We start from the raw sequence: 123,766 nt of genomic DNA on the forward strand, positions 1-123,766 counted from the left end.
AATTACAACATTAATCATAATGTCGGAGAACTGTTTGGAATGTGTACACTGACTCAAACCGAGGAATTTCAGCAGTTTTTTCCCGCTCTCCGCGACATGTTAAATTAAGAGGGCTGGGACTGAATGACAGTAGAACAACTTTCACTGGTGCCGTGGAGAAATATTTACAATGTGTAGAATTATTTAATAATGTTGAATATAACAGTACAAATCGAATCACCCCATACGCAAACGCAATCCCAAAATGAAACCATACGATAGTGGAGGACAGCTTGCTGGATTTACATATTAATGCCACGGTATTGGGGCACTTAAAATAACTTGTAATAAAGCTACTGTCTACATGCACTTCCTGATGATGATGATGATGACGACGACGACGACGACGACGATAGAGGGATGTTTTCAATATCCAATTGCTGGATGAACCAACCTCGCGCTGCAATGGACGTGACTACAGGTTGAGTCGTCAGTTTGTTGCTGTTGTCTACGAGAGCTCTGGGTATTGTCATACTAACTCGCTGTCGTCTACGATACCTCGATGGTCTTTACAGGTATTGTCACAAATAACTCGATATTGTCAAGTACCTGATTGTAGACAATATTCTTAGTGTATTTTCAGTTGTAACACCTTTCCCAAGTACCAAACCAGTGTCCCTGACTGGTAAAATTCATCAGGAGTTTGCAGTGGTCTGGGTGGTCAGTCTACAGTAAATCTTCGAATGTTATTTTGGACTAGTGAAATACAGTCAGGACCACTAATTATTGTCCACTCACAGTGCTTGTGGTCTAGTAAGAAATTTCGAAAGGCTTCCTTTGCTTACAAACGTGTTTAAAGATTTGAAGAACGTAAGACCAAGCGAATAGAGTGTATACGTCGAGCACCATGACTATCAGATTCCGACGTCTTGGAGCACGGGTATATAGGCCGAGGCACACTGATCAGCCGTACACATGGGGGACACACGATATGTTTGACCGAGGTACCACATACAGCGAGCCTCAAGTGAATTACATTCATTATTCGGTAATCATTGCTGCGGCCTGGAAATGTGGCTACATGATGAGTCGATGTATAATGAGTAGCCTGTGAATAATGAGGAGCCTGTGTATAATGAGAAGACTGAGACTTCTATAATGAGGAGATTACGTATACTGAGGAAACCTTGTATAATGATGAGTTCGTTAACACTGAGGAGACAATGTATGACTATGAATGAACAGGAACAGCTCACGCTTAAAAGATACCAGCCTGAAGTGGTCCATACTGTGACACCACACCGACATTAGTCAGCACGGAACTAGCATCGTCTTGACTAACACCGACGTGAATGACGTCAAACTATGAGATAACTGTAGACAGTAAATAATTTCAGTAAATAAACCCTATTTATCATTTCACGATATTTGGAAACTTATAAAATTCGTTTTATTGTATACGCTGGCCGCACGTTCCCCCATTAGACGTGTTAGACGTGTTGAAGTAAAAGGCGTGTAACGGGATGTGGTACTGGTGAAAGAACAAAGACAAAGAAATACAATGCACTGTATCGGTGAAAACATAAAGACAAAGAAATACAACACGTGGTATTTGTGAAAACATAAAGACATAAATACGACACTGTGTATTTCATCCAGTCACGCCCCAATGTAATATACACAGCTTTGCTTAATTTTCTTTTCCACTGTTAAATTATCTGTACACGATCACACATCTTTGTGTTCATGTCATAATTCACTGTACTCTCCGACATTATTGGAGGAAACAAAGACGTTTTCATTAAAGACAAATAAATACAACACTTTGTATTGATGAAAACAGAAAGCGAACCACTAGACTATCAAACCATCCCCAGGAAGAACCAAAAACCACGATGTTGATGAATGGACAACGACTATCACAACAGTTTGTAGTTAATACATCAGAAACTACGATCTCGACCTTTACCGAATAAGGGTGACGTGCACAAACATCATTCGGACAATATTTGTTATGTGACCAACCAAGATATTTTATGGATGTAAGTTTCTTTATTCTTTTATTTCATTTCTCAACGAAGAAAGAGAAAAGATAATAAAAAGAATAAAGATGCACAAATCCAGAAAATATTTTTGTCATCTATAACAGGTTCTAAATGCCGCTGAAAGACATAATATGTGTTATAGTATTTGTTATCGGTTGCTATAGCAACCTTGGTATACGCAGCATGTACTACAATCCAACAGTGATGAGCCACCACAGGGAGTCATCTTGTGGGTCACCCGCACCAAAGCAGAAAATGATCAAAACATAAAACATCTAATGAACATTCCGGTGACGAGTAATTAACGTAAAGTATACATGAAAAACAAACGCTCCGTGGCCCGCTCGTATTCCCAGATTGCTGACCTCTAAATGTTGATCCCCTGTAATTACACAAAGATCAAATTGTCCCTACCCGTACTCTTAATGACAAACATCTGAATCCAAGGTCAGATGATACATGTTTTCATGCTCAGATTTCACTTAATACGCTCTCAGAAGGTCTGAGACATTTTTACTCTGTAATTATCCGTTCACGCCCTTTACCGATTGGATTCGAATTCATGTCTTATTTTCCGCCTTTCACGAAAGAGTCGGTCTTTAATTACAGCTGAAAGTCTTCATGAGGGTCCAAATAACGATCGATTTTATTATGATTTTATGTACACTGTATTTTTCATGTGCCACAATACCTATTATGTGTTGTTGTGAAAGTATGAGTATTGGGCAAGTAATGCGATAGCATCTGGTAGAGATAGCCGATCACAGTGTCCATTTATGACACCGGACGCTCAATATACCCCCTTATGTACAGGCTCTGGTGTTTGGGACTTGGCACTAAACCTTACGTATTTACGTACAAACCTACTCTGTTGTCAGAGGGTTGTCGACAATCTTCGTGTGATCAAGTATAATGAACTCAGTGTGTTCAGAATGTCAATACCGGTATCATATTTCAGTCGCTAATTGTAAGCTGGGTTTAATTGGCCGGTAGATTTCATTGGTGACGTCACACTCCTGGATGTGTGTCTCACTTGGGTTAGGATCAGAGGTATATATGTCAGTTTTGCCTGGAAACTGAGGTACAAAATATCCAGCTGGCCGACACCTATGTTGCGTCATTTCCTGTAGGAATGCATCCCGACCAACACACAGATGTGTGAATGGGGAGCGTGCTAACGTGACAATATCGTTCTTTAACTGGTTCTGTTGAACGTATGCGTTGCTAGCCATGCGTACATGTGTATCGTTCTCAGATCAGAGCCCAGTTACGACGTGATCAGGCTATACGGAAGAACCTACACTTTCTGACATGAACAATAATTTTTGAAACGATAATTGTGTATATGCAACGTACCGGAAGTGGCCGATTAACCACAAATGATTAACGGCTGAAAATATATCATAAAATACGATGCAGTGCCCTTCCTGAAGTTTAAATAGTCGACCTCGACCCGGCTCCCACGTGTTGTCATGACTTCCGCTCCCAATCTTACTCTGTCACACAGTCCTGAACCACATTATTTTTGTCTTCCGACACACCCTTTCTGCAATGCAAAAGCTGTAAACGAATCAAGTCTAGTTGTCCTCGGGTTCATGTCCAGGTTCGGTATCATCGACCCTACTTGAGCACCATTTCGACAATGATCAGTATTTTGTTTCAACCGAACTTTGTACTTTCTGAGACGGGGAGTTAATCTACAACCCATCCCTTCTCTACGCATGCGAGACACTCCAGACGTCGTACTGTACGACCTCGATTCATTCATGGCGCCATCTGCCAACTCCTTTAAACCACACAACTGAATTCAAATATTGCGACAAAGGGGCCCTCGGTACTGATAAGAAATAAGTACTTTGAGCAACATATGTCAGTGCTCATCAGGGATTCAATCATGTCGTAGGTAGGGCTGGGCCAAAGGGCTTGTGGATTTGGACGGGTCTGTTCAAGCTCATTTACGTTGTTCGTCGTGGGGGCAAGGGCACACACGAAGCTGGGCTTATCATGCTCCACTGGGTAGAGCTATTCACTGGGCTGAGATGGGGTTAGACGATGCTCCCTTGGTGTCCCGATGTCTGTCAAGTCGGCACTCCTACCCCCTTCACAACAACAACTACGGGCTTCATTGCGGGACACAGATGACCCGACATCTCTATGTACCCAGATCCACTTAGGATATAGTTCCATATGAACAAATATGATATATGTCTTCCGAATATTGAAGTTGTAAGCTATTGGGATCGAGCAATAGTTAACAACTTACATAATAGGAATGTTCTGTTTATGTGATTAATTTTCATGTTACAGTCGCATGCAGGAACTAACGTCACGCTTCTTATTGTGACATCACATTTGACTACTGAAATATCACATAGGATCGCATAATATAATGGTATATACTATCACAAACTTTTGGGGGGAAAATCATAGAAGCGTAGGTGGAAAGTTCTGTCGATGAGATATGATTATTTTCCTGTCATGGTTTCATATGTTGAGATATGCAGACATGTAAATCATTCTCGGGGAAGGTTGGTAACTTCCTGTTGACAATATCGACTATCAAAGGGTTTCGATCACGCTTAATAGCACATTTAAATGATTATATTTATCACTTGGAAAGTACAGATAATGAATTTTAGTTTTACAGTGAATCATGATACTCACTCTAGAACTATAATGATTCAGCTGCTTGTATGTGGTTGTAGAAAGGTGCCGGGGTGTTGATTTACACTCTAGCTGTAGTTTTTTATACTGTTCGAATCAAATAGAGAAATGAGAAAGAGAGTACACAGAGGCAGACCTGATCAAAACTGCTATTGCATATATGCTGAGGACCAGAAGTAAGGAAACAGGAGGTCATGTTAGATTTCGTGTTTGAATCATGAACAATATAGAGAATGCGAGATCGAGGGTCGAACTTGATTAGGGTTGTGTATGTAACGCCATGTGCACGCCAACTGGATTATGTATGTTTACAATGGGCCAGGATTTTGGCTGTTACAATGTTACAAAGTCAATGCCTGTGGTCTGTAATCTTATGTGTTTGCCCAACAAGCATTACTAGGAACCGCTTCCAGCAGCAGCATCCACACCAGTACTCAACCATCAGTATATTAATTAGCCAGTCATGGGTATGTTATATAAATACACGAGTGGGAAATTGTAAACATTCCACAGACAATCGAGCTCATATTGTTTTATGTAAAATGGACATGGTATAAACATGGAAGTTTTCCTTGACAGCGTTCGCTCGTTATACGAGCACCTGTGCATGTGTTATTGTGAAATGCTTATTTAGTTTGATACAAACGGCCACTGGGTATTTCCATGTAATCTGTTTTCAAACTTTTTGCTACGTTCTGATTGTTGATACAATATTGATTTTTCATGTCCACGAGTTTTACTTCCTATCAAAAGCTGACAACAATTTTACACGCTGCCTTGTAGGAATGGGGATAGTGTCCTTCTTCATGACATGACTGACAAACTTGTTTTTGTTTCAAATTGTTGTTTTTGTACAGTTACCTACATGTAAGATCAGATTTCAGAGGACGTGTAGCTATATAGCGACATGGCAAAACAAGATGACTTGGTACATAGGTATATATATAGTTGTACTGCTGTATTTGGTCCAGCAGTTGAGCGTGCACAGGCATATACGTAGCTAATACTGTTGTGTTTGGTCCTACAGTTGAGTGAGTGAGTTTAGTTTTACGCCGCACTCAGCAATATTCCAGCTATGTGGTGGTGGTCGGGAAATAAGCCTGGGCCAGACAATCCAGTGATCAGCAACATGAGCATCGATCTGCGCAATTGGGAACCGATGACATGTGTCAACCAAGCCAGCGAGCATGACCACTCGATCCCGTTAATCGCCTCTTACGACAAGCACAGTCACCTTTTATGTCCTACAGTTGAGCGTATAGATGGTAGATATGTATGTATCCATACTGTTTTGTGTACGGCTGTATTACTCCTACTATCGTTGTAGTTGTTCGCACATGTGCACATCGTATCGCTCGTACGAAGTGAAGTGTACAGCTGTGTATACATGTAGTTGTACAGGTCAAGAACAGTAGACTTCGTTCCCAATCTCTGGATTGACGCTCTCTTTCAACTGTATGCTGGTATATCGTAAGTCTACGATATACGCTCAAATTCATACACGTTGTTATTATTTGTCTATATTTTGGGGGTGTTTCGGGTTTTTTTTATGAATGAACACTATGCAGATGTAAAATGTAATTCTTTTTGTATTGTTCGTTTGTTCGTGGGAGAGCAGACGCAGAATTTGTTGAATGCCGATCTTATTAAACTAAACATTTCAGCTATGCCGTAATTGTTTATGATATCTACCAAGTATACATAGCTCCACTATTCACCAGCGAACCCGTCCCACTGTTATGGTTACAATGACCTACTTACGCCACCACAACACAGGCTGTCGCCTACTGCGCAGGTCACCAAACGTCCTTGACCTAGCTGTGCATGTGACAGGCGAGTGATCCATGTAGCTGTGACGTCACAGTTCTCCAGGATTCATTGATTTCTCGCGATAGTTGTACTACACGACACAGGCTGGGGAAGAAGTCATGTTTCATGTTGTATATATCCAATACTGATTTCAAACATAGATATACTTCCTTGATATGTTGTGTTCCACTACACCGCACATGAATTTGAGGTTAAAATGTGAATTAATCTTGGCGAATTTGATTTAGCGTTTAAATCATGGTTACAAAGTAGGTCACGCACACGTCAACATATTGGTTTGTTGTTGTGCACACTCGTAGTGACGCAGACTAGTTGTTACTGATAAACACAAGGTGTGCACTTGTTTTTGTCTCAGTGACTATTTTAATCCATGTTCCTAGTAACAAGGAATGGTAGACGCTGGAGCATACATTTCAAGACTATACTAACCATTTCATCACCGTAGAATAGTTCAGTCTAGCAGATACGGGGCACCTGTTTAAGGCGGCAATGTTTATGGGGTTTTGCAAGTACTAGATTCAGTTATGAGTAAACATACATTACTTTAAATAAACCACAAAGGTTCACACAGAAGGAAACGATAGATCTGTAATAGCTGTCCATTTGTCCACTTTGAAATATGGGCAGAAGCGACTGTGTTTATTTGTCATTACAAGCTTCAAGACAAGATAAAGAAAATGTTGCAACAGACAAGAACCTTGTAGGGTTTGCTCCGTTGCGTAAAATGTTTGGTTATTTGTGGGTCGCGATAGCATCAAAGGCCGATGACATGGATCTTGCTCGCAGGTATGTAGGTCTGTCAAAGGTTGGTATGTCAAAGATATGTTTAGAGTTATATATAGACGAGTGCCTATCTCCAACTGGTACATAACAGGCCAGTGGGTTCAGCCTAGACTTGCATATGTCGCTAAACCAATAAGAAGCATTTCTACCTAATTTCTAAATTACATGAACACGGAGAACAAGCTGTTGCTAAACAGACTGGCATTCCATCATCTATCAGACCGTATTACTGTCACGAGGACAGAATTACTATATAGCCATGGGCGATTATTCAGGACAGCCTATGAACAAGTCTGGGTCCAGCCCAGTTTCCATATATGTGGCTAACACGCTTGGTGAAGGTGACTGTGGTTGTCCCATTTGGACTATGGAAATATATCATGTTCCGTACTGGGCTAAATATGCTGTCTCATTCACTCTGGTCTACATTCCACCGCTGACAAACCACACAGGTCCTAGTTACTTACCCATCCCAGGTTCAACACATGAACCACGGTGTGATCCGTGCGCTCTAGAATGGCTATTAAACAGTTCCCACCAACAGCTGACTAGGATATAGCTTTTCCTGCGTGCAGTTTGGACTTTTCCACTGATGGAAGTTTCATTAGTCTCTTGTAAAGGAAGCCTTGAGACGCATAAATCATTAAATGCGCTCGGTTCTTAATAAAAAGAAGAGATATTTTATTTCCCTGGGCCACTGCTTCGAATTCCAGAAGGCAATCTGTTTATCTACCGATTGTTCAGCGTGAAGAAGAGGATCAGCCGAAGCAAATATATCGCCTACTTGGCATGGTATAAAATGTACGATATCATGAAAAGCTCGTGTACATATATACATGCATCTTCAAATGTCTTAAATGTGAATGTGAAGTGATATTGGGAGGTTTACACGTTGCTTTCCCTGTGCTGAAGCAATAATGTATCTAAAGGTTACTTCATTCTCATCTCCATCATGACTGCAACTATTTTCGTTTGCACTTAACAAGTCCATAGTTCACTGGATCTATGTTGGGGGTAATGTATTTTAGGAAATTAAATTAAATCCATTTACATGTACACCAAGTATTCACTCTGTGAATGAGTATGACATAATGTGACCTTCAGTTGTCCGTTTGTCAGACTATGAAAAATTTATAGGGGCTATATATTTCTCCAAATCCAATTGTTACATAAGCTCCTGGTCCCATATGACCTGGGCATACCAAGGCCACTTCAACAGTGTGTGCCTGCTAAAAGTCGGTTCCATAAATAGTAATCATGCATAATATCATCTCAGTCAAAACCAACACAGAGGTAAATTTAATTTCATTTATTTCTTTTCTCATTCTGTTTTTCCTATAAAAATACATTTATGTACATTTGGAACACAACCAAACCGACCATAGGCCGCTGAATAAATACAGATGTACACAGCACACATTCATTCACACTTTAAATACATTCACACCCCACCTTACAACACAATAAATTATTTCCAATCGATGACAACTATGTACAATGAAAACTCATGAGAAAATGATGTGAGAAATAAGTTAAGAACATTTGCATCTGGAAGAAGTGGTATTTCCCAAGCAATTGTTGGTAGATACATCCTGGCTCTCCACCATATGAAGGTCTGGTTGCACCATGTCATAGACATGTACCCGTTTTAGATCCACCCCTCACTGGGATGTCATTAAGTCACTGGTTCAGGTGAGGATGGAATGTAATGATCCATCTTCCCTTTGTCGAATCTACATTGTTCTTGCTGCCTTGCACCCCTTGAAATCACATCAAGTAAAGTGGAATTTGAAGAGACAAAAAGCACCTTAGAATGTCTTTTTCTCCTCGGAAAGGAACGTTGCATTGAAATGGCAGTGTTGTGTGGTCACTGTTGACCACTGACTCAGAGTATGTTCATTGGCCAGCACAGGCAGTAATGGTGACCCACCACTCCTCCTGGAATATGTGAGGTGGGTGTGGCTGGTTGTCATATTGGTTATCACATTGCACTTGGACTAAGGCAGCAGCCTGCGTCATATACTCTCTTGGCTGCTCATAGATGATGCATCCATCTCTTTGTCATTCTTCTGAGCAATGCCCTGCCTCATCCAAGGGTGGTCCAAGATCTGCTCAACTGTTGGACGTTCAGATGGCCGGATGGACAAACACCTTCTGATAAGATCTTTCACTTCTGAAAAAAAAAAAAAAATACTTAGCCACATACATAAGTAAAACTCACAGATTACATTGCAGTAACTGTGTAACGACATACCTTTTAAAAGATATAAGATGTTTTTGCAACAGGCACCCGTTACATGTTTAAAGTCACAATTTTATTCACAGCAAGACTTCAAATGTCCGTGTACATACCTGAAGAAATTCTGCCTTTGAATGTGAGCTCAGCTTTGACTATGTGTTCGTCAAGTTCGAATGGAATATCTCCGCAGACCATATCGTAAAGAAGGATGCCGAGAGACCATACTGCTGCAGAACGTCCATGGTAACGATGGTAACGAATCCACTCTGGTGGGCTGTACACACGGGTACCTGGGGAGCAAAAAATGATGAGTTGAGTAAATCATATTTCACATCAACTGTCAAGAGAGACAATATGAATTAAGCCTGCGCTAAAGTTTGCTCGCACCTAACGACCGCCGAGTCACTCGACTTCTAAGGTGACACATTCGATCACTCAACCATAGCGAACATGTGTGCAGTGAACCGAGGCCTAAAGTACTTGCAGACAAGTCAACCTTTAGAAATTGATAATAATGGGAAGGTCAGTAGAGAAAAGGGGGAGGTCACCTTGCCAGTGTTAAGTATAAACGATGACCGGACATGAACGAGGCTCTTAGGACCAGGACCTGAAACGCGGGGTGTGGGGGGAGCCTTTCAAAACAAAACGCCGCACCTTCAGCCAATCACTGCGACGCGGAAGACCCGTTGACTGCGAAATCTAGTTTTCCGAGAAAGCCCACTCACAACTGGGTCTATGAACATTCTTTGCGTGCCCCCTTCGACAGTCTGTTTACTGAACTTCAACATATTCGCAGTTAGAAAATCGACCTATGTAACCCAACAACACTGTAACTTCACAGATGTTAGCCTTATCCCCCGTGTATTTACATAAGAACATTTAAATCGAGCGGGCGTTACTTCTCATATGGTAGGAGCGACGCGTTACAGATGGCGGCATGCCCCACCCCCTCCATGCACAGGAGTGCAACACGATATCTGTACACACGGGATGTCTGTCTCAGCGCTAGTTCACTACGATCCATATTTGGCGGTAGTTACAAAGGGTACATATTAGAAGTAATTCCAGTGACCAGTGAAAATACTAAACGAATATAATCCAACATCCAGTTTGCAAATGACACTCACCATCAAATTCACAATAAACAGTGTCTTTCAGGAATGCTCCGGAACCAAAGTCAATGAGTCGCAACTGCCCTGTTTTTAAGTCCACGAGAATATTTTCATCTTTGATATCACGATGTATAACTCCTGCACGATGAATACTGCTGAGAATTTCCACAATCTGTCTAAAGAAGTCTCTTGAACAATCCTCGCTGAGAGCACCTTTTTCAGTTATATAATCAAACAAGTCTTTAACGGGCTCTGGGCGTTCCATTACTATGATAAAACTGTCCGACCGCTCATAATAATCCAGTATACGAATGACACCGGTCACATGTTGAACTTTCCTCAGGAGGCAAATCTCCATGGGTACTGCGTGTCCATTTACCTAAAAAAATAAACAAATATTCAGAAAAATGTCCAATATATATACATGTTGATACAAATCGCAAAATGAGCACCATAACAGTTTTATGATGACCACTGGTCTTAAACATCTGGCAACGAGTCAAGCACATGGGCTTTACTGAAACCATGTTTTAGTAAAAATATGTTAATCTACATACCTGGCCCCATTCTGTGACTTTTTCCTTGTTGACGTGTTTCACAGCCACCTTAAAAAGAAAGTCAAATCAGTATGAAAATCAAGCAATCTCCGTAGAGGGTGACATATGTCAGAATGCGGGGAGAGAAATGGACGCGAACGTGGACGAATGTTGTTGCTACACTTACAGGCAAATTGTCTCTTCTTCTGACTCCTGCATACACTGTTCCAAATCCACCACTTCCAAGAACTTGGCCGATTGTGTATGCTTTATCAAAGCTCTCTTTTTCCTTCACTGTAAAGAAAGAAACACATTACAATGTGGTACACACCAATCAACAGTGAAGCCCTAACAGCGTAAGCTCCATCACTAGGAACAAACTGAAACCGACATCACTTCATGATTTACCTTGGCGATCTTTTTCTCCGGCGTATGAGTTAAATCCAAGTTTCCTCGATAACATTTTCACACCGTATGTAAACACGGCGGATAAGTGTCCGGTTAAGGTTATGTATCCAGAGAGAAACAGCACAGTGTTGCTCGATCGAGTCTCTGTTTTGATCTGTTTCATGTAGCACACTATGCTGTACTATGAACGTTGAACCCACTTGGGCGATAGCGCATTAATCTCGTACTACGATTGTCTGGGTACGGCCCACATTTGGCATATGGCCAAATGATTTGAGACCTTAAAATGACAAAATAACTACACACAGTGATGTGTATATATTAGTCTACATGCAAAAGCATATTAAATTAGAAATATTATAACTGCAAATATATGATTTGTCGATCCAGACAGGGAACTATTTTGGTGCGCTTTCAAAACAAAGGTAGTGAAGCGGTTTCTTGGCTGAGCGCCAGCATGTCCTTAGATTGACGTACCACGTAGCTTGTACATTGCATTCACCAAATTCCTTTCCTTGTCGACCAATCAAAATCGTTCCCGCCTTATAAAATAACCAATGACTAAGTGAGACCCGCCACGCGGTAAAAGCCCAGTAGTTGTAGTTCATCTGGCCAGTAGGTGCAAACAAACGTAACGTGGGTTTTCTTAGCGGGAAATCAGACAGGGAATTCAATACTATGTACTGACAACAAATGGCCTCAGTTAAAGTTATGCCCAATTTGATGTTTTCAAATATAGAGAACTTAAATGACTTCGTGATGAATTTACTTTACTTAGAGTTTTGTAAAACAAAATGTAAAATAAAAGTATACGATGTTTGAAGGATACATGTATATGTAAACATTTGAACAGCTATGAGTCATTTGGCTATGACGATAATGATTCTTTAAGGCAAATTGGATATTTTGTAAATGTGTTGTATTCAACATTTCTGTCTGTGTATGTGAAGTTTTTTTTCTCGTCAATTTCCAGTTACATAATTAGGCATCAGTACAGGAGGGGATTTACCAATGTCTCTCGTACCTGAAACTTGTGATGTGGAAAAAAAGGGGACGCAAACAAAGAGCCGTTTGAACTTGTTTTACCAACAATCAATGTAATTAGAATATTTATCCCTGCCCAAGCGATCTCATTCATTAGGTGCAGAATGAATTAACAGAATTATGCTATCAAGTGCAGTTTTCACAACAAAAGACGGCTAAGACTCCCATCTGCACTAAATGCTCCGAGTCGGGTGCAGGGTGCGCTTCTATTGTTTAAGAGGATCGATGTACCACATCGATTGAACTTGGTGTTATGATTAAGCTTATACTGATGCGTTGCTAAGTGGGTAGCCTAGGAGCGGCCTACTCGGGTGTTTGTTGTTTATCCTCTAAGAAAGAAGGCAGCGTTACCCGCTTGCTTCCCACGGTCTGCTCAATCTCAAATGAAAGCCATAAGTACACCCTGGGTGTATATGTAGTAGCTAAATATAGACGCATAGATATATCTAAGGTACAGAACTCGACGAGCGGGTTACGTTAATTCATGGGCGCTGCATATGAATTCTTTCTCTGGGTCATAAACTTAACCGTCACCAGTGTACGTTCACATACTTGAAGAATGAGTGTTTGGGGTCTTCATACGCCTCAATTCAAACGACATCACGATCTGTGAGACGGTTAGAGGGCGTGGAGTTATGCATCAAATACGGGTGATCTGAAAGTGTTGTCATGAAGCTTACCCTGTGCCGTTGTTTTGGGTTTTGTGCCAGGAACGTTCTTTGTCTTGAAAGGCATTCTTCAGATCTGAAAATACACATGGCATGTCTCTCGTCATATGCATATAAATAAAGTGATTCCGTGCTACATATTTAATGTGGATCCATCGAAAGTTTGTGTACGCCTGTTTGGACAAATTGATTTACAAACGTTTGTTTTTTCAAAACTTCCTTGAAACGAAGCACGTGACTTATTCCTAAGCCAAACAAATCAGGAAAAGAAGTACATGTAATGAAGTATATAATGCATGTTTATAAATAGCGTTACTGTTTTAATACATACATGTACAGAAAATAGAATTAGCAACAGATACCATGTCAGTCTGAAGCTGGAGAAGTCTTTTGTTTACATATATCAAACTTATCAAATAACAACACAGAGAGGATACAAACTACTTAATGTTTATAGTGGACAATAAATAGTTCAATGTAGACCTTATTTAGAAAATATCATTGTCGTAAAATGTCTCATGGAGCATTTATTCTGAAACATTAATTAATGTTTGCTATAAATAGTCATACGTGACTGTAGCAATGGAGGCAAATAGTATGTTGATAGTTTCCATTATCAAAACGTTGTCAACAGAACATGCAGTAATGTAAACAAGCGTTGATACATAGTGTGGAGTTTATCTCTGTTGGTCGTTACAAGGAAGCCGATCTGTTCACAAACACGAATTACGGAAGATTTCCTGGAGCGTGTGTTATGTCAGTAGTGATAGTGTAATATCTTTACATGTGTAGGGAGTCGGGCTACATTCTTCCTCGTGAAATTGGACAAGGAAGTAGCAGTCATCAGAAATCCCCACCAAAGACCATCACCGCAACTAAAGGGACATAACGTGTATATTTTTCACAAGTTTATATGAACGCAGATCGGATGGATTCCATCGGTTTCTTGTGGAATTACAAAGTTTCAGTAAATAGAATGAACAGCAGAAATGTGGTAAAGCAAATAATAAACAGAAAGCGTTGTTGTGTATCAATTCGTTAGACAAACAGTTATACAACTGCACGAGCGACCGTCTCACAATCAGCGTCACATTTAATTGACAGGCGTTATGTCAACACAATGTATATCCTCGTGCAAGACATGATTCACTTGCTTGATGTGTTTTTTCTGCCTTGTTTATTAGCTAGTTGTAACAAAGCTGACAGTTAGTCACTGTCATAGGCAGTGTCATGGGGTTTTTTTTAATGCGAATGACGCGTGTTCCTGAAGCAATCCCTCCTCAGGAATACGAACATTTTTATTGCCTTGTCACCTAACTTATGGCCGTTTCGTGTAAGCAGTCATTGCTTATATTTTAGCTATTACTTTCGTTTGTCCATACTATAACACAGAAATAAAACATGTCTTCCAAAGTACTCTTTTTCAAAACATGTTAACACCAATAACTCAGTTTATCAAATACCGTTCTATATATACTTGCAGGTTTTGTTCAACAGCATTATGTTTCAAACTATATTTCCGCAAATAGCACAGTTTACTAAACAGACTCCTATGTACACTGTGTATACTTGCGTGTTCTCCTTCTCATTCTTCTGTTCTGAGTTTTGAAATAAGCATCACATACATTGGCGTCTTAAGGGAACTAAAGGTGGTTCATTCTAATGTAAAGCTGTACAAGCGTACTGATCCTAGAGAAATCTCTTTACATATACACAGTCTGTGTAAGAATGAAGGATCAGGTCCAGATGCAACGGAAATTTCTTTGCAAGCATCAGGTAATGTACCTACACGTTTCTAAAACCGGAATATCTCCCAAATACATCGAGACTTGAGTGGCAATGTCTATTTACAAGGTATAAAGACAAATCAGATCAATCGATCTCTACTGGCATTACTGTAATACCATCATCTATGGGGAAGCTAATGAAATAGTGTATAGATTAGAAGACTGACGCACGGAACACTGATCATTCTTACCGTAAGTCAAATTCGAGAAGAGTATGGTGCTGTTATATGGTTTCAACATTTTTTTATCAATAAAAATGAATTCTGACTGATGAACCAGCTTTACAGATTATATCAACACCGCTCCCATACAATATATAATACCAAATTTAAGTGAAACATGAGTCGTCATCGATAGTGACGATCACATAAATAATACATGTGCACATATTATATGAAATACAAGTACCTTTATCATCAAAGTAGAGAGTTAGTTTTGGTGTGCCTAACAAGCCATTTGTAGAAAAATAGAAGTTATGAGAAGGTTATTGTTAAATTAAGTTCATTATTTTCTGTGAAAAGTTAAAGCTCAGTGTCTTGATGTAAAATCGTGAAATTGGTTTGGGAAATAGTTATTGAATCCTTTTAAAGGTAAAATCAAGATGTAAGTATTCTAATATACGCGATTGCTCATATGTACAGTTATCCAAAGTGTGCGGGCAATAATAAAATATTGGCAAGATACAGGACTTAAACATAATATATAAGGTTTTACGTGATAATCGGTATTTAAAAACTCCTCAGACAACTGATCATGGTGCAAACTTTACGAAAAAGATCATTGGTGTGGTAATTCCATGTACAGTCACTTTGGAGTGTTCATCCTAAGTGTTAATGACTTTCAACTCTTTTCATGATTGTTCCGTGCATGACTAGGTTCACAGAGACGGTTTTTCTTGACGTGAGTAGTTTCGGTTCTATTTGGGTGAAAAGTCACCTGCCTCACGGGCCCATTGTGGTATTTTATTTAGACTGATGCTAAGACAGATAGCAGCAGCAAGTGATGGATCTTCTATGAAAACACATAATGCAGAGTCATCCGCAAAGAGACGAATGTTACTTTCGGTATCACATACGATGTCATTAATGAATATTAGGAAAAGAAGTGATCCAAGGACTGGGATACTCCAGCTGGTACAGTTTTCATGACAGGCTTAGGTACCCGTTAATTGCTACCCGTTGTACTCTATTTTCTAAATAACTTTCGAACCATTTTAACAGTTCGTCTTGGATACCACAACTTTCAAGTTTATAAATAACTCCAATCCTTATCAAATGTTTCACTTATATCACAGAAGACCGCTCTAAGCTATTTTCCTTCTTCATGAGTTTTATATAAATTTTGATGTGGCATGAATCCTGATTGTACATTTGTCAGTATATGTCTTTATCTCCTAGGAAGGTAAAAAACGTATTTAAAAAAGATATTTCTCAAAGCCTTTTCATAAGAAAGGCGCGAGTGCGACAGGGCGATAGTTTGAACATTCGCGTACGCTATCTTTCTCGTGAATAGGTATTACCGATGCTTCGTTCCATGAACAAGGGAAAATGATTAGTTAAGCGATATGTTGAATAATTTCACGAGGAGAGGTGTTAGACTATTTACGGTATACCTGAGTACTTTATTTCCTATTCCATCCGAACCGGATGCTTTTGATGTGTCAAATGACAATAAAATATCTGACATCATCGTTATGGTTCTGTTATATCCGTCCTTACATCACACGACTGTACTGAATATCATCTACCTGGGAAGTCAACTGTGTACGCAGTTTTCTTGAACAGTCAGAAGACATTTGATGGTGGTTGGAATGCTGACTTCCCTGTAAAATGGTATTTTGTTTTGTTGTTCAAAACAAACTTCGTGGCTTATATTCACTTGATCATATTAATGATCTGACCCGTGAACTTCACTAATCAGCGCATCCACAGATTTACAAGTTAACCTCAACAGTTGCACAACATATGTCAGAATTCGTACTGAGAGAACTGTCTATCCCTCTGCAAAACAATAGCTGGGCACAAGCAGCAAATATGGCCGGAGGAGTTGCCTCCCTTAAATTGCAAACTTTCGCACGAAGCTACAAATCATGTACGTTTCTTCATTGGGTCTTACGTTTAACGCGTAAGAAAAATATTTAATGAACGTTACGTCAAATCACATCAGCAATTTATACCAACGAGTAATATGTTCGGAACGTGCACCTATTAAAAATATTATATAAAAATATTATGGAGAGGTATCTCATTTTCAGGGTTAATGTCGAATTGTTACAAATGAAGATTTCACAATATAATCGTGTCCATTGAATTGATAAATCCACATTTAACTTATAATCGTGTTAAAAATCAGTCCTCTCAAACCAAAATGTTAAATAGTAATCATCTACAAATCTTCAAGGAGATGGGAGGAAACGTCTCCGGCTAAAAGAACGAAGGGAGACGAGTCTTCCTCATTAAACACTTGCTCTGAGATCGGAGAAATCACAAGGAGACAAATACGATAGAACTCACGCGTAATTTCTGTGTGTTCCTATGACTATGGTAAAACTTTTTCACATTTCCTGAATTTCTTTTATTTTCGCAAGTGAGTATAGCTATATTAGTAGCAATATCACGGCGGGGGACACAAACAAATGTGCTTCAGACATTGTACCCATGTGGGGAATCGAACCTAGACGTGATGAGAAACGTTTTAATGTAACCACGAGGCCACCAACTGTCCCGGTGTTTACAAATGTTGCTTACCATGAACTTGGTTGGTATTGTATATCCTAGGCATTGCTGATCCGTGAATATCCCGGGGTAGAATTGGCCTTCAGCAACCCATGCTTGCCATAAAAGGCGACTATGCTTGTCGAAAGAGGCGACTAACGGGATCGGATGGTCAGGCTCGCTGAGTTGGTTGACCCATGTTATCGGTTTCCAATTGCACAGATCGGTGCTCATGCTGTTGATCACTGGATTGTCTGATCCAGACTCTATTATTTACATACCGCCACCACATAGCTGGAATATTGCTGAGTGTGGCGTAAAACTAAATCACTCACTCACAAGGTATTGTTTAATACAATGTAGGACTATGCGTAAGTCATGTGCAGACATTGATAACTGTGGAACTGCAAAGTCAAACTGCGAACTTACTAAATACATTGTCACCTAATTTTAATATGGGGCGACGGATTCTTTACTGAAAAAAAAACACCGTCTGTCTTTTTTAGAATCCACATTTATACATGTCTTGACACGAATGTTTAAGATGTAATAAACCATGAAGATCTTGATCTTCGATCCAATCTCATACCTGAATATTATCACGTTCCCAACTCGACAGAAAATGTTCTTGTTGTTTTGTTAGACTTATCATATCTGCAATAATTTCGCAAAATATGTATGTCATGCCGCTAAGAATTGTAATTCCCTTTTTAACAAATGTATATCTGTAAAACAATAGCTACACCAATGTTCTCCATCATCATCATCATCATCATCATCATCATCCGCGAAGATCTTAAGAAACTCATGCTTGTCTAACGGGATCGAGTAGTCAAACTCGCTGACTTGGTTGACATATATCACCGTATTCCAATTGCGTAGATGGATGCTCATGCTACTGATCACTGGATTGTCTGGTCCAGACTGGATTACTTACAGACCATATGGTTGGAATGTTGCAGAATGCGGCGTAAAACTAAACTCAGGCACTGAGATATAACATGATCACCTGGTCTTTTCCCCGAGGCGGCAAAAAACATCGGCAATGTTACAATGTACCAGTGAAAGGGAAGGGCATTGTGTAATCATAGTGGAAGGGAAGTAACTCTACAAAGCGCATTTTCCAAGCATTTCATTTTTATACGTTTTACAGATTAATCTTGAATGTTTAGCTTGTTTTACAAATACTGAGAAATCATTAAGGCCTTTTAACCCCAAGACGTCAAACGAAATGTGTTTCCACGTTGGTAATGCTATTTATAAGACAGTCACACGTTTTGGTATCACTGGTGCACATTTATATCCAATGCCTCACAATTTAAAGACCTTGGTACTTGCTTTTCACTCGTGTAACATATTTTCACGAAACATACTTAAAATAAAAATACAATTCGTCGCCAAAAGCTCCAAATTAGCAAATATTCAATATGCAAATTTCACCCATTTCATTTACTCCCACCTCTATTTCAGTATGATACTTTAAGCTATCACATATATTCTCAACGGATAACAACGTAAATTTTTCAGTCTCAAATGTTGGCTTCAAACAATCCTAATCCTAACATCATTCTACTTTGACATAAACAGGTCAAACAGTATTTGTTCCTCGCTTCTTTGTAGCCTGGGTTTATCTCGGATTATTTGCTTATACAACATCTCCGACAAGTCACAGTAGTTGTAAACATTTCTATTAAACTGATTCATATTTATCACTCACAAATTAGCCAAACAAATTCAGGAACTTATAAGACAAGTCTTAAAGCTAGTAATTCAAAATTAATTACTGCTAGTACGCAACTGCACGTCGGTGTATTGCATGTAGTGAAGCCTGGCCCTTTCGGTGGAGAGGCGGATGACATCACCATGCAGATGACTGCTGAGTTCAAGAGGGAGAAGATGCGCCGGTTACATCAGACAATGTAATATATTCAGGAAATAAAACACGATTACATACATATGTTACATAACTCAAGATAATAAACATCGTTGTTAAACAATTAAGGGATCGTTTCTGGGTTCATCTGTGAGAGACAAACGCTCAGTGTGATCAGGTCTAATACGACCTCGATAAAACCCGCGAACTGAGGGGTGGGAGGTGAGATGACACGGGGCTGAACGTTGTACTTGAGAAAAGCTAGCCATGCAAGACTTAAGCTGGTTTTAGAGCTAGCTCATTGAGATACCATATCTCAGTTCAGCTTGAATATCCCACTCCGACACATTACACTAACTTTGAGCCGACCGTTATTGCTGAGTGCTAGGCAGGGACCAAACAAACCAAGAAACGTTATCAGGTCGAACCCACGATTCTACGATTCTAGAACGAAACAAGGGTCTCAACAGCCTGATGTGGCGTCTTACGACTGCTCCACCGTGCCCCAAGAAACAAAGTGGATGACAGTCAAAACACCACAGAAGAGAATGGGTTTCGTTTCACGTGGCTTTTAGCACTTACAGATCAATATCACGGCGAGGAACATCGGAAACGTGCTCCACACACTGCCGGCGTGACGAGCGAACACTTTACCACTTGACTACCCCACCGCCCTCTTTAGCACCACAGAAAGACACGTATTCACACATTGCTCTTTTGGTAAATGTATGTGCGTTTTGCTATTGAACAAACGATGCCTCATGTTCCAAGATTAACAAAATCACAGAACATTCCAGTGCAGTAAAAGCAAATTCCCTTACCTTTTGGAATTTCGTGGTGTATGTCTGAAAGGAAATTCTCAAAGCAAGTAAAATCTACATAAAGGTCAATATCAAATGTTTAGCAAAGTCGACCGTTTATCATCAGAATCATCCTTCCCACAAAGACGATAAAATTCAAATTCAGCTAGTGTGTGAAAGTTTGAAGGGACATAGAATGTCAGTACTCTATGAATGTCATTGTCTCTTCCCCCGAACTCGGTCAAAGCCGATGTCATAACAACTCGTGATTCCCGTGCAGACTGAATCGACACAAGTCGCTTGGATGATATGTCTCGTGCAGGGATCGTGCACAGTGAAGCAGCACCAATCAAACTGATTGAATGTTACCTTGAGAAGTAGGCCGCGACTATGAAAAAACTTTCTCTCAAAAGTGAAAAAAATAGTACGTTTATCGCAAAACGGTGACGTTCCGGCTTAGAACTTGTCTTCAGCAACCCTTACTTGTAAGAGCTGACAAACGGAATGGGTGGTCCTACTCGCTGTCTTAGTCTATGCATAGGACGGTGCTGGCGATGTCAGCTACCAGAGGACTTATACATCCAGTATTTACATACCGCTGTCATCAAGATGAATACTGCTGAATGCAGCGTTATACAACAGACCTGTTAGGATCGAACACGGTATGGTTCCTTCGTCAAAGTTCATAACTGCATCAATTGTTAGCATGACCATACTCCTTGACCGAAGACTGGCGCCATCATAATATATGCCGTGGTGCTACCAAACCAAGAAACCACGAGAGTCAACCAGGATTCGAACTCACAGTCTATGACATGCGTAAATGTCGCTGTGCCAGGGGCTGTAGCTTATGGAGTGAGTATCGTTTCACGCCGCAACATCACGCAGACAAGTGCCCGTCGACAATCGACGCGGACGCACTGCATGGCAACTGCTGATCCAGAGTATTCTTGGCGTGAACTATGTAGGTGTGGTAACTTCATCTTAGCCGCGAGTCGTCAGGGAGACAGAGATTATGTTGTGGGCAGTCAATAATTGATAACATTGACGGTAATGTCCGGGTATCTCTCCATTCCTTACATCATGCAGCAGAAGCCCTGGAACATTATTTTTAATGGGAAAGACTTCCGCCCGTATCTCCCTCTCATCACCCCATCGCGTAAATTTCATTCTTGTCAAATCTAGTCACCTGAATATTCATTCGTCAACTGATAAAGATGGTTGTCAACATGTTTCGTTAATTATATCTAGACATATGGCAAGATGTGTTCTGCTTCTAATAATGACACTCAAAGAAAGTTTTCCTCATCGTTGAAATATAAGGGGATACTGGCGGGAAAGAGTTCCGCCCGTACCCCGCTCTTTTTATACAGTACTGTATATTTCTATTTTCCCCGGTGCAATATTCCAGCAATGAAATATGTTCATAGATTGTTTTTTTTATACCTGTTCTAGTTTACTGAATGTATATTTAGGATGAGGTATTCATGTCAGTATGTAATTTTGGTTTTTGATTGGGGTGGGGTGGGGTTTACATGCGGATGCCTTGACCAAGTGGTTACCTTTACCCTAATTAGATAAATGCACGATAATTCCACCACACACACCCTAATCCCCACCCCCACTTCAGCCCTCAAACACGACCCCATCTGGATTCAAATATGTGCTACCAAGTGACGCAGTTATGTGTGCCAAAGACCACCTTGAAATCATTTTAAATCAAGTTTCAGCTTTGAGATATGCACATTCTGTATGCGTTTCTTACACAACTGTGAAAAGACACGTTGAGGCAATGGTCCTGCTAAATTGCACGTCACACAAACTGTTTGTCGTAAGGCGTTGTACCTACCTGTGGCGGCGACAGAGCAAATACTTTCTACGTAATATTCTTCTGCAACCAGCTTCCAGGTACTGAAATATCCATCAAGTTTACCCTGCTCAGTATCCAACCAAACGTTGCCACCGCAATATGAGATGTAGACATGTCATCAGCGTGTAATAAGACCGATATTCCATCGGGCGTCCTGCACGTGCAGAACGTGCCACAAAACGTCGCATGCCGAGCTGTTGACTGGCGGGCGTGTCTTTTCGGAAATGTGGGATTATCGTCTATATGACGTCACATATTAGTTGCACGTTCTGCTCAAGGTATCGATTGATTTGTTAATGTATGGGACTTACGACAATCTTAGCGCTAAGGGAGCTTCGAAAATCTAGGCCCAGAACTCCGAAATTTGTTTTAGACTGTAATCAGTAAATAAATACTACAGACAGGGGTGCGGTGGGCGAGCTGACCAAAGCGCCAGGCTAGTGATCCAGCGAGGTTGAGGTGTCGGGATCGAGCCCTCATATGTTACCGGGTGTAAAAACCTTGTGTGCAGACTCTTTTTTGTCACAACCCCTTGTGTGCAGTACACAACCTTGTGAACGTAAAAGAACCCACGAATCCGTTGGTATATGACCAGACAGTGGCCACATGAATATGTGCATACACCTAGTTGCGGTCTACAGCAACGAGCAGTAAACATGGACAAAGTATTGTGTGTCCCAGTGCACCTAGCTGTGAATTGGGTACCTCGTTAGGATGAGAGAGCCATAATAAACTCTGAGCACATTGTGGCAGCAAGAGGTGTATACTCCCCAGGGAGTTGAGATTGATAATACGATGTGACGCTGAGACGGACATCCAATAATCGAGGGAAAAAAATACCAGTGCCTTGAGCAAACAATAGTTGCATGGATATGTAAATATGCTATAAAAACAATTAAATACAGTGTAATAACAATAATGTATTTCTGTGAAATCTTATCCTTCACTGATTTTTCTTTGCCATGCCATCACGGTTTAGCTTCCTGGGTGCTGTTGCAGGAAACAACATTATCGCTGAGACAACCTTAAGTCTGTGTGAAGGTATGGGACATCGGTCGCCTTGTTGCTAAGATCGTATTGCACAACGGCACCAATGGTGGCCCAATTTCACAAAGCAATCGTAGCGCTACTTTTGATGTAATCGTACCTCCCATACTTTAATATAGACTGAAGACAGTCGTAGATCTGCGATCGTGAAACGGGGCCCTGAGGGTCTGCCAGGAGAAAAAATATATCTGGTTCGAATCTCTGGCCGAGTTAAACCAAAATACGCCGCGAGACGGTAATTGTTTCACCAACCAGTCCATCGGCATTAAAATGGTAAAACTTTGTTGTGGAGTCATTACGGTGTGTCTGAGAGAGGGGTCGTGTCGGCAGGCACTATGAAACTGATTTTACTCCCGACCTGTTTTCGGTTGTCAGAGTCCCTGAACTGCATTCTTGTCCCTCCCACTTAGTCTGTCGTACAGACCCTGAAGTATAAATATGCAAGAAAGCCCACGCAAGTCTAGAAAATGTGACAAGTCCAGATTTCCATAGCTTCTGAAAATGAAGAAAGTCTCAGGTCTCCATTTCAATATATTTTTTTTCACTATGAACGTTTTTTCAGTAAAATATGTTCATTTCAGAGACTAGCTGTTAGTCTACCCTTCCACTGAGCCCTCTCTGCACTGCTAAAGTCCTTGATGAACAGTTCATAGTTCTTCAGGTTCTGTATCTCATATCGGCACCTTTACGATTTAAAAGGAATTGTTTGTTTCTATTACAATTATATATACACAAAGAACTTAGTTAAGCACCCCCTGATTGGTGGTTGTGTGCAAAAGTGGGACCTTTCTGTACAGAAACTGGCCCAAGAGAAAGGTCATTTACGCGGTAAATAGCGTCGACTGCCCTTTTAGATGATCAGGAGGCTGACAGTGGTATGAGGAGGACAGTGCTGGTTGTCATAGTCACACGGGGTTACATTTGGTATTGGCCTTGAATCGTGCAAGACGCAAAATGTTCACATTCACCCCTGTATTGAATTTCTGGATACAAATTCTTTGACATTCTTTAAGAAACTGCTACTTAGCATATTATAAACCAAAAGTCACTGTGTTCTGTTATCTGATTGGTTGAAAAACATGATCAAATGGGATTTAATTCCCGGAAATTGCAAGACTGTTCGCTGCGTATTGACACGTAGAAACATCGCAATTGTTTTGTTGTGTTATGCGAATATTTCATTTGAAACCTCCGGCTGACGTCGTTGGTTCCAAATGCATTCCTTTGCTTCAAATACTCAATAACACTCGGAAAGTGGCCAACACATAATGTTTATCTCCTAAAACAGTTGACATAGTCGTGCATTTCTGTCCATAATAGTGCACTGTCATAGTCAGGAGGCATATGGTGTCTTCGTGATCTTGATTTGTTGGTGCACTGGGGAAAACTCATGTCAACTAACACAAAGTCTCAAATATAGTTTTCTCTAAATAAAGAGGTGTGTGTGTGTGCGCGCGCGCACGCTTTTGGACAATGACATGTTTTCGGTTGTCAGTTTCAACCTCTTTCTGGATGGCAATCCATTTGACACTGATCAGGAATCTATCTACAGCTAGCACTAACAACAGAAGAGATGGTAATTTGCAAGTCAATGTTTATTTGCAACTAAGGCTATGTTGACCTGGACAGTGAGAATCTGCCAGCCACTCACAGACTGCAACATGGCAGGAAGCAATGGTACCTGGGCTACAGATAAGGCCAAGATCTTCCTCTAGCTAAGAGCCATAACTTTACCTGACTGACCTGCCTGCACGCCCATTGTCACAGAGAACAAACAACAAAACAAAGCAAATCTCCCAGAAGTCACATCCTCCATCCTTCCAAGTGTCCACCATCAGGCTTATCATATGGGTAGTTCAAATCATGCTTATCACAAGCCTGATACATGCATCACTTGACGTGCAAGATCAATTTCCAAATTTATGTGAAGCAAATTGTAACAATCTTCTGTATCATAAAAGAATTCATTTCATCATCCAGTGAGAATATACACTTAAAAGAGAAAATTATATATCTCACAGAATACTTGTTGTAAAAAAACCAAGAAAAATCCCACTTTTTACGTGAAGAATTTCATCACCCAAAGATTTATGATGGGAGTGTATTCTGCATCAAATTAACATGCGTGACAGTGAAAACTTTGCATGAAAAAGGATTATGTCTTAATCATGATTGCTAAAAACATAACGGTACTGGGTCCACAAAGTGTTCATAACATTACAACCTGTTGTAAGTCTGTAGTTTACCACTGGTTTACAAATGCTTTGTGGCTTGGGACCCAGATGAGTAAGAACTTGCACCTTAAATAAAATGGCTTTGTGTTTTGACGGAAGGTAAAAATAGTAGACACCATTGTGTATCACCTGTGGCTAGGCCCGAACTGCATGTTCGGCAGGGCGAGAACTACAACTCTGCTGGAACAGGAGGAAGAGGATGAACTGAGGGCAGTAGTGTACAAACTAAAACTAACCATCAGTCTGATGCATAGCACTCGTTTGAAATAAAATCACAGTTTATTGGGAAAATAATCACTTATGAACAAACAGCATCCTTACATTTGACAATCATGAAACTTAGATAATTCGCTCAGCGAGAAACATCATTCAAGAATCAATTATAATTACAATCAAACACTAAAAAATCAGATCCACCTACACCCCACCATACATACAAATGAAACAAATACACCTACTGATAATGGCAAACTTTCGTTCACAGACACCTGTACTGTTAGTCTCAAGGGAAATCGATAGAATCCATATAAATTTAAGACAGAAGAATTACAGAAAACATCAAAATTGACAGAAATTATCTGTAACATAGGTTTCCTAGGATGTGCTTTAGATCTTACATTTATTCAACCTTGAGACATAAATATATCCTTTGCTGCTGATAAAGCAACAGTTTGAGAGTCATATGTCTCTCCAACAGGCTTGATTTCACCCTAAAATCAATGTTATCACAGTGCAGGTATCTACCAGTAGTACCAGCAATATCGTTCAACATGTCCATCTAACATTACCCCAGACAATACATACACATGACCAGACAAGTAGATCCCAGGTGACTGTCACAGAAACTAGAACTAGGAAGAGTGAGCCAGTGAATGTCTTTATTCAGATACCCTTAACTTGTATTTTCTTATATATTCACCTACTTCTTAGCTCCTCTCAAGAATCTCAGTATTTTGGTCATGTCATATAGTCTGTCACTTTAATATAAAAATTAAGTACTTTGGTGAAACCCATAAGCACAGGTATTGTAGTGTTGTTGAAGCACAATCAGGTAGAAACTGGTATTTATGAATTAGAATTTTGCAGACCTGAGAATGTAAATTTGTTCTGAAAACTCTCCTGCCTGAGACTCCAGAGTCTGTTTTTGTCCCTTTGACCACCATTGATTCTGTCAGATAATGCAACATGTTTCCTATACTTGCCTATCCCAAGGTTATCTCAGTCACTACTTTCATTAATGTCACAACCTGGGATCAAAGTAAACAGTAACATATTCTCATTTTTCCAAACCAAAACAGCTTTCATACCACATCAAGAAAATGTCTGAACTGCATGTCATGTCACACGTTTTTGTTATCTGTCATCTGAATAGCAAGGCTGTGTTGTACTCTTTGAATGTTTTCATGTTGGCTCAATCCATGATCTCCTTCACATAATGCATTTGACGAAGTTCTTCCATGAGATGCATGTAATGATGCCACTCAGGTATCACTTTCTGATGAGTGAGCATGTTTTCATGCCACTTTTAGCAATATTCCAGTGTTACCATAGCATAAGACAACAGAAATAGGCTTCACACATTGTACCCATGTGGAGAATCGAACCTGGGTCTTTGGCATGAGAAGCACACACTCAGTCTACTAGGCTACCCCAATGCCCATCTCAAGCTACAGCCTGCAGTACACCTACACGAACTGATATCTCTCAGTCAAGTTTTCCATTGGCCAAAGACTGTGGTACATCAATTCCACTTGCCAATGTCAGATGAGCATCATCACATCCAGGAGATACACATCAACAATGGCCACGCAGGAACACATCATGTTTGAAATCCCAAGACAGAGGGACTCGTCTTCATATCATTTGAAAGTAAGGCCAATCCTCTGATAAAAAGCTACCAAGCAACGAACACCTTAAATCGTCACCAAAATTATCACTTTCTTCAAGTGAAGACACATAATACCATTGAAGTAAAGATATTGCTGAAAAAAGGGAAACCTTCATGGCTGGGGACACCAGAAATAGGCTTCACACAATGTAACCATGTGGTCTGATGAGTGAAAGATTTTACCACCCAGGGATTCAGAAGATGTGTGGCAATGTAAAAACAGTTCAAGGACTGACAAGGGTTCAGACAAACCTTGATGTGTGACAAACTGTGACAAGGACCAGTGTTAGGTCAGAATGGGAGGAAATGCCCGGAAGCGAGTCAGATCTCTGACTTTTAACTTTGGTAACACTAACAAGTCAGGGTATGCAACTCAGGTGACAATACTGGACAAATGACCCTGCGTTTCCAGACTGCCCAATGATGCAGATCTGCACAGTCAACTGTTGCACCTTAGACATTAGTTCACACAACGCTTCCTCATGGGGATGCATCATCAACAGATCTTCAATCTCAGTGAGTTGTCCAGCTCTTGTCTGTATGCGTAGTGAATATTTTCTAAACATTTCTATGAACATCTCCAAATACAAGCAAGTTCTGTTAACAGTTTAAACAATCACATCCTGTACATGAACATACACAACTTGAACATAACCTAAGGTGTATGGAGAACAGTTCGTATTTACTTCAAGGTGTCATTTCTTCAGAAATGAAATATAAATATAATAAAAATGATGCCTTTCTTAAAAACTATTAATATCACTAGTTGTGGATGCATAGAATTACAAAACTGTTATAGTGATTATTAGCAGTAGCCATGTTTGTTAATAAAATGAGGATTAATTATCAGTTATCATGAGCATGTAGAATGTTTACACATGAGTCCTCCTACATTCTTCTGATAAAGGTAAGACCCTCATTGTATATTGAGCCAATAAGACCGATATAACAGCCCTAGGACAGGGTCCACTGCACACTTGTTTATAGATATCTGACTTCTAAGGCCACATAATGACTACTTACTGATCAACACAATGGGTTATACAACACCCTCTGGCTTGCGAATACAACAGGTTATAGAATACCCACTGACTGATAGTGGAGTTTATACAATACTTAGTTCAATCACTGACCTTGAACTCAAGTTTTCAAAAGACTTGTAAAACCCAACACATCAATCAATCCCGGTTACAGACCTTGTCCATTCCTGAAAATCGGATTATGCATTAGAAATTATGTCTTTCAGAACATACTGAGACAGTAAGAATGTACAAACTGGAGCCAACACAAGCACCAACTTCTGACGAGATTTTTACCCTTTAGTGACTACAGAAAGCACAACCGTCCAAATTACATACGTCACTGATTTTCACAACATAATTTAAGGCTGAAAAATTAAGGCAAAATAACACGGCTGAAAACCCTTATGTCTCTGTATCATGAATGTTAATTACAAACTTCCTACAAGTAAATTCCTTTATTTAGTTACCCACAGTCAAATAATTGTTTTCAACTTGTACTCAGAGCAAGTTCTTATTGCTGGAAATGCCACTTAAGAAAAAGCTGTATTGAGAAATTTGCTTGAAAAGGCAACTGATAAAATACACAATAAAAAGGACAAAAAACATTGCATGAAGTTAATTTACTTAACATAAATATACTGAAGGGTGTGTGTAATGAATGTTGCTGGAGTGTGATGAAACTGTAAGGAAATGGAGGGAAGCTGTAGCAGTCATCAGATTTGCTTGATATGTAAACCCCAAACAAAAACTCAAGGGACTTTGTCCTTGACACAAGGTCCATTACACTGCTTCAGTCAGATCAAATTCTCTGGGCCCATGTGAAGAAAATGAATTAGTGTTAAGATTTTGTAATCCTCTAATGTAAACCTGTAATGGTTCTAACACAAAGGTCTTGTCGAGCCAGTGGGGCAAGGCAAAAAACCTACACATACAAGCTCCGAACATCTCTCCAGCCACAGCCACTATCAGGAACACATCCTGAAACCAAGCTCCCTACACTGCTGCAGTCATTATTACCATCAGGAACACCTGCTACCATGACAAGCTTCTAACACTGCACTTCATGTTCAGCAGTAGCAAATTAAGTAGTTCTTGAAGGATACAGACAACTCCCAGACCTGCTGAGTTAAAGGTCCCCTTTAAACCTGAAACTAAACAGTGCTGCACATACATGTGCTCTGTAGACAATTTACTCTCAACATCGATGAGCACAAACTCAAAATTTAGAAGAGAAAAGAACTTAAACTTAGCCTTTAGAGATGACATAAGCTCTGAGTGACATTGACATCAGCATCTGTTATTGTAATATGTAATAACATTCACATGTAAGAAACTTCTGCCTTACATGTGGGCACAAGTCTTCAGGTTTAACAACATATACAGAGCAGCATCAACTGAATCATCGCCCTGATACTTTTTACTTACACATACTCAAGAACAGAATTAACTCTTGCATTTTTTAATGCTTCTGTTGGATGTCTTCCCATAACACTGGTACATGGAATAAGTTGGTTACACAAGAGAACCCCCAGCTTGAACCCCATGTTGCCACCACTCCAGTTCTGAGTACTTGTTTGTTATGTGTATAGAGAGAGAGATAGAGTATAACAATAGGCTATGATAACAGTGGGGTCATGTGTTAGCTTGGGTGGTCGTAATGGAAGGATTCACTAAGACCAGGTGTGCTACAGCTGGCAATGTCCTCCAGTGGGGGTAGGATCGGGGACTGGCTGGCGGGGGCATTGTGCTTCTTGAGACTGTCAAGGTACTCCTGCTGGGACTGAGCCATCACCTGGGCCAGGATATCATCTTCATCCCATTCTGACAGACCTGCGGCACAGTAACACAGAAGATGAGAGGACACATCATGCATGGGACATCAGTCTGTAGTGCTACCACAGGTTATCAGCAAGGAATACAACTAACATGGGATGGGGACCTGGAGACATCGGTACTTCAAGAATCATCACAGATTATCAGTCAGCAAAAAAAGAGTATGGGGTACTGGTGATGTCAGTGTTTCAAAAGCACTGCATTCAAAGCGAACCCTTGGGATCATTATACAGATCATGATGTATGATCTGTGAAACCATCACAAGTTCATGTCAGAAGTCCAAAAGCAAAGACATACATGCATGAGTTGGTCTTTACTGACAATGTGTTCACCAATAAGGATGAGGTGCTGCTTATTGACAGAGTTCACCAAACATGAATGAGTTTTCTGTTTACTAAAATGAGCTCACCCAACATGGATGAGTTACAGTTTACAGATAGTAACATCACATAATACGGAAGAGTAGCTGTTTACTGACAGCGAGCTCAAACAATATGGAAGAGTTGCTGTTTATTGACAATGAGCTCAGCCAATTTTGAGTGAGTTAGTGAGTTTAGTTATATGCCACTTTTAGTAATATTTCAGCAATATCACGGCAGGGAACACCAGAAAATGGGTTCACACATTGTACCCATGTGGGGAATCAAACCCGGGTCTTCTGCGTGACGTCAGCCAATACGGAAAAGTTGCTGTTTACTGACAGCAAGCTCACAAGTCGAGTTCTTGTTCTTGACAGTGACTCACCCAGCATGGAAGGGGGAATTTGATTCATAATGGAAGTTGTTTCCTCAAAGCTTCCTCCAACTGCGCCCGGCACCTCAATGTCCGCTATGTTAGGCAAGAGGGACTGCTCCATCTTTGGAGACTGGGAACATCCTATGTAGAGAGCAAAAAGTATCAGTCTCCCAGTCAGATGTGAGGTATTTCTGAGTTACAGTCCTTAGATGTCTAATACACCCAGTTGTTAAAGCTAATTTGAATCTACTAACGAACGTTTATGGTTTTCAGATTTATTGTCCTAAAATGCAGACAAATATAACCAATGTGTCCACAATATATCTGAAAACAATATGCATTATTTCAGAAATCACATCGAAAAAGAAGTAACTGTTTCTATTGCCTTTCTAAAGCCTTCATATATAGCATGATGCAATGACAATGTGAGCCATTTCAGGACATACTTCAAACATATATCATCACAATCTTCTTACTTATTCAACTTACATCTAATTGTTTCTTGTGATATCTGCTCAAACTAAAGATAAGTGATTGATACCATCTTCGACGACATGCAGGTATATCATATATGGGTGATACAATGAGGATAACTATGTATTTGTTTGTTGTTTAACACAGCTGGGTCCATCAGGGGTCTGTCAATGATCAAGTCCAGTATACTATGTAATACCTCATGGCTATTGCATGGATTGCTGAAGACAAGTTCCAACCCAGATCTTCAAGGTCTAGTGACTGTATTGTTTGTAGTAGAAGATGAGCTGCCTGTAACAAGGAAGATAACTACATACCAGCAGTAGGCATGTTGGGACTGGCCACGTGGGGCAGACTGCTGTCTACCCCATCCAGCCTCTGGGGACTGTTTTGGGAGGAGTTCTGTCCACTACGGACCCGTGGGGACCGTCCACCCCCGCGTGTCTCTGGGGAGCCCGCTGACTCGTAAAGGCTGTGGCTGTATTCACTGGATGAGCTACATGTGGCACTGGCTGAACGGGCCTAAAACAGACGTTATCATGCCATCAATTTAACAGTCACTAAAGAATTAATGATGATGAAAGTTAACGGTGCCATAGTGTGTGTTTGCTTCTCTAATGTGGCCTATAAATATTTAAGCCTTGACCTGAAAGCATAGCAATGTATTCTGTACACTTGACACCACTAAGCTGAATTCTGTTACCACTTTCTATTGAATTCATGTCAATGTTCAAATAATATCCACTTGAAATGATTCCAATAATTTGAACTAGAATAAATGTTTCACAAATAAAACAGCCCCAGAAGAAATATGTGCCATACCACATGTAATTAACTGTCTCAGCTAGTGTTGTTCAGTAGGATTTCATGTACATAATGCATAAGGGGAGATAACTCAACTTGTAAACTAAGAGGTGTGATTGTGAAGTGAAATGTTGATCCTGTTTGTAATAGACAAACCCTCACACATGTACTCAAATGTACTTTCACTCATTCCTAAACCTTGTCCTTATACTTATCATTATATATATACATTAAATCTCTCTCCAAACTAACACAACTTGAGCCAATGCAGAAAGGAATTCCATCCTTACCATCCCATATGACCTTGTGACAACGACTTGCCCCAACCTGTAGACTGGACCCAGTAAACCCTTCCCGACAGTCACTGTGGTGGTAACATACCTCTCCTTGTCTGTTAGCCTGTTTCCCCTCTTCCTTGAACGACTACACTGGACCCAGCAAACCCTTCCCAACAGTCACTGTGGTAGGAACTTACCCTTCCTTGTCTGTTAGCCTGTTTCCCCTGTTCCTTGAACCACTACACTGGACCCAGCAAACCCTTCCTGTCAGTCACTGTGGTAGTAACTTACCCCTCCTTGTCTGTTAGCCTGCTTCTCCTGTTCCTTGAGCTACACTGGACCCAGCAAACCCTTCCCGTCAGTCATTGTGGTAGTAACTTACCCCTCCTTGTCTGTTAGCTTGCTTCTCCTGTTCCTTGAGCCACTGTAGATAAGACTCTCGTGCCACCTGTTCTTCAATGGTCTCCTGTGTCAGCTCCCAGTCTGTTTCCCTGATTTTATCCTCCAGCATAGTCTTTTCTATATGGGTGTTCTCAGACATCTTCACGGCGTCTTTCATCTGGTTTTTGTCAGCAAGCTACAGGAAAGGAACAACAGCCAAGTCTCAGAAAGACGTATAAGACGTTCAAATAGATTTGTAACTTTTATATGCAATATTCCCCCATGTTGAATAATAATTTTCTGTGGGTTCATTTGACTGAATCCTGAACATGTGTTAAAATTTCATGCTTTCATTATGCTGACAAACCAAATTCCCTTCAATACAGCCAACTCACACTCAAAACTTCAGTTCTCACAAATTGAGGACAGACCCTTTTGGAAGGAATTTCAACACTCCCCACCGTTCACCTCTCATCGCTAATTTCAAACCCTTCACTTCTCTCCCCTACCACTACACCCTTCAATACTCATTCCAACAACTCACACTTTGATACTCATTTCAACAGTGCCACCCTTCTCTTCTCATTCCAACAACCCCATCTGCAATACTCATCCAAACAGCTACATCCTTCACTACTCATTCCAACAGCCCCACATTTCTATACTCATCCAAACAGCTGCATCATTCTCTACTCATTCCAACAGTCCCACCCTTAAATACTCATCCCAACAACTACATCCTTCTCTACTCATTCCAACATTCCCACCCTTAAATACTCATCCCAACAGCTACATCCTTCTCTACTCATCGCATTCCAACAGCCCCACATTTCAATACTCATCCAAACAGCTACATCCTTCTCTACGCATTCCAACAGTCCCACCCTTAAATACTCATCCCAACAGCTACATCCTTCTCTACTCATCGCATTCCAACAGCCCCACATTTCAATACTCATCCCAACAGCTACATCCTTCTCTACTCATTCCAACAGCCCCACATTTCTATACTCATCCAAACAGCTACATCCTTCTCTACTCATTCCAACAGCCCCACATTTCAATACTCATCCAAACAGCTACATCCTTCTCTACTCATTCCAACAGCCCTACCCTTAAATACTCATCCCAACAGCTACATCCTTCTCTACTCATTCCAACAGCCCCACATTTCAATACTCATCCAAACAGCTACATCCTTCTCTACTCATTCCAACAGCCCTACCCTTAAATACTCATCCCAACAGCTACATCCTTCTCTACTCATTCCAACAGTCCCACCCTTAAATACTCATCCCAACAGCTACATCCTTCTCTACTCATCGCATTCCAACAGCCCCACATTTCAATACTCATCCCAACAGCTGAAAACTTCACTACTCATTCCAACAGCCCCACATTTCACTACTCACCTAGACACCTACCCTTCAGTACCTATCCATCCTGTCCTCACTCTTCAATACTTACTCCAGGTTGCAGCCCTGGGAGTCCCAACCCAACACCGATTGTGGCCTTGTATGGGTCAACAACTGAGTTGTAATGAACACCACCATGGTAGCTAATCTTGATTGGCTCATTGTCTGTCTTGTAGGCACTGTGAAACGTGTTGATTGGCTCTACAAACATAAAACGTCAAGGTTACCCCTAAAGTGCCATTGTGAGATCTTTAACAGTATGGGAGCAAGTGGGTTTGCTATTAGGCTGCATTATGAGCAATATTCGAGCAGCATTAAGGCAAGGAATACTAGAAAAGGGTATGACATGCTCAACCCATGAGTTAGTAATTTCCTGAATACAACTGATATTTTATACTTATCCTGGCTCATGCTTATCTCCTCCCCCTATGCAAAGATAATGGAACACTTGAAATCCCTTGAAGTTCCCTTCTTAGTGAAGCAGATGTACAATACACTCACCCAACGGATGCCTCCCTTTTCCGCCAATAAGGTCACATGACCAGCCATGTTTTGTCACTCTCTCCGAAATCTCGTAAGCCAAACATGAGAATTACTGTGGATTCAACGTGTCTGAGAGGAGCAGTTGCGAGGGCTTAACGCCATGAGTAAGTATAGATAAGAAATATCAGTTTTGTTCAGAAAATTACATATTTTTCCTTATCCTGACTCATGCTTATTATGCTTACAGAAACCGACGGAAATAGCAGTGGGTCAGGTCACGCCATGACTACCATATATGTACACCCCCATTTGGGAACTGTAACGGTAGTTCAGTCCTGTTCTTCCAATATTCACCTGTGATTTGTGGGGATCACATGTAGTCGAACTTGTCTTCTATGAACCATTCATTGACTGGAACATGATGATATGTAGCATCAGATAGCATCCTGCTAGTGTCTAATGCAACTGTAAGTCAAGATTTCTATCAAGAAAATTGGTGAATGAAAGTGACGCCCTCCGTGGCAATGTCGCATAGGTAGTGGTTGGCAAACACTGTATTTGATTTCCAAAGGCAGCCTTCCATTATACTTAATAGCAAGCAATTTCCATGTAGAGCAAGTGTCAATCCCAAGTCCCTCACTTTGTGTTAACTGGAAGCTCGTGCATGTTCAAGTCCTGCTGCTTTGTAGGTTCAGTCCTAGATGTACATTCAGTCCTAGATGTACAATCTCAAGATGGCTGGAGTTGAACGGTGTGCCGGTGTGAACATCCATGCCGCTGAGTAGAAACAGCGTTTTCTGTTTCAATAATTCAAGTGATGTCCTTTCTAGTGGCTCATACACATCACTCATGAGGTGTTGTAGTACAACATTCAAATCTCAAGCTGGAGCCTTAAATCTGAGTGCCGCCAAGTATGTCAAGAGTGCAGACCCTTTCAGTCCTCTGGAATGTCATTGATGACATAAGCCTTTCGTCCTGGTATATCTTTCAAACTGCATCCACTTATCATTGTATAAGGTGCAGGTAGATCTATGTAGAGCTAAGGTGACTCCCTTCACCGCTCTAGTAGAATATCCTCAATGTTTAAAGCAGGTGTTAGAGCCTGTACATACAAAATATTATATTTGTAACTTTGTTAGGGTTTCTGTGCATGTGAGTGTGTGTGAGAGAGAGTGAGTGTACATGTGGTTAGTATGTATATAGACTAATTAAGATATAAGAATCTGCTCGCTCCTGCTGCCAGTGGATGTCCGAGGCTAATTCCCAGGATTGGTGACAGCTGTGATAAACAACAAATACTAAGATATATAAACTAACTTTCTTAAGGGGTCTTATGGGCTCTCACCTGGTCAAGAACGATACGTGTCCTCACAAAGAATTTAAGATACACATGTGAAATTAAAGAGTGTGTGGACGGCGAAGAGAGCTTTCAAATACTGAAGGAGTAAGACATGTTTTTAAGTGTCTGAGAGAGCATTATAGGATTGTGTGTTGTGGGCTCTGAGGACATATAGTTTTTCAACCTATCCAGCCTCTATGCCGCCTCCATCCAGCCACTGTTCATTCATTGTCTAGTTACGGTGAAGTTAATGTTTAGTCACTGTAATTCTATCATTGTGTGGATTGTTATTTCATGAAGCGTCACAAGAAACATTGGAACTTAAGGAATTAAAAGGCAACTTGAAACCATTGGATTGAGTTAGAACATTACATCCTCTACCCCCAGCATTTAAGAACTCAAAGACTTTTATGCAATCAAGACCTGGGTACAAGAAAAATTGGGGAGTAGAATCCTGGTGTTTGTCGATTCAGATATAGTTCTTCGACTGCGCCTTTCTCTAGTAGAGATGATATGGCATCATTGATCCCTTGGTGTACACATAGAGTGCTGGGTCTCTTGTGAGCAGTGGTGCTACCTGTAGCGGGATCTTGTAGTCCTCTCGTAGGATGCTCATGATATAATCGTCACTGAGAAGTACCAAATTCTTCCAGCAGCATTATAGACATCCACCCACTCTTGAAGATTGTACAGGAATGGCTAGGGGTGAAATACTCCAGTTGCTCCGATCTTCAGCACCTTCCCCCTGTAACGTCCCTGACAGGATGCCCTAGCTTCCTCCAGATGAACAATGAAAAGAGTTCTTGCCGCTGTGAGCACTGCACTCTCGCTCTCTGGACCCCGGAGAATTTTTACTTGTTCAAGTAACTCTGAGATGTCTGTTTGTGGATAGTAGCCTGTCCCAGTATCCAAGACAAGTGAATATGTGGTGGAAGGGTTAACAAAATTCTCGTCCGTCCTCATGTCGGGTCAGTTTTAGCAAACCAATGACATATATAAAGATTATAATCTTTTTGAATATTGCCAAAGGATACTAGGATAATCAAACAGATAAAATTATCGCAAATGAAATCGAGGAGATATGTTTGCTATAAGAACAGAGTTCTCTCCCTTAGCTTCTTTAGCAGATGAACAATGAAAAGAGTTCTTGCCGCTGTGAGCACTGCACTCTCGCTCTCTGGACCCCGGAGAATTTTTACTTGTTCAAGTAACTCTGAGATGTCTGTTTGTGGATAGTAGCCTGTCCCAGTATCCAAGACAAGTGAATATGTGGTGGAAGGGTTAACAAAATTCTCGTCCGTCCTCATGTCGGGTCAGTTTTAGCAAACCAATGACATATATAAAGATTATAATCTTTTTGAATATTGCCAAAGGATACTAGGATAATCAAACAGATAAAATTATCGCAAATGAAATCGAGGAGATATGTTTGCTATAAGAACAGAGTTCTCTCCCTTAGCTTCTTTAGCAGATGAACAATGAAAAGAGTTCTTGCCGCTGTGAGCACTGCACTCTCGCTCTCTGGACCCCGGAGAATTTTTACTTGTTCAAGTAACTCTGAGATGTCTGTTTGTGGATAGTAGCCTGTCCCAGTATCCAAGACAAGTGAATATGTGGTGGAAGGGTTAACAAAATTCTCGTCCGTCCTCATGTCGGGTCAGTTTTAGCAAACCAATGACATATATAAAGATTATAATCTTTTTGAATATTGCCAAAGGATACTAGGATAATCAAACAGATAAAATTATCGCAAATGAAATCGAGGAGATATGTTTGCTCTCCCTTAGCTTCTTTAGCACAGGATTAGTAAGTAAGTGGAGGACAAGTTAGATTTTTGCAGGACTGGTAAAAAATTTGACCAGCCACTCCTGTGGACAGCCTAGATTTTCTACATCTTTCCCATGCTGACAGTAGTCAAAGTGAGTCTGGGTGACTAAAAGTGAATCCGAAAGATGGTACACCAAGTGGTTGTATCCACTTATCTTCCACTTCATAGGACCTGTTGTGAGTCTCACTGATGATGAGCTTGTAGTCTTCATCTATGTTGGGCACTTTCAAGAAGGGCTCCATGTGGGATTCGGCAACTGCTGAAGGCTGGAATGTGTTGTTGTTGGTACTGGGTTGTTGTCTGGAAGGCTGCCGTCTGGTAGTTTCCGGAATCGTAGATATTGGCGCAACATGTCGATGTCCTCATTACTCATCTTACAGGTGAGAGCTTTGTTGGAGTCATTTGATGGTGAGACTAGGTCCAACTTGTTCATAATCCATCACTGAGTCGGAGAAGAGGGCTTCCTCTGGTGGAGATCAGTGATGTCTATCCCTGTCCATTGAATCCACACTGTCCACTTCCGCAAATGCATTTGTGAGTGGGGAACGATGTCCATGCAGCAAACGTCTGCATGATCCTCCTGTCTGTGTATATCCCTGGAATGACTATCATTCCGTGAATGCTTTCACATATGAATGCGTGAATCTGCATCCAATGAAGAAGACGAATGATGACGGTGTCTCTGATGAATGGGGGAAAATAGACAATGCCCATTTGCGGCTGTAGAGGGATCCATGAGTGTGAGCACTCAGCCAGTCTGTGGAAGGAGCTACATACAAACTGCAACAAGATGATTCAGATGACAGTGATGATTTCCATGAACAGGAGCTTGCATACAATGCATCCTCTGCATCTGATGGACCTAATGCAGGCGATGAACCATCACATTGGGCGAATGCAGTTGTGGTCGATAACTGGCATTTCCATTCCTCTTCAAAACGGCGATCCATCAGACTGATCATGTGAATGGTGAACTGTTGCATGAAGGGGCTGGTGTCCAGTGGCTGCGGTGCATGCAGCAGTGGATGATTTGCAGAAGCATCTGACGTGTTAAGTATAGAAGTTGTAGATGTCTGCATAGAAAGTAGACTTTCTGAAGGTTGTAGCGTTGTTGTTGACGTAATTGATGAAGGTATAGCAGACGTTGAATGTTGATCAGGAGTGCTGATGATCTGTACCTCAGGAAGCAGTAATGGAGGTTCATTGTAAATGTGACATTCGTCAGAAGGGATGATCTAATTGCTGAAGGACTTCAAAGAATATACAAAGTTCACAATTAAAAGGAAGCTTCAAGTGATTTCGAGTGTTCCACTGTCTCTGCACAGAGGGAGGAGATAAGCATAACAACCATAAGTCGGGATAAGGCAAAATATAAAGTTTGTCCTCTGTGATCAGTCTCCATGTCTCAGTGCGTAAACGTAATGAGAGAAGGCCTGAAGTGAAACAGGGCTTCAACATTCATCACTCCAGTGAAACCAGTGAGTATGAGCATGGTGCTGCCAAACCTACGACATCAGTGCAAACTCTGGATTTGAACTCAAACTCATGGGTTGCTGGAAAATTGAAGGGATGCAACTCTGGACCAACCACTAAAAACACAAGTTGCATCTGTTTACAACTTACCAATACTGTACTGGTAGACCTCTATAGGTCGGTTGAACAGTTCACACATGGCCTGCATTTCAAGGTGGTTGCCATGACAGCTCTCTACCCTCTTCCTGTTCAAGTATGTCGTAAAGTCTTCAGTAACATACTGAGAAAAGAACTCAGCATTTTTTTTCTGAAATGTAATCACACATGTCAGGAATGCCAGAACACATTCTGGTTAAATAAGTCTGTAGAGATCCACACCAGTATGAATAGTCCCTTGTTGGGCAGCCAACACAGAGGACTTTTTGTGGCTATAAATACAGTCACCATTTCACTCAATTTTTCAACAAGCAGGCTAACAAACATCAGTCCTCCTATTTCAATACAACACATTTCTGCAAAGAGTTCCGTAGGCTGCATGTTGTACAAATCCTACATATCATATGCAGTGTTTAACTCATATAACCAATAACATGGCATGTGACTCACCATATAATCTAAACAGTGTTTGACTCACCATACAATTTATACAGTGATTGACTATATAATCTATAGTGTTTGACTCACCATATAATCTATACAGCTTTTGACTCATTATATAATCGATATAGTGTCTGACTCACCATATAATCTATACAGTGTTTGCGTAGACAAGAATGCATTTCCTGGTCTCCATAAACCTGGTCCGCTGAAACAGAAACACCTATAAAATAGATTTCCACATGCAAAAGAAATCAAGTGTGAAAACCAAAATGCAATGAACCATTTCTCTTTCAAAACTCTCAAACTATCCAAAGTCACCAGTTCACCACTAAATCAATCTATGTATCAGGTTTGGTGCAAGAAAATAGCAAGGTTTTCAAGATCTGTTCCAGAAACAACACCTTGCCTGAGATACTCAAATGGATGGCCAATTTAGATACCTTCCACAAAACAAATTGTAAGAGATGAAAATCAAGGTCTACATTGATGGTTTGCTTAAAAAAGGGTTCTTACCGACTGCCCTGAATAAACAAGCACCATCTTCTTTCATCTTCTTTATAAGAAACCCTTTCTTTTCTTTCATGGCATTTTCAAACCATCTCTCCAACTGAAACAAGAGATGTATATTGCTCCCACAATCTATCTGTGTGTAAGGCATACCAGGCGATGGTAACAATGCAAGGCAAATGTATCAAATGAACTGTGAAAAAGCAAAAACGTCTAATCCACTGTAGCAGCACACTGTTGCTGTTAACATGTCAACACAAGATTATGATGTCACAAGAAGATGATGCCAACTTCATGCCTTGACAACAAAATCATTACACTTAATTTAAATGAAAACAAAAACACTAGTGTTGTCAATGGGAAAAGGTTCATGCACTGTTTCAGCTTCTTTACATCTGTTTCTTTCAAAGGTGATGATGGATGTCACAAGAGACAAACATGTATTTGCATCAGCTTAGTTGGGCTTGTAGCCAACTATGGCAAACACTGTCGCAGGTGATGCTTATGTTCCTTAAACACCTAATCAAGCAACACAACATTTCTTGAAACAAGGGGAATTTCCCTGTCAAGGTCAATCAAGTAACGTCTGAAGGTAAAAAAGAACACTTTATAATTGTTTTGAAGGGATTAAGAAACTATTTCCGTTTTGTGTGATCATTCTGACAAAATTCGAGACTACTACTACTACTACTACTACTACTACTACTACTACTACTACTACTACTACTACTACTACTACTACTACTACTACTACTACTACTACATATTGAGGTGACCCGTGAAGGTCCTGGGATAGAATAGGCCTTCAGCAAAACATGCTTGGCTTAAAAGACGACTATGCTTGTCGTAAGATCACTGGATTGCCTGGTACAGACTCGATTATTTACAGACCGCCGCCATATAGCTGGAATATTTCTGAGTGCGGTGTAAAACTCACTCACTCACATATTGAGGTTAACATTTATTCTAATAATTACATTCATTATTCAGTCAAAATCCTGTTGTTAATTGATTTCAAAAACATTCATCCATGAAACAAAGGATGCAACTGGGACTCATCTATCTACTAACATGGAAACATATCAAGATATCAAGCACATATCATTTTGCCTGTCGCGAGGTTGGATTATATCATCTATTATACCGTTTCCAGCATACCAAATTATGTCAGCTCATTTCAAAGAATAATCAATGAATGTAAACAACAATATTTCAGTAACATACAAATTCAAAGTAGACTATAAATAATTACATGATGCACACATCAGGGTATGATAATAAGTCAAAGATGGCTGTACTTAATGCAAATAATATACAGATTTAGGAAGGCCAGAAAAAATATCCCTGGAAATGTAACTGACACAAAGGAGAGTGGTCATCAACAATCCAGTTTAAATACATAGAACAGCTACAATTTAAAACCTCAAGTCCCAGAAACAAGGTAACCTATTCTGACTCTAAACATTTCTTATATGTGGGATTTCAAGGAAAAACTTCAATTTGCAAGTAATTTCAGTGCTTTGAGTTGGGCTTATTCTCATGACAGGACGGGTACATTACAACTCTGCAGAGAGACATTTGTGAAGGACTGGTTGTTTTCTCAATAAATGCAGTAAGGCTTGAAACATAAAATGAACTGTGGACTCTGTCATGTTAAGGTCTATCAACATAACCATGATGTGATAATCATAACAAAATGCTGGGGAAGTGTATTGCCTTTAGTTTATGCTATATTGTAATAACATACTGCAATATACTACTATGAACACACTGCTTTGTTTTCTTTCATTTTCAAACTGACATTATGTTTTGAAAATCACTGCTGTCAACAATCTTGTAATGAAGAGGCCTTAATGCCCTATGTGAACAATGTATCACTTAGTCAAGGGATGTAACACAGTATCCTTATGTGCAGAAGATTCTTAACATTTACTGGTCAGGGTTAGTGGAGCTTATCATATTCCCAGCAAATAACACATTCAGCATGAGTTAACCTGTGTTTATGAAAGATAAACTGAGGCACCACAACAGCCACATATATCGCCATAACAATCAACTAACAAATGCTGCACTTGTAGACAACATTACCAGTGTAACTATCCTGTTCAATGATAAAACAAGAACATCCAAAATAACACTGAACAGAGATGGAAAATTACCACAAAGAAATACACAATTGATTCTAGATAATTCATGTCAACAATCAAAACGTTTCAGAGCAAATGACTGTTAATCAAAGTCATTTATATGCTTTTATTCATGATTGAATTAATAAATGAAATTAATTAATTCCAACGATGACGTTGCTCAACCAAACTATAACACTTTAACCGAGGGTCAGTGAGAATGTGTTGGCAATTGCAAATGTTGGTCAACCAAGGTTAATGCTAGGTTAACCTTTGTGAATTTGAGATCACCTGGCTCATCCAGGGTTTGCCAAATCAAAAACGCAGTTACAATAACTAAGTTCTTACAAAAATCTAAAATTTGACAGTAATAACCGATAACAGGAAGATTTTTATGAATTATATACATAAAAGAAAATACACTCAAAGTTTCAAAACAATTCTTGAATGTACTGAGTGATAATCATCCACAGTGTCCTCAATCTATTTCTTAACATTGGTAATCATATATTATTCATCAAACTTGCTTTGACTTTACGACATCTGTTTCAGGTAAAAACACTAACACTGTAATCTTCATGTACAGACTCACCTACACTGATCTTACTGGATCAGTGAGTGAGTGAGTGAGTTTAGTTTTACGCTGCACTCAGCAATATTAAAGCTATATGGTGGCGGTCTGTAAATAATAGAGTCTGGACCAGACAATCCAGTGATCAAAAACCTGAGCATCGATCTGCACAAATGGGAACCGATGACATATGCCAACCAAGTCAGCAAGTCTGACCACCCGATCCCGTTAGTCGCCTCTTACAACAAGCATAATCGCCTTTTATGGCAAGCATGGGTTGCTGAAGGCCTATTCTACCCTGGGACCTTCACAGGTACTGGATCAGAAATACAGTGTTCTAAACTTAGTGCTCAGAACTGTGGTTAATATTGCAGATTGTTACACAGATAATTTCTTCTCATACACAGGCCTTGCCGATGACTGTTGACTACAGTTGTAAATCCTATCGCTGAAAGTACTGGTAAGTTTGTATATGGCTTAAGTTACCAGTCATTCCATGTTGCCTTACAAAATTCTTTTTATGACAAGTTCTTTTCATGTGATGTGAAACCACAGTGCTCCGTAACTACTCTGCTTACATGAAATATAATGTATCTATGCATGCGGGTACCAATAACAATAGCCTCATGGTAATGGCAACAGCTGGGAGATTGTTATTATTAGTTTGAATGGTGTCTCAGGTGTACAGTAAAATAGTAGTAATATATTTTTGTGCTGTCTTGCTGTCAATGACTTGTGAACTCTGCTCTTACTTGGATGTTCTGTGTTCATTAAAGCTGTTAACTTTACCACATTATAAAATCACATACAGTGAGGCAGTTACTACAGTATCTTGCAATATGGCAACTGTGCCAACACACTACAAGCTACACTTGGCAACAGTAGATTCAATACTTGCACTACCATACATCCATTATTAATCACAAACTGACGTGTCGATGATTGCTAAAATGGGTTTGCACATTTGAACTTTTAAACAAGCATATTATCATAATGTTTGTTACTGGCTAGCGACCAGTTATCGTCATTTTTAAGCGGTTTTTAATGATTTGCTCCTTTACTTCTTAACAGAATGAAATAAAATTTGCCCTGATGGTAGATCAGCTATTCACCGATGTTTTCTGCTTGTTCACAGTTGCCAATCGTGTTTCTCGGAAATGCGGTCAACAGGAAGCTCAGTAGTGTAGATTATGCTTTCCCAACAATTAACAAGACCAATTATCGCCATTTCTGAAGTTTTTATGTTATTCACCTAATTTGACATGAACTTGGTAATAAAACTATTGTGTTTCAAACCTTGACATATTGAAGAAATTTCATAATTGGATAATTAGAAGAGCAAAATTTGCTCTAACTGTGAAAGTTGATAGATGCTGATATAAGCTGATGTGAACATGGACATGTCATCAGCGGGTTGAACTTATGAAACTTGACATTACAAGTAGTAGTTTGCAATATTCGCAATGCCTGTTTTCTCGGGGGAAAAACGAAAAGATAAAGGTGAAAATTGACAGTTATATTTTGTCAGTATTGTCTGCATGGTATTTGTCGAGTTCATAAAACAGAGAAGGAAATTTGGGTCAGTTCAAAGTTAATTGATTGAATGTTGGCATTATGGGTAGGCTCAGACAAATTAAAATCAGCACTTTTGATGGACTGAATGGTTCAGTCATCGATTAACAACACAGCCTGGCTGATGTCCATTCAATTCTCATCGTTTACGAAATTTCATGTCAACACACTGATGGTTGTATCTGTGCTAGCGCTGCTGCCAGGTTTTGGCGATAACTGGTACGAGGTGATAACTGGTCGCTAGCTAGTACAGATGCTGTTGAGTGTATGTACGTGAATATCATTCCTCCCAAGTTTCAAAGCTGTGTAAACTTTGTTCTAAGGTTTGTTTACATTACAATTTCTGTAAATTATCACCTTATTTCTTATTGTTAACCAGCAGCAGAATCTTTTAGTGTTGACAGACTTGTAACAACACCTAAGGCACTGAAAAACAATTAATATTTCAGCATCTTCCTAATCAACACCATAATTTCAAATGTATACTCTACCTCCTTGATGTCCTCTGGCAGAGTAGGTGGGCTGTGTTCATCTTCACTATTGTACGCGTCTTCACATTCCTGGGAGGGTCCTTCTGTTGGGCTGTGTGGGGAAAGTGGTGGTACATTCGCGGAATGACCCCTGTGTTTCCTGACAGTCCTGTGTGGTGACGAGCGATGACGCCGTTTATTATGCGACGATGTTAACGACGAACTTTCATGGTTCTCGAAAGTCCCACCACCAGGATCGTGAGTCGGAACTTTTTCTTCCCTTGACGTTGAAGGGAGCCATCTTGTAGGTGAAGTTCTTCCTCTAGCACCTTTCTCGTGTCTTGTTTCACTGGCGTTCGCGTGATGGTAGTGAGAATGTGAATGGTTGTGGCTGTGAGAATGGTTGTGCGTTGCTGTATGCGAGTGGTCGGTTGTTTCCGTATCAGACTTATCTTTTGACTGTTTCTTCTTTGGCAGAATAGTCATCTTATCGCTTCAAAAACGCCAGACACGTTTCTCTGATAAATGCAGTGCCTATCTGATCCGTGTGTACAGTTGGCATTTACCGATATCCTTCAAATATTGTTCATTTGTGAAACGTAAACGACAACTCCTCACCTAAAATGGCGTCCACACGTGACGTCATTTATTTTCATGAAACTGCCATCTGGCGAGAAAGCAGAGTGTGCATCACGAACTTTTGCGGTTCGTATCCCGTCTTCAACCGTGCGTCTTGAAAAAACACATATATTTCAGTATTTGCCTATTTTATAATCTATTTTAGATGAAAGCTGGTGCATAACAGCGTTCCTTATTCTAAAGCCATACAATATTATTGATCCCTAGAAAAAAAAGTATCATTTATTACATGAATCTGTTAATTAGTATTGTACGCGTGAAATGGTTATGGATGTGAATATTTGTGGATCATCTTTGATAACTGTTGAAAGACCTTCAGAGTTGAGTAATTGTTACAAAAATCATTACATTGCAAATATTACCCGCTACATTTACAGATTTCCGTCAAATCTATGTCCACCAAGAATATTCAAAATTTGTTTCAGTATCTTTATGATGGGTGAGGATTTCCTAAGTACACTGATGTCATCATTGAGACAGTGAACAAAGCAGAAACAATACAAGTTTTGACCTTTGGCTGTGTGTACCATCAAACACTTCATCCCAAGTAGGGGCTGTGGTGTAGCCTAATGGTTATAGCATCCACCTGTCATGCTGTAGACTCAGGTTCGATTCCCCAAATGGGTACCATAATGAACACAGCAAAAAACCATTCTCACTCACTTATCCCAATAATGTCTAATTTATTAACAATAATTATTTGTTTCCATAAACATACGTTCATCATCAGCATGATCAGTGTGTCAGGACTGTTGACATGCTCATCATAGTACCAAAAATTGAATAATTGAATTCATTTTCAATATGTACAAGATTTTACATGATCAGGCAACTGGTTACAATCCTCAGCATCATTACCATACCGATCAATCATTCAAAATAATTGGTTAGCCTTATCTATCAAACATTGCTGGTTCTGGCTGTTAATGCACAAAACAATGAAGAAAAAGCACATAGTTCTTTGGGGGATGTCAGGTGGTTCAAATTGCATTTACAAATTTCACATCTTAAAGGATGACTAGTATATTAGGGACATAAATTTACTGGAGCTTTTATGATAAAGTAAAATATGACTTGGAATGAGCTTGTAGTGCTGCATGAAATGTAACAAACATAAACAATCTTGTGGAAAATATTGTTAACGCAAACAAGTGCTCCAAAATTGTGTTTGATTATGAGAAAACAATTGATTGCTTCCTTGTTTAGTCTCTGCGAGCAGTCTGGGATTATTTTTCAATTAATCTGAAAACCACTAAAGTATACAGGGAATGACAGGACCACTTATGAAGCCGAGTGATGCTATTGTTGTGAATATAGTATGAACCTGTCATTTCTGAGGGCCATAGAATCTACTCCCCAAGAAATGGATTTCCAGTAATACATGTATCTGCTTTCCATTTCATTTTCTTTTCTTGCAAGCTAAATTTCAAAATTGAAGAGAAAAAGAAATGATTATTTAATAGCATAGTGCCAATGAATTTAACTAGTTTCCATTGTTTGATGAGGGATTCAACCAACTACAGATCTTTATTCCTCAATATAAACCTGAAGTGTGCTTCTCACTATATATTAGGTCATCTCTTGTATTCCCAGAATAACTTCATTTGAGATTTTTGTATTGCAGGGACTAATTTTACATTTCGCTAGAAACACCTCTTCCCAGATTTTACTTTTTGCTAGAAAGACCTCTTCCCAGGTTTTACTTTTCATTAGTAAAACCTCTTTCCAGGTTTTAAATAAACTGCTTTCAAGTTGGAACTGCAACTCACAAATGTGTAGGCAGACCCTCTACCACACAGACACCAGGTCCGTCTGAAAAATTGGTTTGAATTATCTATTTACAGTTACTGTCATTAAACTGATTTTACATACGCTTCAGTTACTGTTATGAAGCATCATTAAATTATCATCTACATTGTAATTATCCATCACTTACAGTAAGTGTGTTAGAGAAAACACTTCTCGTCTGTTTTGGTAGACAATGTAAAACAATCGGGTTCAGGACATTCCTCTACCTCCTGTTTTACATTGTCTACCAAAACCTCGTTGATTTCTCACTATTCTTAGTACGAAATAGTGTTTGATTCCTCATTCTTACAGCAGATGGAGTTTTATTCCTAATGCACAATGTATAAGCAGTTTTGTTACACAGGAACACAATGTGGAGTTATGTCCCCACAGTATGTGGAGCTATATTCTGATGAACACAACAGAGGGAGCTCAATTCCTTATGAGAAAACTCTGGGTAGTCTTAGTCCCTATGTACAGTGTGCAGTCATGTCTCCCCAAACACAGTATGTGGGTGGAGTTCTGTTCCTCATGAAAACTGCATGAGCAGTTTATTTCCCTCGTGCACATTATATGGCTTTTTCTTCCTCATAAGTTAAATAAATGTGACTTTTGGCTGGACCTAGGTTGGAGTCAATATGCTATTCTGTCGACAGTCACGTGACCGCCTCTAGACCAATCAGGTAGCCAGAAATATATGCTTATATAATATGTAATTTTGTTTCGAAATTACTGAATCCAGGAGAAAGATGGTATCAGTTAACAGTTCAGGTTACAGCAAGTCCTCTTTGTTTTTTCCAGTTGAAATGTTTTTGTGAAGATGAGGTATTATAATTTTTTAACTGGACACCTGACATTTGTGCTGCAATGATAGGTTGAACAGCAGCTAAAGTGGAGGGTCCAGGTCTGACGACCCAGCAACAGAGATTTCTTGAGCCCATTATGGAAAACAGAAAATTCAAGTGGACATTTTTTCAGTATTGTAGAGGACAAAATGTGGTGCCCCCGCCCCACAACCTACAAAGCTGTAGTACATGTGAACAAATTGTAAGGGATAAAATGCCAGCAGTGGAATACAATACCTTGACCCACAGCACAAGACAAAGAGTTATGAACATCAGCTTTATTTAGAGTTTACATATTGACTGAAGACTGGAAGCATCCATTGTTGTGCTTGAAGGTAGGAAGACATCAGAGAGAAAGCAAAGAGAATTTAAAATCATATATACAAAAATTATTTTGACTGCTGCCATGACATCTTGTCAAGTATTTGTATTATCAACTATAGCATAACTCCCCAATGGATTGTCATGTCGACGTCAGAGGCAACAGAGAGGCTTATACAGTTGCAAAGCTGGCAGCAGCCAGTGGGCTAGTGCGGGAAGGGACTCCACCATGCTCCTTACTAACAAGCAAAATTCGCCAACAACTCACCAGACAAAGGGAGATAAAACTGGGCAAAACAACCTTCACCAAACGAATGCAGATATAAGAATCCTCGGAGACAGTACCAGGTGACAATATAAGACCAAGGCTGAATGACTTCCTTTGCCAGCAATATCTGCATAGATTCAAGCAGACTATGGACATAGATTATCCTGGATTCAAGTTAGCAGACAATCTGACCTGCAACACATTTCCTGCGAATTGTTCTCTTCTACTAATTCCTTACCACATAATGTCAATATACCAGCCACTTATCATTTTAGAGAGAAGATATAATCTGCAAAACATGAAATTACTGAGACTACTCTTTCTCAATAAAGTAATACCTTTCCAAGCTGAGGTTCATCCAGGATCTGAACACACTCTGTTGCCTTTCACTGCCTGACTAGGAAAATGTAATCGCAAATACATGTTACAATAGACCACTTCTAAAATGGTGTGGTGTATTCATAGTAATAATTTGTTTTGTGTGTAATAAGCGCAGATTCAGTGGCAGAAAGATGAGTATATGGATGACTTCTCTATTGTATAACATGACTTTTCTAGCCTTCTTTCTTCAGGTGTCTGATTGGAATGATTCAGTGTTAGAAAGATGAGCAATGTAATTTGATTCTGTCACAGTAAAAATCTGGGCCTCCTTCCACACTAAGATGATTGTAAGTCATTAAGGTAACCTTAGTGCAATGTTAATGAGTGGGAGTTAAGGTTAGCCTCAGTAAAGGTTGCTTTGTGAAAGCAGCGGCTGGTTTACAATCACCTGCAGTGCAAACTGCAGCAATCTCCATGGTGATAGCTTTACCTCACCCAAGCATCTTCTCCTGTGGAAGCCAGTTTACAGATACAGCTCATGAAAATCATATCAGATCACAATACGCTGGTCATCTCCAAGCCCTATCCAATTTCAGTTCCACCACACAAGGGTGGCAATGCTGTCCAGTAAGGTGATTTTATTGAATGATTTTATTGTCTTCAGCAGGACCAGGGGGTCACATTAAGAAACTTGGTTGATGCTTGTCATTGTTTCCAACTGCATAGAATGCTGCTCATTGAAGTGCCACTGTCCATGTGAAGAAAGCAAGTCAAATGAAGGAACAACATGGATAAGTGCTGCCACAAGCTGAATACACGACACCTCCTCACTGCAGATGACACATCTCTAGCAATTGTAAAGCTGAGTACAGAGGACACCAGTGAGCACTGTAGAACAGAAGTGATGTTTTCTGTAGCTGGTCCTGAGGATGGGGTGGTCTACTTAAAATGATTGAAGTGCTTTCTCCGGCTCAGCTAAGATCTCAGGAAATTCCGTTTCTGGTCATGTCAGAGTGGCTTTCATCCCATTAATCCGAGTTTCACTTACTTAAACATTTGAAAGTCAATAAGCTTCCAAGCTTCTCACAACTTCATGGTCTATTTTTCACACTAATATGATAAACTTGACACTTTTCATAACCCATTGTGAGTATTAACAATCTCAACTACCCACCTGTCAGAATGTTCCTTCTGTTTCAGTTAATAAGTTCTTGCAAGTGAACAATATGGTGTCAAAATGTATTTTAAAGCATAGTCTGGAATGAAATCCACATTTTGAAACCAGCTCTGTGGCGCTCAAGAAAATGAATGTTGCCCTTTGACTGGGTAATGTCAGCTTTGTGTTTGCCTTTCCACTGGTCTGTTAAAACTTAAATCAGGACTCCTATCGTCTATTTGAAGTGGTAGCAAGCACTAAGATGTGACAGTGATGTGGCTGCCAGTCAACTTATGCTTAGTATTGTACATTACACTGCCATACTGAGTCTTACAAACCCTAGTAGATGGACACATCAGCTAACATTTTGAATTGACTAATCAGAACAGAGCTTACCAAATCAGGAAAGTAACTTTCACACATACCATTTGAACTTTTACTTCGAAAACTCAAACCTCTACTAGAATTTTTCAGACTCAGTATAGCAGTGCAACGAATAATAGAAAGGCCAAGTTTACTTAGGCTGATGAGGCTGCCTCATGGACTGCATGATACACTCCACATTACCACTGAAAACACCACAAACACACTCACAGATGTAGAAAGGTTTCCTTTATTTTGAATGTAGTAAACTATCAACAAAAGAGAAAGAAGAGTTGGGGAGTTATGTAAAGAGACTGATAAGTCAACTGGCTGACCATGATATAGTGTGTTTTGTGATGCATCCAGCAGACGGTTCTCCAGCTAAAAGAAGGGGGGTAACTCTAACCAAAGCTCACAGATATTGAAGGAAAATGTACAACTGGTCATGCGGCATTGTCTTACAAATGAAGCAGCAAAATAAATACATATGATACATAAAATTTCTCTACATTCAATAATCCTACCTATATAATCACATTGCATGTACAACATGGAAAATATTTCTATATTTTCTCATTGCCTTGCCCCAAGCCAATCCATAACAGGAATGGTTAGTGGCAGCCTTGACTTTGATGTAAAACATGCAGATAAGCAATTTTATCAATGGATGATTTGTACAGTTCCGTTTTAGTCAACAGAGTGTCATTATTAAAATCACTGAAACGTGCAAGATGACAGTCATGTCACATTCGGAGGTATCATAAGCATTTCCATACACATTTACTCATATGCACATAGGCCGAAACCACCTCACAGAAACATGTGAAGCCATTTCCACAGGACACAATAGTGCGCAGTATTGTCAAAGTTACATTTCTCTTGTTGATCGGAAATACTCAAGTAGAATTGGGGGATTAAATAATATATATATATATATATTTCCTAAATGATAAAATTCTTTGACAATTCCAACTAAAGTATTTCTGAAATCTGGACAAGAGAGAGAGAACTTTGACAGTTGGTCAGTAGTCCCGTTGTGTTGGGCTGTATGGTACCTCGGCAACCAACATTACTATCCTGTAGCTGGCCGGCTGACCGAGCCACCGAGTATCGAATCAAGTCACTAGATTGCCAGTTGTTATTAACATCCACATCCTTCCCTCGGTTTGTTCTGTTCTTTTGTTAACACGATCTGGTCGGGGAACTCGTTGTATAGCTCCACCTCAGACTCCTGCATCAGAGCGTTTTTGGCCACTGTCTGGAATGCCTGTTCCACGTTGATAGCCTCCTTTGCACTTGTCTCAAAATATGGTATGTCATTCTTGCTGCTGCACCAGCTCTGGGCCCTTTTTGCTGACACCTGAAATTCAATATAACACTATAAAGATGCCTTAACCAGAAGCACCAACACCAATACAAATATTCATTTAAAGATTGCATGAATACTACCCAAGTGACTGTCTCTCCTTAACATGTATCGAAGTAATACTGCAGGTTCAATAATCATGCAATGCCAACTATTACTTTACAGATCTCTCCTTAGGCAAAAAGTGAAGTGGATGGTGTGGGAATAACCACCACTTTGTACAGTATGAAGATAGTATAACTGTGTATCAGCTTAATGTTGGTGGAAATCCTGATTACCCCTCTAAAGACAGTATACTACAAGCACAGGCACTGTGCTGACCCACACAAAAACATGATAAGGGAGAACCAGAATTTGAAGCTACAATCACACATTTCTGGCATGCCCAAGGGACTTATGTTTCCTTCAAAATTCTGAAGTACTGGTACTCTATGGATTGAAGGAAGTTTATACCAAAAGATCAATGGTCATCCATTTCTCGGGCCCCATGAACTCACCGCTCTGTTTTCCAAGTCTATCTTGTTGCCAATGACTACAAAGGGGAAGTGCTCTGGGTCACGTGGACTTGCTTGTATGAGGAACTCATCTCGCCAGCCATCCAGATTCTTGAACGTGTTTGGCATGGTGACATCGAAGACCAGCACACAGCAGTCAGCGCCGCGGTAAAACGCTACCCCTAAGCTCTGGAACCTCTCTTGACCAGCTGTGTCCCATATCTACAGCAAAGACAAGCAGACATTGTGTGGAGCATAGGCTAATCCAGTAACACAACAAGCTAGAGTAAGTTTATTTTCCTCCACCCTGACAGGAGATATCTTATATATCAGTTCCTCATGACCTACCTATTTATGCAACCTCACAGTCTGTCTGCTTATTTCTATATGTCTCCAATTTCCTACTTTCAGTTTAATAATTACTATTTTCCCTTCCTACCTGCCTCAAATCCCATTCAACTGCATCAAATCCCATTTCCCTGCATCCCATTTAATCAACACTATATACGTTACAGATCATTTCTGCCAGATGCTCACTGACTTGCTTTAATGCAACCTACAATCACATTTTGTTGCATCAAACTTATGAATGTCTTAAAAGAAACATTTGGTCTTTTATATGCCTTCCTTATTCATCATTTATAATTGTGTCACTACTTGAACAACTGAGAATTTACTTAGGTCCCTCAAACTGCTTGATTGTTCCTGCATCTCATTTATATCAACACATTTCTAAACCCACCTGCAGTCCATGTAGGTTGACTTACCTGCATTGTGACCAGCCTATCATCCACCATCACCTCCTTTGTCAGAAAGTCAGCTCCAATTGTCGCCTTGTACTGGTTACTGAATTTTTTGTTGACATACTGATTCATGAGTGATGTCTTGCCAACACTGAAAGAAACAGCACAAAAAATTGTTATCAGAGTTAAAAGAAAATGAATGTGCCAGTTTATTATCACACTGCAGTTTGTTAATAATTAAGTCTGGACCAGACAATCTAGTGATTAACAACATGAGCTGTGTCAGCTAAGATAGCAAGAATAACCATCTAATCCTGTTAGTAACCACTTACAGTGAGTGAGTTTAGTTTAACTGCAGCTATATGACTGCTGTCTATATAATCAAGTCTGGACCAGACAGTCCACTGATCAACAGCATGAACATCAATCTGCGCAATTTGGGAACTAATGACATTCGTCAACCAGTCACCGAGTCTGAGCACCCAAGCATGGGTTACTGAAGATCAATTCTGACCCGGATCTGTTCAAACAAGGACCCTTTCAGGTCACTCATAATGATGATGAACCAAGAGCCACCACTGACAATGCCTCACCCTCCCAATGTTAATTGTTGACACAAATAATACTGACCCGCTATCCCCTAGGATGATAACCTTAAGGAGAACCTTCTTTCGGGAAGTCATTTTGGTATGGGGCTACCTGAAAAATATAGAAAAATAGGTGATGTTTTATACATAGATATGCCTCAGCCAAACAACTCACTAATTAAAAGTGATATTTTAAAACTTTCAAACACAACCAGTACAAATCTGGCAATCATCGGAGAACAATCTGATCCTATGTATTTGGAGCCATCCAGAACTTGGTAAGTGGCCACCCCAGTGGCTGGAGTTGTATGTAACATCACTAAAGCCATCATAATACACGGAAACAGGAAAAAATAATGTACAACAGAGCATGTAGCCCTATTTGATGAAGACTGACTGTATCATCTTAGTCATTGTTTGATAGCTTCAAAGTGAGTATTGATAGAGATTCAAGCTTTTTCAGATTCTTTCTAGTTTGAGGTCACATCTTCTCTTGGCAACTTTATCACAAATTACATGAAATACCATGTTTGCTACTATATAAACTCATAGCTCACACACACCAAAGAAGGTGGGTATGAGAGACTAACTTGACAGAATTTTATTTTTTAATGAAAACGAATATCAGGAATAAATTATTAAATGTTGAATATATTTCTCATTTGTCAAAAAATACATAGGACGGTACAGGAAATGGTATAATGATTAACACTACTGCAGAGGATAACAGATACAACAATGTCTCTGCAAGCATCTCCAATACACGTAGTATGAGAACACACAATTAGCAAATGACACATCTCAATACTGGGTCCACCTTGCACAGTCATGCAAGCCTGCAGTCTTCCAGACATTGATAGCCACAATCTACTTGTGGAAAAGCTCTCCAGTGAAACTACAAAGCTTGTGTCAATGCTGCTACAGTTTGTAGAGGATTCAACTGATGTCTCACACAGCACCCCTGATCATCCCACAAATGTTCAATAGGATTAAAATTAGGTGATCATGGCGACCAGTTCAAGACATCCACATTGTTCTGATGCGAAAAGTCATGTGTTATCCTAGCTGGATGTGGTCTGGCATTGTCTTGTTGGAACAGGTGGCAATGTCCATGATGTCCTATCAATGGCAGAAGCACTGGTTGCAACATGTTGTCAATGTAATGTTGCACTTCAGATTCCCTTGAAGAACTAGTCAGAGCAGAATGCTCTTGAGTGCATTTGAGATGTCACTTCCCTGTCTTTTAAAAACATGGGATTCAAATCTTAACATCAGAGCTGTGCATTTCTTAACCATATGTTTTCACCATACTGGAGTTTTGGAAACAGCAAAAATCTAATAAATGGACTAAGAGTAGAAAGTCCAATATGCATTTTTTAGCCTCTCAGAATACTTGCGCTTAGAATATTTTTCATGTAAATTTAGTGTTATTATATGGATTATTATTGGAGCAAACAGAATGTTACAACACATACAGACACACACAGACACATACACACGTTCAATGTGTCACAATGAAATTAGCTACCAATCACAACTCTTTGTATCATAATTGGCAATTTTAGTATGGTGGGCATCACAGTCTCTGACTGCGAAATAAGTTCACATTATAAACATTGTGATTAACTATGCATCACCAACCTCCATTAATACTGAGATAATTCATTCCTATTCATTGCTCTGAGAAAGATTATTGATCATGACTTAATTTCTCATAAAAAAACAGTCACATTGTTAATGTACATGCAGGAACTAATTCTTCAATATTTTCATGACCATTATGGTAGCACAAAATATAGTGAAAAGACAAGGTGATTCGTCATATCCTATTGACAGCTTTGTATTCACACTGACTAAATTTGTTAATGACTTTATTTGATTAAGCATGGGCAAAAACATATGACTGAGGAATCCATCTTCAGGAACTCAACTTTCAAAAAAGCTGATTTTTTTCATACCTCAAAGAGAACCTGTTTTTTTAATTAAATTAACATCTAACCAATTCATTATGCATTATTCCAGTAATATGAAGGCACTTTGCACATAACAGAACCTGGATCAGACAACTGTCATCATAACTATATAATCTACACAATCTGAATGGCATGACAACTGAGTTGCAGATTGACCACCGGATTGTAAGTGAAATCCTGATTACCAAATCTAACTTAGAACCTCCAAGCGCTAAAACCACTTATTTCACTTTACTTACCATTTCAGTATATGTTTAGTACAGAAGAAATATTAACTGGTCAAAGTACCTAACAGTACTGTACGCAAATCAACAGAGACTGGTTTCTGACAAGAACACTTAAAGGTCACATGCAATGTAAAATGCAACTTTGCAGATTCTGATACCTTTCGATACGCAGTTACCGAAACAAATCATCAAAAACGTCAATTCAACCTATATAGTTGGAAAAAAAAAGCGCTGAAAAAAAACCTGCAAAATCAGGGTTCAAACGATTCACTAATTTTCCCCCTGCGCTGGGAGAAAAAATGGTTTCAACAGATATGCTGCGCTGTGCTCATAACGCATGCGCAGGAAGTAGGTTTGAGCAGCTTACAGTACGCCTGCCCAGAGTATGAGTTCGAGTGCAGTAGTCTAATCTTGGTTGTGTACTTAAATAAGTAAATAATCTACTCGTTACATAAAAAAGCCACGTTGATTGTGATAAGCAGACTCTGTCACAGAGAAAACACAATGTCTGGTTTATTGACATCTCTATTCATACCTGCCTGTCTGCTGATAACAATATGCAATACACATTTTCAATTACTGACCATTTACAATTTGAAATTAACACCTATCAGGCTTACAAGCCATAAACAAAGAGCCGGCTAAGCGTATCGGCAAATGAACCAGTGGCCAATGAAAAAGCCCAGTTACACTTAACTACACACTCAGCGGTACTGACTGGGTTCAGATTCGCAGCTGCTTCATTTCAAGGGAGGTAAACCCAAGGACATAATAACTTTTGATTTGCAATTATACACTCGTAGTTCTGTTTATTTGGGGTTTTTTCACATTCACCAAGGCATTTCATATATCATGAACAAGTGATAACTGTGTTTTAATTATGTTTGATCTTTTGGTTGTATGTCACCTTTAAACATCTACAACAACAGTAACTACAACAGCGAGGAGTGCAAGGCCTCTAAAACTTAACAACATATGGGGACACTACAAGGGTTGATACCATCAAACAGGTCAGTGCCAGACACTTGATCCAACCTAACTGCCTCTTACAAGAAGTTAGGAAGCTGACAAACTTTTCCTGAAACAGATCTGATCATAATTAAAATTATGTCTGAAGATCGTCCTCAATGACAGGGATGACAGTATGATCACTGTTTTCAAACACAATGAAAACACGGACAAAGTGAGTGCAAAGGTCACATGCATGTTTAATGATGCTAACAACGTTCTCTCATGTACTGGATGAAGTCTCGGTTTGTTTTTCACAAAAATAACCTCTACTGAACTACGATAAATTCTGTTCCCAGATAAATGGAGAAAAGAAACATCGAACAGTTTTAATTATGTCTATTAATGTTTTGTCTTCCTCCAACAGGAGCTCCTTTCAATTAATATGCAGCTGTGTAACATGTACCTAAATTAATATAAAACTGTGTAATATGTACCTAAATTAATATGAAGCTGTTCAATATGTACTTTTTGTCTAAAAATAAATATGTGAACAACAATCATCACAATATGTCAATCCAAAACATTTAATAAATGGGGCATCTCTTGTTCACATCAAATACGAAACCACAAACCATGTGTTTCACTGATCATGATAATTGACAATTTTAAACCTATAAGGATGTCTAGAAAGATTGATTATCAGAAACACTGTTGATTGGAAAATAAATGATTATCAATATGACATTTGTGTCATCAATAACACTGAACATAAATGTTTGTGATGAAATAAGGTTTTCCTTTACTCACACAATACACAAATTAGATCTTTGTTCATGGACTGCTTATTATGAATGGGTTTAGGGGTCTACAACCAAAGGTCACCAGTCACCACTGACGTGAAACATATCAGTTTCTTTCAGATCTGGGGCTCTTTTTCTCGCAGCATCCTTTACTGAGGTTAACTTTAATTCATATTCTTTATCACTGCACTGAAGTTACCTTAACTGTGGTTTTAAGTACCATGGGAAACTTGGGAGAGATCTTGTTTATCAACTTAAAATATGTCTTCCATCTAACGAATTTTTTAAACAGTGCCTTGAATGTGACAAGAACAGCTTTTCAGTGTCAAAGGAAAGGAGTTCAGTGATATATCATTTGATTGTAACATCATGAAATCTGATGACATCACTATCTGCAAAGCATTGTGGGGTAATTTCAATTCATGAAAGCAATATCTCTCGGGAAAGCTTGTTTGGATGATCAAAAGTTTATTACTCATGTGGCAAAACCTGACCACTGTCATAAAGATTCATATGTATATATTACATGTGCTCACATGCACATATCACTTTTGCCTAGCAACCATTGTTTCTGTATTTCATTGTCTGTGATGTCATTAAACAACTGAATAATAAAGATGGCTGTCACACTTGCTAACTGTGTATTACCGCTCAACTGTATATGAATAAAATGGACAATAAAGAAACTGACTTCAAACGACACTCATGCAAAATCATGCATAGCCTGAGTTCATTACCTTAAGGCTTATGACACACTAGCTCATGAGATAATCTCACTTTTCATCAGTTCAGCTGTAGTACAGTAATAACGATAATATAGATACTTCCATAGCGAGTGGAAGTGAGTTCCTCAATGACTTACTGACAAACTGGAAATGCGGAACACCAAGAGTTTGTAAAACTGGATGTTAGAAGCACATAGTCACTTGATCCAAAAGAGCAGAGACAGCTTTTAGCTTGTGATCAATATTAAGAAAGAAGTGGGAAGCTGTTATGAACATGATGAAAGTGCATCTACAAGCTCAAGTAACTTGAGCCAGTGAACTTAAGAAATTATAGGAGAGAGATTATGTACATCTTTCTGCCTTGTCATTCTCTGTCAGATAACATTAAAACTGCAATATTTCACCCAAGCATGTGTATCTGCCTATGTCTGCAGGAACTGCTGTGTTATCTAATAATGAACATTGACATGAAGTACAGTTAACGTCATCCAAGTATTAAGTAAGTATGGCACCATGCTATTTATGAAATGGACTGACACGATCTTAATTGTCTTGTCTACCATACAGTCTTCTGTTTTGTCCTTGTTTTGATGTTTCAGCATCAATTCTAGAAATCACATGACGACGCTCTTGCTGATCTTGTTTGACATAAACACCAGAACTAACACATTTTGACAATCTTATCACGATGCATTATCGAAACCAAAATCAATATCTACGCTCTGACTCTGGTAAGTATGTGATTGGCACAATTTTTTTTTCTCATCAAACAACGCATAATGTAGGCCACATCCACTTGGGTGAGCAATGAGCAGTCTGTTGAAAGGAGTCACAGGAGTCGTATTTGAAAAGAATGAACCCAAACTCCTTGATGACTATTAAAAATAACCAGATAAAATTCAAAGCGAGACATGATTTGCCAATTTGAGTGGTCACCTCTGGTGACAGGTTAGCATACCCAACTCATATCAGAAACAGTACATTCCGTGGTGCACAAGCCTGTATCAAAACCTCCCACTTTTTAAATCAAACACTAAATCGCAAAATGTACAAATAGAGAAGTGACTTTGCTCATTTTCAAAATAATAACTAAACCATCACAAACTACTCTGTCCATTAAACAACGCTCTTACCACAAGATCTCCGCAGTGTAATTTAGATCAGAACTTCATCCACAGAAATAAACACCCTCCACAAAATGGCGAGAAGTCTCGTGATCATTTACGTCATTTACCCACAACTCCGTTATACACTACATTCATACGACATGTCCTATAGTACAGTCACCACCACGAGTTATCTATTGATTCCATTGTATGATACGGTGGCAAAAATTGAAACACGACGTAGATGAAGTGGTAAACGTATACATGATGAGCGAGATCATAGCCAACTCGTGGAAAAAAATACTTTTCAGCGTTATATTGTGAAAAGGAGGAACCCTGTTCACCCGAAATCACGTAATTAATGCACTTAACTGAATCGACTATCGGCTTCATTTATATAGCTGTTGCTGCTTGTTTAAAATATTTAGATTGTATTAATCTTTGTTTTCCGTTTTTTTTCTTGCCGTTTTCCGCGCGACAGGTCACAACAAACATGCCATAGGGGTTGCACAGTACGTGCCAATATGGCCAAGCGCTCTCTTCCTACTGCCGTAACAGTAGAATTGAACAACCGCCAATCAGCACCATTCACGCACTGGTGAAGGTGTAGAATGATTATGTAATCCCTTTATTGTTTCAACAAGAGAGTGTATATAGACTCTCGGTTCTCACAAACAGTAAGGCACCAAGAAACACCATGATATATTATTTTTGCGCATTCACTGAAATTGAAAGGTCAAAGATCTTCATGTTTTGAAATTTGTACATTTGAAAAATAATACTAAGTGCCGGTCATATTTCAGACTCTCCTCCGGTTTGGAATAACGAAAAGTACGGTTAAAGGTAAATCCATGAATTGTTTAATTATTGTTGAGTATCAAAATGAGTTGTTTACCGGCTAGTACACTGTTGTCTGCTACTTCCGTTTCTCTGAAATAATCTCCAACATGGAACCAAACACCGAGGCGAAGGGCAGTGATGTCACAGGCGATGACAGAGACTTTCAGTCTTCAGAACTTGGAACAAAACAATTGTAATAACTTTATCGCTCTCTGTGAATTTAAGTGACACACAACTCCCCACTGCCTCTAGTTAAAAATAGATCAACCATGTGGTCAATCACATGGTGCGCTATGTGTGGAGGTGAAGTCACCTACTCATTGTCACACGATGTACTTTGATGTACTATTGATAGGCAGCTTTTTGACGTAGTAGGGCACATCACATGATGCATCCTACAAGCAACGTTTGCAATGAACGCTCATAATCTGAGAACTGTACCTGACAGGTATAACACAAATAACTTTCCGATTCCCATAGAGAAAGAATGGAATGACCATAGTCTTTTTTGCTTTCAAGTTAAATCTGGACCTACCCTCCAAAGTGTTCTAAGTTTTATGTCTTGTGCATTCAGACAAATTCTCCTTGAGGATTTAGTTTTTCACATGCAGTGCACTGTATTCTCAAGTACAACTTAATTAACAATTGCCCTTTGGAAGCTGTTTAATTGAAGAGAACATGGTAGGTGTGACAAGGTCAGATAAACCAGGAATGTTATCAACAATGAGAAATATATTTCACCAGTATAAGTGTACAGTGTTAAGATTATCAGTGAATACTTCAACCGTTGCACATTTAATGTCTCTAAGTAGACTGCATCTGTAGATTGAAAATGTCTTTTATAAATATGTGAAAGTTATTTACTCTGTTAACACAAAGAAATTAAGTTTTCTGCCTCAACCACTTACAGGAATATCTTTGATGATTACACAGACAGTTACTGACTAACTGTTATTGATCATGTCGTGAAATTTTATAAAGTAAGATAAAATGTTGTAAATCACCAATACCCAAACTCAAATATTATACATGTAAATGATGTTATGTTAAAGGGGCACTGATGTGGAGCAAATTATCTTTCTCGCCAACGGTCTAATTACGAAACCAAACTGCAAATTAGTCAGTGCCCACTCCCTCGACTGTGACGGACAAAGGGACTGGGCTACGGTCCACCTTAGCAGAATTTCTTCACCTAAACGGTCAGGAGGCCGGATACCCATCATATGCCATTATTTAAAATTATCCATGGTAATCCTTGTCTGGTTGTAACAAAATATCTCAGCAGTGTAGTTTTTTTCCGGATGCTTGGATGGTATAGTGACTGATCTAATTTGATCCTATTTCTATGTTTTTTACCTCGATATTAAATCATTTTATCGGAAAATATGATGTCTACAGGCACGTGGCAAGCCATTAGTTTCAGTCCGAAAGATTGCAAAGCTTTATATTCAGATAGTTTTGAGTGTAGGCCCAGCTCTGATAGCAAATATCATGCGTAAATTTTGGTAGCTATGGTAACTACCCTGGTTTATTATCTATGATAATAAGAACACACGGTTGATTTATTTGAATTCGTAAACTAAAAACAATGACTTTGCCATTGGTAGAGAAATCTGAAAATTTTCTTACGTCAAAAAAAAATGATTACACCTATTTACCCAAGTTCACAGCAAATGCCTGTATATATTTCTTATGTAATGAAGTTCCGTTGGTATCCTCAAAACAGTTTCGGCCCATAAGTGTTTTCAGGCTGCATGCGACACAGAGATTACATTTTCCTTGCTGTAACTTGCATTTGATGGTGTAAACCTACACATGTTATTTGTCATTATTCTCTTGGTGGTCAGTTAATGAATTTATAACAGGTATAATTAGTGATAACACCACTCAGGTTACTCAACAAAGGTTCCCATTTGGCATTTCTCCTGTCTGGAGTAAATATTCAACATTATTAATTAAGGTCTGTAGTGGCAAATGTTTTGTATGTTATGTAATATGTGCATGTAAGTGATGCAAGAGGGTTTATCAGCTGAGGTACAAAAACAAACATCGATCAAAGGATTAACTGATAACACACTGATTGATTAATTACTTTTTCTTCTACAGCGGATTTGTCAAAAGGCAGTGTGTGTAGATGTACTAATCTATATTGACTACACCCTGTCGTAAAGTGCGCGTGTAAAAACAACATCCTCCCTTCAAAGAATTTACCACCATTGCGTTGATTGATTGCTCATTATTGGTAAACTGAATTACTTAGAATGGCGGACAGCATACAATTAGTTGCCAGGTGTGCTATCTTGGGTGACCGTTGAGAGATTTATCAGGTTTTCACCAGTGTGAAAGACGTGAAACAATGTGTTACTTTTTCACAAATTAGACTGTTGTAAGAAACACGACACAGAGCAGGATTATTTACCAGCTTGGGATATCATTCTTTTATGTGGATATTGATGGATGCATTCCTGAACAAGGTAGTAGCCTGACATTATTGCTATAAAGTTAGTCTGTTTTACATTCATTATTTGCATTTTGTTTTAATTTATTTGTTGTAGCATTCAGCAGAATCTATATGACAGAAAACACGCACTAGATCGCTTATGTGTGTGCAATAGGATCCACATTGGCAGTCTTTACAATGTTTAAATGTTACAGTCATGTTAGAAATTTACTATAAGTATAAGTAGACCGTGTGTTCTTTTATTAATTTTCAAAATCATACAAATATGACAATAAACTAATTAGGGTTATGAGACAAAATATAGAGACATACATTGGCTTCGTTATTTTTCCATCCTAATAGTTTTTTACCATTTCTACCACTGGCAGATAATAAACCTTCAAAGTGTTTCATTTGTTTTCCTAATACATTTGTAATGAAGTAAAAATGACTTCACCTTAGTTGATCTGTGTATAATTAAACTATCAATTGCGCATACGGACTGCGCAGCAGAGGTCACGAACCAGTCATGAATTCTGGGATATCATCTGGGTATCAAAAACAATAAGAAAAGTTTAAACCAGTCCATGGAAATTGCTCCACATCAGTGCCACTTAAAGCAGCAGGCATAAAATGTCTTCAGTGCAGCAAGGTTATTATCTAAGGTTGCATGGTGCGGGTATGTTTCATTTCCATAATACAGTGACTTTATTCCCGGATAACGGCAGTGTGAATGACAAGTCTTTCTGTATGATCAATGTCTTTATTGTATATTGGCAACATTTCGGTATAGATACTTGTACCATTTTCAAGCATTAACCAAACGTTGATGTTGTTAGTTAAAAAGGTTCATCATCATAAAGACTTGTCATTCCTATTGCTTGCAACTTCTAGAAAGCCTTTGATACAGTTCAGTGTCCATGTGGTCACTGAACACGATATCAAGAGGCTCTCACCAGTGTGATATTAACAGGATCACTCAAACATGATACCATTTGGGGAGTTTCAAGTATATCTTCAGTGCCACTCCATTATAATGTCAACATATCAAGAGGATCACACCAACATGATATTATTACATAATATCAACAGGATCATTCAAACATGTTATCTACAGGTTTTCTAACACAGTATCATGGGGCACCTATTTGTCTGAAATCTGAATCGACCATTCACTCACAAAATCACCCACTTATACATACAACCACTCCTAAAACCACTTCAACCTTTCTCACATTCAACCACCCACACACCCACACACTCACACACTCACCCATCCAACCACTCACCCATTCAACTACTCACCCACCCACCCACACACTCACCCGCAAACATACTCACACATTCTGCCACTCACTCATTCAACCACTCACCAAATCACACACTCACTCACTCATTCAACATTTCTTTTAACCACTCGCCCAAATGTGAACAGCATGTAGATTGATTGATATCCCCGACATGCCTGTTAATGTATTCTGGCAGTATTTGTAGAACGTGTCATTGGGAAGGAGGAACAAGGAAAGATTATACTATGTCCTGTTTACATTGACATTTCTGTCAAGTTGTATCCTGTGTGTGATGTAGTTTCCATTCCAATTGTTGGCGGCTATGCCTGAAAGTTACTAACCCACAAAATAATCCACTAGCCTGAGATTTGAATGTAGGAACTAAGCAAAAGACATGACAGACGTAAGCTGTTAATATGATGTACTTTTTTTTTTCCCCAGTCTAAGTAAACGTAGTCTCAGTACTTTTCGTTACACTCCACTACTGAGTCTAACAAAACCTTGTGGGAGGTTGTGTCAGGTAACCTTTGAGATCGACTGATCTGAGCACAGCTTTCTAAATCGCGAAAGCAGACATTGGCACATACCTTTGGAACTTTTTGACTCAAAAAGCGTACAATCTCTTGCGGGTGATGCACACGGCACACATTACAACTATGAGGACGACGAGTAAACAGTAGCTGAAAATAGTGTTTTTGTCAATATTCAAAGATGTCATCTCGCGGAATTATTAGCTAATGGTAACAATGTCAACAGAAACCCCAAAGCGTATATACTGCAGGTCAAATAACTGTGTTATGTGCAGATTTTTGTTTGTGGAGAGATCTGTGTCAGTGACCTGAATACTTTTTTTTTTTTTTTACCCACAAGTCTTGAAGTATGTGGCACCCGTGGCGAGCCACCTCCTCGTGGTGGGTGCTGGGTAGCGCCAAGAGCTCGCCGACATCCCCGTAGTGGACCCGGGGGGATATTTGGTCCACCAACCCGTTTGCCGTGGGTTGCAGCCCTGTGTCGGCGGAGGAGGGGATCCTGGTGGTTGAGAGTAATAGGAGCTTGCAACCGTGTTCCTGTTGCTCAATACACCACTTCGACCAATCGGCTGGTCATGCCAAGCCCTGTGCATGGAGCATTATTATATTTATCAATGCACATATATCATTTGGAATCGTTGTAAATTTGGACTTGGCTTTATAATCTAAAACATGTTGAATTTGAAGTATGTTGTTCTGTAATTTGCCTAGAGTCCTATGCCAGAAGGCGGTGGCTCATGGGCCAATCTGGTAGAATTATTAATCTCTTAATTCTTCTGCTGGAGTATATCATCCGGGTATCCTTGGTGCTGCAAGCTGGAGGCCCGCTTGCTTTAGCATTGTCCTTGTGATACTCCGTGGTGGGTGGGGAGCTCGGATGATGAATCATATGACACCAATCATGGCTTATGAAATACCCCCCAAAAAAACCAAACGTCCACTTGAAATTGATCCCGTTGATACTTCTCATAGACCGTCTCTATCGATTGAGTATTGGCCACGTTTCCTCGTTATTGAGACTCCGGACAAGACACCATTGAAGTTGAACCCTTTCGCAGTATCTAAGGGCATTCAAGGTATTGCTGGGGATGTCAAGAACATTAGACGCTTGCGTTCGGGTGCATTGCTAATAGAGTGTGGCAAGAAACAGCAGACAACCAATCTGATGAACATTGAATCTTTTGTGGGCATTCCGGTCACGGTCTCTGCTCACAAGACCTTGAACACAAGTAAAGGTATCGTCAGAGATCGTGATCGGTTGTTTGCTGACATGTCCGAGCTTGATATAGCATGCGAAATGAAGGATCAAGGTGTGCTGTATGTGAAGCGCTTTTCCACCCGAAAAAACAATGAAACAATCCAAACAAATACCTATCTGTTTTTTTTTTCATTGCCAAATGCTCCCAAATCAGTAAAGGCGGGTTACTGCAATATCCAAGTTGAAACCTACATCCCCAACCCGCTCAGGTGTTTTAAATGTCAGAAATATGGACACGGTGTATCTACCTGCACATTGTCTGTTGTGTGTGCTCACTGTGGTGAGAAGACACACACAACAGAAGATTGTGACAGTGACTTTAAAAAATGCACTAACTGCTCTGGCGACCATTCATCTTCGTCAAAACAGTGTCCAATATGGAAAGAGCAAATGGCGATTAACAAAATAAAGTTCACCCAAAATATCTCTTTTTCTGAGGCAAAGAAACTGGTGAAGAGATCTGACCTTCTAGAAAGTTATGCTACAGTAGCAAAATCATCATCTGAATTCAGCTCTAAAATAACAAAATCATCCACAGGATGCCAAACTACCTTGACTTGGGTCAGTTCCGACTCCCCACAGGTTTTATACCCTGCTATATCATCCCAGACTGAGGAATCACTTCCTACTACATCAAAGTCCTCTGATCATAAGTCATCTTCACAGTCACGCTCTGAGTCTCATTCAACAGCTGATAGACAACAAATTGTTAAAACTAAACCCAAACCTAAGTCAGATGCTTCAAAACAACAAAGTGGCAGAGCTCCTAAGGGGTCACAAAATAAAATTCAATTGTTTAATAAATATGGGTCTCTTGAAGATATGGACGTTTCTGAAAACGTCCATTCTAGGGCACATAGCTTGTCGCCCTCCAAAAGAGTGCGGGTAGATCCCAAAAAAATCCCCCCAAAAGATAGTTTATTCCAATAATATTGTACAATGGAACTGCAGAGGTTTGAGGACTAATTTACATGAATTACAGCTATTAGTCCAAGATTTCACACCTTCAGCGTTATGTCTCCAAGAGACATATTTAAAACAAACAGATGCATTTGACCTTCGCCATTTTAATGCATATCATTGTTTTTCACCTCTGGGTGATAGGGCCACTGGCGGATCATCCATTCTAGTCAAACAAAATGTTATTCAAAGCCCTGTTTCACTTAATACTAATATGCAGGCTGTTGCAGTGAGAATTATTTTACATGTAGCGTTTACGCTATGCTCTCTTTATATTTCACCATCTTCGGCTTTTGCCAAAACCGATCTTCAAGCTCTATATGATCAGCTCCCAAAGCCCTGTATTATAATGGGAGATTTAAATGGCCACAACCCACTCTGGGGTAGTGTAAATACAAACACTAGAGGTAAATTGTTGGAGGACTTTTGTTCTGACAATGATTTATGTATTTATAATGATGGTTCCAACACATATTTACACCCTGGTACAGGGACTTATTCTGCTCTCGACTTGTCACTTACAAATTCAGAACTATTAAATGAATTTGAATGGTCAGTCCACGATGACCTCTGTGGAAGTGACCATTTTCCTACTATATTAAAAGCTGTAACTCCATCTGATGTTCCTCCATCATCAAGGCGGAATTTTACAAAGGCTAACTGGACTTTATATGAAACACTGTGTGCTGAAAAACTTAAACCCGAACTTTTTATTGACGTTCCTGATGCTATTAAATGTTTTACTGATGAACTGAATTCCATAGCTGATGAGTGTATACCAAATTCCTCTGTAGTTCCACACATAAGAAAACCATGGTTCAACGATGAGTGCAAACAAGCTAGGAAGGCAAGGAAAAAGGCAGAACATTATTTCCGTCGCCATCCTATGGTACATAATTTGAATAAATTTAAAATTTTAAATGCTAAAGCGCGGCGTACTTTTAAACAAAACAAACGCCAATCTTGGCAAAATTATGTGTCCAAAATAAATTCTCGGACACCCATGTCCAAGGTATGGAACATGGTCCAGAAAATCAAAGGTAAAGGTACTAAATCTACTGTCCATCATCTCAAACATGGAGATCAATTGCTTACTGATAAATCAGATATTGCTAATAAACTAGGTGAAACCCTTGCTAAACACTCTTCCTCTTCAAATTATGTACCAAAATTCCAGCAATATCAAAAACAACAAGAAAAGAAAACTATTAATTTCAATTCTGATAATGGGGAAGATTATAATGAAACGTTTTCTATTCATGAACTCCATACTGCTCTTGATCAAGCTCTGCTACTGGAGCTGATAACATACATTATCAACTCCTGAAGCACTTACCAGAATCCTGCCTAGAAACTCTTCTCAATATTTTTGATGATATTTGGACATCGGGTAACTTTCCTCTCCTCATGGCGTGACGCCATAGTAGTACCCATACCTAAACCTGGACGTGATCATACGGATCCATCCAATTATCGTCCGATTTCATTAACTAGCTGTGTTTGCAAGACCATGGAACGCATGATAAACAATCGACTAGTTTGGTACTTGGAAACAAATAACCTTATAACTGATATACAGTGTGGTTTCCGTAAAAACAGAAGTACTGTCGATCACTTAGTGCGTTTAGAATCATTTGTTAAAAATGCACTAATTAATAAACAACATACTGTGTCTATCTTTTTTGATCTAGAAAAAGCATATGACACAACCTGGAAATATGGTATTTTAAGAGACCTACATGACTACGGCTTACGAGGTCGTTTACCTCAATTTATAGCAAATTTTTTAAAGGACAGACAGTTTCAAGTTCGAGTGGGTTCTACCCTGTCTGATCATTACAATCAGGATCAGGGTGTTCCACAAGGCAGTATTTTGTCTGTCACACTTTTCAGCATAAAGATAAACAGTTTATCAAAAGTTTTAAACGATTCAATTGATGGATCATTATTTGTGGATGATTTTAATATTTCTTGTCGTGGGAAAAATATGCATACTATTGAACGACAACTGCAGTTGTGTTTAAACAAAATAAATAAATGGTGTCTTGAAAACGGCTTTAAATTTTCTAAATCCAAAACTAACTGTATACATTTTTGCAGAAAATATAAACCACATAAGGACCCTGAACTATCTCTAGATGGCACTCCCATCAAAGTTGTAAAGGAGGCCAAGTTCTTGGGCCTAATCTTTGACTCCCATTTAACATTTCTGCCTCATATCAAGTCCCTTAAAACTAAATGCTTGAAGGCTCTTGACTTGTTGAAAGTTGTTTCCAACACAAAGTGGGGAGGAGATCAAGCAACCCTCTTACACCTGTATCGATCACTCATACGTTCGAAACTCGATTATGGTTCCATCGTATATGGTGGAGCCTGCAACAGCAACCTTAAACTTCTTGATTCTGTCCACCATCAAGGCTTAAGACTTTGCCTTGGGTCTTTCAGAACTTCACCTATTGATAGTCTCTACGTTGAGGCCGATGAACCATCTCTTACTCAACGTCGTATAAAATTGTCTTTACAATACACTACTAAATTATATTCTGATGAATCTAACCCTGCCTATAACTGTGTGTTCAATCCCCTTTATGAAGATTTGTATAACAAAAAGTCTTCTCTTGTTCCACCTCTTGGGCACAGAATTAAACCATTTATTTCTTCTGCCGGTATTGAGCTGGAAAGTATATCGCCTTCCCGTCTTCTTTCTTCTCCTCCTTGGCAGTTGGTTAGGCCACAAGTTGACCTAACATTAACATTTTTTAAAAAATCAGAAACAAATGACTTACAATATAAACAAGAATATCATCAATTAAAGCATAAATATAGCAATTACAAACCTTTATTTACAGATGGGTCCAAGGACGGTGGCGCAGTGGCTTGTGCCACTGTCATTGGATCCAGAACAATATCTTCTAGATTACCAGATAATAGTTCTATTTTTACAGCTGAAGCTAACGCCATATTAACAGCTCTCAAATATATTCAAAGACACCCGAAACGTAAACAATATATAATCTATTCCGATTCTCTTTCTTGCCTTCAGGCTATTAAAAATATTTCTTGCAAACATCCACTTTTTTAATAGAAATTATTGAATTGTATAATGATCTTGCTACTGGCCAATACGACATCGTCTTTTGTTGGTTACCCAGCCATGTAGGCATTTCTGGTAACACACTGGCTGACCTTGCTGCTAAAGCAGCACTCAACAAATCTGTGACACCACTTCTTATTCCTTATAGTGATTACAAAGCCACCATTAGATCTTATATCCGTGATCTGATGCAAAAGAAGTGGGACACCCAAGTGGGTATCAATAAATTACATGAGACAAAACCTTACATTGGTTATACCCACTTGGGTTGTCAGTCCAGATTTGAAGAGGTTATTTTGCGACGATGTCGTGTTGGCCACACTAGATACACTCATGCGTACCTGTTAAAAGGTGAAGATCCTCCATTTTGTATCCCTTGTGATGAGAGAGTCACGGTCAAGCATATTCTGCTTGACTGTGTTGAATTCTCCATCACAAGGGATAAGTATTTTACAGTTAAAACAATTAAGGATCTTTTTACCAGCGTTAATTCTCATTTAATTATAGGTTTTTTAAAAGAAATTGATTTTTTGGTTGAATTTTGAATAATATGTTTCTGTAAATAGATGTATTTTAATGACTGGTAGTTTGAATTAGTAACTTGAATTGTTGGTGGCTGTACCCTCAAAGGGGGTTGAAGTATTGTAAAATTATTGTCCTCCTGAGAGGGTACGTAAGTCCACAAACATGCAAAGTAAATTCTAAATTTCCACGTTTTTAATGGTAGTATAAGTGTATTTTTATTGTATGGCTAGATTTCCGAAATTGCTGATGGCTGAGGGGATGATGTAAATCCAGCTAGGGTCCATGCAGGTAGCAAAAGTACTATAAGTCCCCATGGTCCCTAGAATGGTGATCTACCTTCAGTTGTTGGCAATCTATAGCCCGGTTTTATATTGTATTGTCCTCTATAGATAAATTGTTTTAGGCATAGCTACTAGTTTTACATTCATTTCTGTGATGTTCTAGTTTTTTACTGTCCTTCGTCGACTGATTGTTATAATACTCATATATTCCATTTTAATGTTCCGTTCCCGTCACGATATGGCTGAAATATTGCCGATGTGACATTAAATTTTAACTCACTCACTCACTCACTTGAAGTATGTACTGTATGTGATTGAAACTTGGTACTTGTCACCTTAGTCTGGGATCCAGGAATGAATAGGGTATGGAGGACCGGTTTCAAAGGTCAATGTCGCAGGGCAAGTGATGAATTAATTATGTAAGAATAAATCAACATGTTATTTGTTGTTCATGTTGACTGGACAATTTATCGAAAAGTGATGTATAACAAAGATAGGTAACTCTTTATTATCATTGCAAAAATGTAACAGCTATGTTTTAAACAGATATGAAATGTAATCCAAGTTCATTTGCAGCTTGAAAACATGAGTGGAAGTTACCATTATTTGATTGCCTGAAATGAAAACGGACTTGTCCTGGGCTTTGGACAATGTGGTTTTTTAACCCCTGACCTGATTGGCTGATACTGAATGTCAAGGTCATTAAGTCATAGATGGCTGGAGACTTGTAATGTTATATCTAAATGTGACATGTATTTTTCCAAACTAAGAAGTGAAGTTCTGAAACAGAATGCATTATTGTTCAAAGATTTCAGTCAGATGTCTGATGGAGGGTCAAGTGAGCCAAGTTTTGACAGTTTGTCAGTCCTAACCTCAGAAACCAGTGGTGATATTCAGCCTCTTTTCTTCAAAATAATCATGTTTGGTTCGTAGTTGTAGAAGACGCCTTTAGTTTGTTTATTATCTGTCTGCTGTCAGCCATGTCTTGTAGCAAAGTTATATGGATGAAACACTGCAGTAGTAGAACTGGGCACCATGCATTGTGATGTCTAATTCGCCTAAGCTTCTGGTCCATGCTACTACATTATCAGCTTTGCATAGCTATGTCAAATTATCTCAGAATTCACATACATTCCACACGAACAGCCAGGCCATAAGGTAACACTGTGGTCAGACATGTTTTAATTGTTGAAAGAGGGCAAAAGAGGCAGGTTTAAGCACTGGTAGATCTGTGATGTTAATACCTTCACATTCCAATACACAGACGTGTAAGTCTGTTCCTTGTCTTACAGCTGGGAAGATGTCTACGTTCGAGACTTGGACAACTTTAAAGAATCTGAAGATGTTGGTGATATATGGTGAGGACAAGGTGTGATGTATAAATGATGAGGATGAAAGTGCTTTGTTACTTGCACGAGTGCAGGCCAATATTACAAAGTGCAACCTAGTTATTAGATTAATTGCATCAGGTACGAGTCAGCTGTTCAGTGGATTCACTTCTGAATAAAATAGCCAACTAATTCAGTGGCATATTTCTTTTATTATGTATTGAAGTAATGGCAGTGCAGCTGGAATTGGGCTGGTTTACTTTGGTTTTTATCTTAGGTTGCACCTTTTTATGAAGTAGATTAGTATGTCTTAAATGGAGCCCTGGTTTGAGCTTTGTCTGTACGAGATAATGGGGACAAATTTTCTCCATTGAGAAATCAAATTTGGTAGGTTTTCAGGACATGAATGCCTTGATGGAGTTTTGTCCATTGTTATGGGTTTCTTGCACATCAACACAATGGGGACAGATTTTCTCAAAAATAAGTTCTAGATAAGGAAACCAATGAGGTATGTGTTTTCAGGACACGAATACCTTGATTTAGTTTGAAGAACAGTTACCATGTTACAAGTCCTTTCAGAGTTATGGCCTGTGTCATGCATTTCTTGACTTTGTGCACAGTATTCCCAATGGGAACAGATTTTGACAGGAACCGTTTCTCATTTAATAGCTTATGTGTTGCTGTTTGTAGGAAGAACGAATAGTTCTAAAACTAGACCATTGTGACGGGTTATATTAATGACCATATCTTCATGTTCTTTGACCACATGCCACTGCTGGTATGTTATTGCATGTCCCCACGTCACTGCTGGTATGTTATTGCATGTCCACATGTCACTGCTGGTATGTTATTGCATGTCCACACGTCACTGCTGGTATGTTATTGCATGTCCACACGTCACTGCTGGTATAATATTGCATGTCCACACGTCACTGCTGGTATAATATTGCATGTCCACACGTCACTGCTGGTATGTTATTGCATGTCCACACGTCACTGCTGGTATGCTATTGCATGTTCACACGTCACTGCTGGTATGTTATTGCATGTCCACACATCACTGCTGGTATGTTATTGCATGCCCACATGTCACTGCTGATATGATATTGCATGCCCGTATGTCACTCCTGGTATGTTATTGCATGCCCATATGTCACTCCTGGTATGTTATTGCATGTCCACATGTCACTGCTGGTATGTTATTGCATGTCCACATGTCACTGCTGGTATGTTATTGCATGTCCACATGTCACTGCCGGTGTGATGAACAGCTTGATGCAGATCATTTGATTGTCAGACTCAGTTATACAAGTCTCTGTCATATGGCTGGAATATTACTGAGTGTGTCATAAAATAGAAAAAAAACAATGAACGTATGTGTTATTCATTGTTAACATCTTGTTGCTGTTGCGTTATTTGGTGTACATATGTTGCTGGCAGGTTCGGTGAGCAGAGTCAGATGCGGGTAGTCCGATGGCTGGAGGACTATGAACATGTAGACCTTCAGGATGCCATCTTGGATTTGGGATGTGGCAATGGCATGATGTTGGTTGAGCTGGTAGGTGAAGGTCAGTGTGGGCTTCCATGCGTTCACTGATGTCGATCCATAACAGGAGATGCCTAGAAACAGTATCACTCACAATTCATATGATTGAAGAAACTGATTGTTCACAGCATGATGAATAAAAACTAACTTCATACAGACTCAGCAAGACCCTGATGGAAATGATAGTCCATGACTCAGAAATATGTTATGTGCAAGGGCTGTATACATACATTATCTTGTGCTTGATTTAGTGGATGTGTTTGTTAGTGTCCATGCAAGGTGTTGAATTGGGTTTCAGCACGGAGAGGGATACAAGGACCTGACTGGAGTTGACTATTCTGAGGCTGCAGTACAACTTGCTCGCAACATTGCAAACAAGGAAGGAATGACTGACATCAAGTATGAGGTGTGTTTACCAACATTCTGTTGTATTGAGGCACAGACACCTCCTGTTATTATTGTGGCATGTTTTCAAGCACACTTTATTCAGACACAATTAGAAGTAAGACCAAAATACTGTTTCAAATGCAATGTTGAAATGTGTCAATTTCTTCTACAATTACCCATAACCCCCATTGTCAGCATTTTACCCACAATCCCCATTGTCAGCAATTTACCCATAACCCCCCTTGTCAGCAATTTACCCATAACCCCCATTGTCAGCAATTTACCCATAATCCCCATTGTCAGCAATTTACCCATAATCCCCATTGTCAGCATCCTCGATATCTCCAGGGTATACGTTCTGATAAGTCTCCACTATACCCTGGACACATCTATGGCTCCTGCCCGATACATTCATTACCTCCCTTTGCTGGCTCCGCCTTCTCACAGTAGCCAACCAGCTAGGCCGCCGTTATAACCGAGCTTGCCAGTGTCAACAAAGGTAGCGGTTGCAACTGCGAAGGTTTGCTCGCAGATTTTAGGGAAATCATACAAACTAATTGACAGGTCCGAAACTTTAAAACAACACATGCAAGAACACCTTCTACCTCTTCCAGAGAACCTCTGCATGGTTTGTGTTGCCAAGTATAATTGGTTAGATAATTAAAAAAATGAAAGTGAGTTGTGATTGGTTCACTCAACTTCCCAGCGTAGACACCTGACTGGGTCAAAAGACAGTCAAGGGAGGTAGATGCCGTAGATGCATCCAGGGTATAGTGGACACTTATCGGAACGTATACCCTGGAGATATTGAGGATGCATCGTCAGCAGTTTACCTATAATCCCCATTGTCAATTTACCCATAACCCCCATTGTCAACAATTTACTCATAACCCCCATTGTCAACAATTTACCTGTAACCCCCATTGTCAACAATTTACCCATAACCCCATTGTCAGCATTTTACCCATAATCCCCATTGTCAGTTTACCCATAATCCCCATTGTCAACAATTTACTCATAACCCCATTGTCAGCATTTTACCCATAATCCCCATTGTCAGTTTACCCATAATCCCCATTGTCAACAATTTACTCATAACCCCCATTGTCAGGAATACTATTTGTAGAACTATTACTAATATAGTAACTGTCTTCACAAATTGATGTTATATTTATTCTCCTCTTAGTAATATTTGATTTTCCATAAAGTTTTCAGTTGTCTTTTTTCTTAAGAATTGCAGACCACATGTCAAAAATCATTCCAGGTGGCTGACCTGATCCATGATGTGAGACAGGGGGTGCTGACATGTCGGTGTGGTCAGTACAGGGTGTGTGTGGACAAGGGCACATATGATGCCATCAGCCTCATGCCAGATGATGCGCTCACAGCAAGGCAGACGTACCGCACCAACATCAAGCATCTCCTCAGAGCAGACGGTTTATTTGTGATCACATCATGTAACTGGACTCAAGAACAGTTGGAGGAATTTTTCTCTAAAGGTACATTTTGTTACGGACAGTTTGCATAGATGTTTGTATGTAGATCGTATACAGAGCAATTACTATTAGTACAGGTGGAACTGTATGCGCAGGATCTTGTTCCCAGTTATCTGGAGTGCTTCAGTCTGTGGAGTTACATCACTTTGTGTAGCAGAATCCATCAATGATCAGGGTTTGAATCATTGAATCTGATCCTTTTTGCCATCCTCATTATGATAAATGTCCACATGTGGCTTTCCTCCCTTATATGCTGTGACCATAGGCGCTTGACTCTGATATATATTTGGAAGTATGACCTAAATATATAAGATATAGAAAGGTGTGACACTAACAATGGTGGCCCAGCTCGGTTCGGCTTGTTTTCGGTCTGACAAATGCTTCTGTAGCTTTGATCATTGAAAAAACTGCACAATTTATACTCCGTTGACCTCTGTAAAGTACCTTGCGTATCACTTACCTGCTGATTTTATTTCCATTTAAAGCTTTTAATAGTTTTACCGTCCATTCTTGACACGAAGTCAGGACATATGCCCGGAAGTAAACAAATCTCAGGTTACAAACCAGCACAGAGTAGCAGAGCGAGTCTCTGATTGGATTGCGTTTTTCATTATTCCCACCTCTTTTAACGTGCATCTACAATATCCAGTCTGGGACTCGCTCCACTATTTGGTTCTACAGAGTGATCATAGAACTATGACTGTTGTAAGTCTATGTAGTATGGGAGTTTTGACTGTCCCTGGGTTATGATTGCAGGGCCCTGGTCTTCAGCAACCTGTACTGTCATAACAGGATCAAGTGACAAGGCTCTGTGACTTGGTTCAATCATAATTCTTACAAATAATTCTTACATGTGCAGACATGTTGTGGCATTTCAGCCAGTAGTGGTTGCACTGTTGACAGGTGACACCATAGGCCAGAGCTCAGTGTGTACAATTTGTTAAACCCGTTTTTGGAGACACTCCTTTGGATGTGCATCCTTTGGGCACACAGAAACCTCATGATTGTGGGTTTTCCCTGATTGTTTCAGGGTTCATTTGCACCATTGGTTTCACCAACATTAACATCAGAGACCCACATCACTTCAGGTTTCCCTACTCATAGTGCTGACATTGCATTTCAGTAACAGAATGTGCTGCTGAACACAACTCACTTACACATCAACTACTGAAAAGAAGTGAAGTACACACCCGATTCTACGTCTTATGATCTGCCTTTTCTTTGAGTAAAAGTATACATTCAAATATACAAAACACTTAAGGTCCATTGCTTTCAATGTTATACTTAGTCCCTTTTTTGTTTTGTGTTTCAGATTTCTCTCTGCTTTCTGTGATACCCACACCAACGTTTCACTTTGGAGGGAAAACGGGCAACTCTGTTACGTCACTCGTCTTCAAGCCAAAGTCATGATGTACTTTGTCAAATTTATTTGTCTTTTTCAGTTTGGAATTGTCATAGGTGCCAGTAGAAACGAGTAAATGGATTTCAGTACCTGTTGTATGAAAGGATTGATTCTGGCCCAAATGTGTGGATGGAATGTCATGCATTGAGTAGTTGAAGGGGAAGTGTACACGAAAAAAAAAAGTTTTTTCTCATGTGAACCCAAATGGATTTTTTTAATTACTTCATATTGGTGAGTTAAACTATTCTTAACATGATTGGGTATATACCTCACTGTAAGTGATGAAATATTATGCCATTATGAGACCTCTATTTGCCGAGCTAAACAGGCCACAGTTACTGCCCTTTGATTATGACGTAATTGGTGCCAGCTGATTTAAATTGGTCTCCTGTCTAGTCCCAAAGCCAAAACATGGAAATACTGACATGCATCACATGAAAACAGAGATGTAAAAATACTGAAGAAGCAATAGAACTAATAATGTAAGCAGCCAAATGATCTTGTGTATTATCATTCATAATCAGTCAATGAACATATCAAATATGTACAACAATATGCACAAACATATGACATTGTCGGGAGGCAACTTTCTAAGAAAAAAATTGTGTTCATAGACACAAGTATGCAGGATATTTGGAACAACTTTAGTTGTTTCAAGCAACGTATATGCGTAAATGTGACATGCAAGTAGTTCAACATATTCTGATGTCCGCTGTTTGTTTTTTTCCGTTGTTATCATTGTGATCAAGGGAGATAGTCAGAAATGAGAAGTGACATCAGTTGTGTGCGAGTTTGCATGTCATGGCGTCACACTTATGAAAGTGATATGTTGTGTTAGATTGTGTAATATGTAATAGGAAACACAGCTATTTTATTCAGCTGATTCTTGCTATGATGCTCCTCCCATGCCAGTTCTGTAACATATGAGCCAGTGTATGCAACATGTAGGTGGATCACATACAGTAGGAGAAAACAATACACAGTGTAAAATCTGAGATGGGCTTTGTTTACATTTCAAACAAGGGGAGGGGTTTCAGAGGGTGACATGTGATATATTTTGCTAGATTTCACTGAGATGCTTGGTTTGGAGACAAAGACAATTTGCCATTCTGTTTTGAACTGTATGAACTGTATGAGGAATTGATGGAGTCATGTAAGGAAGGTGTTTGAATTATAGTTGTGACTTGATATTATAAACACACTGGCTGAAAGTTCACTTCAATATTTGTGTAGTTCCCAAAACATTCTCAACTGTTTTCGGTTCACCTGTTTCAGAATGACCAAATTCTGGTGATCTCAATGAGATGGTTTTCTTAACTTTGAACAGACTCAATGAACATTGATTAAGTGTCTAGACTGGCTGGATTTACAGTGCACTTTATTTTCACTAAGTTCCAAACATAGAATACCTACAATGACAAGCTCAATGTGGTGCATATATGTTTGAGTTTAGGAGAAAGAAGTTACTGTTGGTTAGAAAGACGCTAGACTCTGGTCTAATGTTATGCAATTGGGTTATGTGGCAATACATTTTGTACAATGTAACAGAATGGAACCCACCACGTGACCCACTGATGGCCAGGTAACAAGTAGATTAAAACAGTAGTCTGCACATCAAGACACAAGAACACCACCCTTTCCTGCATCACATTAAATGGGTCTAATGACATTCATTTATCATTGAGGAACCAATGACATTTCCAAGGGATGCTAACCATGGCGTGTTCATTGTGGACATAAAACTCTAGGTTAATGTTGAAACTTCAAATTTATACGGCACAAAAAATAGATATAGTTACTTCCGATATCTGTATCGTTTTGAAAAACTACTGAAACAATTTAAGACAAAAAGGTTAATTTTCATGTGAAATTGCACTCTCTATCAAACACAGATTAGATTTGTCAAGACGGAATAACTTTTGAGCCTCAACTGCATGAAGCAGGCCTATTAAGGAATAGGAGTACAAATTAGTCCCTTGAAAACCAGTGTTTGTGATGATTGGAAATTCCTTGTATCAGCTGGTCCACCTCCGCTACTCCTTCAATGATAGGTTGATGCTCACAACATTGATCAGTGGTTTAATTATTACCCTTCAGCTGGCATACTGCCAAGTGTGGTGTTAACAGACCCATCCATTACACGAATCTTGTGTGATCTATTTGGCAAATAAACTGCCCCTTGTACAAACATGGATGTCACATATGAACATGTGCCAGGCCATGAGATAACCCGGTCTTGCAGCACACCTAACACCCTTGTCAAGATGCTTGACATCTGATGATTTATTGGCAATTGCTCAAACCACTGAACCCCTACATATGTTAATGTCATGGCTGTGTTACTGAAAGTAGCCAATACGTTATTTAAAACCTCAACCTGACAACTGATTATTGTGAAATAAGAGTCACAGTGGAAGATTAGATTTGTACACAGAGTAAATGGGAAGCATTCACTCAATGTAAATTTTACAATCTTTAGAGTCTTCTGTGCATACTTTAGTGTTGTGTTTCTGAAGCATGAAATCAAGGCAGGTCAAACATTCTCTGGTGGCATGTTATCTACAAAATATCTGCAGCATATTGAAAGGAAAATATTTCTATTAATAACATACTGTCATCAAAACGTTTGACACAAGAGATTGGAGTAAAACTGACAGTCACTAATATTTTCAGCTGAAACGGTGACCTTGATGTAGTCAGGGTGAGCGAGTGTGGTTTAAATGCCATTTTTTTTTGTAAAGTACACAACACCATCCCCAGGTTTTGGTTAAAAATATAAACAAAGGCCAAGGTGAAACCTGACCCCAAATGTTTCCATTTTCAACCAAAATCAAGAATGTGTACTATATCTGTCTTATAAATGAAAAGGGGAAGACATCAAAGTTGGACATCTAAACTGTCAATGATGGAAAATACCATAATAAAGTAATGGTGCTACATAACAGTAACCGAAGTGGTAGTAAAATCTATGTAATGACAGCAGGCCTAACTATAATAGATATTTTTTTAACATCAGAATCTTCATCTCCATAGCCGTGAGGTAGAGTGTCCAATTCATGATCTGATAGATGCAATTATTATCCAGATAGGGAAAACATTTGATCTTTGGCGACATTATCAATTGATTTCAATCACTTTAATGTTGATGTTGAAAGAATTCATTTTGTGAAAATCTTCTTTCTGGGATAAGTTTGGAGTATTATATACGATGTCCAGGGATATTGTATATGCCCCTGAAAGCAGGTTTACTGGAGGAAAGTAACAACCTCCAAAACCACGCAAATATGTCATCTAAAAGTTAATATGTAGTAATCCAAGGGGGTCCATGTGTCAACACCACTCTCTAATATATTCCTGCTGCATGACTCTGTTCAGTAGTCCGCAAAGCGTCCCGTCATGTTGAGACAGCCTGATCTTTGCTACCAACCATCCACGAATATTCAGGTATAAACATCACTTTGCACTTCAGTATTGCATCATGATGTAAAACATCAACACCAGTATGCAGAGGATTCACGGGAACAACAGAAGATAACATTTCTTTTCACCACAAAACAACATTTATTCAGTAACAGACAAAACCGTACCACTGTTTTCGACAACCCTGGGCTAACATTTCCCTGGCCTGGTCCAAGCCTTTGCCGTTTTTTCTTATATATTTCACAGATACAGATTTCTAGCTGTAAGGAATCAATAAAATACCTCTATACAGGACCTGTGGGCAGTCCTGTGCTCCGCCCATACAACATGCTGTCTGACAAACTGAGACCCTACCACAGTCGCACAATGGAGCTTGTATCAGGAAATAAGCAGTAAAGTTATCATACCATCTGGTGTTCACTCTTACTGATAATGTCAGAATCTGCTCCCAAGGAAACGGAATGGTAGGCTGCTCCTTGGAACAGACAAGGACTGCCCAGAATCTTAGTCCAATAACCTTCAGACAGTTCATAAACTTCAAAAAGTGCTCTGCTGTAATGTACTTTGTTGACTTGGAAGATCTCAGGAAAATCAAACATCACAATATATTCTACAAAGTCCCTAAAGTTACCAGCTTATATCAATATTCTATCTAGGTGAAGCAAAAGTCAAACTTGATACAGTGTAGAGAAAAAAATCATGACAATTGAATACAATCTCCTTAAGTTCTTCAATGTAATGTTGTAAGGAAACACTCTTGCATTAACACAAGCCAAACAGTAGTCATAGTAGGTAAAAGAACTGGTTTCTATAGCAACCATACAAGTACGAAGAAACTGTGTTTCAAAGGATACCCCCCGTTATTGTTATCAAGAGTGAGTATAAACAAAATGAAATATTTAATATATTTTCCTCATAATCATCATTATTAGCATTATGATTATTCACATATTCCTATAATAATAAAATTCAGAAATACGAACATAATAGCCATACATGCAACATCTGGGACAGGCATTTTAATTGTCACCACTACACTGAAAGTCCAACATTGTGCAATTTGACTGAAAAACAATAATCAGAAAAGCAAGCATGGTTATATGCAAGATCAAATTAGAAACTCACACAATATGTCAAGAAATTAAAAAATATTAGCATCATGGAATTTCCGGTTAAGACCTACTCCATTAGGATTATCAGGCAAAAAGACAATCTGACTTGCATCAGAGTTCAACTACAAAGACATTGCAATATTACATTGTACCCTCAATATGTTGTCCTCAACTATTTGTCATGCAGTTTAATCATTACAATGTTAAAAATTGGATCCGTCTCTCCTCTTGGTATCCAGAAAACCTTGGAATCAGGTAAAACAATGACATAACACATTAGGGTACTGAGAAAAATCAATCAATTTAACACAAGAATATATGTAGTTCATGACCAATAGCTAAGTTCACATGCACATTACATTATTCAAATTCCATGATGCTTGAATAATTATTCAAATATTTTCGCATTATCTAAATCCTGGGCTATTTCATTTCCACACTAGGTGTACATAAAGTTACTGTCACAATGAGTTCTATGGCTACAAAGCTTAATGATATAAGTTGGAAAAGATTACAATTCAGAGTATATGGGGTATAGTTTTCATGATGTACTAAAATCCTCGGCAAGATACAAGTATCTGCACCCCGATATGTGGTTCAACCTTCACCTTTACTCAGTAACACTTTAAAATATTCAACTCGTACATCAATAGTATATCATGGAAGATATGAAAACACAACTTGAATATTCCAATTATTTTATCGCATAATAAACTTGACAAGAATAATAACTTTGAAAAGATCCCCTTTTTCAATCTTAATCCTCTCTAGGGGCACATCTCTGCTTAAAAGACATCTTCCAACAAAAACTAAATTACGTCATCCAAAACCCATTGGAGGCTGAGTCAAGCCTATTTTAGACATCTGAGAGGAGGGCAAGTGTGTTTTCGCCTAGCATTTATCTCTCAAGAGACGTCTTATCAAAACATTTTGTCTTGCGACAATCTTACAATTACCTTGTAATTCGAAAGTAGGAAAATCCGCTCCTAACCTTTAGCCCTTGGGCTAGATATCAACAGCAACAAGAATAATCAATGTCGGTGCTCGTCGAGGCACCCATAATAAAGATGGTGTTGTGTCCCCGCAGAACAGATGCTCACCTTACAAGACACCTTGAGGTCGAGTATTCTCTGCAGGCTTACATTTTTCATCAATGTCTTAAGATTTATAGAATCCTCCATCCCTTTGGAGGCACTGTAACTTTGTTGGCACGTGGCCGGTGAACTTGCTTCCTTAGTTTAATCTTGTCCATAAGACCTGATCTATGTTTGAATGTTTGTCTCCGTACAGAGCAACCCTGCATGTTTCACGCAATCTTCGAAGTACTAACACATTTCTCTCTCACCTTAATAGACCTAGCAATCACTGTTCCTGTCTGTTGTGGAACACTTTGACCCGATATCTGAGAAAACTGGAAAATTTGAGGACCAACAAGAAGATGAAATCTTACACCTTGACAAGAGCTGGAATCTTCATTGAAATTATTTCTTGCAGAAATAGTCCAGATCGCCATCTGCACCAAGCACATGAGTGTGTCAGTGGGTACTAAAAGAAAGAAAACATCTTGAATCATCCTGTTGATAGAGACAAACCTGTATGTTAAGCGTTTGATATTATGAGTTTAACCACGGCTTATGACCAATTTTAACCTGATTTTCTTCAGAGATCAGAGCAATGCCCACATTAACCTTTTCTTTTCCTCTCAGGGAGAAGTCCTTGCATCAACCTGTTGTTCCCTCACACAGGGAGAAGTCCTTGCATAAAAAGCATGCAAGGAACATTTCCATGTGGTGGGAACTTCCTTCCTTCTGTTGTCCGTTCTCCTTTCCGTAAACACTGCCAAGATTGTACAAAAACAAATATGAAATGTACAAAAATAATACATTTCTCTGTATAAAAGTCAGTCAAAAATAAATCCTCATCAGTCACTCCTCTCCATCCATACAGTTGCTTGTCTGTCCACCCCTTGCAAGATTCCATTTGGCGTTCACGCTTCTTACAGCGCTTCCAACATTGGTAAAAATGTAAATGCATATATTGGGCAAAAACACCCAAAAAAAGTTGTCCATAAAGTTGATAGCACTGACTTTCCTGACGATAGTCTCATAGCTGATGACAGTTCGTCAAATGCTGCTGTGACTCATTCGAGCATCGTCACTGTCGCGGAGGCGGCACAATCTTCCTCAAAGACTGCTCTGTCTAGAGCACTTGTACAATGTCTTTCAATGGCCTGTGGATGTGTCTGTCTGCTTCAGCAGGCTAACCATTTGTATGTGGAGATAACCCTCTCCGTAACATGTTCCCGTTACACGAGATAAATAGCTGGTGATGTGGCCACGCTGAATCACAAGTACCCTGATCAGCTGCGACCAATGTTATTCTCGGCCTCGACAGATGGTTGTGTTTGTGGAGGTACAGGTTTTTATCAATATGAGTCAAATCCATCATAAAAATTCAATATAACATAACAACAGAAATATAAAGTAACAATTACTGAACTTGACTCAGATTGAGCTGTGGTCTTGTCAGACTTGGAAGCTTCTCAACAAACCACCATCTCAATGTCTCCACACTGATTATCTCCAATTCCAAGAAAATACTTTCCATTTCAAATTCATTTCTTTGAGAATAACTACAGTTGGCCTGTTAGTTTCCTGGTCAGACAAGACAGAATGTAGCTCCACAAATACCTGCCGTCAGAGGGGTTGGGGGAAAGAAAAGACTGTTTGGGCAGTGCTGTTAGGCTGGGGTGCAGATTGCAGTGTCGCCAGGTGGGGCAGCAGACGAGGAGCCTCAGTGGTTTTATTGTTCTGCTTGGTGGCACGAGCAGATAGGATGATCTGGCTGCCTTGGTAACATCACTGCTGCAGCAACCTCCTGGCGTCCCCATGATGGAAAGTGACTAATCCACATAGCTGAAAACAAAATCAACTTTAGTTCACTAATTAACAAAGAGTGTGGCGCAAATTTGATTTTAATAACTTTTTGAACAGTCATGTTTGTTGTTTGATGTTGCACTCAGCATTACTCCAGGTATTTGACAATGGTCCATAAATATTCCATCTTCCCAGAAAATCCAGTGATTGACATCTAGGATCCTACAAAGGTCCAGCTGTGTGATGGTAGCATGTAAATTATGTGAAAAATTTGCCTGAATGATGGAGTCTTACATGTGTGAGTGAGTTCAGTTTTACATTGCACTCAGCAATATATGGCAGCCGTTCATAACTAATCAGGTCTTGACTAGACTATCTGGTGATCAACAGCATGAGCATCGATCAATGCAATTGTGAACAACACGATGACATGTGCCAACCAAGTCACACAAAACAGCTGTTGCAGACAACACTCACCCTGAGGAGTCAACAGTAACTCCTCTCCCACGCCCTGGTCCAGGCATCGTCATGGGTTTCCCTGCACGCCCACGCCCACTGATGCGGGGGCGGACTCGGAGTGGTGCCCGGCGGACTGCTCGGAAACCACGGCCTGTGCCCCGAGCAGCATACATCCCCTAAAGCAGAAGGAAAAATCTCACTGAACTGCATGGAATCAGAAACATACTCAGTCAATAGTATACTTTTCCCTATATCCTGTTTATTCTTAAGAAAGTGGCTACAAAGTTTTGGCAACACATAATAAATAGGCAGGATTAGTACTCTTTAGGGAGTAAAACATTTCCTACATACTGGTTTCTATTATGAAAATTAATGCAAACACCACAAAAAAAACAACACCTATATGCAACACTAATTATCAATGTTCTGAGAATACGCAATAAAACACATTTTAGGCTTAGACGATTCAAATTGTCTTCCCAATACAGTATGTGGATCATACAATCAGTACAATTACTTTTTAAATGTTTTCAAATCAACTTAATAGCAATTAATTCATGTCTCACTGGTCTGTAGGTGGGTCTGAGACCACGCCCCATGCTGTAAAGGGCTGGACTGCGGCCTCTAATAGGTCTGCTAGGCAAGTACCCCCGCCCTGGCATGCCACGGCGGCCCACCGACATGACCTGAGGGCTCATGCCACCCCGAGCTCCACGTCCAGCAGACAGGTTGGGTCCCCAGCTGCCAACGACAACTCCAGCTATCTCCAACTGGCCACCTCGGGAATCTATTGGTGAACGGCCTGCAGGCAAAAAGAAAACAGTGTATTTCAGCAACATAGCTTTTCCTTTTGAATGACAGATCCCCTACAGCTCCAACCAATAGCTAAAGACTATCCCTGAAGGTAAAGGCATTAACATCATGTCACCTGTTTCCTCTCTGCCAAAACATACAGCTTATTCTCATCAATAATACCTCACATTTTCATACAATCATGTCACACATTTTCTTGGATCACTTGAATGCAACAATGGGCACTAGATTTAAGTAATTGAATACAGGTGAACTGTGCACATTACTACCATGAAGGCAATATAAGCTAGCATTTCATCTATGGTAACTATTTATCCCTCTGCCATATTTTGAATGTAGAACATGACAACTTCTTTGAGCGCCATGTCTCAGTTTTTAATAGAACATGATGACATACACATACAATGTCACTTAATAATTAGTAGGACTACTAAGAGAGAACGGGGAAAACTAGTAAGATGAACGAAGGAGGTATATTAATTCATCATGCAAGAATGCGGCTACGTATACACTCAACTAAATGATAATGTGGATAAAAGAATAAAATGAAAGAAAAGCCAACTAAACCCGGGAGGATGGCTAAATGATATCACCATTACCAAGGATGCCTCTTCCTCTGCCCTTCTGAGACTGTGGGCCCCCCCCATGGGGCGGGGCACCACGCCCACCTGGTCTGTATGCCATGTGGCCTGGATGGCCTGGATAAGGGGGAAATGGGTAGTGGGCATACATGGCTGCATTTGGCAGCAGGGGTTTGGCGAACTCCACTCTCAGGTTCTCCATGATGGCTTGCCGCATCCTTTCCACTCGAAGCACCTGGTCCACCTGGAATGCCACAATGCAGAGTTTGTCAGTTCATTCCATGGAAACTTAATACTGCATTTAGTGTAGACAGTAGTCTTAACTGTACACATAATATAAAATATATTCCTTCATTAATTTTCAGACTCTGTAGTGACAAGAATCTCTTGGATACCTACTCTCTCTCTCTCTCTCTCTCTCTCTCTCTCTCGCGCACTCACACACACACTTACTCCTCTACCTCTAAAAGTCCTTGAAAAAACCAAAATTCACAAGACGACAAGCTGTATGCCTATATTCACTAGCCCAGTTTGTGACACGAGAACACAAATAATGACCTGCATAAATTACGTTTCTTATCAATATTTGGATTAAACATGCAAACTGAAAATCATAAGTCTTGTCAGGATAAAAACAAGAAACCATCTTGGTTCCAGAAGCCTCACCTGTCCGTCGCACATGTCAATGAGGGGAGTGTTGTTGTTGGCCTTCAGAAGTTTGAAGTGGAAGAGTTTCCCATCAAAGAACAGCCAGGGACAGCACATGGTCCAGGGAATGGGGGCACCACACACGTCATTGGCGAAGATGGCTGTCTCAACGCCAGCCATGAACAGCGAGGCAAGCTGGGCTCCCCGGGGCTGGATGGTGGGGAGCTGAATTACCAATACATCCATACAGACACTAACAATGTTGCTTAATGAGCTGCACTACCAATTCTCCCACACAGAAACTGAACAGTGATCCACGCCAACATGGGTCCTTGGCACGCATCTACATATCTATCTATCTATCTATCTATCTATCTATCTAGATAGATAGATAGATAGATAGATGGATATACATCTTAACACCTATTAATAATCATTCTTTAAAGGCAACAGGCACAAATAATATACTCTTCAAAAAAAAGTAGGGAAACATGAGGTCTGGTAGAAAGAAATCCCATTGTGGAACATTACAATGTCATTCATCTTGTGCATGTAGCATCATTTCACGTTATCACCACACGCAAACACAATGCATGGGAAGCACGTGCCTCCTACACATGCATAGGGTGTCATTATGAATTTCGACGTTTTTCAGGCAGGTCGAAACATAACAGTAGACCATTTTGTCCGATAATTTTCTTGCATCTGTGCATGGTCAGGATTTCATGGGTCAAATCAAACACTACTGACTGAAAATTGTAAACCTGAAATTTCCATGTCATATGCCATGATTGAATGAAATCCATGTGGTGATGCATTCTCAAAACATCCATTATTTTTGTATCAACACTGATTCAATCCCATATATCTCCTTATTTCGACGGTCGTACATGTAAAGTACAGTTCCCCTACTTTTTTTTAAGAGTATAGATTGATCACAGTTTTTAAGAAATACTTGATAATTCTACAACAATAGATCACAAAAGAACGTGCCCCCAAAATAATCACTGAATTGGACCAATCTATTGCACACACTACAGCCTGTTCAGCTTACCCAGAGCTAATCTACATAGACAAGACCTGATAGGTCAAATGACAAAGGTGCACCTCGTCACAATAATAGACCCAACCAGTTGTGACATGGTCACACAATGAACTTGTATACACTTGATCAGGTCAAACAAAACAAGCAGTACTTTTCAAATTTGTGGGAATGTGAGAACTTGTTTACTTTTATTTGTCACTGTAAGCATCCAACGTGTTATGTATATGCATCACAAGTGCAAAACAAGTGAAGGTTCAGTTGGATATTTGCCTGACCTTGAGGTCCTGCATGGTCTGCACATCATGAAGCAATGGAGAGACAGCCATTGCCAGGAATGCATCCAGTTCCTGCCGCTGGAGAACTCGACCGAACTGGAGGGTGTATCTATGATAAGGACAAAACACTGAAAGGCACTGAGGTTTGAGTTCTATTTAACCTCTTGTGAGAGGCCTATATCGTGAACAACTTCCACCCACAATACTGGATCTGCTGTCAACACAAAACCCAAATCTGTTGTCCCGAGTATACCAGGTCTGTTGTCCCTTCTATACTGAGACTGCTGCCCCCACTACACCCAACCGCATCTGCTGTTCATACTATATCATTTCTTCAGTCCTTACTATACTGGATCTTCTGTATCGACTATATCGGATCTGCTGTCCCCTCTTGGGCATTGAAGATTTATCGAATGTAAGCAAATCATGCTAAAATCAGAACTTTGCACAGTTTTCATGAAGCCATTTTTCAGTGGGAAACACAAAACCATTCATGATAATTTCATTTTAACTGGTATAAGACAAAGGGTTACCTCCCTTCAATTCACTTTGAAATATTTTTCACTGGATTTGCCATACAGTGAAATTTACGTTTACATTTAATTAACTGTGTGTGGCATACCTGAGAACACAGCACATGATGAGGAGATGCTGTGGTACATAGTTGGTGTTTAACATCAAGGGGGAGTCACTTTGCATGCAGGTGAGGAAGGCGCGGAGTCTACGGTTCTTGTCATCAGCTTGCTGGCCCAACCACATGCGCTCAATGCTGGGGGTCTTCCATTCCACAGGTTTTGCTATAACAATCTCAAATGAAGGTCGGTTGGTGCCTCGACGGATGATCCATTCCTTCACTAACACATCAAACGACCTTGGGGGTGCCTCACCTGATAAAAGGTAACAAAAACGTGTAGATAGATTTTAAAAATATTTCAGCAAGATCACAAGAGACACAAAAAATGGGCTTAACACACTGTCCCAATGTTGGGAATCAAACCTGCCTTTGCAGAAACCAAAAATATGACGCTGGTATGTAAATTATCTGACTGGACCAGACAATACAGACATGAACAGCACTTACCCTGCTCTTTGCTTTGGTTTTCATGGATGATCTTGAGTTTGTTAAGATTGAACAGAACTGAGTAGACAGTCTGTCTGATGGGGCGGTAGAGATCGATGTAGGATGGCAGTTCACGGTTTGTGTCATCCTCAAGGATCACAGGCAGCTTGATTTCACACTACAAGGAAACACAGCAAATATTACTAAAGTTGCCGGAACCAGGTCCCTGATCTGTCACGAAAACACCCTTGACCCAGCACTCACCCCAGGGTCATATCAATCAGATCCATGCTGTTGAAAATGTCGTCATACACGTCATCTATATGTCATACACCTCATCTAGATAATCTGGACATTCAAGGATGATGAATACTTTGGCTTGTGAAGATGTCCATGTTACTTATGCAGTGACTCAATGGGAGCTCTGGTAACATTTGGGACACTGGCAGACAACTTTCACCTCCACAACAGGACACTATCAGTGTCCTATGATTAATTCCTGCTACTGTTTCATCAATGTGTGCTTGTGTTTGAAGCTCATCCCCTACTGTTTCCCCTCTACCTAACTTTGGCTGCTATTTCACCAACTCTGCTCCACAGGCTCTCGGGTCATTGCAAGAATTAAAGATTTTTTTAAAAGATATAAAGATTTTGAGATGACCCTGACTTGAAACACTTCATAGTACAATATATGTAGATATGGCCGATTACTTCAGTGTACCCCATCCGTCTGCTTTGCCAATTGCTAAGCTACCATCGCATGCAATCGACCAATGTGAGGGCTTGCTTTGATCACTACCCCTTTGTGTCAAGATCGTTTAGTTGAGGGTCAAAATCAGCTTTCAATTAACTTGTAGAAATAACAATAGTGAACTGGTAGGTGTTGTGAGTGGTGATTGATGGGCCATTTACCCATGATTATGTATATATGATGTTTTACTTGACTGCATGCGATGGTAGCGTAGCGATCGACAAAGCAGGATGGTGGGGTACACTAACGTGTCAATCCTTGTCTAGATGTGTTGTACTGTGAAGCATTTAAAGTCCAGGTTTTATCTTTTTTTAACTTTAAAAATAATCTCTAATCCTTGCAATAACATGAGGGCCTGTGCTCAGGCCACAATTTAATCTACTCTGGCTACTCTTTCACCCACTCGGGCTACCGTTTCACCCACTCTAGCTGCTCTAAAACCCTCTCTAGCTACTGTTTCAAACTTCACCCACTCTGGCCGCCACTTCACCCACTGTGTCAAATGTTTCACCCACTCTGGTTACTGTTCCACTGACTCTGCCTACTGTTTCACCCACTCTGGCCGCCACTTCACCCTCTCTGGCTACTGTTTCACCCACTCTGGCCACCACTTCACCCTCTCTGGCTACTGTTTCAACAACTCTGGTTACTGTTCCACTGACTCTGGCTCCTCTATAACCCTCTCTGGCTACTGTTTCACCCACTCTGGCAGCCATTCTACCCACTCTGGCTACTGTTTCACCCACACTGGTTACTGTTCTACTGACTCTGCCTACTCTATAACCCTCTCTGGCTACTGTTTCACCCACTCTGGCCGCCACTTCACCCTCTCTGGCTACTGTTTCACCCACTCTGGCCGCCACTTCACCCACTCTGGCTACTCTATAACCCTCTCTGGCTACTGTTTCACCCACTCTGGCTACTCTATAACCCTCTCTGGCTACTGTTTCACCCACTCTGGCCGCCACTTCACCCTCTCTGGCTAGTGTTTCACCCACTCTGGCTGCCATTCCACCCCCTCTGGCTACTGTTTCACCCACTCAGGCTACTGTTTAACCCACTCTAGCTGTTGTTTACACCAGTGGAACAACTGTTTCCTCTCCTACCCTACTTAGGTCCTTGTTGTTACCTCTCTTGATATAGCTTCCTCCTTCACATCACTTGAGCTGCTGTTACAATCCAACCTAGGTTTTATTCACCCCACTCAGGCTGCTGAGCACTATTATCCATAGCTACTTCAGTCTCACTTAAGCTCTGTACCACTCACTTGTGTAAGTAGCTGGTATATCCAGGAAGACATCAGCCCCTTCTGATGGCGCTCACTTGCAATGCGGACAATTTCCGGTGTCACAGGGGGACCCTTGTTGTCAACGTCATTTGTTCTTCCCTGAAGAAAAAGAATCAACAAACGATGTTTCATAACCTCCATTACAACACTGTTACCATCATATGCTAATATGTGGGACGTACTATGGATGGCCATACTGTGCTAATGCAGTACGTACAGCCCATATAGTGTGTCACGTGACAGGGTGTGCAGTATGTACAGCTTATGTAGTGTGTCATGTGACAGATGTGACAGGATGGACAGTGCGTCCAGCTCATGCAGTGTGTCATGTGACATGTGACAGGGTGTACAGTATGCACAGCTCATGTAGTGTGTCACGTGACACATGTGACAGGGTATACAGTTCGTACAGCCTGGCAATTCTGCCTACATTATTAGTTACGTGGTGTTTTGAATGGGTATACGGGACTGTAAAACCCTAGAAAAATCTGTATTTCCTGAGGCATAGACAAAAGAAATATGGAATTTATATGGGTCTTACAGTCCTGTACGCACTTTCCAAGCACCCTGTGACAAATTTATTCAGATCTATTAAGTTAGCTCATCATTAAACAACAGCAACAACATTTGGCAGAATGAGACGTAAAATGTCTCCACAGGTTTTTCACGGTGCTAGCCACCTGATACCATAGCAGAGTACAACGTAGAATCCTTGCTCAACAAAAGAATAGTGACACACCGATAAAGAACAAAGACTTTTTCCACAGACCATGGAGGTGTGTTATTATGACAGTAAGATCAACTAGCAAGTTCTTGATGGTGGGACAAATTGGGTGGCTCCACCACCTCTAGGGATAGGTGAAGGACAGACACCGTTGACAGGTGCTTGTTGCTTGGGACGTACCTTGTTTGACCACCCTCCCTCTGGGCTGAGTCGACAGGTGGGGCTGGAGCCACTGCTGGAGGAAGACGAGCCCAATTTGTCGTTGCTGTCCACACCTGAGTCAGAAACACTCAATACAATTGAAACTTGTTAATCCGAATAGGGACGTTTATGTAAACTCCTCTAATTAGCTGTTGCTCAGTCGTTTCAAGAGGTACTGCACTAGTGTGACTTAGACAACTGACAAGGTTCCTCAACACTGTTTAAGTGAAAGTTATTCTTACTGGTTGTGATAAACTTAACACTACAATTAATTATTCCATAAAACATATATGAATTGCTTAAAAACTACATTCCATAGGCAGCAGAAAAATGTGGGTCAATTTCTTTAAGAAACCTTGCAAGATTTTTCCAATGAACATAAGACAACGAAAATGGCATGCTCGAATTCCCAGGTGCATAGGAGAATTCATCCTCAAAATCATGCTCTGATAGAAGATAAGTCAATACAGAAGATGATACAGCGATCAGCATTAATGAAGGGGTTTAATTAGTATAGATAATGGGGGGTGAGCTTTGAGCAAGACTGGACATGGGGATGAGCTTTGATCAGTGTGGGATAAACTTGATCAGGAATGATTGTGTGGATGAACTTTATCAGCAGTGATCGTGGGGATGAGAGCTTTGATCAACACTGATTATGAGTAGTGGGAGAAGCATGAGGGCAAATGAACCTGTTGTTTACAACACCATCAGCAGTATTGAACCCACCACAAGGAACCTTGTCAGTGAAAGATTGTAGATAACATTGTTACCACACAATGGTGATACAATGTTACACATCAAACCAGACCCTGATCCCCAATGATTTCAGGACAAAACTCAACTGATGTAACAAAAATTATACAACAAACACATCTTTCTAAATGCAGGCTTCAATCTTCAGAGCTCATCAAATTAACAGAACACATTTAATATCCAAGACTGATTTAACAAATTGGGACGCCCACTTTACGTGGTGTCACATCGGTGCTGTCAACAGCTCATTTGTAGTAAGTGGTCAAGTCACCACTGTGTCCACATTTTGGGAGAATACAACTTGAGCCTAGAAATAGTCACAGACAGGTTGTCAGGTTTAATACTAAAAAGACTGAAGTTCTACAAGCACACAAGATGCCCTAAACATAAGACAAAGTAGAAGTGCCTAGTTGCATCCTCTTTAAATTCATATTTAGTAAACAGAGCACAGACACTTCCAGTGCGAATCTGGCACCACTGTTCTGGAGGTTGGTGCATCTTCTTACATTTGTTGCTTGTACAACTTGCTGTGAAGCAAAGTTTCAGCAAGGCTTCTTGGATGACTAACAATATGCCAGAAAAACCTAAACCACACACACTCCCACCAATACAGAACATACAGAGCATTCATATTACATTTATCACAGAGTACAATAAGTCATCAGAATACATCAGTCATGATGCGTTCATGATGTACTGAATATTTAGCATGAATCACTGAACTCTGCTAAACAATTACGTAATTACAATTACAAAAACAAGAAAACGAAACAGTCTATCTCAAATATAGCAGGGCTCCAGATAAGGGATGTATCAGCGTATGTACGGATAAAAATATGCACGATACGGTAGGAACAAAATCAGAACACGTAGCAGATACGCACCACAGCACGGTCTTAGAATCATTTACAGACGCATTTATCTGAAAAAGTATGTGCTTTATTGTTTATTTACCTGTTTACACAAGAGTAGCAATGTTGTGGTGCATATATGAAACGAAACACAAGATTACTTACATGTCATTAAATTCCATTTAGTACTCTAAAAACTTTTCCCAGTACTCTTACATTGAAAAAAAAGGGCACATGTACTCCTCATGTTGAAAATTTATCTGGAGCCCTGGTATAGTAAACGCAAAGACACTTTGACGATGATTATACAGGGGAATCCCACAATCAACAATTGCTTTGCAATATATACCAGAGATTGGAATAGAGAACTGTCACAATGGGCCATTTTCAGGATTATTAGCCTTTTTCAGAATTTATAATGGGCCACTGCCCTTGTATCAATAACAAACTTCAAAATGTTAATAGGCCATTTTCTATTCTAATGTGCAAAATGGCCCCTGCCTTTCCCAATCCCCGATATCCTCAACTATTTGAGGAGCTACACATGGTTAGGGTGGACAGACACAGAGTACGAGGTAGTGAAGATTGTGAACAAGCAGTCTGAGAACCACACCAGCCGTCTGGACTCACTCACTTGGTGGAAACAAGCTATTCTCTACTTAAGAAGCCTTTTCTTCACACCCATAACTTGGAGAGTTCACAGTTGATTCCATGGACACTGCATTTTACTTAGTAAAGCTTCAAATTCCGATTGATGCCATTTTGAATTGTATCTCTGGAAGCTTGACAAAGGAGGAAACATGGAGGTCTAATACTGACAATTTGTCACCGTGTTCAAAAAATATTCTGACTAATATGAAATTTAAAGTGGTATGTTTGAAAATGCTTCCACGTTATCCTGAAGGAATCTTTAGCAATGCCATATCCAAAATTTCACCTATGTGGATAATATGGCTAATGAGATATCAGTATCGAGTCCACAGTCTTCCAAGAGACACCATAATAATTAGCTGAGCTTTTGAGTTCAGACTGATGCCATTTTGGACAGTAGTTCAGTGACATCACTGAAAGAAACATGGAATTTCACAAGGGCAGGAAAGCTAGAGGTGATACTGGTTTAATACTGCCACAATTTCTCGTGATACTCTTAAGGAAGTTCATGGTGCTGATAAATAGTCGTAAGAACTGACATTTGAACCAAAGAACATAGTTTCTAGCAGCAAGAGTTGGCTACAGTTCTAAACAGTGAACGGCTGTATCTCGAATTACTGGGCCAACCATGCCCCTCCTAAGCTGAGCATTGGGACCATTTTAAGTACACTTTTGTGTAAACATGACAATATTCCTTAAAATCATGACCATGTTTATATATTCTCATTTGTTTGAAATAACCTTTGAAAAGTGTTTCTCCATGCTGTAGTCAAGACGGCTCTGGTTGTCAGACTGCTGTGGTGACATTAGTTCGGATGCACTGCGACTATTACCATTGAACTGTAGGTGGCGATTGTTCATGCTTGCATCTCCGCTACTTCCGTAGCCATGCCTTCGTCCAAACTCACCCAGCGCGTTGTGATGTGGGGGATCTATCACTATTTGGGGGGCAGGCTGCTGGCCAAGACTGTCCCCATAACCAGATATTTCCTGTTTCAGAAACAACAATGTTACAAAACATAAGGATGAACCTTACCATCATGAACATGGACAATGTTCGTGTACATGTTGAAGGTGTATATTGTGTGTGCAAAACTGGATCATCACATTATTTTCAGTAGAATTTAGATTATTATTATCTGAGGTAACCTGACTCAAAAGAACTTTATGAGAATTGGGCTATATTTGTAGTGGCTGAAGTCAGTAATTAATTAATGGCTAATCATATTAACTGCCATTATTATTAACATGCACCATAATGACAATCCTTGTCAGTAGAATGTGCCCTCCCAAGAATGAAGGAGTATGGTGAGGAAGGGGTAAATGGGGTCCAACTACTGCTTTGAATGGATATTTTGGAAATGTTCTTGACACAAATCTTCATTGAGGCTGCTAACAAGTCGAGAATCATCTCGGGGGTGTATCACAGCTTAAAGCATTTTTTTAAATCATGAAATATCTAACAGAATTATTGTGAGGGGTCTGATTTACATGTGCCAGATATCACAAGGACTTAGCCTTCAGCAGTTACTTTCATAACCGCAAAGGAAGGCAATGAGCGTTCAGCAAATTTCTGGGTAGAAACACTCAGCTGGATGTAACATATGCACTTCTGCCATATTTCTGGAGCATGTGGATTGCTGTAGTTAGATAGCTCAAGTCACACATCCCATGAGGACATACAGTGCCTGACGCTTGACCTTCAGCTATGACAACAAAAGCAGGCTTCCAAACCCAATATTTTCTTTAGGAACAAACTGGTTCATAATATTGCATTTTCCAAGCACCCTACTAATTGTACAGTCAACAATTTCTCAAGGAACAAATGTAAACAAAAAGCTTTCGCAGGTTTTAAATTAATATTTAACTCAATATATGACTAAAATAAGAGAAGAAACAATCAACACATATGAGTATGTCTTATTATTATGGGGCCACGCCCTGTTTTGCCAAGGAGCACTAACTGTAAAAATTGGGACAGAACGTAAGTTGTTCAGGTTCTTGGCATGGAAAAAAGAGCAGCCACTTCAGTTTATAAATCATGCAAGATGTGAGGTGGAGTGCAGTTACCGCATGTCCATTCTGTGTCCCCGGATAACTGCCCTGCTGCCGGGGAGAACCAGGCACTGAAACACCAACACAAAATGTCAACCTTTGGCCACAGCTTCAAGTTTACATTAACAAGTTGAGGGTCATTGAATCATGCTCCTACATGTCTTTCCATGACTTCTCAGGAATCAAATCTGGTGTTGTCATGGGCAAGTAGCAACAAGTTTACACATGCAGGTATTTCAACTGTGTAATCAAAGCATTTATTCATATGGGCAAAGCCATTAAACAACCTGACTTTGCCAAATTCAATTTTTCCAGTATGATTACTTTGTGAAAGTTGAAACTTCATTTTCCCATTATAACTGATAGGAACTCCAATACTTTGTACATGGTTAATGGGCAGGTGGTTGTAGTGAGACCGCGCAGGGCAGTCAACGATGGGTTGGTTAACGACCAGCATCAAGGGCATGACAGGGATGGTAGGTTGGCTCTGTGAGTGAATGGGACAGGGATGTAGGCATGGAGGGGCAGGGTGAAGGGTGGGGCAGGATGAAGGGCAGGGCAGGATGAAGGGCAGGGCAGGGTATGTTTGTGGGGTGAGGCATTGCATGAGTGAAGATGGGGTAGATTGGTTGTCTACTTACTCTTCAACCTGGGTCTGTACTTAAGGAAACCCTCCTGCGTTCCATTCAGGTAGTACTGGACACTCTGCTTGAAGCGGTTGATCAGCTCAGCCTTATTCTTTGTCACTCTGCAACATATTCACATGGTCACACATCCATAAGGCAGTAATCTCCAATGGATGCAACATCCATGAGACAGAATTATGAAAACCTCTTTGAAACCTGCAACCTCCATCAGCCTGTTACACAACTTACTTAATGAACTACTTATTTTTTTAATCTCTGTCTCAAGGGAAAACAATAACACCCACTCACTTGAAGACGATCTCCCCAACATTGTCCAGATTGTCTGTGGCAGGAAGATTGCGGATGAAGTCTACGGTATACTTGATGGTGGAATTTTCAAGTCGGTTGTTCTGTCCACGCTGAAAATTTGGTATTCAAGACATTAGAAAAAAAATCTCGCTCACACAGATCTGGCCTAGCAACTCCCAAAAGCCAGCAGTAACTGTATCAGAAACACCCCTGGCCAGCTGTAACCATGACATACACACCCACAGCTAGCAGTAACCATGACAGACACCCCCACCCCCAGCAGTAACCATGACAGACACCCCCACCCCCAGCAGTAACCATGACAGACACACCGACCCCTAGCAGTAACCATGCCAAACGCACCCACAGCCAGCAGTAACCATGACAGATGCACCCACAGCCAGCAGTAACCATGACAGACACCCCCACCCCCAGCAGTAACCATGACAGACACATCCACAGCCAGCAATAACCATGACAGATGCACCCACAGTCAGCAGTAACCATGCAAGACACACACACACAGCTAGCAGTAACCATGTCAGAGACAACCCTAGTCAGCAGTAACCATGTCAGATGCACCAATACCCAGCAGTAACCATGTCAAATACACCCACAGTTGGCAGTAACCATCTCCGACATATCCACAGCCAGCAGCAACTGGGTCAGTACACACCTTGCAGTAACCATGTCAAACACATCCCAAGCCAGCAGTAACCATGACAGACACATCCCCCAGCCAGTAGTAACCATGACAGACACACACCACAGCCAGCAGTAACCATGACAGACACCCCCCCCAGCCAGCAGTTACCATGACAGACACACCCACCCCCAGCAGTAACCATGAAAGACACACCCACAACCGGCAGTAACTGTCGGGATACACCCAAAGCCACTTTTGGAAATTAACTGTTTTAGCAAGTACCAAGTACTTGCTACCTGGTTTAAAAATAGATAGGAAAAGTTTCTTACCAGGTATCAACATTCTCTCATATTGCTGTTAATTCTTCCCTCCCAATCCCCTTACTGTGTTTCGCCATATGGAACTGGCGATATTAGGTCTCTTTGTACAAGTAGACAATGTTTTGTCATCCTTGCGCAGGGAAATATGAACGTCCATTATCAAACATTAGAAGCAGTACTGTTATACTGTACACATCAAGACTCCTGTAAACTGCTATTTGTTTCTGAATACCTCTCCAGAAAATGTTGCATAGTTAATCTCACTTTTCTTAAAATGCTTGGTCCACTCATGATTGATATTTACTTGAAGCACTCCATTGGCAATCAATGCATTTACACAATTTTATGATACTGTATACATTTACACAAGACAAACAAAACTGAATCCCATTTGTTTTTACAAGCCACTGAAGCCAATGAAAAACCTAAACCGGTTTCGTATGATCTAACAGAAGTCACAGTTAAATCATTTCAATATTGTTCTCATTTTCCATTGGTACACATTAAGTGGGTAAAATTGCAAAGGTATTAAATAAGCTTCAGATTTCTGATAGACAATTTCGCTGAAATTACGTTTATTACTTGCAATGATTACAGTTCAAATGTCATTAAATTTGATGAATGGAAGGAAAGTGGAGTCTAAAAATGAACTTAATTTACAAAAAAATTCTTTTTGTCTGTATATCCGAATTTTAATGAATTTTCTTCAAATTTTGTAGAATTTCCAGAGCAGTAGTATTGGCTGATTCAAAACAACTTTGAGGATACAAATTAGTGGAGGCTGGCATCTCTGAGTAACTGTCTCAGACACACCCACAGTCAGCAATAACTGTGTTAGGACACACCTCCAGTTTCAACAACACTCACCTTGACTGGCTTCCCTCCCTCAGCTGCAGCCAGCTGACATCGGAAGTCATACAAGTCGTCATCAGTCAGAATGTGATTTCCTGTAACAGACAGACATTATCAATAACAGACAATGCAACAACCATGCCATTACAAACATCTTGAAAAGCAGCAGTTGAAGAAATCTGTTTTTCTTTATAATAGTTGACATAATGCTGATCAGTGTCTACTGTTGATCAACTCATGTTCAGCAGATAATCAATTGTACTCAAAGAATGTAGCCTCAAAGTGAGTAACCTTTTTGAATAGTGTATTGAACAGAAAAAGCAAATTTTTAAAAAATGAATTCTCATGAAAGTAAGTGTTCCAGTTCACGTCTTCTACTCAAAAACTTGACCCCCCAAAAATGGGGGTTTTTGCTGTTCAGTACGTTCAGTTCTTTCAAGGCCACTTAGTTTCATGTGGGCTAAAACTTGACATAAGGTTTCAGACATTAAACAATAATATTAGGACATGCCCACAGATGGATTGTTTATCAACCAGACAATCCAGTGATTGATGTCAAGAGGATAAGTCAACACAGCTGGTAGTGGTGTTCCAATGATCGAAAACAGTCGAAAATTGATTGGAAGAAGGATAAAAAATGACTATTGATTGTGATAAACATTTTTGATCAATCAGCATTTTGTTGTTTGTGTATAACTCATTTCAATGAAGTACACTAACCATTAAATTTGACAAATATTCACAAACAGGCTCAACAAGGTAAAACATGTGCAGTGTAAAATTTTAACCCTTTTTATTGTAATTACATTTCCAGTGTCTTTCTTGCATGCGTGCATTTCATTGCATGATAGAATTAGCCGTAAAAAAGATCAATTAGAAAAAATATGTTGCAAACCCCTTAAAATTGGAGATTACTTTAAAAATGTATTGATTTTGATTATAATCAATAATCATTCACCACAACTGCTCCGTTAATAGATAGTAGATTGGTTTCCAATTCCCAACACTAACAACTGTGATACTATGACAAACAATCCTTGCCTTTGGCACGCACGCACGCACGCACGCACGCACGCACGCACGGACGCACGCACAACTTCTCAAGTAACACTTCGTTATGGATGAGCTAGGATACTTACCTGCATAAGAATTGCAAGTCAGCTTACTCATAATCAGAAGGCTTCAAAATTCAGAAACAATATACAAAAATTGTGCATGTTAATGTATTCACTGTTATGCGTATCATATCTACACAATTCTTGAGGACAGTGTGCAGCAAGGGCGGGCAAAAATACTTGTTAACCAGTACATTGCAATTCGAACTTCATAATACAATGTATTGTGGTGCACATTTCGCAAACCGAATCATCAATTATGATTAGCAATTTCTGTGACCATGATCAATAATTTTCATGGTGTTGTCAAAAATACTAACAACATTTGTAATTCCTTTATATTATTATACATTAATAGTTCTGAGAATGTTTATTGGTATATATAATTGCATTTGTATGACTTATATACCATATAAATAAAAAAGGGGAGATCAGTTCCGGCACTCGTACTGATAAAAGAACCCGAACTGTCAATGCTGCAGCAGACTCTTTTCCCAGTTGAAAACTTCAGAGCGAAGTCTCCAGTTTGGAATAACAATTTTCAATTGATCTTATAATCCTCCGTTACTTTCACAATACATTGTAACACATATTGCAACATCACAATATGTATAGCAATATGGAAATTTTGGCAATACCCAAACCTATTGTGTAACTAAATAAAACCTGTATGTCTTTTCTGGAACACGTTTTAGGAAAAAATAAGAAGTTCATATACAATATAATATCAAGTTACAATAAGAAAATAATAACGTCAATTCCACCATTCAGCAACAGTAGTCATGGTGATTTACAATGTCAGCAATGCTTCATACGATACAAAGCAATGTGCAATGACTAAGATTACTCTCTACTGGTGTCTCAGAAAGTAATATCTACTAGCATAACCCAAATCCAACCCTGTAATGCAATGATCAAAAGAAACTGTACCTGGAACTCTCCAGTAGTCCACTATTTTCGTAAAAACCAGTGCAAAAAGTCTCTCCAGTTTCTCAAGGGTACTCCCACATCAATTTGAGAAAGCAAATTGAGAAAGTAATCTCATTGTCGAACTTCAAGGAACATGATTTCATACAAGTATGGCAGAGAGTTTTGTGTCCATTCTGTGGAGGGTGTGATTTGTTTAAAGGCATCTGATCATAGAAAATGTAAGTAACTGTGAATTAGTTTCATGTGCTCAACAAATGATTTTGCTGTAATGAATGTGATTGACAGTGAGTGGTAGACTGAAAAAATTTAATAAAATAGATTACAAAGGCACCACTTGCAGTTAACAGTCTTCGTAACAATACCCTGGAGGTATCAAGGTACCAGATATTGTGAGAGCAAAATGGTGTATTTGTAAGTGCATGCTCAAGGTTAACTCTTGCATACAGGAAATGATATCTCACAAAGAACTAAGCCTATCCTTTCCTGCATGGCTAAAGCAATACAGGTCAAACCTGAAGATAATCCTAGTACAGAATAAAAGCAATTGGGTGCCAGTGGGGAAAGTTATACATCCAAGTTCTGTATGAACGCACATTTCTGCCACAAGATCCACTGGATCCATAGATATAGTGAAGACTGGAAATTAGGCCAGTGTAAACAAAATCTAGGACTATAAGTCTGTAGAAAATTCATTTGAGTCTACAGATTGTATTCCTGACAATAAGGGAGTTGGCTAAAGAAGACTACATGCATCTCTGCAGAGTCCAATTATTCCAGTCTTACAACCAATCTTGGCTAAAAATAATTCCTATGTAATAGAATTGACTCAAGAGATCCGGAAAGACTGGTTCATAGTAACCCATAGACAGGTTTCTCTTGCAGTTAAGGCACACAGCCTCCAGTGAAATCAAGTGGTACAAGGCCCCCTAGTGCAGTCAGTGGTATAGTCCCCTCTGGTGCAGTCAGCAGTGCTAGGCCCCTAGTGCAGTCAGTGGTACAAAACCCTGTACACAGTCAGCAGTACAGGGTCCCTGATGCAGCCAGTGGTACAAATTCCCTTACAGTCAGTGGTACAGGGCCCTTTACACAAGGAGTGGTACAAATCGCATACACTAAGTTACAGACAGTGGTACAGGGCCCCTAACACAAGCAGTGGTACAAATCGGCTTACAGTCAGTGGTACAAGGCCCCTAACACAAGCAGTGATACAAATCGCCTTACAGTCAGTGGTACAAGGCCCCTAACACACGCAGTGATACCAATCGCCTTACAGTCAGTGGTACAAGGCCCCTAACACACGCAGTGATACCAATCACCTTACAGTCAGTGGTACAAGGCCCCTAACACACGCAGTGATACCAATCGCCTTACAGTCAGTGGTACAAGGCCCCTAACACACGCAGTGATACCAATCGCCTTACAGTCAGTGGTACAGGGCCCAGAGTCTAGTCATGGGTACAGAGAAACCCTCCCTACGTCTGATGCGGTCAGTGATACAGCGATCCTGATTACAATCAAAGGTCCACAGTAGTCAGTATACGTTGTGCGAAGACCAGATGAACGAGTTGCAATAATGCTAATTGTCCTTTCATGTCTGCAAACAAGCTACAGTTCCGGAGGTCACAATGACCTTGATGTCAGATCTGGGAGTATTGCAATCAATTCTGACAAGGTCATCAGGACAAGCAAGGGACAGACTGGCAGCACTATGACCCTAGATCAGAAACAGAACCTATCAGTGACCCAAAAGATTAGGTGTCACATCTATCGTAATCCCTTTCTTCTATAAAAGTAGCAATTTTGCAAATTAGACACGAAAAAATATTTGTTACATTGGGGCAAGTGTGCACATTCATTTCAGAATGTACATGCATAACATTCTGTTATGAAATATTTCAAATTTTTCAATCAATCAAAAAGGCCAATTTGGTCATATTGGTTTTCTGATCAATTCTGAAAGGTGTAGATAATCTACGCTTACATATTTGCTAATGTTTACAAGTAAAAGATTAGAACCACGAAGTCAGATGAGCCTGCAGAACTAAGCAGCCGGCCACAAAGCTTTGACATTAGTGCAGCTTCACTCTATCTTTAAATAGAACACAGCAGTCAACCATTCCATTATTCCAAGATGGCCGACAGTGTCTGCTGCTGCTGCCGGCCTAGCCCAGGCTTGATTGCTCTCACAGATTTCTACTTCTTGCTGTTCTGTCCCTCAAATCAATAGCAGGGAGAATCAATGGACGATGCTATCATTAACACACTGCGATTAAGATGGGGATGAGGAGAACTCAAGTTGGGCTCAGAGAGTACCAGCTGGCCACTTGGCAGACAGGATATATATATATACAGGCACAGGCAGTCATGGGCACTGTGTTTAAATACTGCATAATGCAACACTAGAACTGATAATTACCTACTCTATACCCTAGGGAACATAAACCTGCCCCAAATGTCTCACACTATGCTGATGAACACAAAGAGAACACTTTACAGAAACAACAAACTGCCTTACAGTGAACAGAGGTGTTACTTGGCAAAATAGGGATCAACTTCATTCCAAATCATACAAGTAATGGTAAACTTCAGTTATTTCTCATGAATGACCATTTTCTTTATCACAACAAACAAAACTTGGGTAGTGCTAAGGACTTCGTTCAGCATCGTACACACAGGGATACAGACCATCCACAACTCATTCTTCGCAAAATATTTAGATATTGGAACAAAACATGATGGCATTCTTGATTATCACTAATCTTGGATGAAGAGACCGGTGACCATGTCACCCACTGCATGCTGGATAAAGGTTTACCGTTTCAGTTTTTTAGCTCCCACAATTTTCAACACATGACATATGGTCGTAAGAAAGGCTTTTGATTTCCTGTTAAAAGGAAACACGTTCTCAGTGTTGTGGGATTGACAAAATATAGTAGCCGATTAAGCAAAAATCCACCAAGCCAGAATCATGAGGCCAGTAAAACAGATTTCTATTATGTGAGCTTTTTTCATGAAAGATCTTACTTAGATCTTGCTAAATTGATATTTGCTTGGTGTATTGATAAAAGAGGCACAGACATGAAGACAGTGTATGCTGGTGAAGTAAACCATACACAGTGCATGTCAGTGAAAGACAGTGCATCCTGGTGAAAACGACAGTGTATCCTGGTGAAAACGTGCACACTGGGGAAGTAGATCTGTATCCATGTGAAGACAGTGCACTCTGGTGAAGTAGACATTCCATCCTGATGAAATAGTACACACTGGTGAAGTAGACACAGCACAATGATGAACAGATACTGCATTCTGGTGAAATAGACAGTGCACACTGGTAAAGAAAACACTGCACCCTGGTGAAGTAGACAATGTGCAAAGTGCAATGTGGTGAAGTAGACAATGAATGCATCCTGGTGAAGAAGAAACAGTTTATGGGTGAAGTGGGCAGTGCAGACTGGTGAAGATTCAATTTGTTATATGGACAATAGATACTGTTATGGCATTTGATGGACAGTGCCCTCGTGTGGGGTGTATTGTGGATGGCTACTTGAGCACTAGGCAGGGACACAGCTGTTTCCACCCTCGGTTGTGTGAGGCTGAATCATAGAACAGGCTTGAAGGACACTGTCAGTTAAACACTGCACTGTAAGAAATATTTCCCTAACAGTAACAAGGAATTTCAGCTATTTAAGCCACTACTCAATCAATCACAAGCTGCAAGGCTAGCAGTCTTGTCAGCGTTGATCCAGTCTAGTGTGTTGAGGGGAGCAACGACAAAGCTTGTCCTGCAAGTCCCAGTCAGTGAACATCTCCTACCCTAAGTGACAGGATCAGGTTACACATTCTTCACCAGGTAGGGGCTCCCTCCCCACACTCTTGGGCCAGATACAGCACTACCTGACAGCACACTGCCACCCTGGAGTACCAATGGGTATTGCATCATTCACAACCTGCAGTGGACGCAACCTTCCACATTGCACTTTACTGAACCTTCCACCTACAGTGGACGAACTTTCCTGCTACGGTTGATTGTACCTTCAACCTGCAGCAGACTGAACCTTCCACCTGCAGGGGATGGAACTTTCCACCTGCAGCAGACTGAACCTACCACCTGCAGTTGACTTGTCCTGCAAGTCCCAGTCAGTGAACATCTATCTATCTCCTACCTTGAAGTGACAGGATCAGGTTACACATTCTTCACCAGGTAGGGGCTCAATCCCTCCATACACTCTTGGGCCAGATACAGCACTACCTGACAGCACACTGCTGCACTGGAGTACCAATGTGTATTGCATCATTCACGACCTGCAGAAGACTGAACCTTCCACCTGCAGTTGAGTGAACCTTCCACATATGATAGATTGAACCTTCCACCTACCTACAGTGGATGGACTGCAAGTTGACTAAACCTTCCACCTGCAGTGGACTGATTTCTTCAACCTCTGTCTATGGAGGACATTTTGTTAGTGGTGAGGGAGCTCAATTCCACTACAGCTGCCATCAATACAATCCTGTCACCTTGCTAAATGCAATAACTTTATCTAGAGGAGGACTATAAGTATAACTCCAGATCTCTATGCAGAGTGATCCCACTGGCTTCCTCCCACCCTTTCTGCATGGTCTCCACTTCAATACCGGCCACTTTCTTTCCGAACCTTTGATCTCCCCATCATTGTGACCCCCATCAAATCACCAATCCTCTATGCCCATTATGCAATGAACTCATTCCCTACAGCAATGACATTCAGTCTTGTAAACAGTAACATTTCTGTTTACTATGATTTAGTCTATTGTACAAATAATACTATTATTTATAACTTTGCACAATTTGTAAAACTTGCATTTCTTATAAAAGAAACGCAATCCCTTATTCTTCATATCATTCTCTCTCCTCTCCCTCTCTCCTCCCACACACACTCACATCAAATGTCTATAGATGTGTACATGGGCCTATGACTTTATACTGGAACAAACAATTGAATTAAATATCATGGCTCCCTTCTCTGCATGTGTCATGACACCCCACCCCCCCAGATGTCTGCTGGTAGTTGGCTTTCCAGAACCCAAGCAGCGGTTGGCTCCCCATCCCATTAGTGTATTTGCTTCCCATCTCAATAGTGTGGCTGTTTCCCCATCTCAAAAGTGCATTTACTTCCCATCTCAATAGAGTGGCTCCCCATTCCATGATTATGGTTCCTGAAGAGGCTCCTTATCCCCGTCATGCAGTTTGCTCCCCATCCTAATCATGTGGTTGACTTCCCGTCCAAATAGTACACTGGCTCCCCATCCCAACAGTGTGGCTGCCCTATCTCAATAGAGAGGCTCCCCACTCCAAGATTATGGCTGCCAAAATGACACCCCATCCCAATCCTAATAGAGTAGTTGCCTCCCCATCACAACAGCAGTTAACTCCCCATCCAAACAGTGCCAGCTCCACATCAAAATGTAGTCGATCATGCAGCAAGCTCCCCATCCTAATAGTGCATTTGCTCCCCATCTCAATAGACTCCCCATCTCAATAGTGGCCCATCATTCCATGATTATGGCTGTCAAAGTAGCTCCCCTTCCCAAAAGAATGGCTTCCCATCGCTAAACAGCCACTGCCCATCCCATTGTTGTGGCTCCCTACCTCATCACCAGATTGCCTGTACCTGATCCTGCCATGCTCCTGCAGTGGCCTCTGCTTCAGCTGCCAGACGGCCCAGACAGGAATGCTGCAGTAAAGGCAGCTCCCTGCTTCCCTGCCTGCTGCCATCCCCAAGCTTTCATTGTTACTGATACAGTGTGAGCACTGCAAGGGTAGGCTCGCCAGTAATGAGCACTGGGTCAATGTATCACACCTTCACCTCTGGTATTTCGACTTAGGTCCTGGCTATGTACACTTGAGTTAAACACATGCTAAAAATGTCTTACAAACGTAAACTTAAGGGAAAGCTCATCATGAAAATGAGCAGTTTAGAAACAATAACCAAGATTATTTTGTTCTGTTGTTATGCAACCTGGGAACAGTGAAAAATGACTTGCTATGTAGTATGTCAGTGTTCCATGGTTAGAGACATCACAGAGACGCCGTGTTCCCACCAAAATGGCAAATTATCGACACACTATAGTCCTTCCTTTCTGAAATGAAAACAATTGTTTTATGTATCAAAGGTCGTAAGTGAGGAAGTTTAGTTCTAAGTCTGTGAGAACCCCCCTCTTGATTCACCTTAGCGTTAGGCTACCCCATCGCCTGTCAGTTGCATAAAGCATTTCATCATGAAAACAATGAACACAATTATTTCATGTCAGTTTGCTTACACAGACTCAAAATTAAGAGGTCTAGAGATCATAGGGGCTTGTCTGTCACATCTAACATTAGCTTTATGACAAGGGATGTGACTTTCATGCCCTTGTATAATTGTGACGTCTTGTAGACTTTTAAACTTTTTTAGGGTGTCTTCTGTGTTTGCCCTAAGCATATACATTTATGAGTCATGAGGACTCCCTGGTGTCATTAGAAGGAAATGTTTTGGGGAGTCAACTTCAGTTTGGAACTTTCATCAAGACATTAACTGCGATTCTTTAAAAATGACAAAAAAAAAAAAAAAAAGGCAGAAGAGGTATTTAATCAGCACTGAGCAGTTAACTGGAAAACATTAAACTCCGTAGTTTTAAACCACAGCTAAATAATGGCGGATTAAAAAAGTAATAGCAAAGAAACCAAAGTTTAGATTATCTGAAAAGCAGAAGTAGCAAAGCATCAACAATGTCATAAGCTTCTAGATACACTGCTTATTTGAGACAATTTGTGTGTCAAAATACGACGGTTTTGTGTAGCATGGCAAACACTGTTATATGTCATCACTATTCAGGCTGTGACAACAGTTTCTACAAAATACCACAACTAGTGAATGAGCAAGGCCTAATATAATCACTTTAATCAAGTCAAGACAGCTAAATGAGAGAGGAAAGCTTGAAGTGATGAAAGGTGTTAGGTAAAAACAATCAGCATTGTGAAGATGAACAAAGATTCTAAGTCATGGCTTGTGGCCAGCTCAGATGTCTGGACCAAGGACTCAAGCGTGAAGTTACAGATATACCAGATATGTTAGAATTAAATACTATACTCATTTATCCTTAACATAAATTTACATAAAGAAACGCCACTGAGACACACAATTAAATGGGCGTACAAATGCATAAATCACTCATTGACATGGTTATAATGAAACCTCATCATTAAAACTGCTCATTTCGATCTTTAATTACCTTAAATCAACCTTCTTGACAACAGTGCATAATTCTCAGCCGCAAACGAAATTTCAACCAATCAGAGCAGCGTGTCTCCGTGACCTAATAGTAGGTTTAGACATGAGGGTCTATGAAGAATTCATCTACATTTTAGGGGGTAAACTTTTTCATTTACAGGTTTGTACAAACCTGATATTGCGAGAGCTGTTGTGAAAAATGAAAGCTACATGTTCTCACAATCTACTATCATTTAGTTTTGCCTCCTGCTTTGCCTAGTTTCCGAGTTACAACCCTTGTTTTCACGTGCGATTCTGTCAAAATCACCTAAATGTCATTTGTCACCATTCACTTGATGCTCAGTTAATGAATTCATAACAGGTATAATCAGTGGTAATGCCACTTATACTACCCGGCAAAGGTCCCCATTTGGCATTTCTTGTGTCTGGATCGATCAAAGGATTAACTGTTAACACGCTGACTGATTAATTACTTTTATGCAGATTTAAATGGGGATTTGTCAAAAGGTAGTGTTTATGTATGTACATTTACTAATCTATGCTGAATACACTCTGCCATGACTGTGTCTATGAAAAAACAACACCCTTCTTTCAAATTATTAACCATCAATACATTGATTGATTGCTCATTACTGGCTGACTAAATTACTTTTTTTAAAAGAATGACACACATTATGCAATTAGTTGCCAGGTGTGCTATCTGCCAGGTGTGACCAATGATACTATACAGCAATGTGAAAAACCTGACACGATATATCACGTTTTCTGAAATTAGACTGTTAAAAGACACATCACTTGGGAAATCTGCAGATGAATTATATATCACTCGTTTTTGTGGATATTCATGGATACAATCCTCAAACATGGTAAAATAGCCTGGCATTGCTTCAACAACTTCAATTTGTTTTAATTTTAATATTTGCATTTTGGTTTTACTAAGTTGTCGTACCTTTCAACAGAATCATTGTTTTTGTCATGAAGTGTAATGATACAGACGACATACACTAGGGCGTGCGTGCGAATTATGATTCATATAGGCAAACTATGAAATGTCTAGATATTACATTCCTGTTATACATTCGCAGATTGCTTCTTTTTATTAAGTTTCAAAATGCATACGAGTATGATAATAAAGTAATAAGGATTATGAGACCAAATATAAAGTTGTATATTGACAAGTGTCTACATACTGGTGAGTGAATGTTTACAAACCAAGTAAATTTAGTAAGAGAAGTTTATTGTGACCTCTCTTACGTTATGTTACAGGTAGGGTCATGCAAACTCCTTTTGGTCATGATTCAAGTACATACTTAACTACTACTAGAAAGTAGTTTTGATTTTCTAACAAAACAAACCATTGTCTCTTTAATTCAAATGGACTTTAGTCCGTGACTTCACAATTGTCAAAAATGGTGGCGCCCTGTCTGAGGATGAATGCTATTTAAGTTTGTTATCACCAACTTACAAAATCAAAATTACTTTCTACAGGTAGTAAACTATGTATTTTATTGATGGACAATAGGATTTTGCATGACATTGCTTATAACATAACAATTTCACTCTTGGAAGTGAGGTGGAGGTCAATATAATATTACTTGCAATATTAATGTCACTTCAACGCCTACCTCTACCCGAAGAAGTCGTTAAGTTACAAGTTGTGTCATGCTAAATCCTTTTGGCCATGATTCAAATACATATTTAACTACTAGGAAAAAGTTGTTTTGATTTTCTAACTTGATGAAATGATGAGTTGTGACCATACGCCCATGCCACGATACGATACATATCACGACACTGGTAGTCCAATACATACGATACGTATCACGATATTTTGTCCTTGTATACAGAAAAAGTAAAAGTACTGGAAATAATGTGTTCTTATGTTATCATTTCAGGGAAGGTATTCTTCTCCCAAGAAAAATAAAAAGCGTTATATTGAAAGACATTTTATTAAAAATGTTTAGCATGTGTCACTAAAGTAGTGTTTTCCCCCAAAATGGAACAGCATGGATCAACATTGGAACAACCGGCCTTTTTGCACAGATAACAAAATAAATTTGTGAAAATTATCTCAGTTGGAGCATGTCCATGGCAATATTTTCCACGAATATCTAAATAGAAGGGGGCCCATTGTTTTCGAAGACTGCTAAGTATGTAAGTATCGTGTTGAATCGGTACACGACAATCGTATCAATGTATCGTATCGTGCAGTTCTTGAATTGCAATAACTTGCGTATCGATTAATCGTCACAACTCTAATGAAAACAAACAATAATCTCAATAATTCTTACAGACTTTAGCCTGTGACTTCACGATTTTCAAAAATGGCGGTGCCCTGTCAGGATACACGCTAAGTTTGTTTTCACCGACTTACAAAATCAAAATAACTTTTCACTGGTAGTAAAATATGTATTTTATTGATGGACAATAGGATTTTGCATGACATTGCTTATAACATAACAATTTCACTCTTGGAAGTGAGGTGGAGGTCAATATAATATTACTTGCAATATTAATGTCACTTTAACGCCTACCTCTACCCGAAGAAGTCGTTAAGTTACAAGTTGTGTCATGCTAAATCCTTTTGGCCATGATTCAAATACATATTTAACTACTAGGAAAAAGTTGTTTTGATTTTCTAACTTGATGAAATGATGAGTTGTGACCATACGCCCATGCCACGATACGATACGTATCACGACACTGGTAGTCCAATACATACGATACGTATCACGATATTTTGTCCTTGTATACAGAAAAAGTAAAAGTACTGGAAATAATGTGTTCTTATGTTATCATTTCAGGGAAGGTATTCTTCTCCCAAGAAAAATAAAAAGCGTTATATTGAAAGACATTTTATTAAAAATGTTTAGCATGTGTCACTAAAGTAGTGTTTTCCCCCAAAATGGAACAGCATGGATCAACATTGGAACAACCGGCCTTTTTGCACAGATAACAAAATAAATTTGTGAAAATTATCTCAGTCGGAGCATGTCCATGGCAATATTTTCCACGAATATCTAAATAGAAGGGGGCCCATTGTTTTCGAAGACTGCTAAGTATGTAAGTATCGTGTTGAATCGGTACACGACAATCGTATCAATGTATCGTATCGTGCAGTTCTTGAATTGCAATAACTTGCGTATCGATTAATCGTCACAACTCTAATGAAAACAAACAATAATCTCAATAATTCTTACAGACTTTAGCCTGTGACTTCACGATTTTCAAAAATGGCGGTGCCCTGTCAGGATAAACGCTAAGTTTGTTTTCACCGACTTACAAAATCTAAATAACTTTTCACTGGTAGTAAAATATGTATTTTATTGATGGACATTAGGATTTTACATGACACTGCCTGGGAATGAGGCAGTTGTTATTCCCCATTTATAAAATAAATGAAAAGTCAAAAGAATTATTTCTGAACATTTAATACACCCAAACTGAAACAGAACAGTAAAACCAATGAACAATCCCTACACAGTGCACATTCACCGATAATGGGAATGCTAAGACTTCTGTATAAATGTCTTCCCAATAATGGAAGCTATTTCTTAATACTAACTTATCTGTAACCCCCAGGCTGGTACTCTATACGGACGTCTTTGTCCCACAACAGTCATCTAACCAACTGCCAGCCTTTAACTCATTAAAGCTATCGCCAGCAATAGCCACGAAATGCACGGGTTATTTCAAATCATGTGCATGTACGCATAGCGACGGGTACATTCAGGCGTGCTGACCCACGCTACAAACAAAAGCATCAGTTTCCTTCTGTTCATTGCTTATAACATAACAATTTCACTCTTGGAAGCGGGGCGGGGGTCGACATAATATTACTTACAAAAATATTGTCACTTCGACGGCAACCTCCCTTCCGAGGAAGAAAGCATTATATTCATGCAAAATCCTTCTGGTCAGCAATGTGTAGTAAGCAGTCTTGAGTTTATAAACTTGATGAAACTTGAACTCCACTTTCTATCCTGGAAGCTTGGTAGGGGGCGAACCATCCGATTTAGTATGTACCACAGGCTTCCACAACGCTCGCTTCGCACACACAAACAAATAATTTAAGCACAAATTTCGGAGGAAATCTGTGCATAGTTACACCATCATCCGACCCCAAGGAGCAATTGACAGCAACACAACAATTCGGCATGTCTTTGGTGACGTCGAGAAATCTGTCTGTGGTTTCATTTGCGTGTGAGAGACAACTTTTAAGCGCTTGGTATTAATTAACTACAAGTTTGGGGGTTTTTTTTAAAAGAATGGTGTTCCATTTATGACTAACCAGAAGTCTTTCATATGCAGTGGTAAAAAGAGTACCACAAAAATTGAGTTTATTCGTTCTTTAACAGATGTTTTTTTATTTGTTCTAATTCAGAAGACCAAACGCTCTTGTTGGTTACAAATTGAATAAACATAACATAGTCTCATTTATTTAGTCTCACATCTTCATTAATGGAGGATGTTGGATTGAAGCAACTGTGCTGTATCTGTTATGAAATCTGTTACTTGCAATTAATGCTTGGGTCAATTATTTACAATAGACCATCCTCGACAGCATCTTCTACTACAAAACTCAGACACTTCTAGTTGCCCAAAGTACTGACTGCAGACAATTCATTAAGGCTTCAACATCAGTAACTGTCATGAACTAATCATACCCAACAGATTTGCTTCCCAAAATCTCACCAGGAAACTTTAATGTACAAATACATTGTAAAGTTTTCCCCAAATACGTTCAGTTAAACCTCATCTAACTCAACCAAAGTTCCATCTGAGCTCAGCAAACAGAAAGCACAAGCACCTCTACTTTCACATAAACATAATTTTAGGAGCAATCATCATGTCTGTCTTTTCAGACATTTGAATTTTATTCAAATATACTAATTCCACCTTGTGCCTAACCAGAAACCAAACCTTCAGCTCAAACTGTACCACACAGAAACCATAATTTAAAAAAAAGTTAAAGGAACATTCATCATTTTTCTGTCTCTTCATCTATTTCAAATTTAATCAAAAATACAAATTCCACCCTGTGCCAAGTTTGACTTATCTGGGTAAAGTCAATTCATCAATAACTCCTAGGCTATGAAACAGGTAGACACAACCAGGAATCTGACACATAGTAAACAGTAAGTTTCCTCAAACCTGGTTAAGTCTGACTTCACAGTTCAGTACTGAAGACAAACAAGTTCAACTGAATGTACATATTTAATCGAACTGACCTCACAAAATTTGGATGACCCATAATAGCTACTGTCCTCTGGTTGGATCTGTCATGTTCTCAGTCAAACGTGTACGTGTGAGACATATACATTAACATATACATAGTTGCACCAGCTTGAGTAAATGTGTATGAAAAGCCTCAAATTGTCCCATTTCCTATCAAAACTGAAACCTATCAACCAATAATATTTATGAGCACATTCTTGCTGCATTGTTTATGCTTCGACATAAATACTTTCGATCCATGAGTATACTAGGGACCACTCTATAGTGGTTAAGATCACTGAATTTATATGGGCAATGAATTGTGTTAAACAACACTTTGAGCTGTATTCCAGTGATATCACGGTATGGCAACGTAATGTTGAAGAAAATCCTGAAATTCAGATTTCAGACATTTATTATTTTGGTGAAACCACACGCACAGACATGGTGATGACACACCTAGGAACATAATCAGGGCCAACTCTGATATCTGTAACACTGGAACATATACCAGACCAAGTAGCATCAATTCCCTACACCTAATCCAATATCCTAGCACAGGGGACTGCCACTTCACCAATTACAGGATCAATACAGGGGAAAGGGCTTTCATACACAGCACACTACAAATACAATATCAGAAGATTCAGATAAAAAAATCAGTTTTCCCTGATCTGCCTTTGTTCAGAATTCTACATCAATGCTTGTCTGACCCTAGGTGAGTTAAGGATGCAATGCTCACTGTAAGTATTGGGTTATACAAGGCTACCTAAAACACTGCTGTCATTGATGCCATCAAGTGTTGCTGCAATATGAGCCGTATTCATGTGTGAATATGATGTGAACAAACTTGTAAAACCATACACAGATGACAAAGGCCAGTTCCCCAGCTCAAAGCAACACAATCCCACTGTTACAGAAGTGAAAGTTGAGTGCTGTAATCAGATGGGATTTCCCATATATCACAGCATATTGTGGGTGGACAGACCAAGGTAAAGCAGCAGCAGGTTGTACAAGATGCAGACGGCGACCATGAGACTCATGGACTAAACATTTTACTGTGGTCAATTAAATTAGCTAGTCTGTGTCTAGCTGCATACAGGAAGGATCTGAGACATTTCCTTGAGGTCATCCATGTTAAAATGCAACTCAGAAGCAGTAGGTTTGGGGGGATTGAGGGTGAGTTTGTGCAAGAGGGAATGAGGTGTCTAGTGTTCCAGTAGGTAAGGCGGCAATCATGGAAATCTCGACATCTGACAATTTGGTGATCCTGAATGGACAAACCAAGTAACATAATAGTCTTGGACAAGATTCACGTTTTGAGGGTTCTGAAGTCTGCATTGTGCCCAAAATGATTAGACCCTCCACAGGGTTCTGGATAAGTGAAATCCAACCATATTTCTAACCATGTCAAAAGAAGGTAGTTCAGGGATTATTCCACTACCACATTTTAGTAATGACTTTTTGTGTAAACCTGCCATTGCTAGGACACACAGACCCAGGGAATTATTCCACCAGAAGATCTCGTACACTGCTTGACAATACTACTGACAAGGACACAGACCCATGGAATTAAGCCACTTCCAAAAGATCCTGTACAGTGCCTGACATCACTAGGACACACAAACCCATGGAATTATGCCACTTCCAAAAGATCCTGTACAGTGCCTGACATCACTAAGACACACAGACCCATGAATTCACTCCACTACCAGAAGATCCTCAACACTGCCTGACATCACTAGGACATGTAATTGAGAATCAATGTCAGAAATGGTTCAACATTTAGAATAACCAACTTATATCAAACATCATTTCCCCCAGGCATCTTATCTGCTTGTTCACTGGAACAGGACAGCAGAACTAATCAATCTTTGTGTGTAGCCAATCCCATAAACTTGGGTGAAAATCATGTTCAACTATTCAGGGGGCCAAAGGATATCAGCAAACAAAATCATCACAGCAGTCTGCAAACAATACCAGCAGAAAATATAACATTTCAGGGTCTGTTTATGAAAACTCACTTTTCAAGATGGTGGAAGTTCTGTTTTCTTTTCCATTTAACTACATAGCATTAGAACTATGCTCAAGGACATAATGTTCACAAGAAATACATCACATATGGCAACCTACATATGGCAACCTTGTCTTCTGTCTGTGACTGTGTGTGTGCATGTGCATGTGTCAGTTGTGTGAAATATTTCCAAATAGCCGATCTGGCTAGCTACAGTCCCTGGCTACAAGTATTTGTGATTTTGGTTATGGCCATGTCACTCACATAATTTACGCGTTTTTCGGATCACGCTGTACCAAAGCCACGTGTGTCAACTATTGAATATTGGGTATTTATAGAAAGCTCATCACGTGGCCATCACGAGACACGTGTTTAGGCTGTCCTCTGCTACACTGTTTCCGGGTTTGTTGGTACTGGGCAAAATGGGTCGAAAATCTAAGAAATTGAGTACTGAGACAAAAAACATCATCATAAAATTACTAAATGAAGATTTGAGATTATCCAAAATTTCAGATATATTGAATCTATCATGGTCTACAGTGAAAAGTGTTTATGAAAAATATGAAGCAGGGACAAAACTTTCAGTAAACGGACAATTAGAAGAAAATTAACAGTTGAAGGTTACAGACGACAAGTTGCGAAGAAACAAGTCGCAATTCGGCAGGTCAACTTGAAAAAGAGGTGATCGTGGTGTCGCGAAAGGAGGTTATGGGCTGTTAATCAAAACTGGAAAAACTTTGTATTTTCTGACGAAAGGCAGGCTGTAATTGGAGCTGACAAACGTGTATACGTTTGGAGAAAAGGAGATGAAGTCAATAAGCCCTAGTGTGTGCCGCCCCTCACAGCGTAAGGTTAGTTTGATCTGGGGTTGTATTATCTATTATGGTGTGGGAACGATTACCCCTGTAGAAGGTAATATAAATGCTGCCAAATACATAGACATATTAGAAAACAGTCTTTGGCCAGTTGTTGTGCGACATTTCCCAAATGAAGATTATGTAGTCATGGATGACAATGCACCCGTGCATCGGACCCGTGTAGTGGAAAATTATCAACAAGAAAATCATATAAATTGTACCACATGGCCCCCACAGTCTGCAGATTTAAATGTTATCGAAAATATTTGGCTTCGCCTCAAAAGACATCTACAAAACGTTGCCGCAACCATCACCAGCAAAGAACAGCTCATGACAGAAATTCGTCATATCTGGTGTAACCTATCAGTTGACTACAGGCATTCGTTGTATGACAGCATCCCACTACAAATACGTGAAGTATTGAAAATGATGGGTCAGCTCACCAAATATTAAGGTAAGACTTTATGTATTTAGCGAGATACAGCATTTTCTGTAACGACCATGCACAGTAACTGTGACGTCGTCATAACCAAAATCACAAATACTTATGGCCTGTGACTGTATGCCTAAAAGTTACCAACCCACAAAATAATTCACTAGCCAAAAATTTGAATGCTGACAAGGATTTTATCACTAAACTACTATTATGATGAACCATTTTATCAGGCCATAATAGTAGATGACTTATATGTGATACAAAACCTAGCAAGTCAGAGAGAGTGGCATATATACAAAATGACCCAAGAAAATTCACTTGCCAATGTGAGCAGTGACTGAAAATTTACTGGCCCGGTTGAAGTTTTACTAGCCACGAGCCAGGAGCCCAATGGCTATTTCACAAACTGGAGTGTGTGCTGGTGAGTCACAATGGTGGAGCCTGCCAGACACTTGTCAAATCACGCAATACAATCAAAAGGCAGCAACTGGCAGACCTGTCAGGACCTGTTAACATTTACAGTTTTTGAAAGGAACATTATAACTCTTTATTAAATAGCTCTTCACAACAATGGAAATACTCTGCAATTTCAGGCATGCTGTCATTTACAAACTGAAACAAATTTACTGCTAGTTCCTTGGGGAAACATTTAAATGACATGCACTGTAAATGGAATGAGGTAATGCTTTCCAAAGTGGAAACTATGTTCCTGTTTGAAACAATATATCAAACTGACATCTCCTCAAACTGTTCAAACCAAGACATAACCTCCAACCCTTGCTTTCTATTAAGTTGTATCAGTCAATACATAAATAATTCAAAATATTAATTTGTTGTGAAATACTGTCCTCTAAATTGAGCCAGCCTTGTGATGGCTGCCTGTAAGTTTGGCCCAGACAAACCGATGATTGATATCAGTACTAGTGGCAATGACCTTACTGACATAGAATAATTGCAATAACCAGAAATCTGGTTATTTCCACCAAACCCAAACAATCTCGAACATAATTTCAAGAAACGACCCCCAAATAATCCTGTTCAAAAGTAATAACAATGCATGTCTTTGACAGATTCATGTATGGTATTGTAGTTCAGATGTCCAGTACTTGGATGGAAACTGTACATGTGGCTAAGATAATAATCAATATCAGCTATCGTTAACAGCATCTGACATCAACATTTCTGCATATGATGACACTGACTGACGTGTTGATAATTAGATCCTCAACACTCAATGATAATAAAGATAGTCTTCATGAGTAAGTTACATCTGATCAGTTTTCCCAATTAAAACATATATTGCAAACGAATTTAAGGTCCTCTTCATGCTCATGCCTTGACTGATGAACCCCATTTGTGTGAAAGAAATGAGTAATCCTTATCATGTTTTGATTGTTTTTTATGAGAAGATATCCATAGTGATGTAAAATCAAGCTTTGCGAAACTTAATGGGAAGCTTTGTTCCATTATTATGTATAGTGGCTAAGGATCACAATCCCAGCAACTACAGTATAGTATGAGCACGATTCCCCTTTGTCAAATTATTATTACACAAGATGAACTGACAGCATGGATAAGTATTCATTTTTGGTGACTTGTAGTGAAACAATTACTTGAAGAAGAGTTTACTGGGCAGAAACCAATTCTACCTTTGCTCCCATCTTAGGTGTCCATGGTGTACAAGTTTTTGGATACCTTAATCTTCGTTAACAACATGGTTGAAATACGACACACTGGATTTGTTTCTACCAAACCTTTTTCAACTTCTATTGCTGTTTGTAAGGCCACATCTTCCCTGGACTCAAAGGCCACTGTATACATATATACGTACTAATAATGGCTGCACTAATGGGACAAAATATATTTCCACTCAGGCCACTGTATTTATATGGACTAATATTGGCTGAGCTGAGGGGACAAAACTAAACTTTGGTTTCAGATTAGTGGCCAGGTCCAATGTGGTTCCTTCTGTGTTTCTTTCACTGTGTCTGTAGCAAGTTTTTCCAATAGTTCTGCTATCCCTATCACCAATATCACATTAAATCACAGACATGTGACATACAGCGGCTGGAGCTGGACAACTATACAATGAGTAAATGGACACATACAGTATTTGTGTACGCCAATTAGTCAGCATTCCATAATGAGAATGTCCCACTGTACCTTGTCACTGCTAACAGTACCTAACACTACAGGTTCTGGGAATACCTAGATTCAAGGACATCCTCCTATCCTTGAGGATTGAGCTGAAAGTATTGGATGTTGGTGACCCAATGCAATTAAAACATTTTGGGACAGACTAATTTAAGTGCAGCGAAATATGTTTCAGGATACTAAGCGCTGCTCACATTTCAAATACGTTATTATTAACACAACACTCTTGCTACTCAAGAGAAAACTTCTGCAAGTAGTTCCTATCTTGATCATCCCTCCATATCTTATCCAACTGTACATCTACAGTTGGTATCATTCACATTGTCTGTACACAGTGTACAGCCTCTTTAATCAAAGTAGACTTTCCATTCCAGAATCTCATTAATCATGATACAGTATGCAGGTGAAGGTAGCTTCTTGTCCTAAAAGATTTTGTGCAAGCTCTTGGAGGTGAAAGTAACAAGATGCTTCCAGTCAAGTCTGGAAAGGATAACAGTTTTGTCTCTTTCTTCATGTCATGTCACTTTGGCTCTTTTGAAGTTGGAATGACAAATGAAATAATTTCATGGGCCCTATCTGACCCTCACATTAAGATACTGCATGAACAATATGGTGCATGTGTCATTCACTGTGTATGCTCTTAAGCATTTATCCATTTCCTACTTAAAGCTTTGACAGTTCTAACAATATATCTACACAGCATGATAATCAGATCAGCACAGATGAGTGGACAGTGCATAATTCAAAAGGTCAATGATAAATATAGGTAACTGACGATAGTTTAGCTTACCCAGCAGTGCAGCAAATATGCAGAATCGGTTTGGGTTGAGGTTGAGACACTTTGCTATCTCATCCATGATGTATTCTTTGGTCTCCAGGGAGCCCTTGTACGTGAGCTTGAGGTTGTTTGAAGAAAAGTAGCGTGGTGGGTCGAAGATGGTGTACACTGACTCCTGAGCAACGATGCCCTGAAGATTGTGTTCTCTGCAGAAGCCTATGACCTCTTGGTGATGATCGTCCATGGAACACGCGACAGCGACTCCTAGATGGCGAAGGGCCATCTTCAAAGCACCCCTGAGGAAGACGGGCTGCGACCACCATACTTTCGGAGGGGGCGTGCCTTTGTTGTTAATGTGCCGCAAGACCAGACGAACCTTCTCCTTTTGTGCAAGCTGTTGTGTCAACCATTCAGGCAGTTTCTGACTTTCAAGACAACCATCGAAGAAGACGACTAACTCCATGTTGGCGTTGTGACATGCTTGAATCAAGCTCGTGAGAAATGCTGTCATCCGGTTCCATTGACCACCACATACCCAATCTGAGAAGAAGCCACCGTATAATCTGTCCAAACAACTTTCTGCGTCCACGACTAAACAAAATCGTCCTGAGCCGCCATAACGGGGACCACGCCTTTTCGGAACGAACCCTCTCGATATCTTTAGTAAGTCGACCGAGACACAGGCACTGGAACACTCTGATTCTAAAAATTCCTGGAAATCCTTAATGCCCATTTTGTATTGCAGTGTGTGAAAAGGGGATTACATAATAAGATGGCAGTAGAGGAAAGTGGACAGTCCACAAGGATTCCGATTATAAAGAAGCTAAAATAGACAAATTCTACCTACAATCCGCCATGTGCTCAGCCTGTCGATCGCAGCCAAGATACTTGGCAGGTCACGTGACGGTGCCCGGATTGCATCCCACAGTTCAGCTAACTAATGTGCTACAGTTTTCCATACGACAACTTGCAAACAAGAAATGCAAATAGTCGTCTGTTGCTCGGGAAATATGCATAACGGTTCCTTTCAGAAATAACTGTTGGAGGAGGGGGCTGACGGACCACCATATACATGTAGTTGCTGGAATAGTGTTCAAAGCGATTTGAAGCTGAACCCACACAGCTTTTCACCGCACTCGCCCTTGTGAGTTGTTCCAAAGAGCCACCAGGATTACACCTTTATTTGGACACGAAGTAGTATTCTAACACACTGCTTTGTGCAATGTTCCAACAAACGCATGGCGGCGGTTACATTGGAGAACCAACAAACGCATGGTGGCTTTTATATTGCGGAACCAACAAACGCATTGCGGCGGTTACACTGGGGAACCAACAAACGCATGGCGGCGGTTACATTGGGGAACCAACAAACGCATGGTGGCCGTTATATTGCGGAACCAACAAACGCATGGTGGCTTTTATATTGGGGAACCAACAAACGCATGGCGGCGGTTACACTGGGGAACCAACAAACGCATGGTGGCGGTTATATTGGGGAACCAACAAACGCATGGCGGCTTTTATATTGCGGAACCAACAAACGCATGGTGGCTTTTATATTGGGGAACCAACAAACGCATGGCGGCGGTTACATTGGGGAACCATCAAACTCATGGTGGCTTTTATATTGGGGAACCAACAAACGCATGGCGGCGGTTACATTGGGGAACCAACAAACGCATGGTGGCTTTTATATTGGGGAACCAACAAACGCATGGCGGCGGTTACATTGGGGAACCAACAAACTCATGGTGGCTTTTATATTGGGGAACCAACAAACGCATGGCGGCGGTTACATTGGGGAACCAACAAACGCATGGCGGCTTTTATATTGGGGAACCAACAAACGCATGGCGGCGGTTACATTGGGGAACCAACAAACGCATGGGGGGGTGGGGGGCGGCGGTTACATTGGGGAAGCAACAAACGCATGGCGGCGCTTATCAGAAATGGGATTCATATATAGTGGGGAATCGAACTCGGGTCTTCAGCGTGACGAGCGAACGCTAACCGTTGAAGGTACCTCATCGCCTTTTTGCATTTTGAACATTTCTTCCTAATAGAATCTTTCTTAATGTGATTACACGATGCCATTTAGAAAGTGGTCAAATGCAACATATATCATATTTGGGATTTCTTAATGTGACTTTACCCCTACACACGTGTGTTCTGTAATCCACACTCACTCTATGAGACCACCCGAATCTGTCGTCCAGAAACCAGTGGTTGCATTAAGTAATTTAGGGGTAAGGTGAATGACCTTGACCAGAGAAGTCAGTACGTTGTAAGAAACAAAGGAATTTAAGTCTTTGCGCAAATTCTAACCCTTAATCACTGTAGGCTTTTGGGTTATTCGACCTCATGGAATGATCACGTGAGCCGTTGACACGACTGGTTTTGGTACACTTACACTTAACGTTGTTTGTTTGTTGTTTAACACCACTTTCAATAATATTTTGCTGCACACTGCAATAGTAATTATTTATACATTAAACGCCAATTTATCCCACGTTTCATTATGTGGTGTTGTATTTGTGTTTCGCCCTTTCCGTAACACCGTTGCGGAACCCTTATTTTTAACACCTTAACTTACAAATATATACGAAACCAACTTGTGGACTATGTCTATACTCGTCATCTTGCATGCAATTAACACTCATGCAGTGGGTTAATGAAGATCCGGGTTAGATTTGATCTTCTGCAATCCATACTTGTCGTAAGAAGCGAATAAAGGGATCAGGTGGTCAGGATCGCTTGCTTGGTTGACAGGTCATCGTAACCCAGTTGGGTAGAACGATAGTCTTGCTGTTGATCACTGGATTGTCTGGTCCTGACTCGACTATTAATATACCGCCGCCATATAGCTGGAATACTGCTTAGTAGGTCGTAAAACTCACTCACTCGTGCACTGTATTCAGTGACTGAATGAGTGATAATACAGTTATAGCACGGGGACACCAGACAGTGCCTACTGAATACATGTCATGCTCTCTTTAAGTTCAGACCGATATGAGAGTAGACTGGCACCTGTAGTCGCAGGTTTTCATCTGCGAAACAAAATCAAATGGAATCAAGAACAGTCCTTAATTTCTGGGAGTTGAGGCAATCTAGATTTTACAAACACATTCCAAGCTTGAGTAGAACTGTATTCGATCTGGAAGAAAGACGGATATAAGTTACATACTGGCGCCATCTTCATTATCTACTGGATCTTGTT

General features: G+C 39.9%; 5 protein-coding genes across 10 annotated transcripts; 1 reads left to right on the top strand and 4 right to left on the bottom strand.

Annotated features, from left to right (window-relative positions):
• Positions 1-8,595: 8,595 nt before the first annotated feature.
• Positions 8,596-12,009, bottom strand: LOC137297053 (serine/threonine-protein kinase pim-1-like). Its single transcript, XM_067829007.1, has 6 exons — positions 11,597-12,009; positions 11,376-11,482; positions 11,210-11,257; positions 10,668-11,031; positions 9,654-9,830; positions 8,596-9,474 (listed from the first exon to the last, which is right to left on the bottom strand). The coding sequence occupies exons 1-6, from the start codon at positions 11,757-11,759 to the stop codon at positions 9,317-9,319; spliced, it is 1,017 nt and encodes a 338-aa protein (XP_067685108.1). The 5' UTR covers positions 11,760-12,009; the 3' UTR covers positions 8,596-9,316.
• Positions 12,010-24,976: 12,967 nt separating this feature from the next.
• Positions 24,977-46,086, bottom strand: LOC137295819 (OTU domain-containing protein 5-B-like). The gene is made up of 9 exons (XM_067827372.1): positions 45,455-46,086; positions 40,701-40,794; positions 40,328-40,392; positions 39,738-39,894; positions 34,517-34,665; positions 33,051-33,245; positions 31,904-32,108; positions 31,122-31,253; positions 24,977-30,373 (listed from the first exon to the last, which is right to left on the bottom strand). Exons 1-9 carry the CDS (start codon positions 45,917-45,919, stop codon positions 30,183-30,185), a joined length of 1,653 nt encoding a protein of 550 aa, XP_067683473.1. The 5' UTR covers positions 45,920-46,086; the 3' UTR covers positions 24,977-30,182.
• A 5,280-nt stretch (positions 46,087-51,366) lies between these two features.
• LOC137296099 (ras-related protein Rab-7a) lies at positions 51,367-60,240 on the bottom strand. The gene is made up of 5 exons (XM_067827774.1): positions 60,134-60,240; positions 54,368-54,436; positions 53,762-53,888; positions 52,998-53,216; positions 51,367-52,494 (listed from the first exon to the last, which is right to left on the bottom strand). Exons 2-5 carry the CDS (start codon positions 54,418-54,420, stop codon positions 52,276-52,278), a joined length of 618 nt encoding a protein of 205 aa, XP_067683875.1. The 5' UTR covers positions 54,421-54,436; positions 60,134-60,240; the 3' UTR covers positions 51,367-52,275.
• A 777-nt stretch (positions 60,241-61,017) lies between these two features.
• Positions 61,018-77,681, top strand: LOC137296101 (EEF1A lysine methyltransferase 2-like). Of its 3 annotated transcripts, XM_067827780.1 has the most exons (6): positions 61,018-61,139; positions 72,616-72,681; positions 74,092-74,209; positions 74,496-74,603; positions 75,849-76,083; positions 77,393-77,681. In XM_067827780.1, exons 1-6 carry the CDS (start codon positions 61,054-61,056, stop codon positions 77,488-77,490), a joined length of 711 nt encoding a protein of 236 aa, XP_067683881.1. In that variant the 5' UTR covers positions 61,018-61,053; the 3' UTR covers positions 77,491-77,681. The 3 variants fall into 3 exon arrangements, with proteins under 3 accessions (XP_067683881.1, XP_067683882.1, XP_067683883.1); XM_067827781.1 differs by lacking the exon at positions 72,616-72,681 and having other exon boundaries at positions 61,045-61,139; positions 77,393-77,573; XM_067827782.1 differs by lacking the exon at positions 61,018-61,139 and having other exon boundaries at positions 72,628-72,692; positions 77,393-77,573.
• Positions 77,682-81,019: 3,338 nt separating this feature from the next.
• Positions 81,020-121,488, bottom strand: LOC137296100 (constitutive coactivator of PPAR-gamma-like protein 1). 4 transcript variants are annotated; one of them, XM_067827776.1, is made up of 16 exons: positions 120,562-121,488; positions 99,817-99,896; positions 97,984-98,093; positions 97,690-97,796; positions 97,064-97,119; positions 95,827-95,983; positions 92,715-92,809; positions 91,790-91,909; positions 89,793-89,949; positions 89,334-89,598; positions 88,712-88,820; positions 87,410-87,616; positions 86,756-86,987; positions 85,916-86,151; positions 85,368-85,525; positions 81,020-84,929 (listed from the first exon to the last, which is right to left on the bottom strand). In XM_067827776.1, exons 1-16 carry the CDS (start codon positions 121,280-121,282, stop codon positions 84,917-84,919), a joined length of 2,823 nt encoding a protein of 940 aa, XP_067683877.1. In that variant the 5' UTR covers positions 121,283-121,488; the 3' UTR covers positions 81,020-84,916. The 4 variants fall into 4 exon arrangements, with proteins under 4 accessions (XP_067683877.1, XP_067683878.1, XP_067683880.1 ...); XM_067827777.1 differs by having other exon boundaries at positions 86,762-86,987; positions 120,562-121,482; XM_067827779.1 differs by having other exon boundaries at positions 86,762-86,987; positions 95,902-95,983; positions 120,562-121,457.
• Positions 121,489-123,766: the final 2,278 nt, after the last annotated feature.

This window comes from Haliotis asinina, chromosome 9 (assembly GCF_037392515.1).
Source record: "Haliotis asinina isolate JCU_RB_2024 chromosome 9, JCU_Hal_asi_v2, whole genome shotgun sequence".
In the NCBI taxonomy this organism is placed as follows: Eukaryota; Metazoa; Mollusca; class Gastropoda; order Lepetellida; family Haliotidae; genus Haliotis; species Haliotis asinina.

Bases quoted from the DNA above. Each gene is read 5' to 3' on its own strand.
- LOC137296101 (XM_067827780.1), top strand. From the start codon at position 61,054: ATGGAACCAAACACCGAGGCGAAGGGCAGTGATGTCACAGGCGATGAC. The intron at 61,140-72,615 runs GTAATAACTTTA...CTTGTCTTACAG, and splicing joins GAACTTGGAACAAAACAATT to CTGGGAAGATGTCTACGTTC. The intron at 72,682-74,091 runs GTGAGGACAAGG...TGTTGCTGGCAG, and splicing joins GAAGATGTTGGTGATATATG to GTTCGGTGAGCAGAGTCAGA.
- LOC137296099 (XM_067827774.1), bottom strand. From the start codon at position 54,420: ATGACTTCCCGAAAGAAGGTTCTCCTTAAGGTTATCATCCTAGGGGAT. The intron at 53,889-54,367 runs GTCAGTATTATT...TGTTTCTTTCAG, and splicing joins ATCATCCTAGGGGATAGCGG to TGTTGGCAAGACATCACTCA. The intron at 53,217-53,761 runs GTAAGTCAACCT...TCTTTGCTGTAG, and splicing joins ATAGGCTGGTCACAATGCAG to ATATGGGACACAGCTGGTCA.
- LOC137296100 (XM_067827776.1), bottom strand. From the start codon at position 121,282: ATGGGCATTAAGGATTTCCAGGAATTTTTAGAATCAGAGTGTTCCAGT. The intron at 91,910-92,714 runs GTACGTCCCAAG...CTTTTTCTTCAG, and splicing joins AGGGAGGGTGGTCAAACAAG to GGAAGAACAAATGACGTTGA. The intron at 89,950-91,789 runs GTGAGTGGTACA...GTTTCCTTGTAG, and splicing joins TATACCAGCTACTTACACAA to TGTGAAATCAAGCTGCCTGT.
- LOC137295819 (XM_067827372.1), bottom strand. From the start codon at position 45,919: ATGACTATTCTGCCAAAGAAGAAACAGTCAAAAGATAAGTCTGATACG. The intron at 32,109-33,050 runs GTAAGTTACTAC...CGTCTGTTTTAG, and splicing joins AAGCTAACAGACAAGGAGGG to GCCCGTTCAGCCAGTGCCAC. The intron at 30,374-31,121 runs GTGAGTCACTGT...ACTGTGCCGCAG, and splicing joins AATTCCCCCTTCCATGCTGG to GTCTGTCAGAATGGGATGAA.
- LOC137297053 (XM_067829007.1), bottom strand. From the start codon at position 11,759: ATGAAACAGATCAAAACAGAGACTCGATCGAGCAACACTGTGCTGTTT. The intron at 11,258-11,375 runs GTAAGTGTAGCA...TTTCTTTTTAAG, and splicing joins GAAGAAGAGACAATTTGCCT to GTGGCTGTGAAACACGTCAA. The intron at 9,831-10,667 runs GTGAGTGTCATT...TTTGCTCCCCAG, and splicing joins TGTTTATTGTGAATTTGATG to GTACCCGTGTGTACAGCCCA.